At 35.5% G+C, this 144,179-nt stretch overlaps 4 protein-coding genes across 9 annotated transcripts; 2 read left to right on the plus strand and 2 right to left on the minus strand.

Annotated features, from left to right (window-relative positions):
* Positions 1–2,789: 2,789 nt before the first annotated feature.
* On the minus strand, positions 2,790–42,752 carry Cirsr (corepressor of RBPJ and splicing regulator). The gene is made up of 10 exons (XM_077798865.1): positions 42,594–42,752; positions 39,512–39,606; positions 35,839–35,912; positions 34,743–34,753; positions 34,591–34,655; positions 34,168–34,216; positions 32,983–33,100; positions 6,986–7,092; positions 5,734–5,819; positions 2,790–3,778 (listed from the first exon to the last, which is right to left on the minus strand). Exons 1-10 carry the CDS (start codon positions 42,663–42,665, stop codon positions 3,079–3,081), a joined length of 1,377 nt encoding a protein of 458 aa, XP_077654991.1. The 5' UTR covers positions 42,666–42,752; the 3' UTR covers positions 2,790–3,078.
* Positions 21,495–21,916, plus strand: LOC144254920 (small nuclear ribonucleoprotein F). The gene has a single exon (XM_077798863.1). It carries the CDS (start codon positions 21,600–21,602, stop codon positions 21,858–21,860), a length of 261 nt encoding a protein of 86 aa, XP_077654989.1. The 5' UTR covers positions 21,495–21,599; the 3' UTR covers positions 21,861–21,916.
* A 49-nt stretch (positions 42,753–42,801) lies between the features above and the next one.
* Positions 42,802–74,044, plus strand: Scrn3 (secernin 3). 2 transcript variants are annotated; one of them, XM_077802857.1, is made up of 8 exons: positions 42,802–42,849; positions 44,614–44,780; positions 47,562–47,743; positions 48,222–48,421; positions 53,306–53,518; positions 65,968–66,130; positions 67,067–67,247; positions 70,204–74,044. In XM_077802857.1, exons 2-8 carry the CDS (start codon positions 44,625–44,627, stop codon positions 70,372–70,374), a joined length of 1,266 nt encoding a protein of 421 aa, XP_077658983.1. In that variant the 5' UTR covers positions 42,802–42,849; positions 44,614–44,624; the 3' UTR covers positions 70,375–74,044. The 2 variants fall into 2 exon arrangements, with proteins under 2 accessions (XP_077658983.1, XP_077658985.1); XM_077802859.1 differs by having other exon boundaries at positions 53,309–53,518.
* On the minus strand, positions 73,667–117,215 carry Gpr155 (G protein-coupled receptor 155). Of its 5 annotated transcripts, none has more exons than XM_077802851.1 (17): positions 117,050–117,215; positions 113,299–113,448; positions 112,515–113,011; positions 104,193–104,592; positions 102,316–102,481; positions 101,319–101,474; positions 99,489–99,572; positions 98,752–98,869; positions 95,090–95,174; positions 94,904–94,994; positions 93,706–93,916; positions 87,388–87,492; positions 84,374–84,510; positions 82,433–82,528; positions 80,087–80,151; positions 78,462–78,599; positions 73,667–75,919 (listed from the first exon to the last, which is right to left on the minus strand). In XM_077802851.1, exons 3-17 carry the CDS (start codon positions 112,978–112,980, stop codon positions 75,622–75,624), a joined length of 2,616 nt encoding a protein of 871 aa, XP_077658977.1. In that variant the 5' UTR covers positions 112,981–113,011; positions 113,299–113,448; positions 117,050–117,215; the 3' UTR covers positions 73,667–75,621. The 5 variants fall into 5 exon arrangements, with proteins under 5 accessions (XP_077658977.1, XP_077658975.1, XP_077658963.1 ...); XM_077802849.1 differs by having other exon boundaries at positions 116,684–117,215; XM_077802837.1 differs by lacking the exon at positions 113,299–113,448.
* Between the last annotated feature and the right edge of the window lie 26,964 nt (positions 117,216–144,179).

Below are 144,179 nucleotides of genomic sequence, written 5' to 3' on the forward strand. Positions count from 1 at the left end.
CAAGATCGATTTCACATTGCAAGGTAAGCAGACCTGCCGCTACGCTGCAGCAACCTCTTACTATTTTGTCATTTATTAAAAGAAATTATAAGTAATTCACTATGTAGACATTCAGATAACTTAAGTCCTAACCTAGCAACCTGATCGTTCCTGGTCATTTGTAAATCGACAGCACCTCCTACAGGAATCAGTTTGCTAGTGTTACCTTAAGTGTTAGGCTTGGGGCAAAAGGATTAAGGGGATGTCCCTCAAACATGTTCTATGCCTCTCAGTGCAGTTCCAGGCCTATGGACAAATCAAGAAATGTCTACATGTACCCAGATTCCTTAAAAAGAACTTCTCTATTAAGGGTAAGAAGAATGACCAACCTCACCGGATGGATTTTCACAAAATTGTCATTTTGGAGTACTAATTTTGCCTGGTTGTGGAGATTAAACATAGGGCCACTCTAGCATAGATGAAAACCCCAGCCTTTTTTTTTTTTTTACTTTTCTGAGCTGGAGTGTGGCTAAGTTGCCCAGGCTAGCCTCCAACTTGTGATCCTCCTGCCTTAGCCTCCTGGGTAGCCACTGAACCTAGACTGTTGAGGACTTTTGTTTGGGTTCTTAAATCATATTAAACTTGGAGGATTCTTCTTTGGCTTCTGTACTTAGAGGAATCTCTACACATACAACTAGACAGATCCCCCCCTTTTTTTGAGGTTCATCTCTGGTTTTTACATTTCAAAAGCAAAAGTAGAATTAGGTGCCTAGTATTTTTATTAAAAAAATCACATCCCCCCTATATCATTAGGGTGCACAAAGTACACTAGATAAAACCTCTTTAAAGCTGTTTATTATGTTATGACTGTGTGAAAATGCTTCCCTTCCATTTTTAAGTTTACGAAGTTAGAATGCTAGCTTTTTGGGGTTGTTTAGCACATGCTTGGGTGACCAAGGCTATAAGACAAACAGCAAATTGACATCTTCCATAACTATGTGGGACTTTTTCTCTAAGAAAAATTTTCTCATAAAGAAATAGCACTTTATGGTTTCTCAATCTTAACAATAAAGATTAAATCAGAGATTTAAAAATAAACAAACAAATCCTTACCCTAAGTACATGTATGAAGACATGAATGGTGTGACTATACTTTGTGTACAACCAGAGACATAAAAAATTGTGCTCCATGTGTGTACTATGAATTGAAATGCATTCTGCTGTCACGTATAACAAATCGGAATAAGTAAATTTAAAACACACACACACACACACACACACACACACACCAAAAAAACCCACAAAAACCCTAACAGCTACTTTAAAGTTAAAAGTGGACTACACTTTTGTGAAAGTCAAAGTGAAAAGAAATATGTATTTCTTTAATTCATTCTTAATTACAAGATTCATTTTTAACATTTCTCTTCATGAGTATTATATTGGTTCAGAAACCATTTTTAAAGCACTAAGTATTGCATAGGTTTTGATATTATGAAAATTATAAAGGCTAAGAAGGTATAAGATAAAATAATCACTACAACACTGATGAACTTAAGGTGTAAATTAGCAGTCTATCAATTTCAAATGCACACTTATTAATATATATAATGTGAAGGAATGGGGTCTTTGAGATGAACTGTAAATTATGAAAGAACAGTGAAGAGGAATTCAGGTTCCTCTTCCCTCATCTAGTTCTCTTAATCTAAATAACCAAAGTATTCCTTACACCTTAGTTTCTTTTAAATTGTAGCACACGTGTTTTCTGTGTGTGCAGACAAGAATAAGAGATTTGTATCAGACTACTTGGAATGATTTTATTTAACTTTTCTTTCAAATTTACTTTCTTTCAGAACCTAAGAAATTGTGACTGCCAACTATCAAAACCATCTAATCAATATTTGTTTTGTATTAAATGACAGATGTCTTTAAAAAAGTAGAGCCCTAATAACAAAATATTATGTCCATGATATGAAATGTGTTTTTGAAATTGCATGTTACTTATGATTTGTGCTATTTTTTTTCTAAATCTTTCCTTTGAAATATAGGAGAATTTACAGTTAAGTTTAAATATGTCTTATATTCTTATACTCATGAAATGTATTGAAATAGTCCATATTATTTCATTTGGGACATAATCTAAATGCTTGATATTTTAAAGCAAAATCTGATAATAGTTATATGCCGGTAGTAGAAAGGCCATCTATGATAGGTAGGATAGTCCTTCACAGATATACATGTCTTAACCCCAGAACCTGTACATATTATCTTTCATGGAAAAGGAGGATTAGGATTGCTAATCCATTGATTTTAAAATAGGAGATTATCCTGGATTCTGCAGGTGGGCCCAATGTAATTTCAAGGGTCCTAAAAAAGTAGAATGCCGAATATGGAAGTGTCTGCTACTTGACTCCTCTTTGTTAGTTTTGAAAAATGGAGGAAGGGAGCCAGTAAAAAGCTGCAAAGGTGAGCAAACAGAATTTTTTTCCCCTGGAGCCCCCAGAAGGAACACAGTCCTGCCTCTGCCTTGATTTTTATTATGTTGTTCCAAGTTTGAGGTAAAATTCTATGTTACTTCTATGGGAGCACAGAAAGCTAATGGATCATCCAAATGTAATTAGCTTACTCTGTAGAACAAAACACCTGAAAGGAGTTTGGAGTTTAAAAGCCTTAAAGAAATATTGATAAATATCCCTTGTTTAATTCACACTAGTGAATTTCAATGAATACACTTCGCTTCAAGCAAATTCAAATCTTAAAAGTAATAACAAATTTGAATTGACCAAAAAGAAAATCAAATTATAACCATTCAATGTACTGTCACTCTTTTAATTTGTTTCAGAACAGAGGAAATGTCAGAATTATATGGAGTTTTATCTGGTACAGGGGCACAAGAAACAGTTAACAACAGAAAATACTTCTACATTCTCAAAATACATTACTTACAAATATTTGCAAAATTCATTCTTATGGTTTTATATTTGAAATGACAGTTTACAGAGATGGAAAATTAAAATAGAGCTTTATTTATTACAAAGATAACAGTACATAATTTAGCCCTTACTAAAAGTGTTTAGTAAGAAAGTGGAGATGCTTTTATTACTAGGTAACTGTTACATGCGGTCTCTTTATTCTCTCCCGACTTCTGCTTCTTTCTCTGTGGGTCCCTTTGGTGTGCTTATCTCCGGGATGCTCCCTGTGCATTCTTTCTCCTCTGTATACACTGGTGCCATGGCTCCTGCTGTCATTTCCTCTGCTGCGCTCCTCACTGGGACTCCGCTGTGGCTGCTTCCTTATCTCCCTTTGCTTATAACTACCAGGACTTCTGCTTCGGCTTCTCCTACTCCTCTCATCCCTGCTACAGCTTCTGCTGCTCCCCTCTTTTTTTTCTGATCCTCTCTTCTCTGGGCTGTGGTGGTGGCTTTTGGACCTGTGGCTATCAGGATAGCTCTGTTTGCTATTCTCTCCGGAACTCTCTTTTTTTAAAGACCTAGACTTTTCCTTGACTTTTTCCTTGTTACTATGACTATTAGAAAGTTTTTCATGAAGTTTTCTCTTCTTAGACTTGTCTTCTTCAGAATCACTGTTATTTCCTGAACATTTGTGTTTCTTTCTTTTCTTCTTTTCGTTGTCACTCTCACTACTGCTTTCTGAAGCTGTACTGGAGGAAGAGGAGGAGCAGGAGGAAGAGGAAGAGGAGGAGGATTTGCTTTTATGTTTTTTGTGTTTACTTCTGTTCTTCTGTAACTTTTTCTTTTTTCTATCTTTTTTCTTTTTTTTCTTTTCAAGTCTGTCCAATTTCCTGTAATTGGGGGAAAAATAGTAGCAAACTAAAAAATAGCCACTTCACCAACTATAAAATTGTTAATGGATAATATGCTTTCTTAGAAGCTACTAAAAATGGTATCCATATATAAACAACTTATTTTATTAAACGGCAAATCATTTTTTCCTTTAAAATTGTTCAAGGCATGTTTACATTATATTTAAGTAAATAAATGTATTAAGTCAATTCTCTGATTGTACTTCATCAATGGAAATGACTATTAAATTCTTACTGGGTTAGAATTTGAAATTATTTAGTACTCTAAGGGTATGGTAATCTTGATCTAAAGAAAGCCTGTGAGGGATGGGACTGTGGCTCAGTGGCAAAGTGCTGGCCTCACATGTATGAGGTACTGGGTTTGATCCTCAGCACCACATAAAAATAAATACATAAAAGTATTGTGTCTATCTACAATTAAAAAAAGAGAAATATCTATATATATCTGAAAGCCTGTGAATGGTGTACACATTAGTTGAACCTATTGGAAACTTTCTGTGTATTATATTAAAGTATGAAAATATTAATATTACATTATCAGTATTCAAGAATAAATATTAATATTACATTATCAATATTCAAGAATATATTCTCCAAAAAATTCCAAATAAAAATACACTTTAAAAATTGATACCCTTAGGGCTGGGGTTGTGGCTCAGTCGTAGAAAGTGTGCCTAGCATGTCTGAGGCACTGGGTTTTATTCTCAGCACCACATATAAATAAAATAACATAAATATCCATTGACAACTAAAAAAAAAAAAAAATAAGATACCCTTAGCTGTGCATGCCTGTAATCTTAGCTACTTGGGAAGCTGAGGCAGGAGGATGGCAAGTTCAAGACCAGCCCTAGCAACTTAGTAAGGCTCAAAACCCTGTCTCCAAATAATAAACAAAAAGGACTGGGGATGTAATTCAGTGGTAAACCACCCCTGAATTCCATCACCAGTACCACAAAAATAAATAAAAATTGATGACCTTTCTAGGTTTATGTAACAAAACAATCACATACTACTTTTCAACAACTGTTCAGTTTTATAAATAATTAGAGCAATTCCATCAGGGCATTGAGAATTTCTAAAGACCAATATGCAGTCTCAGAAGAGTAACTTCTTGTTTATATGGTATGTTTGAGTTTCTCTGAGGTAAGTGTCTTCACTGGCTTTTCTCAGCCATTCTTAAAACTCTACTTCCTGAGAACATCATGAGCTCCCTCTATTGGACTCAGCAGACATTTCTTAGATTTATTAATCCAAAGATAGTCTAATATAAAGTTTATATGTACCTTAAACATTCTTTCAGCATTTCTCAAAAATTTACAAGATGTAGAAAGAAAACAAAGACACATGGGCAAAAACATTTTCTTTCTTCCTTTTTTTGGTACCCGGAATTGAACTCAGGAGCACTCAACCAGTGAGCCACACCCCCAGCCCTATTTTGTATTTTATTTAGAGACAGGGTCTCACTGGGTTGCTTAGCAAGCCTCCCTTTTGCTGAGGCTAGCTTTGAACTCGGGATCATCTTGCCTCAGTCTCCTGAGCTGCTGGGATTACAGGCGTGTGCCACCACTCCCAGCACCAAAAATATTTTCTAAGAAAAACTGTGCAAAGATACACACAAATCTATCCTGAAAAGTAAAACCTACAAATAAGTCAATTTTCAAATTAAATATACTGAAAAGTGCAATAGTTTGTAGTATTATCCAAGTACACAATCTTATATTATTGAAAAAAAAAAAAGACAACAGAATTGTATTACTTTGGCTGAAGAATAAATCAACATGATGCATATTAAATAGCTTCAAGAGCTTAGTGTGGCTGGGGGTGTAGCTTAGTGGTAGCACACTTGCCTTGTAGTGCATGAGGCCCTGCTTCAGATCTCCAGCACCACAAACATGCACACACAAAATCTATTAAATATATACTTTTCCAATTACCTGAGAAGTTTTTCTTTTTGTTTGGTTGTGAGTGACTTTAAGAATTCCACTTCTGGATCCTCTTCACCCTCACTTGCAACATACTCCTGAGTCAACAAAGACATCAAATTGCTAAATTTTTAGACAAGTAGTTATCAGGAAAGAAAACATTCATAAACAAGATTTTTTTTTTTTTAATAGGGACATACTATAGACGAATATGGTATTTTGGACTAGGAACTGCAAATGGAATTTTTTCTTTTTCTTCTTTTTGGTACCAGGAATTGAACTTAGGGATGCTCAACCACTGAGCCACATCCCCAGCCCTATTTTTTGTATTTTATTTAGAAACAGGGTCTCACTGAGTTGTAAGTGCCTTGCCTTTGCTGAGGCTGGCTTTGAACTCGTGATCCTCCTGTCTCAGCCCTATGAGCCGTTGAGATTACAGATATATCTTACTGTACCTGGCTGCGAATGGAATTTTAAAAATTTCTTTGTAGTCTACCTGTTACAGTGGATCATAAGATGTTAATACAACTGCCTTGCTAACATTAGAAAACTTTATCAGGAAGAAAAGAAAAAAATGAACACAGAAACAATCTTTAGATTTCTTGAATTTCAGCATTTTCCTATTTAAATATTTTATCTTTAAAATAATTTAATGAAATTTAAAAAACAAGAAGATCATGAGAGGCTGGGAGTGTAGTCCACTGGTAGGGTACTTGTTTAGCATGTAGCTAATTACCAACACTGTAAAAAAAAAAAAAAAGATCATGAATCTTATAGGAAGGTCAAAATATCCACAGATATCCATAATTTTAGCCTTTATAATTTTAATTGTATGTTATCGAATACATACTAATACAACCCTTCAAACTCAACTATTTTCTAACTTTAATAAATTAAAAAAGTTTAAAAATATTTTCTGTAATTTTTAGGAGTTTGCCTATATATTTCTTACCATTAGTTCAATTTAATGTCATGTCAGGGGTGAGTTGGCAGGAAGGGAAAAACAATCTTAACACTCATTCGATTATTTTATCCATATAAACACAGAGGAGCCGTTTCATTTATTAAAATATAGGTTTATAAACAATTTCTCATTTAGGTTAAAATAATAAAGAGGCAAAATCAAAATACATTTTAGGAATTTTCTTTGCTCTATGTGACTTTCCTATGGATATATGCATATTGGAAACATTAAGTAGCAATTCACAAGCAATCACATTTAGATTTATAGACATTTTCAGCTTACTGATAAAAAGATCATTACCTGTGATGGATCATTTGCGGTCAAGTTTCTCCCCAGTACATTTCGTTTCAGTGCAAACCCACTGTTTCTCATCTCCGCTATTAGCTCCGAGGGGTGCATCGATGGCCCTGTTCACAAAAATCACAGTTTGAATGTATCATTTATATCTCTCTACCTTTTTCGGACTCCACAGTAGGAATGCAGTTGAAGCTTTGTTAAGTAAAATCACAGCTAAATCAACTCAATAATCTTCTGCTGGGCAAATAATCAGATATGATTTTCTAAAACAGCAGTCTGGAGATTCAGAATAGAAAATAATTGCATTTTTCTTTACGTGCAAGGGGATTCTCTTATGCAACTTTGTCATATTGAAAAAGATATATTTACATGTTGTTTGGTTGGAAGTTTTTAGTATAAGATCAAAACAAAATGACAAACTACAATTAAACTTTTAATAGTTACTCTCTCAGTAAGAATTCACTTAAAAGAGATATTTTTACAGGTACATACACAATTTATTATCCTACTTTCCAAAAGAAAATTCCTTACCCCTGTTTATCAAACACCAATATTGAATACAATGCTGTGGGGTTGATATTATCAACAGTCTTGCCTCCATGTCTACTGAGTAACGACTAGGCTCTTTAATCTCACTTATAAAATATGCCCAGATTTTGAAATTTCTAGTTATTAGTTTTGGGTTGATAAAAGCAATTTTAGGATAGGTATAGGTGTGCATATTTTATATTTTTCATAAGCTACTGTTTGCAAAATCCCAAACTGAAAAGTGAGTTTCTTTTTGGTCCTGTGATACGGACTAACAGAATATACATTATAAAAAAAGTTGAAAGGTCTGTCCTATTCCCTCAAAATAAGGCTATGTAAAGCAGAAGAGATTCTTCACTCTTAAGTTTCTTTTTCTTTTAAATATTTTTAGTTGTAGATGGATACAATGCCTTTATTTTACTCATTTATTTTTATGTGGAGCTGAGGATCGAACCCAGTGCCTCACATGTGCTAGGTAAGCCCTCTACCACTGAGCCACAACCCCAGCTCCTTCTTTTCTATATTCCTGTTCCATTTTATTTTCCCTGTAGCTAAAAAACTGACAACATTTCATGGTAACTACATCCAAATTTCTGTACATTAGCTTAAATGAACTACCCTGGGCCACATGTCTGTAATACAAGGAAGACTGAGACAGTTACTGAAGACAAGGACTTCATAACAGATGGTAGGAGACAGAGAAACATTCAGAAACAGATTTTCTAGTTTGTTGATTAAAAATTTTGTCTATTTTTTCCCTTTTCTCTTTATTGGTCTTTTGCCACTTATTTATTGTTAATATGGTAACTATCTGTTACCATGGAAAACAAAAGGCAATCAAGGGGCTGGGGATGTGGCTTAAGTGCTCGCCTGGCATGCATGCGGCCCGGGTTCGATCCTCAGCACCACAAACAAACAAAGATGTTGTGTCTGCCGAAAACTAAAAAATAAATATTAAAAAATTCTCTCTCTCTCTCTCTTTAAAAAGAAAAAAAAAAAGACCTTAAAACAAACAAAAAAACCAAAAGGCAATCAATCCAAATCTGTTCATTTGTCAATAGCAGCTTTGGTAAAACTGGGTGGAAAAGGGTACTGCTTTCTAGGCTTTACCATTCTAGTCATGTTATCAAGAAAAACTGAGGGGGCTGGGGATGTGGCTCAAGCGGTAGCGCGCTCGCCTGGCATGCCTACGGCCCGGGTTCGATCCTCAGCACCACATACAAACAAAGATGTTGTGTCCGCTACTCTAGCTGTGAAGGAGAGAATAGGGAGGAAACTGCCTATCATTGACATATGGGGAGAGTTCTTATTTAATTCCTATGGATTACTTTAATGACCCTTTAAAAATTACAATATGGTTGCATATATTGACAATAAAATTTTAAATAAAAATCAAATTTCAGGGGCTGGGGTTGTAGCTCAGTGGTAAAGTGCTTGCCTACTACATGTGAGACACTGGGTTTGATCCTCAGTACCACATAAAAATAAGTAAATACGCTGGGGCATGTAATCCCAGTGGCTCAAGAGGCTGAGACAGGAGGACCACAAGTACAAAGCCAGCCTCAGCCAGTGGTTAAGTGCCCCTGAGTTCAATTCCTGGTACCTCCCTCCCCCTCCAAAAAAAAAAAGTAAATAAAATAAGGGTATTGTGTCCATCTACAACTAAAAATTTAAAAAATTCAAAATTTAAGTATTAGTTACTAGTTGTCTCTAAATGGCATAAAAGTGCTCATACAATTAATGGCTTCAGATGAATGAATAACAGCTCCGTGTACTTCAGTGGTAGAATGCTTACCTAGTGTACCTGCAAAGACGGGGGTTTGAGCCACAGCACAGCAAAAACCAAAAACCCCAAACCCCGAACCCAAAACAACAGAATTGGTGGGATTCTCAAATTTCACATGTAGGATCATACTTTTAGAAAGTAGAAAATGTGTCCTCTGAACTGTCAAAAATACAATTCCCTGTTAACTTTATTAGATGTCATATAAATTCAGAAAGCAAATATGCTAAGAATTAAGATAAAAACCACTCTAGTAAAGGGCCAAAGAGCTTGGTCATTAGGATGAGAGGTTACCACTAATTTCATTAGTTTTCATCACAAGATGGATAATTTTAATGTTTTAGAAAGCATGCATTTTTTACAGTACTTCCAATTACTTCAAGAAAATATTCTCTTTTATCAATGTGACAGATTACACAACAACTATTACTCTTATGGCATTTATATTTCTTAAAACCCTAACTGAACTTTGTGCAGTACAAAAACAGCATACATTACTACTTTGTAAATAGTGTTTAGTGAAGTGCCTGACAAACAGTACTCAATTAATAGTAACAATTCATTTTTACCAGTAGCTATATAATCTTTATGATTATTTTATAACAGTCTATAATTCTTAAAAATTGTTCTTAGTAGTAACATTTTTCAAATCTAGTCTTACTCACCTTTATTTTTTGGGTACTGGGGATTTATTTAGTTGGTTTTGTTGTGTGTGTGTGTGTATGTGTAGTGCTGGGGATCAAACCCAGTACCTCATGTGTGCTAGGCAAGCACTCTTCCACTGAGCCACAACCCCAGCCCAGTATTGGAGATTGAACCCAGTGGTTATTAACCACTGAGACACATTCCTAGCACATTTTACTTTTTATTTTGAGGCAAGATCTTGCTGAGTTGCTTAGGGGTCTCATTAGGTTGCTGAGGCTGTTCTCAACCTTGTGATCTACCTGCTTCAGCCTCCGGAGTCACTGGAACTACAGGAGTGCACCACCATGCCTGGCTTATTTTTGTACTTAAATCTCCTAGCATCAAAAGTTCTAGGTTTAAATCTCTGTGTTTAGAAGATGTGACAAGTCAAGTTTAATTAAGATATATTTAGCAAGACATCTTTATACTTTCATGTCACTGTGGCAGTGGCTATGTAGAGTTATATTGACAGAAATGACACTAGGCTGAGAACTCAAAATTCATTGATAATATAGATATGCTAATAAAATAGATTATGCAAATGTTCAAATACAAAAAATAACTACATTTTTAATGTATGATATCTTAATTTAAATTACAAATGGAGTTGGGTCTCAGGAATATTTAGTTAACTCTTAAATTTACTATAGCAGAATAATTCTAGAGATTTCAGTAAAACGTAGACTTGCAAGGGCTTTCTACATCATTCAGCCACACTGGGTTAGGCCTCTATAGCATAAAAAACAATTTCTGATTTAGGAAGCAAGTCCACTGAAGGAATTACTCTCAATATTAATTTATTCTGCAAACTTTTCTTATTGTAATATGGCAATATTGTAAAGTGTCAAAGTACCAATAGTGTTCAGTTCTATATACCAATTAGACGTGGACTATGTTCTCCCAGGAAAAATACCATGCAATCAGTAACTCAGGAAAGAAAAAATTCTCAGAAGGTAAATTAAGCTGCACAAATTATGTTTGTAAGGGGCTGAATCTACTCATTAAGGACATTTATTTTAGCCAGGCTCACTAGTACATACCAGTAATCCCAGCTATTTGAGAGGTCAAGGCAAGAAGATCACAAGTTTGAGAGCTGTGTGGGCAATTTAGCGAGACCTTGTCTGGGGAGGTGGGGTGTATATGGGGATGTAGCTCAGTGTTAGAGCATGTTTGAGACCCTTGGCTCAATCCCCCGGGTTCGATCCTCAGCACCACATAAAAATAAAGATATTGTGTCCACCTAAAGCTAAAAAATAAATATTTAAAAAAATACATAAAACTGAACAAAAGCAATGAGCAATAGAAGGTCAAAAATGTTCTGTAGTAAAATAGGTATTTTGTCCCAGATAAATATACAAAGCCAAAGGTCTGGCTATGAGGAAAGGCCACAAATCTGACTCCTCCACAATTAGAAGACAGCAGTCCCAGGTGAATGCCACAAATGGCACAAGGGGGAGACTAAGGTGGAAGACAAGACAGACCCTTGTTGTGTTCCGCTGCCAGAGTTAAGTCCATCTACTATTCCCACTGTCAGATGTATCTTCCATTCTGAGTTCATTATTCTTTTTAAATGAAGTATTGTCTAAAAATTTAATGGTATAAGAGAAAATCGGATGAATTGTAGGTTGAGTAAGGCTTCATTATAAATGCCTTTTTATCCTTCCCCCAAATTTTACATGTTAATTTATAGGGATGTTGTTTGCTAAACTAAACTGCTATTCTGAAAGTGAATACAGTTTTGCTCGCTTTTACTGTGGTGATCTATTTTTTTCCCTTTCCAATATATGTGTGTGTTCAGTGGTGTTGGGGATTGATCCCAGGGATTTTGTGTGCTAGGCAAGCAATCTTTTTCTAAACTATATCCCTAGCCCAACTATGTCTTTTATTTTTTTTAATTTTTTTTTTATATTCATTTTTTTTTTTAGTTCTCGGCGGACACAACATCTTTGTTGGTATGTGGTGCTGAGGATCGAACCCGGGCCGCACGCATGCCAGACGAGTGTGCTACCACTTGAGCCACATCCCCAGCCCAACTATGTCTTTTAAATTTAATTTTATGGTACAGAATGTTTCAAACCTATGTAACATAGCTTCAAGCATTTACTATTTTACCATTCTTGTTTCATCTATTACATCCAACTTTCTTTTCTGGAAAAGTATTTTAAGCAAAATCTCAGATATCACTTTGGTATGAATCAGTAAGGATAATTTCTTAACATTGCAATATTTTTATTATACCTATCAATATTGATAATTTAAAAAACCATCTAATATCCAGTTTATATTTAAATTTATCCAATTGTATCTAGTTTTCTAATCTCAAAAAATTTACCTGCTCCTTCCCTTCACCCTGCTATTCATTTGTTGAAGAAACCAGGTAATCTTATTATGGAGGGTGATACTGTTGAACATGTTCTTCTAGCTCCTTAATTTTCTGTAAATTGATAGTTGGATCTACAGGTTTATTATTAGATTATTACCTTTGGAATAATATATAGAAAATCTTCCAAAAAGTTTGTATTCCAGAAAATGATAGCCCCAAAATATATCTCCAATTAAGCAAATCAGGCTAGTAAGACTTCTACTTGGTATGTTCTGTAACCCCTTTTACCATGTATTTATTGCGGCCTTAGTTGAACAGCAGCATAAACTTGAAAATGTGTATTTTAAAATAACACTCCTTGGCTGGTGGTGCTGCATGCCCCATAACTTTAGCTACTCAGGAGGCCCAGGTAGGAAGATCACAAGTTCAAGGCCATCCTGGGCAACCTGGAGACACTGCTGGAGAGACACTGCCTCAAAATAAAAAAAATAAAGAGAGCTGAGGATAAAGTTGGGTGGTAGAGTAACCTAGGATTTAATCTCCAAGAATGTATAAGTAAATAAATAAATAAGATCAATAACCCCCCTGCACTGGGGATGCAGCTTAGTGGTAGAGCTTTTGACTGACAATTCTGAAGCCCTGTGTTCGACCCCTAGTAACACTAGAAACAAACAAGCAAGCCAAACCACCACTACCAACAAAACCCCCCAAACACCCAGTGGTTGGTTGGGAGTATACAGCTCAGTGGCAGAGCATCTGCTTAGCATGCACGAGACTGTGGGTTCAATCCCCAGAATGAATACAAATAAGTAAATCATCATATATTATCACAAATAAAAGAAAACATGACTATCATTTCCATGAAAGCATAATCTTCTGTCCTTTTTCTTTCCTAAGGTTAAACTGACTATGACACTTAGAAACACAATTTATAGTACATTATTAAGAGGGAGATCTAGGTCTTGTGGGAATTATTGAGAATTACCTCACACTTATATTACTGTAACCATTTTGCTTTTAAGAAAGCTTATAGAAAGTTGTCTTTTTAAAAAGACTAAAAAAGGGGCACAGTAGGAACATGCAGCATAATTCCCAGGGAAAAAAGTGAACAAAGCTATTAATAAAGTGTGTGGGTGATTTTTATTTATATAGATGAGAATGTTTTATGTATGATTTTCTAAAGGTTATGCAAGAACCAATTGTACTGAATTGTAATAAAACTGCTCCATACTGGGAATTTTCCTGACACACTGCCAGTTCATCTTTGAGGAGGCTGGAAACAATAGGATTTCTTATTGCCCTCATCCCAAGTTCATACTGAAGACAACTAACTGATCTCTATTAAAACACACAATATAAAGGAAAATCAAACATTTCATTTTAGTCCATGTGTCTAAAAAATACACAAAGGCAAAAAAATATCAAACTGTCCTTATTATATGCTAGTAAAAATTACTATTTATTAAAATCAACCTTGATTTACAGAATCAGTATGAAGATATTTGACACATATTTGATTATATCTTTATAACTTGTTTTCAACTTAATTTATATGCAAATATTACAGTGGTGATACAACCAGCAATAATAAAGTTAATCATGGTGGCGCAGGCCTGTAATCCCAATGAGTCAGGAAGTTGAGGCAGGAAGATCACAAATTCCAGGCAAGCATCAGCAACTTAGTTAGCAAGGCCCTAAGCAACACAGTGAAATCCTGTCTCAAAATAAAAAGGGCTGGGTATGTAGCTCAGTGGTAAAGTGCCCCTGGGTTAAATCCCTAGTGCCAAACAAAAAACCAAAAACTAAACCAAATAAAAAACCAGGTATGACTAATAGATGGGATTAGAAATTCATGATTAGAGGAGGCAGACCAGAAAGGGACAGATAGGAATTTTCTAGGGTGATAGTAATGCTCCTTATCTTGTCAGGTATGTTTGTTACCAGGTGTGTACATTTGCCAAACTTAAACCCTATACTTAAGACTAGTGTATTTTATTAAAAAAAAAAAAAAGTTACACATGATCTTTTCAGTCACTAGTAATTACTGAGTGACTATGATACTATAGACTCTCACTATACCCATTTATATTTTGTATGTATATAACTGAGGAGAGCCCTGTATAGGGAATTTGAACTTATATATCCCTAGTATATAACACAGAAAATTCTTTTTTAAAATTTGTGTGTTAGTGAGGGCTTGTTATTTCATCTTACTAGAACTTCTCAAGAACTTGGATTTTACCTTTAAACTTATAATATTTTGGGGAAAATTAGTTTGTAAGTAAAACAAATTATAATTTCTATTATAAAATATAATCAGAGGAAGCTGGCACATGCCTATAATCCCAGTGGCTAGGGAGGCTGAGACAGGAGGATTGAGAGTTCAAAGCCAGCCTCAGCAAAAGGGAGGTGCTAAGCAACTCAGTGTGACTTTGTCTCTAAATAAAATACAAAAATGGGCTGTGGATTTGGCTCAGTGGTCGAGTATCCCTGAGTTCAATCCCTGGTACCCCTAATATATACTCATATATGTATGTATGTATGTGTGTGTGTGTGTATATATATATATATATATATATAAAATTAAGAGGAGATGATCAACAATGATGTTTATTAGCAAAGCCTTTCTATTCACCAATTATACTATTATTTACTAAGTATGTACATTGTTTAAGGCAATGGAGATATAAAAATAAATAAGACACAGGCCCTATCTCAGAAAAACTTAAGATTTTTCAGGAATAAAATAGAATTTGAATTAGATTTTCAAATTCTCATAGAATTTAGAAAAGGTAAAAAGCAAAGCATTTGGAACATGATGAAGGTTAATATTAAGTTTATTATGTTTGATTTGGGTAGAAGAATTAGTTTTACTAGGTGTACTGAATTCCATTCATTCTCCTTTTCCTTCCTGGGTAATCTCAAACTAATTTCTATTACTTGAGGCTGGGAGACCTTGAAAGGATGCAATGATGTTAATAGGAAGAAATATGTAAGAGAGAATTATGATTGTTATCTGAGAATCATAATACCCCTTTGAGAATGTGGGAGTTGTAGCCTCCTCTAATCCCACACACACCTTTAACACAGAACAGAGTCATTTAGGACAGGACTGTAATTAATTTGTTCACATCAGTAGAATTTCAAGGAACAGACACTTTAACAAATTTAATCACTAACTTATAATAATATATACAAATAGTCTAAAAAACTTAACCACTGGTGTCACTTAAAATTTAAAGTACTAGTAAAGAATATCATTTTGACTTCTGCCACAATATGACATGACAAGTTTTACTAGATAAACTTCTCTTTTTATTTGGTACCAGGGATCGAACCCAGGGGCAATTAACTACTGAGCCACACCCCAGACTTTTTTAATATTTTGAGACAGGGTTTTGCTAAGTTGCTGAGGGCATTGCCAAGTTGCTGAGGCTGGCTTTGAACTTACAATCCTCCTTCTTCAGCCTCCTGAGCCACTGGGATTATAGGTGTGCACCACCGTACCCAGCCTAGATAATCTCTTTAATAGGTCCACATTTTTTTTTCAACTACTACCTAGCTTCTTCTTGCATAAAATATTTAACAACATAAAATCATCTACATATAAAGGAAAAAAGTAAATCAACCACAATCAAGTATAAGCACTTATGATCAACTATCTTATAAAGGACAGAATTGGTGCTTAACTTTATTTTTAAGTCAATTTTTTGGTAGTTGTAATATCTGCCTGTTATGGTCTGAATATAGTTTGACCCCACCAAAACACATGTTGAGCCTTGGTTCCCAGTGTTATGGTGTTGAGAGGTAGTGGGACCTTTAAGAAGTGTTTAGTTTCTGAGGGATCAACGCTCATAAAGGGATTAATGCTATCTAGTGTGAGGAAGGAAGGGAAGGAAGGAGGGACAGAAGGAGGGAGCTCTCACTCTCTCATAGGACAGGATTAATAACCTCTGCAGAGGATTATTATAAAGTATGCCCACATGTTCTTCCGCTTCCCAAGCTGAAACAGCATGAGGCCCTTACTAGGAGCCAAGCAGAAGCCAGTGCCAACTTCCCAGCCTCTAGAATAATGGGCCATAATAAATCTCTATTCTTTATAAATCACCCAGTCTGCTGGGCATGGTGGCACATGCCTATAATCCCAGCAGCTCAGGCAGGGATTATAATCCAGCTAAGGCAGGAGGACTAGGAGTTCAAAGCCAGCCTCAGCAACTTGGCAAGGCCCTAAGCAACTTAGTGAGACCTTGTCTCTAAACAAAGTCTAAAACAGGGCTGGGGATGGATGTGGCTCAGTGGTTAAGTGTCCTTGGGTTCAATCCCCATTACACATCAATCAATCAATCACATATTCTCAGGTATTTTGTTGGAGCAACAGAAAATGGACTAAGACACTGCCTCGCTTTAATGAGATTTTGGTAACAAATGTTTTTTATGGAGAAGGATTATGTTGGAAGACTGAAAAAAGTCTGCCAAGGATTGTAGGGCTGGGGCTGGGGCTGGAGATGTGGCTCAAGCGGTAGCGCGCTAGCCTGGCATGCACGGGGCGGCGCTGGGTTCGATCCTCAGCACCACATTAAAAAAAAAAAAAGTTGTGTCTACTGAAAACTAAAAAATAAATATTAAAAATTCTTTCTAAAAAAGAAAAAGAGATGCAGGGCTATCTTCATAGGTATGCTGGTAGGATTGAACCTCTTCAAGGAGCTGTATATAAGAACTCCATAACAGATTCAATATAACAGATTCTGGGGGTGCCAGAAGGGCTACTGAGTTTACCATTTCCCTTTCTACAGAAAGTCCCTCCAGCATGCTCCTAAGTGTCTTCTTAGCAAAGCTTATGATAAGACAATTATTAAATTTCTCAAACATGTTCCCAAGCAATAAAAAATGCCTTCAAACATGAACGGATTTTGATAAGATTGAGAAGCAGCACATGGAAGTTTCTGTTGTAGAAAAACTTTTATCAGTACTATGGCTTCATAGAACACTCTTCAAGAAAAATCAAGAGGGAAATTTAGGCAAGGAAAAGAGCACTGGTACACGAATCTTTGTGCAAATGTAAAATAAGGCTTTCCTTAGGGCTGGGGATACTAGTATCCTTGAGAACCCTGGGTTCAATCTCCAGCATTGCAGAGAAGAAAAAAAAGGCATTTCTTACTTTGAACATTTATTCATTTTTTGGATTGTTCCAGAATACTAAAAGCTATGTATAAATGAGATTAGGTACAGATATTAAGTACCTATTATCATCTTAGCTGTTTGTGGGATGTCTGGAACTCAAGACTTGGGCAATATAAAGAAAATGCAATTTTGTCTATGTCTAATATATCTAGTAATGCTGTTTTAAATTTGCTTTTATATAAAAAGCTTGAAAGTCCTCCTATTTTCACATGAAGAAAAACGCTAAAAAACATGAAAATCAACCAACTTAGATCTTTAGAAAACTGAGGATGCAGGGCAAAATGACACCTGAAAACTGGAGACAGGTGACATACAGAATTTATAGCTTGTTGGTATCAGAAACCATTGCTGAGAGAAGAAAAAGCAACTGGTAGGAATATTTAAGGTACTGCTTGATTGTTGGAGTCTTGAGGGACTAACTTGAGAGAAAAACTCTTGAGGGCCAGGCTTAGAAAGGTCCCACACTTTGATGAGTCTTGTTTCTAGGAGTCTTATCTGGTTCTCACTGTGAAGACCAAAGAATAACCCCCTTGTCCTTTCCTTGTATCAATGGGAAGGGGAAAGTAACCATTTTGAAATATGCTCAGTACACTTTGTTGTCTTTAACAAATGCTTGCTCTTTAGAGAAACTCTCTTGCCAAAAGTATTTTGTCAAATACCTACATGGGGTAAAAAAATCTGATAAGTGTAGGGGAAATGCTGAGAAGCATTTGTGAAGGTTACAACCAGGAGGGGCATAGGCTAACTAAAAGACTAATACCTAATCACACGACTATAGAATGCTTCACCTTCTCCACATCTTACTACCACCTTAAAGGTATTATAAATGAAAGAAATGCAGTGCTCAGACTCGACTCTTTTTTTTTTTTAAGAGAGAGGGAGGGAGGGAGGGAAAAAGAGAGAGAATTTTAATATTTTTTTTTTAGTTTTCAGTGGACACAATATCTTTTTATTTGTATGTGGTGCTGGGGATCGAACCCGGGCCGCACGCATGCTAGGTGAGCGCGCTACCGCTTGAGCCACATCCCCAGCCTTCAGACTCGACTCTTAATGTTGAAGAAGGAATCTCTTGGGAAATCAAAAAATAAGAGGAGACACTAGAGGAATTTTAGCCTCAGACATCTATAGCTACAACAAACAGTCCATACTGCCTAACTCCAAGGCAGATAAATATAAAACCTCTCAGTAAAGAGCTATTTACATAAATTCCATTTATCTGATACACTATGTCTGGCTTTCAACAAAAAATTTCAAGGCATGTTGTGGGGTGGGTGGGGACGGAGGAGGAGAGGAGAGAGAAAGAGGGAGAGAAGGAGAGAAGGAGAGAAGGAGAGAAGGAGAGAAGGAGAGAGAGAGAGAGAGAGAGAGAGAGAGAGAGAGAGAGAGAGAGAGAAGGAGAAGGAGAGAGAGACAATCTGAAGAAAAAGGCAAGTATTACAACCAAACTCAGATATGGCAGAGATTGTGGAATTATCAGACTGGAGATTTGAAAGCTAAGATTGCTATGCTAAGGGCTCTAATGAAAAAAGTGGGCTACATTTAGAACAGATGGATAATATAAGCAGAAATCTGGAACTCTAAAAAAGAAGCAAAAGAGAAATACCAGCAATAAAAAGTACTAACAGAGGGCTGGGATTGTGTTTAATGGTAAGAGCACTTGCCTAGTATGTGTGAGGCACTGTGCTCAATTCTCACCATCGCACATAAATAAGTAAGTAAATAAATAAATAAAATAAAGGTGCAACAACAACAAGAAGTTAAAAAAACTGAAAAACAAAAAAGTACGAGGCAAGAGGATTGTTAGAGGCCAACTTGGGAAACTCCAAATAAAAAAGGCTAGTGATATCATGCTGTGGGAGAGCACCCCTGGATTCCATCCCTAGTACTGCATCTCCTCCTGACAAAAAGATAAGGAAGAATGCCCTGGATGGACTCATCAGTAAGAAAGAATCATTGAGTTTTAAGATATGTCAACAGAAGGTGCTAGGGGTGTAGTTCAGTGCAGTGTGTGCTTAGCATGCATGAGGCCCTGGATTTCATCTTAAGAACTAAAAATAAATAAATAAATAAATAAAAAGACAAAGCAATAGAAACTTCCTAAACTGAAAAGAGAGAGAAAAAAAGAACATCCAAGAGTTGTAGGACTTTTATAAAATGTGTAAATATATATAAGAGGAATACAAGAAAAAGAAAGAAAATAATAAAAGAAACATCTGAAAAATAATGACTGAGAATTTCCTAAAGTTAATGATATACATCAAACCACAAGTCCACAGCTCAGAGAACACCAAATAGGATAAATGCCAAAATTAATCATAGCTATGCACATCATATTCAAACTGAGGAAAATCAAAGATGAAGAGAGAGTCTTGAATGTTGTTAGAGGAAAAAAGCACCATGCTTAGAGAAGAGCAAAGAATTACATTGGACTTCTCTTAAAGAACCATGCAAGCAAGAAGAAAATGAGGGGCTTGGGGATGTGGCTCAGTGGTAGAGTGGATATATGTGTTCTATACTCAATGAATTCATCATTCACACAGAATTGAGAGAAATGAAATGTTAAAAAGAAAAACCTATCCATTCACCTGCAAATGCCATCATTTTATTCTCTTTTATTGCTGAGTAATATTCCATTGTATATATGTACCATCAGCTTCTTTATCTATTCATCTGTTGAAGGGCATCGAGGTTGCTTCCATAGTTTAGCAACTGTGAATTGAGGTTGCTTCCACAGTTTAGCAATTGTGAATAGTTGTTAAACTATGGAAGCAACCTCGATGCCCTTCAACAGATGAATAGATAAAGAAGGTATTTATTTTTCAAATGGTATGATGGTACATATACAGAACGCACTGAAGTGGTTGCGTCACTTTTTAAATCTTTAGGGTATAGGTTGAGTTCATACATACACAACCAGAAAAGTGAAAATTTCTGCTCCATTTGTGTACAATGAATTGAAGAACTTTCTACTGTCAGGTATAACTGATTAGAACTAATAAATGAATAAAAAGAAAGAAAAAAACCCCACCAATGTAGAATTCAGTATCACTGAAATTATTGTTCAAAAGTATAAAAACAAAGACCTTCTTTAAAATACAAAATAAACAGACAAACAAGGAATTTGCTGTCAGTACACCTGTCTTTAAGTTTTTCAGAGAGAAACAAAATAACCTAGGTCAGAAACTCAGGTCTACATAAGGAAGAAGTGTTCAAGAAAGAATAAATGAAGGTCAAATAAAATCAATCAGATCTTTTATTTTTCAATTTTTTTTCTTTATTTGCAGTGCTGGGGATCAATTCATGGCCTTGTGCATACTAGGTAAGTGTTCTAACCATTGAGGTATATTCCCAACCCATTTTTCATATTCTTAACTGATCCAAAGGATAACTGCTGATTCAAAATAAAGATAGCAAAAATAAATGATTATAGCTTATGAGTAAATGAAATTATAACAGCAATGTTTAAGGGATAGGAAGGAAGAACTCTATAACAGGAACTAGGTACTTTGTTAAAAGGCACCTGCACTATTCAGGAAGTTGTAGAGTGTTCTTTGAAAGCAAACTTAGTTATACGTGTATATTGCAAAGTCTGAGATGACCAATTTAAAAAAAATATCAATAAATAGTATAATTGAAATGTTGAGAAAACGTGAAATCATATAAAATACTCATTTAAAACCAGATGAAGCAGAAAAAGAACAAAAATGAAATGATGAATGAGGGCAATGAATAGAAAACAATTACAAAAAACAAAAGCTAGGGGCTGGGGTTGTGGCTCAGAGGTAGAGTGCTCACCTAGCATGTGTGAGGCACTAGGTTCAATCCTCAGCACCACATAAAGTAAAATAAAGATACTGTGTCCACCTATAACTAAAAAATAAATGTTAAAAAAATGAAAGCTATTAACTATATCAATCATCACTTTTATATAAAGAATCTTAACATACCAACTAAGAGACTATAAGAAAAAAAAAAAGACCCAACTGTATGATATTTAAAAGAAATCTATTTCTCCCGGAGCTCCGTGGTTCGGGCCCTCGGTTAGCTGCTCCAGTCACGAGGGACGGGTTACAGCTGGGTCGGCGGCGAGTAGCCAGCAGCATTCGCCGGTATTCGCGATGAGTTTACCCCTCAATCCCAAACCTTTCCTCAATGGATTAACAGGAAAGCCAGTGATGGTGAAACTCAAGTGGGGAATGGAATACAAGGGCTACCTGGTATCTGTAGATGGGTATATGAACATGCAGCTTGCAAATACAGAAGAGTACATAGATGGAGCATTGTCTGGACATCTTGGTGAAGTTTTAATAAGGTGTAATAATGTCCTTTATATCAGAGGTGTTGAAGAAGAGGAAGAAGATGGGGAGATGAGAGAATAGCAACTTTCATGGGGATTTCTTTATGTATATTTCTAGACAATAAAGACTTGTTTTTGTTTTTCAAAAAAAAAAAAAAAAAAAAAGAAAAGAAATCTACTTTAAAGATAAAGGCACAGGAGCTGGGGGATGCACACTTATAATCCCAGCAACTCGGGAGGCAAAGGCAGAAAGATCTTAAGGACAAGGCCAGCTTAGTGAGACCCTATCTCAAAAAAGAACTGGGGATGTAGTTCAGTGGTTAAGTACCCCTGGGCCCAACCCCCAGAACTAAAAAAAAAAAAAAAAAAAAAGACACAAATTAAAAGTAAAAGAATGGGGGATGGGGTTAGTTCAGTAATAGTGCTTGCCTAGCATGTGGTAGCCTCTGAGTTCGATCCTTAGCACCACAAAAAACAAAAATAAAAACAAAGCAAAATAGTGCATGAATGGAGAAAGATATACCCCAGGCTAACAATAACCAAATAAAGATGGAGCATATATATTAATTTTATTGAATCCAGGGGAACTCTACCACTGCGTTAAAACCACTGAGCCACCCTTTTTATTCTTTAAATCTGTGACGGGGGTTTGCTAAGTTGCTCTGGTTGTTAAGTATGATTGCCTCATATTTGTAATCCTCCTGTCTCAGCTTTCTGAGTAGCTGGGATTACAAGCATGCACCACTGTACCCGGCGCCATATTAATTTTAGACAAACAGATTTCAGAGCAAGGACAAATACCAAGGCTAAATAGAGTATTACATAACAGTCAAAGGGTCAATTTTCCAAAAAGACCCAAATATATGTATGTGCCTAACAGAGCATCAAAATGTGTAAAGCAAAAACTGATGAGTATCTTTAGAAACAGGCAACTCCACTATTATAGCTGGAGACTTCCCATCCCTCTATCAATAACTGACAGATACAACAGGTGAAAAATCAGAATATATTGAACTGATCCATCAACTGGATCTAGTTGACAATTTTTTTCCTAGTTGACATTTATAGAATACTTCATTCACCTAGCAACAGCAGAATAATATATATTTTCTCACATTCATATAGAACATTTACCAAATAGACCACATCTGGGCCATATAACACAACTTAATAAAAGTAAAAGAAAAACCTAAAATATTTTGAGATTAAATAACAGAGCTCTAAACACATATATCAAAGAAGTCTCAGGATAAAGTAAAAAATATTTTGAACAAAGAATAGACAATACAACTGCTGTATAACAATTTTGGGCTGGTCTTTGTCCCCAGTTCTTTTTTTTAAAGTACTAGGGATTGAACATAGGGGTGTTTAACGACTGAGCCACATCCCCAGCACATTTTATTTTTTGAGACAGGGCTTTAATAAATTGCTGAGGCTGGCTTTGAACTTGTGATCCTCATGCCGCAGCTTCCTGAATGGCTGGGCTGGTCCCCATGCCTACCTAGCCTTTGTCCCCAGTTCTGAGGGAACCTCAACTCTTGACATTTTCTGAGTAATAAGAGTATCTTTGGTGGGTCCTGATAGTTTATATTATTGATGTGACTCATGATGGTGACTCATGATTGAAATATTCCACTGTGGTTTAAGAAAAAAGAAAGACTTTTAATTTCAATATACATGATCAGATCATGCTAAAGAGATGACTCAAGGGCTGGGGTTGTGGCTCAGTGGTAGAGCACTCACCTAGTAGGTGAGAGGCCCTGGGTTCGATCCTCAGCACCATATATAAATAAATGAAATAAAGGTATTGTGTCTACCTACAACTAAAAAAATACTAAACAAAACAACAAAAAAAGAGCTGACTCAAGATGGTGGCTGACCATACCAGAAAAATAAATCATGTGATTAGAGGGCTAGACTTTGAGCTAGGTAAGAGAAGCCCTTTGAGGAAGAAAGAAGGGCTGGAGATAGAAGAGTTAAATCTCATGGCTAATGATTTTGATCATTCACAACTATGTAATAAAAACCAATAAAGACTAGACAGCTTGGATAAGCTTCCCTGGTTAATAAAATTCTGTGCAAGTTGTTATATATTAATGTACAAGAAGATTGACAGGTACTGACTCTACAGGGAGACTTTGGAAGACTGTGTCTGGGACCTTCCCAGACCTTGTTCTATGTACCTCTTCTTTTGGCTTACCCTGATTTTTATCCTTTTACTATAGTAAAATTGTAATCACAAGTATAGTGTTAGTTTCTGAGTTCTGTAAGTCAGTCTAGTGAATTATCAAACCTTAGGCAGGTAGAAGGAACCCTGGATTTGTAGCAGGTTTGGTGGGTGGTCTAGGAACTCCCAAATTTGTAGCTGGTGTCTTAATTGAGAATAGTCTTTGGAGAACTGTTAACCTGTGAAGTCTGGCCTATTTCTGGGTAGTTAATGTCAGAAATCATTGTAATAAAACCTATTAAATTTTGTAGGACACAGCAAAAACGAACTCAGAAAGAAATTTATAGTACTAAATACATGTATTAGAAGAAAGATTTAAAATCAATATGTAGAGCTGGAGTGTAGCTCCGTGGAACAGAACTTGACTAGCATGGGTGAGGCCTTGGGTTCAAACTTCATCATCTCTCTCAAATCAATTACATAATCTTCTGTCTTATAAAACTAGAAAAGGAAGAGCAAATTAAATTCAAAATAAGAAGAGAATAAAAAGAGGAAAACAAGGGAGAAAAATCAATCACAACAAAAGCTGGTGCTTTGAAAAGATCAGTAAGTTGATAAAGCTCTAGCTAACCAAGGAAAGAGAAATGAAATGAGGGTCAACACTACAGATCCATGGACATTAGAGGGGTAATAATGGAATACAACAAATGATTCTATACCATTAAATCTAATTTACATGAAATGGACCAATTCTTTGAAAGACACAATCTACCAAAGCTGACAAAAGGAGAAAAAGGTCATTTGATAGGCATCTATCTAGTAAAGAAATTTAGCCAACAATCAAAAACCTTCTAAAACAAAAAGTGACAGGCCCAGATGGATTCACTGGTTAATTTTATCATATATTTAAAGAAGAAATTATATATATATATATATATATTTTATTAAAGAGAGTGACACAGGGAGAGAGAGGGAGGGAGGGAGAGAGAGAGAGGGAGGGAGGGAGAGAGAGAGAGAGAGAGAGAAGAGAGAGAGAGAGAGGGGGGGAGAGGGGGGGGAGAGAGGGAGAGAGAGAGAGAATTTTTTAAATATTTATTTATTTATTTTTAGTTTTTGGCGGACACAACATCTTTGTTTGTATGTGTGCTGAGGATTGAACCTGGGCCGCACGCATGCCAGGCGAGTGCGCTACCACTTGAGCCACATCCCCAGCCCTAAGAAGAAATTATATTAATAATCTCTTCTAGATAACAGAAACAGAAGGAACATTACCTAACTTATTCTATAAGACTAACATCATCCTGATACCAAAACCAAATACAAACAAGAAAGAAAAATTACATGCCATTACCTCTCATGAGGTATAAAAATATAGGTGTAATAATCTTTAACAAAATATTTGAAATGGAAGTGCTTCAGCTTGTCTAGCTCTCCTATAGAGTAACTATTTAGAGCTAACTATTTGCTTCCTGAAGAAAAAGATCTGAAAGTCAAACATGGAGAGAGATACAAAATCCATGTTTAGGGAAAAGAGGAGTTTAAAAATAGAATTTTGCTTTATGTTTTTTGAAGAAAATCTTACACATTTACCTGTTTTATAGGTGCCTACATATAAACTTGTATCCTGGTGGGCTATTATAAGACTGGTGTATGTGTGTGTGAATATCTGGGCATTTAAGCATAATGGGAAAACACATTCCATGGAAGAATGGAATGTCCAGAAGAGGCAAAGATATAGGGACAGAAAGTAGTTTAGTGGTTGCCTACAGCTGGGGACTGGAGGGTGAGGGTCAAGGGATTTTCTTTCTTTCTTTCTTTCTTTCTTTCTTTCTTTCTTTCTTTCTTTCTTTCTTTCTTTTCTTTCTTTCTTTCTTTCTTACTTAGGAAAATGAAAATGTTCTAAAATTGACTATAGTGATGGATATACAACTCTGTAAATACACTAAAAGCCATTGCATTGATGGCATGTAAATTATAGCTCAATAAAGCTGTTTAAAAAATACTCGCTCAGTTTGAGGTCAGCCTCAGTTTGAGGGCAACTTAGTGAGACCCTGTCTCAAGATAAAATAAAAAGGCTGGGGATGCAGCTCAGTGGTAGAGCACTTGCCTAGCATGCATGAGGCCCTGGCTGGGTTCAATCCCTAGTACCAGAAAAAACAAACAAATCACTTGCTCTGTTGAAATACTCCACTGTGGTTTAAGAAAAAAGAAAAAGATTTTTAATTTCAATATACATTAAAAACACAAATAACTGACAGATGTTAAGAGTCAGTGATAAAAATAAGGTCTACAGAGTATAGATAAAAGATATGAATTAGTCATTTAATTATGTTATAGAATATTTTATAAAAATTCAGTTACCACTGAAGCTTACAAGTTTTAAGGATAATTTTGATGTATCTGGAGTGGATGAAAAAGGTAAGATGATCTTTTCAGTAGAAAAGATATTCTAAACCAGCTTAGCCCAAAGAAGCATTTTGATTGCCTAATTTAACTTTGTAAAGGAGAAGTAAATCTTATAGCTGGTCTCTGTAAACCTCACAGCTGGAGCATTCTAACAGCACCTTGCAGTTTCCAGTGATCAAAGTAAGTTACTTTATATACTAAACTAAGAATTTCATAATAGAAATAATGTAACACCAGGGGGTGCAGTTATCATGAAATAATTACACTCCTGGGAGATTACAGGCACAAGGCTGTACCCCAGGGGTGTGATTATCCCATGATAACCACATCTACTGAAATTGCCTTATTGCAAAAATAATCTCTATTCACTGGTGCGACATTATTCAATAGGTGATTTTTTTAAATGAAAAGATTTTTTTTTTTTAGTTTGAATCACCAAGTGGATTAGGAAATTGGTCAGTTTATTTTTCATTGCATTCAAGTTCAGAATAGTACATCATTATTACTCACTTTTCTATTTAAGATAGTAGAGTTTTGATTTTGTTTTTGAGAAACCTTTAAGAGTTTCTATTAGCTTTAGTTAAGTACTACTGCTAAATTCAGGTCAAACTTTAGAGGCATTAATGGAGCAATACAATTTAAAATAATTTATTTCTATGTATAATTTTTAATTCTTTTAAAGAAATGCTCACATAAAAATTTATAAACGTAATTTATCTTCACTGTTGGAAATATGGATAAGCAAAAAGATAAAACTAAAAATCTTAGTAATACTACTACCCAAACACAACCACTATTAATTTGGTCTATCTCCTTCCAATCCTTTTCTTTAAAATACCTGTTTCTGTGTCTACCTATACACATAAACAGATATACAACTGTAACTTCTCTGTTTTATAACCTATTTTTTAAAATTTCACTAAATGTTTTAAAAAATATTCCCATCAAGAAATCTTATCATTTTAAATGCTGCATAGTACAGAATTCCATTATAACAATGTTCCATAATTCACTTAATTTCCTTTCAACAGTCCAGGTTCATGTTCATAATCCCAGATTGGTAAGCTGAGGCAGAACAATCACACACAAGTTTCGAGAACAGCCTCAGAAATTTAGTAAGACCCTGTCACAAGATAAAAATAAAAAGGGCTGGGGATATAGCTTGTGGGTAGAATGCCCCTGGGTTCAAACCCCAGTACGGGGGAATTTTTTTTTTTTTTTTACTAGATACTTTAGTATTGTCTCTCACTATCATACACAATTCTTTGTGACTAAATCTTTAGGACATATTCATGACTATTTCCTTAGGATAAATTTATGACTTTATGATAAATAAAACACAAGTTAAACAAACAAATCAACAGTAAAAGGTACTATCCTCCCAAATCTTCAATTATTCTTATTTTTTTTTTTGAGAGAGAATTTTTAATATTTATTTTCTAGTTCTCGGCAGACACAACATCTTTGTTGGTATGTGGTGCTGAGGATCGAACCCCGGCCGCACGCATGCCAGGCAAGCGCGCTACTGCTTGAGCCACATCCCCAGCCCTTCAATTATTCTTATAAACAGCTCAAGATAATGGTTTTCAACCTTGATGGTACATCAGAAACAGACTGGTAACGTTCACCTTATGTTATAGCCTAGATAGTGAAAGCTACTGATTTCTTTTTCTTTTTTTTTTGTGGTGCTGGAGATGGAACCTATGACCTTGTGCATACTAGGCAAGGGCTTTACAACTGAATGAATCCCTATTCCTTTCACAATTTTAACAGAGTTCAATGTCTTCAGATATTCTTAGACAATTCAGATACAGAATTTAAGAAATTAAAATACCCTGTGTATATGGCAGTTTTTACTCTCATACCTTGTCAGTTTGAAAGAAAAAACTGGAAAAGGAAGTTTCCCTAATATCTTAAAGATATAAAGATAAAGTTTCCCTAATATCTTAAAGATATAAAGATTAAGGCAAAGAATTAATTCAGTCTGTTAGGTATTTCTCATTGTGAACACAGCCTTTGCACCACAACCATAACTCTGCTTCCTTTAGCTGTTCTAATTATTCTGAAAATAAACTTAACATGGGAATAGAAAGGAAAGCATTAGCTTTCTGAAGAGTATCAGTGTTTAAAAAGGCTAAATTTTAAGTTTATTTTAAAATTTTAATACAAAATAATATTGCTTGTAATTTCACCAAATTAACATCTTAACTAATTCCAATGCAAATTCAGTTAGTATTTTTTATCTGGAGTACTGGGAATTGAAATCAGGGGTGCTCTCTAACACTGAACTATATCCCCAGCCCTTTTCATTTTTTATTTTGAATCAGGGTCTCAATAAGTTGCTGAGGCTGGCCTCCAACTTGTGATTCTCCTGCCTCAGCCTCCTGAGTAGCTGGATTATAGGACTGCGATACCACACCTAGCTTAATTAATATCCTTTAGTTCACTTAACATATCAACAGTTTATCATGCCATTCCCCTATTGCACGATATTTAGATTCTTTACAATACTTAAAAATTAGAAATGTTGAAAATTTGTCCCCCCTCTTTTTTTATGTAAAGGATCTTTCAACACATTTCTCTTTCCTTTTCCTCTATATTATTCGCCTTCCAAAGACAAACAACAGATCATAAGCATTATCCGAGGATAAGATTCTCAGACTTTTCTCTGGACTCTTATTCAATAGCCCCTATGGGGCAGGAGCTTGAGAACCAATATTTAAACAAGCTGTGTTAAGTGATTCCTTACAGTAGGTAAGCTTGGGAAACTGGTTGCAGGATGAATGGACAAATTCCCTCCATCCCATCTTGAGAGTCATTCAAATTTTATTCTATTCAAGTTAAATTCTTTTGTGCTTATGTTTTTCTTCAGGTCTTTTTTTTTGGGGGGGGTCAAACTTTCTTTCTACCTATCTAAATTTTAATTCTTCAGAGATCATTTTAGTCCCTGTTACTCTGTTAACTACCTAATTTAACAATGCTTTCCTCTATTAAACAGACTCTTAAATCGTATTCTAATTTTGAGTAGATTGTCACTAGCCCCTTTTATTTTTTATTTAGAGTCAGGGTCTTGCTAAGTTTATGAGGCTGGCTTTGAACTTGTGATACTCCTGCCTAAGCCTCCTGAGCTGCTAGAATTATAAGCATGCACCACTGTGCCCACCTGTCTCTTATGTGATATGTTAATGTTTCTGATTTGATTGGAAACTAGGAATAGTCTATACCTTCAATAAACCAGAACATAAAGTTTAAAAAACTTACTGGCTAATGTGTAGGATGTCAAATACATAGTTGCTAAAAACAAGTGTTTGAAAAATAAACAATAAACTGGTTCTAAGAATTAATTTTCAAATAGGGCTTTTCTGGGGGTGTAGAGGGTTAGGGATCAAATCCAGAGGCTCAAGGCAAATGCACTACCACTGAGCTACACCGACAACCCTAAAAATAGAGGCTCTTATATCAGTAAGTCATCCTTTTATCATAAAAGGTAGAGCATCTAAAATCATACAGATTTTAAAAATAACTTCATCCTTGAAAGCCAATTTAATTATGGAATGCCTGACATTTTGTTTATCCTACATACTTTTAATTGATACCATTTAACTTTCTTTACACTTGATATATCCTCCTATATCCTTACATATCAACATAGATCTCTAGCTATATTACTTATGTATATATATTACATATGGTTGTAGAGTATTCCATTTGCGGGAGATACTCCACAATTAATAAAAAAAAACTCAAGAAGTGATTATTACATGCCAGGCACTATTCTACGCATCATGTATTAACTTATCTAGTTTTCATAACAACTTTATGAGGTGTAGGTACTATTATGTTTTATACATATCAGCAAGAGATGTTAAATAACTTGCCTAAAGTTACAATTAAGAAGCAGCAGAGTAGAAGTTCTAAAGCAGGCATCTAAGGAGTCATCTTCAATCAATATTTTTTTTAATATTTATTTTTTAGTTGTAGTTATTAGACACAATACCTTTATTTATTTATTTTTAAGTGGTGCTGAGGATCAAACCCAGGGTCTCACACATGGCTAGGCAAGCTCTCTATCGCTGAGCCACAACCCCAGGCCCTTTAGTCAATGTTTTTAACCACTAGGTGAGTGCCATTAAGTATGTGCCCTACCAGGATTGATGGGTCCCTCTGTATGAAAGGCTGTTCCTTTTGCTTGATACGCCAAATGCTCTTTTCCCAGATCTCACACTGCTGTATTGTCTTGTCATTCAGGTCTCATCTTAACATCACTTCCTCAGAGGGTCCTTTCTGACCACATAATATAGTAACTCCCCAGTTAGTTTTGATCAGTTTCCAATTACATTTTCATCACAGAACTTATAATTGCTTCATAAATAACTGCTGAATAAACCCCCTACTGATGGACATTCATTGGGGTATTATTGTAGAATTCCTCTTCAGTCAAATGAACTTTTTCCAAATAATAGGAACAAAGTAGAAAAATGCATAAATTGTTGAATCCTATTGTTTTACCTATATTTAACCATACTTGAGAAGTCTACATGTTGTTTCTAATCTTTCACTACTGTGAATCTTTGAGGGTGTACCTTATTGCTTTCTTTTAACTACTGGAAGGTAAAAGGATATGGTGGATTTTTGTTTGTGTTTTTCTGAGACAGGGCCTCAGTAAATTGTTAAGGCTGGCCTCAAGTTTGCAATCCTCCTGATTCAGCCTCCTGAGTAGCTAGGATTATAGGCATGCCCCAAATGATGTTTTGAATACTTCTGATATATATTATGGCCCTTCAAATGAGGCTGGGGAAGAAAGACAGCTACTACTTCTGCTTGTCTCAAAACAATCCATGAATCATGTAGGTGTAAGGAAACTATAAGACTGGCATGAAGGAAAAGATGAGAAAGAAGCAACCCTATCTAGAAAACAGAATATACTTTTAAGATGTAACAATGAATCTCTGGACTAATAAAGGGAAGTGTCAAAAATATTTGAGCCAAATGGGTTTGTGATGTATGACCTACTCCACTCCATTTTCTTTGGGGTTTTATTTCCTTTGGGGCCTTTATCCCTTCTACTAATTGGAAGAGGGCTGGGAAGGAGGGAGAATTAGCTATGTGGGTTATTAAGAGTATCTGTATTGTGGTATCAGTGGTAAGTTCTTTTATAAGGTATTTTGCCAGAACAAAGACTGTATTAACATTGTCTTACAACTGAACAAATAGTTCTCCTTCTCCTTAAAAGGTGGTTTCTGAACTTATTTTACAGGAATAAAGACTTTTCAAAAATCAATCACAGTATTTTATAGGTATGCTTCCTTCACCAATTCTAACATCTATACCACCACTAGGGAAATGCCCAAAATAACGATGGATCAAATTCCTAAACTCCTAATATTAAGATGAACTTTTTTGAACGTGGTTTTCTAGAAGAAAGCAGGATCTCTAGCTGTAAGAACAGATGCAAAAGGTTGAAAGCTGAATGAGGGTGAACCCTAGGCTCAAGATTGAGGTGAACAGCAAAAGCCATAGATTCTAAAGAGATGACTGGAGGCCTTGCGACTGAAAGAAGGGGACTTAATGCCCAGAGGACTTGTTTCAATAAATAGCAGTGCTTTTATGTTTTAGGGTTTTATGTAAGATTTCTTTAAAAAAAAAAAAAGAGTTCTATAGCTGCTTTATAAAGTGCTGAAAATCTGAGTCATACTATCATCCTTATTGTAAAATCAGGAGTTGAGCTGGGTGTGATGGCTCATGTCTGTAATCACAGTGACTAGGGAAGCTCAGGTAGGAAGATCTCAAGTTTGATGTCAGCCTCAGTAATTCAGTCAGACTCTCAGCAACTTAGTGGAACCCTCCCTCCAGGTAAAAGATTTTATAAAGGGCTGGGGATGTAGTTCAGTAATAAAGTGCCCTTGGGTTCAATCCCTTGTACAAAAAAAAAAAAAAAAAAATCAGGAGTTGAAGCCCATAAAAGTGAAATTACTCATTGAAGGTTATAGAGTTAAGTAGGGTATTTCTATTATGACTTATTCTGAGACAGGATTAAATTAGTATGGCTATCTCAATGAAATAGTAGTAAGATAATGATGAACTTAAGCTAAAACTTCACAGTTTTAGTATCCTTTTTATGAAGAGCCAAAATGATGCAAACCCAAGTGGACAAATTTTTTTTTTAGAAAGTAATACGTAGTAAGATAAATAATTTTCCAATATAAACCCAATTTAAACATATTTATCATCTTTTTTTACTCAGTTTTGTTTTTAATTCCATGAACCAAAGAGAAATGATTGCTGAGGCTTTCACTCCAGCCTTTTTTAAAAATCAGGAGAATCTAAATATGAGAACCAACCATTTATTTTCTAATTTTAGGCCACTAACCTGATAAAGTATTTATTGTTATCTTACCTTAAAAAATCAAGTTCATAGGGCCTTTGGCTGGAAAAATTACATTTTAATTCTATTACAAAGCATTTCAGATTCAACACAGAATTTCTCAATGATAATCATATTTTGGTAATATGCCTTAGTCTAAAACAGTAAAACTCAAATAAAACAAAAAATACTCAGATTAAAGAAAAAAATGTTACTTTTCTTTCCTTATTTACCTAAATTCTAAAAAAAATCATGTCTAATGCCTACCTGAGCCATCAGTGGGAACCGAACTTGCATTGATTCCAGAAAGACCAAACAAAGGACACTCTCGATCTGTGTTGACATGACCCCATTTGTGACATTTAATACATCTTACATTTCGAACCTGAGAAAAGTGAATATTCTTTTGGTTACTAAAATAGTAAGAATCTAACCAATGTTTGGCAGGATTCAAGTTAAATTACTCACATTTTAAAAAGACCTGTAGGAAAAGACACTATAAAACTAAGTTTGGTAAATTTAATACAAATACTAAAATCTTATTATAAATTCTGCCCAACACCTAAGCTGAATCCTATTGTTTTTTACTTCTTAGTTGGTGGCAATATAACAATATCATCTTAAAATTTCTTAGTTTTAATAAGTCAAAATTAAAAGTTTCAAATTTCTAAACCAGGAGCTGGCAAAATTTTCCTGTAAAGGTTGAAATAGAACTTATTTTAGGCTTTTCAGGCCCAACCTCTGTGCCAACTGTAACGACTCAGCTCTGCTGTTGAAGTGACAGATAATACATAAATGAACAAGCAAGGAAAGGTTCCAACAACATTTTCATTATAAGGATTCCCTCTAGTGACAGGCTGCCCTGATTCTAAACAAATGACTGTTTTAAATCTTTTCTTGGTCATGACCTAATTCTCCAAATTCTTGGAAAAGAGCAGACACCAACATCATTATAACTCTTTTTTTTAAAGTATTTATTTTTTAGTTGTAGTTGGACACAATATCTTTATCTTATTTATTTTTATGTGGTGCTGAGGATCAAACCCAGGCCTCACACATGCTAGGTGAGGGCTCTACAGCTGAGCCACAACTGCAGACCTATAACTTTTTTAAAAAAAATATTTATTTTTTAAAGTTGTAGTTGGATACAATCCCTTTATTCCATTCATTTATTTTTATGTGGTGCTGAGGATCAAACACAGGGCCCCACGCATGCTAGGCGAGTGCTCTACTGTTGAGCTACAATCCCAGCCTCCCCATAACTCTTTTTAGTAATTTTGATTCCCATTTTTGGTCAGTCTACCACATTTAATGTTTTCTCCTTATTCCTACCATTATCTGATACAAATACAAACCATATTGTTCTTTTTCAGCGTGAACAACTTTTTGATAATAATGTAGATATTTACTAAATAAAAATTATTCGTAAAGGGTAAAATACATGTCACTTGCCTGAATGCCAAAGGGCTGATCTCTGATGTTCATGTCATCTTTGGCATATCTATTAAGTAGAGAAAATGTATAAATAAAATATTAAGAATAATTTAATAAATTCAATGGTAGTTAACTTGAAAAAGTTATAGTTCTCAGAACAATATGAAATGTGTTATTACTTCAATAAGTATACAGAACTATAGTCTATTTAATATTTCAAAATAGTTATCAAATACCTAGGCTTATAGTTTGTAATTTATAAATAAAAAGAACAAGTATATAAAACAAGACTATGATAAAAGTAGATTGGTTGCATAAGAAAGTTCAATAAAAATGTTTTCATATTAGTTACTTTCTCTAATGCATATAAAGGTGATAACATAAGATGGGATTGCAGATATAGTGATATATATTGTATCTTAAAAGCAAATCAGATCGTACTTTTCTCGTGGAGCTCCTTTCTGCCATTCAAATTTGTATTCTGTCTCTCCTTCTGTTTCTTCTTTCTAAAACATTCATTAAAAAGTCTTTCAATTTTCTCCATAAAATCAAAATTAATTATAAGTAAATTCAAACAGTAAATAGTGCTTTACCTCTTTGTTTTCTTGATTGCATATCAAAAATACAGGAAGGGAAAAAGTAGGACAAGTTAAAATTATCAGTGTAAAAATCAAATGTATATTACCACTATGATATGTTATTTGATTATAATTTGTAAGATTGTACTGGTTTGACTTCTTTCTTCTTGCATGAGATAAAAATCAAGGACGAAAGGATAAAATACAATACTGAATTTAACAATACTGTACTTTACAAACATGTTAACTGCTAAATGTTAATTGCTAATTTTGAAACTTTTATGCTTTTTACAGACAGTGAATATTGTATTTTATATACACAAGTATATTTAGAAGGAAAGACTAAAGATATAACCACATTATAAAAGAATAAATGCATTTCTGCTGGTGTTGAGATTTTTTTCCTCCCAAAAGGACACCTCATGAAAAATTACTAGAATAGAACAATATTTTAAATATTTATTCTACTTTATTGGTTATAATATTATTCTTTATTATCTCCTCAGAAAACCAATTTTATTTATTATTTTGTAGTACTGGGGATTGAAGCCAGGGGTGCTCTAACACTGAACTACAAACTCAGTCCTTTTTATTTAAGTGAGGGTGTTACTAAAGTTGTGATCTTCCTGTCTCAGCCTCCCAGATAAGGATTATAGGTTTGCACCATTGCACCTGACATGATAACAATCTTTAAAAACAAAGAATACTTTTAAAAAGTCTGTTAGCTGGCTGGAGATGTGGCTCAAGCGGTAACCCGCTCACCTGGCATGTGCGGGGAGCTGGGTTCTATCCTCAGCACCACATAAAATAAAGATGTTGTGTCCACCGAAAACTGAAAAATAAATACTAAAAAAAAAAAATTTTTTTTCTCTCTCTTCTCTCTCTCTCAAAAAAAAGTCTATTAGCAGTTTTCAATCTTTTTAAAAAAATTTTGATTAATTAATTTCTTTGAGATGGAGGTCACTATGTTGTGCAGGTTGGTCCTGAACTTGCCTCTTCCTGTTTTGAGACTTCCTGGTAGCTGCCACTACAGGTTTGTGCTATCACACCCAGCAGTTCTCAATCTGTAGTTGTAAACATATAAGATATTTTAAGGAAACAGGGCAAGTACCTTTTTTGGCTCCTGGTGGGGCTTCATACATGAAATTAAGACCATTCTTTACACGTTCATCTCCCATAAGCAATCTAAATGACATAAGAAATAAACTTAACAGTTTTATCCTTCCACCCCAAAAGGAACCCCAAGAGAATAAAAATAAATATTTTTTTTGTTAGAGTTCAAATTCTAAAATTTTACCCCACCGATTAGAGGACATTTAGAATATGTGAATGGAAACCAAACAATACTGTTTCTTTAGAATATGTGAATGGAAATCACAATACTATTTCTTTAATGATAGGCTGTAAATTCTGAAACCGTCTTCTTACTTGAAATATTCTGGTCCTCTCAACAAAAAAGAGGAAAAACTCTACGGTCACTCTAAAGGACTTTTCTTAAATTCTGAAATGCTGTTGAAATCCTGAAGGTCATCACAGAGTTGGAATTAAGTTAAACAGTTGGACAAGGACAAGGTTGCCAACAGTTTTTCTTAATTGTGAGGAATCAGTTTTGAAAACGAGTCTGGGTTTTCTTGAGAAAGTCAAAGCCAATTAATGCTTGTAAGAATCTAAATGAGAGAATCAAATTCTTTAGTGAGGCCAATGAAAAAAGACTCATTTTTAAAAAACTCTCTAATAAGCAACTTAATATGATAGAATCAGTGCCTGCTGTACCTCAAAAATCTTATTTTTATTGTTCTATTTTAACACTGAAAGTTTCCTGTTCAGGTTCCATTTACAAAAAGAAATGTTTGGCTTTTTATAAAAAATCCTCAGCCACAAATTGTATGTCTGAGTTAAAGTTTAATTCAAAAAATACAGGTAAAGTGCTAATTATAAAGAAGAAAGCCAACAAGGAAATAGAATTTCCTTTCATACTTGGAAAAGACAATCAAAATGGATATGCTACATGATTGAGATTCTTCTCTTACTTCCATTGGATTCTATAAACAACTGTTATGGAAAAAAAAAAAAAAGAGAAACAAAAGAACGTAGGTACAGACATCCATACAATGGATTATTATTCAGCAACAGAAAGGAATTAAGTGCTGATACATGTCATACCATGAAACATGCTAAGAAAAAGAAATCAGTTACAAGATGCCACATGTACAGGACATGTCCAGAATTGGCAAATTTATAGAGATAGTAGACTGGCAATTACTTAGGGCTGAGAGGTAGAAGAAGGACAAGGTTGGGAAATTGGAAGTAATTGCTAATAGGTATAAGATTTCTTTTTCAGAGATGAAATGTTCTGAAATTAGATTATGGTGATGATGCCAAAACTCTTAATATACTTAGAAGTCAACATATCTTTACACAAGTATGTAAATTTTGTCTTATATTAACACCATTAAAAAATGAAAATTAAGGGCTGGGTTGTGGCTTAGCAGTAGAGCAATTGCCTAGCACGTGAGAAGCCCTGGGTTTGATCCTCGGCAACACATAAAAATAAATAAAATAAAGATACTGCATCCAACTACAACTAAAAAATATTTTTAAAAAATGAAAATTAAAAAGCTCAGCATCACTAAATATTATGGAAATGTAAATCCAAAACTGCAATGAGATACCACTTCATACTTACTAGGATGGTTACTGCTGAACACACACACACACAAGAAAAGTTAAATAGAGCAGTTCAGCAAAGGAAATTATTAAAAGCATGGAGAGAGAGCTACAGAATGGGAGAAAATCTTATCCAGTGATGTTTCCAATAGGGGGTTAACATACAGTATATAAAGAATTCAACTTAATACCCCCCCCAAAAAAAACACAACAAAAACTCAAACCAACTAACTCAATCAATAAATGGGCCAAAGAACTAACCAGAAACTTCTGAAAAAAGAAACACAAATGGTCAAAAAAATCTATGAAAAAATGTTTAACATCTCTATCCATCAGGGAAACACAAATCAAAACTACACCAAGATTTCATCTTATTCCAGTCAGAACGGCAGCGATCAAGAACACAAACAGTAAATGCTGGCAAGGAAAAAGTACACTTGTACATTTTTGTGGAACTGTAGACTAGTACAACTACTCAGGAAAGCAGTATGGAGATTTCTTACAAAACTAGGGATAACCCACCTATCTCATTCCTTGGTATTTTCCTAAAAGATCTAAAATTGGCATACTACAGCAATAAAGTCACCTCCATGTTTATAGCAGAGCAATTCACAATAACTAAATTATGAAATCAACCCAGGTGCCCACCAATAAATGATGGATTAAGAAACTGTGGCCGGGAGGGGCTGGGGTTGTGGCTCAGAGGTAGAGCGCTCGCCTAGCATGGTGGGGCTCTGGGTTCTACCCTCAGCACCACATAAATATAAAATACAGATATTACGTCCACCTATAACTAAAAAATAAATTAAAAAACAAAAACAGTGGTACATGCCTGAAATCCCAGTGGCTTGGGAGGCTGGGGCAGGAGGATCATGAGTTCAAAGCCAGCCTCAGCAAAAGTGAGGCGCTCAGCAACTCAGTGAGACCCTGTCTCTAAATAAAATACAAAATAGGACTGGGGATGTGGTTCAGTGGTTGAGTGCCCCTGAGTCAATTCCTGATACCAAACAAACAAACAAAAATCAACAGGGAACTTCATCATTATGCATAAGTAAAAAGAACTGATCAAATATAAATAAATAAGCAAATGGAATTATAGTAGAGGAAGGAGAATGGGAGAGGGGAAGGAAATGGGAGGAAAAAGTGGGAATCATGACCTGAATTAAAATTTCATGCATGTATGAGTTTGTTGGGATGAGCCCCCCAACTACTATATATAACTATAAAGTTCTAATAAAAAAAAAAAAAGATAGCACAGTCACTATAGAAAAGAATTTGGTGAATTATATGATCCAGTGATTCCATTCCTAAAAATATATTATTTTTTAATTTTATTTTTTTTAATATTTATTTTTTAGGTGTAGACGGACATAACACAATGCCTTTATTTTTATGTGGTGCTGAGGATCAAACCCGGGTCCCATCGGTGCTAGGCGAGCACTCTATCCTTGAGCCACAATCCCAGCCCCACCTAAAAATATATTTAAAGAAATTGAAAACAGGAACTTGAACAGTTACCTCTATGTCAAGATTTACAGCATTATTCACAATAGCTCAAAAGTATAAGCAACCCCAATGCCCATAAACAGAGGAGTGTTCTACAGTTTACTTGATTTTTATTGATTGATTTACTTATTTTTATTATTTATTTATTTATATTTTTGTACAGGGGATTGAACCCAGGGGCACTCAACTACTGAGCTACAACCCTATCCCTTTTTTATATTTTATTTACAGCCAGGGTCTCAATGAGTTGCTTGGAGCCTTGTTAAGGTGCTGAGGCTGGCTTTTAACTCCAATCCTCCTGCCTCAGCCTCCTGAGCTGCTAGGAATACAGACGTGCCCCACTATGCTTTGTTTATTAAATCTACTTTTGTGACAGTGGTCTCACTATTTTCCAAGGCTGGTCTCAAACTCCTGGGCTCAAGCAAATCTCTTGCCACACCTCTGAAGCAGCTACCACACCCAGCTTTGCTCAGAAACTATATGAGTCGTATGAAAATACATTTTACGTGAATTATGGGTAAAGTCAAATAAAGTGACCATCTATGAGAGTAAAGGGATTAGTCTCCTGTAATTGATTATTCTAAAAACAATGGCAGAGGGGCATATCTCACCTATTATCATATGACTCTTGTTCTTTAAGGTACTGTTGCATTAATTCTTCTTGTTTCTTCTTATCATATGATATTTTCTGTTCTGCCATCCATACCTAAATGAGTAAAGTAAAAAAGTAAATTAAATAGTTGGATTTAAGTAGCAAGTTTGTTTTTTTCATAATTAAATATAAAATGGCATTGTTTATGACAGTCCAATTTAGTAATAATGACATCATCACAAAATAATATCTGAAAATATGATTTGTATCTTGATATAAATCCTAAAATTCAACCATTCAACATAGCTATACTTTCACACAAACATGAGAACTGCTTTCAGTATGTGTGGTACAACAGCACCTTGTACCGGTCCCTACATTATTTCAGAGAGCAAAAAAAGAATTTCTTTACATAGAATAAGTCTAACATAGATAACCCATTATTAGTACAGGACATTAGAAGTAGTGTTATGCAATGGCCACCAATGCTACTGGGTGTCACCAATACCCTAAGAGAGGAGAACTGGAGAAAGAGAAAAAAGGGAAAGGAAATGAAATTGTAGGAAAAAAAGAAAGAGACAAGAAAAGAAACAAAGAGATAAGACAGGGGCTAGGGATTTAGTTTAGTGGTAGAGTGCTTGCCCAACATGATGGAGGCCCTAGGTTCAATCCTCAGCACAAAACAAAACAAAACAAAAAACCAAAGAAATAAGACAGAAGTGCTCAGGAGCATGAACACCTTAAGGTAAAGGTGTCTGTGTGAAATTCACAACACCATAAAAATAGTAAAGAGAATGAGACATAGATTAGAATGCTTTACAAGCATAGAATGCTTTATAAGTTTTGGTTATTTATTTTTTAGTTTTGGTTATTAAAAGTTATTTTTTATCAAGTAATTGTATTCACAGGTAGCTAGCGTTATCCATTTATTGCATATCCTGCCAAAGATTCTTTTTAAATTTTTTTAAAGTTGTAGATGGACACAATATATTTATTTGACTTATTTATTTTTATGTGCTGTTGAGGATTGAACCCAGTGCCTCACATATGCTGGGCAAGTGCTCTACCATTGAGCTACAACCCCAAACCTTGCCAAAGATTTTTTTTTTTTTGGCACCAGGGATTGAACCCAAGGGTCTTATCTACCAAGCCACACACCCTCAGCCCTTTTAAAATTTTATTTAGAGACAGGGTCTCGCTATGTTGCTTAGGGCCTCACTAAGTTGCAGATGCTGGTTTTGAACTTGTGATCCTCCTGCCTCCGTCTCCCAAGCCACTGATATTACAGGTGTGCACTATTATGCCCTGTTCTGCCAAAGATTTTCTAATGCACATATATGCATTAGTATATAAAACATAATTCTATTTACATGGTGGTAACATACTTTACATATATATGTACATATTCACATGGCTATATAAAACTCAAAAACATAAAACATGCTATATATAAAATTAAAAGCCTAGTTCATTTCACAACTTTGTGTGTATAGTCAATTAACAATTTTAGTACCCCTTGTATGTGATGCACACAGTAGTAAGCACTCACTTTGTTTCAAATCCTTCAAATCCTCTACCCACACTATCTCATTTTTTCCCCCAAAGGCACAGATAGAGATTTAGGAAAGTAGATACATATTCAAGGAAGAATGCAGGGTATAAAAAAAAGGACGGCAGTTCAATGGTATGAGGTGTTAATATTTATGGAGGACAGTCCTAGGGGCTGGATGAGATACACCATCTCATTTACTCTTCACAACTTTACAAGTCAAAGCAAGTGATACTGATCATCCTTTATTTGTAGATTAAGAAATTTTGGATCAGGAATATTAACTATTTTGTGTGGCAATGCCTGTAATTCAGGGACTGCAGGAGGATTGCTAAGTTTAAGGTTAGTGTCAGCAACTTGTAGAGAGAGCCCCTTAGCAACTTAGCAGAACTTGTCTCAAAATAAAAAATGGTTGGGACGTAGCCCATTGGTTCAATCCCCAGTACCAATAAGCAAATAAATATATAAATATTTTATGCAAGGTCTAATACCTACTATGCTGGAATGGTTAGAATCCTCGTCTGCCTCCAAAGCTCTGACTTTTTACTTCATCCTTTTGCTTTTCACCACAATCATTTTCGCTATAGTTTTTCTGCCCTTAGCTTAGCCGAACTGTAATTAATTAATTAATTAATTTTTTTTTAGAGAGAGAATTTTAATATTTATTTTTTAGTTTTCGGCGGACACATCTTTGTTTGTATGTGGTGCTGAGGATGGAACCCATGCCAGGCGAGCGCGCTACCGCTTGAGCCACATCCCCAGCCCTAATTAATTATTTTTTAAAAAATATTTTTTTAAGATGTTGATGGACCTTGATTGTATTCATTTATTTATATGCGGTGCTGAGAATTGAACCCAGTGCCTCACACATGCTAAGCAAGTGCTCTACCACTGAGCCACAACTCCAGCCTCTAATAAATTAATTTTGCCTTATTTATTTTTGGTGCCAGTGATTGAGTCCAGATGTACTCTATCACTAAGCTACATCCTCAACCCTCTTCTTCTTCTTCTTCTTTTTTTTTTTTTTTTTTTAATTTTTGAGACAGGGTCTCGCGAAGTTGCTGAGGATCTCGCTAAATTGCAAAGGCTGGCCTCCAACCTGAGATCCTCCGGAGTGCGTCATCGCCCCGACTGTAATTAATTATTTAAAACGCTAATATTCAATGAGGGTGATTTCTTTTATACGATCTATCTTAAATAAACAGTCGTCTTTGTAGAGGAGAAAACTAAGGAGCCGTGAACCTCGGATTCGAAAAGACCAAACCCGAACCAGTTAAGGCAAGTATTGAGCAACTGTGAGCGCAGGCTCCACGTTTTATGGATTTACACTTTGACCGACAGAGCCAACGAGAGCCTCCCAACTCGTCTTGGATGTAGAACAAACGTAGAGCGCCTGCTTCATCAGTGAGGAAAAGGGGGCGAGAGCACCTGGGCTTCTGGCCTGGAGAGGAGGTGATATCCTAGCATCCCAGCGACATCACCACTCTCACCTCAGCAGCCCCTGGGGACCCAGTGGCCGTAAGCCAGATCCCTTTGGGTTTCCTCTACTCACCTTTTTGATATTGGATTTGGAGGCAGGATGAAAGTCCTTTTTGCACATGAAGTTGGCGAAGGATTTCCCCATCTTGGCATCCGAGCTGAGGAAGGCAACCAACCGGTCAGCGAGCAACGTAAACAAACTCTGCCGCCTAACCGGAACTGCGCCTCCAGCAGCCGCGGGAACTTCCTAGGTCAAAGGTGACAGCTTCCGTCAATTGGCGCCTCCTCCCGCTACTTTCAGCTGTCACTTCTGGAAGCGCAGAGGCCAGGTGAGGGACTAGCTAGAGGGAGGAACGTGCGCAGCGGAGGCCAGAGCCCTGGACTAGCTGCGGCGCAGCGCTGCCTGACCGTGGGACTCGCGGCCACAGCGGTTTGATCGTCTCACGCAGTGTACGGGGTCCGCGGTGGCGGCTCTTTCTACCAGCTGTCAGATGTTCGAGCCCATTGCTTTCGTTGAACACCGACATGAGTTGCAAAAACTTTTCTGCACCGGGTTTTTCACCTGTCTTGTGGAGAGAGTAATTCTCGCTTTAACCGGAGTACGATTGTGAGGTTCAAACGATGTGATGATGCTTTTTGAAAGCTATAAAATAGAATGTCAGCTCTACAAGAGCGGGAGCTCCTTTTGTTTCTAGTTATTTCCAGCTGTACGTTCCCTGGTGCAGAAAGATGTTCAGCAAACATTTGTTGAGTAATAAATGGTGTGAGAGTCCAAGTTTCATGTCCTCAATGGGCCAAGTACCATTCTAACTAGGCAGCAATTGTACCTAGCTTCCGTGACTCACGACCCCTCTAGGATAGTTGAGATCTCCTAGTGCAGCTTGATGGACGTCAGGACTCCAGGGTTTTGAGTAGATGTGGCTGCTATTATTATAGAGCACACATCAACCAAGTCCTCTAGCGGGGTTTAGACTAGACTATTTGTGTAATTTACTCTTTTGCCAGATAATAACAGCTTTCATTTGAGGATCTACTATGTTTCATGTTAAGCAAAACGCTTAACTTGCCTAATTGAAATCCCTGTAAAAGCTCTGTTTAATCTTTTATTCTACTATTGAGCCTGCAAGCATAGAACAATTAAATAGCTTGCCAAAGTTATGTAGTGGTGGAACCAACTTTGGAACACAAATGGAAGGAGATGCAAGACATAAAAGCTGAAATACTCAAAGGAAAGAACAATAAGGATAGTGACCTCTTTCTCATCATTGAGAAGAGAAAAACTTCAGGAGTTTGGGCATTATAAAATAAAAAGCTAAAACAATGTGTCTATTCTGAAAGCAAAATAAAGTATAGAATACTTAAGTATATTACTAAAATTGATGATTTAAAATTTTCAAATTTCTAGTGAAGACAATGTACATATGAAATTCTACAATCAGGATTTACAAATTATGTTTGTGAACTTCCACCATGAAATATTGACAATTGGAATTTCATTGACATTTTTTATATTTGAAGTAGTGAATCTGTTTCAAAATTTCTGTCTTTTTAATATTATAATCTCTGCATATTCTTCCTTAGGTCAAAGGAAACCTTTTCTTTCTTATTTCGAGAAAATACTGAAAACATGTTTTTTTTTTTTCCCCTGTAAGTTTCAATGATAACAATACAAAGATAATTAAGGCATACTCTTACCTCTTAAGGATTTTATTGCCAATAAGAGGACTGGTGCACAAATATATAGAATATAGCCTTTATAACAGTAGGCTAGGTATAGAGATTCCCGAATATAGGAATAGTGAAAAGAAATTCAGGGGAGACTTTAGGAGAGAAAGGTTTTAGAGAATAAATTTGATCCATCAACTAGAAGAAAGTAGTTCACATTGCTATTTTCTTGTTGGTTCTTGTAGTTCATGGTTGATTCTTAAGTCATGTTAATTATTGTATTATAGTTTATGATATTTAAAGCTTTAATGAACACCCTTTATTACACATGGTAATAATATCCCTTGGCCAGAGAGTAGGAGTATTTGTTTTGTATATACTTAAAAATGTTTTCTCTTGTTATTTAAAAATTTCTATGTGATTTGTAGTTGTTTAGAAAATGGAGCCCTATTCCTGTGATACATTTGTGGCATTACCCCCAGCAACAATTGATAAGAGGATTATTTTTGGAAAAAATTCAGACAGACTCTGTGATGAAGTACAAGAGGTAGTTTATTTTCCTGCTGCAGTTCATGATAACAGAGAACCTCTTAAGGTAGGTGAAATATATGTTTTTATTTTCTAGATATTCAAAACTTTATTTTTAAAAATTGCCTTCATTCCAAGTCTAAATCTGGGAAGCACCTTCACCTCACAAAGAGTGCATAAATATGTACAACAGAGGAAACTCATTTTTAAAAAATATTCGTTTTTTAAAAAAATATTTTTTAGTTGTAGATAGACACAATACTTTTATTTATGTATTTTTTCAACCTGGTGCTGAGAATTGAACCCAGTGCCTCACACATTCTAGGTAAGTGCTCAGCCACTGAGCCACAACCCCAGCCCGGAAACTCATTTTTAAAAGAATGTCATTAAAAAAGTATAAGGTAACACCCATAGATATTAGTCCATCTTCTAAGAGGCAGTGCAGTCCTCACATCTCCAGAGTACCAAGGTTGTCTTAAACACCAGAATCTATAGCTTAATTTCTCCACTTAATACCAAGCAATAAAAATTAGACAGTCCTGGGCTGAGGATGTGGCTCAAGTGGTAGCGTGCTTGCCTAGCATGCATGTGGCCGGGGTTCGATCCTCAGCACCACATACAAAGATGTTGTGTCTGCTGAAAACTAAAAAATAAATATTAAAAAATTCTCTCTCTCTCTCTCTCTCTCTCTCTCTCTCTCTCTCTCTCTCTTTAAAAAAAATTAGACAGTCCACCAAGGGAAAAAACTGCTTCTATCTGACACTCTTAGAAGGGTCCCCAACTTTCTATTTGAGATGATGTTGAATTTTTATTTCCCACTGGCCCTTGGATTGTTTCTCCAGATGTAGCACTATTATTCCGTAACTCTTTTTACACAACAGTGAATGAAAACTTCCTTTGATCAGAGCATAATGTTAGGTGTAACCTCTAATATTTAAAAACACTGGTTTATATGTGACAACTTTCAATGAGAATATCCCATGGGTGTTCATGTTTCTTGATGCCACAGAAGGTGAGTATAAATGAATTTTAAGAAGTCAGGCATCACTCTGCTCACAAGACAACCAGTTCCTAGATGAGTTCTGGGGTGGCATGTTATTCACAAAAGGCATTTGTCTAATTCTGACCAGGAGCCAGAATTTAGAATAGTTTACAGACAAATCACCAAGGCCATGAATTGACACAAAAAAACAGGCAGAGCCCTCTAGCATGTCAGAGATCTTCATTGCTTCAAATTGCAAACCAAAGTATCCCAGAAAACAGGAAATCTGAAATACATGTTTTGTTAGCAATATGCTACTTTTAAAATATCATAAAACAGTTATTACTATCATTAACTAGCAATTTGGAAGAGATAATAGAAGTTAAAATTCAAGAATTTAAATATGAAAAATAATTGAATTAGAAATAGGCTTCTGATTTTATTTCAATGATTTGGAAGCAATTGAAATAACTAATGAAAATTATTCTTTGATGAAATATTAGAATACTTTTCACATGCAAGCATGTTAGAGCAAGGAGTTTAAAGTCAACTGTAAGATTCAGATGTTGTCCGATGGGAACTTAGAGTCTACAGTTGGAATAGGAGGTATATGCAACTAATTCCACTATAAATTAAATGATAAATTTAAGTAGAAGCAACATATTGCAGCATAGGAGAAACATGTAATTCAGACTAGGGATCAAGGAAAGCTTCACTAGGAAGTTTGTTAGACAAAAAAGATTTTGATTGGTGTAGAATAAGAAAAGTTAATCCAGATTCTGGATAAAGGTTTATGACTCATTAAAAGGTTTATTAAGCCCTGCAATAGCACTAACAACATGCATTTTATTCAGTCACTTGATAGTGTACAAATGAATTGAAGGATCCTTTAAAATTTTTATTAAGAAATAATTTACTATGGAACTTTAGTGAAAGTTTCACTTTATATTTTATTGCTAAGTTATGTACTTTTTGTATTTTAATTCTGTGACATTCTAACACTCAGATATATTAGACATTTTCTATATATTTTTTCTTTTTCTGAAACTGTTTATTCATCTGGGATACTGGTTCCACTTTATCTCTATATTTAAATCTGGCTATCTTGTAAACCAGTGGTTCTCATTCTTTCCACTGCTGCAGACATACCTGATGGGCTTCTTCCACAAGTGATATAGACTTCTATGATAATACTCCTGTATTTAGGGGTTACCATATGTGTGCCTAATTAGGAAACACTGGACATTGAGGTTGAGAATTCATTTCTTTTTCATATTTTATTTTTTAGTTGTAGATGGACACAATATCTTTATTTTATTTTTATGTGGTGCTGAGGATCAAACCCAGGCCCTCGCACACAGGGCCTCGAATGTGCTAGGCGAGTGATCTACTGCTGAGCCACAACTGCAGCTGGAGAATTCCTTTCTTAATCATCAATTCCTATACATCTTCCTTTGCAAAAAATGTTCAAGACTTTACAACTAGAATTCTTTCCTGAGCTTCTGTAGTGCCTCATGTTCACTTCTCTTCATGACCCTTGTACTTTATATTTTGTTGTGTCTTAATGTAGAAGTCTTAGTTTGTTATAAGTAAGCTTTGTATTGATTAAGTCTTTATAACTAAGATGTCTTTTAGCAGAGTACTTTACAGTAGGAGATACTCAGCCATTATTTGCATGAATAAATGATTTAGCATTAATTCTGAATATTTTTAAGAGTAATGCCTTTATTACTAAAAGTTTCAATTTAGTTATATTTCATTGACCTCTTTGATAATGGTGTATCTTTTGAATGATTTTTGAAATTCTAGATTTTGATAACTTTTTTTGGTTTTGTGGTTATGGCTATGACTTTTTTTTTTTAACAGTGTACTTATATAGAAATTGATCAAGTTCCGGAAACATATGCTGTTGTCCTTAGTCGCCCTGCTTGGTTGTGGGGGGCAGAAATGGGAGCCAATGAGCATGGAGTTTGCATTGGGAATGAAGCTGTATGGGGAAGAGAAGAAGTTTGTGATGAAGAAGCACTACTGGGCATGGACCTTGTCAGGTTATTTGTGTGCTATATTTTTTCATTATAGAACTTGTCTAATTGTTAAATCTTGGTATAATTCTTACCTATTTTATTTTTCAATTTTTCTTTTTTTGGACTTTGATATTTTATAGTATCAAAGATAAAAATGTTTTAGAGTTTCAGCATGCAATTTCATGGCTATCAAAGATCATTAATTGGGAGAAGGGAAGGAGGGGGAAATCATGATTCATTGGAAGTACCTAATATAATTGTGTAATTTACACAATAACCTTATGGAATATGTATTACTATCATAATTTTACAAATGAGATATCTGAATTTCAGATATAAAGTAACTTGCCGATAAATTACCAAGTCAAAAAGTTTAAAAATTAGATTTCATATTATTTGTTAACTTGAAAGAATTTTTGCTTTGAATGTAAACACAAAGTCATATGAGCATGAAAATATTTCAGAAAAATAAACAAAGTTTATTTTAATATTTTTATTTTAGACTTGGCCTTGAAAGAGCTGACACAGCTGAAAAAGCCCTCAAGGTCATTGTTGATTTGTTAGAGAAATATGGCCAGGGTGGAAACTGTACAGAGGGCAGGATGGAATTTAGTTATCACAACAGTTTCCTGATAGCTGATAGGAATGAAGCCTGGATTCTGGAGACTGCAGGGAAGCATTGGGCAGCAGAAAAAGTAAAAGGTATGGAAAACTTTTTTTTTATTTATAAGGGAACAAATCTATTTTGGCTCACAATTCTGAAAGGGGGGAAAATCCAAGAATATGGTGGCACATCTGCTCAGTTTCTTGTGGCAGGTCTTACTGCTTCGGCCTGTGGGGGAAAGCAGTAGGGCAAATGGGCACATGCAGAAGACGAAGAACATAAGGAATGACTTTGCTTTAATAACTTGCTCTTGTGGTAATTAATCTAGATGGACAACTTTTTTTGTGTGATTTAATTTAATTTACTATTAATAAAATATACCCTTAACTGCAGATATTGCATTTAATTGTCTTTGAAGATTTATATTCCAGCAAAATAAAGGGTAACCTGTAGGGGAAAAGTTAAAAATTGGAAAGAACATGTACTATGAAGTGCATTCTTGAAAAGGTTAAAAGGTAGCATTATCTCTGGCTATATGAGTTTCATATAATGTGTGTATATTTTATGTGCATCAGTTTTTGGCTATTTTATAGTGTTTTTTCTTTTAATAACCCCTTGCTATCTTGTCCTCTTTTAACTTTGAGCTGAACACCAAAATTCTTTCATGCTTAAGTATGGAGGTGAGAAAAGGGGAATGGAGCTGGAGATGGATGTCTTTGGGTTGGTGGTTAGAAAGGATATAGTGAAACAAGAATGTCCACTCTCACGAGTATATATATTTCAATACATTTTCTGAAATTTTAGCAATTATGTGAGAAGGAAATAAAATAAAAGGAATACAAAGAGTAAAGGGAAAAGTCAAATTATCACTGTTTGCAGGTGATATTATCCCATACTTATAAGATCTAAAAAGTTCCCCCAGACTTCTAGAACTAATAAACAAACTCAACAAAGTATCAAGATACAAAATCAATATTCAAGAATCAGTAAATTTCCTATACACCAATAATCAATCCATTGAAAAAGAAATTAGGAAAACAATCCCATGCATAATAACCTAAAGAAAGAAAGAAAGAATAAATCTAATCAAAGAGGTGAAAGACCTTTATAATGAAAATTATAGAACACTGAAGAAAGAAATTGAAGAAGACACTAGAAGATGGACAGATCTCCCATGTTCATGGATAGGCAGAATGGCCATAGAACAAAAAGTGATCTACAGATTCAATGCAATGTCCATCAAAATACCAATAATATTCTTCACAGAACTAGAAAAAACAGCCCCAAAATTCATATGGAAGAATATAAAATCCAGAATATCACAAGTAACTCAAAGAAAAGAAAAAAATGCTGATGGCATCACAATACCCAATTTTAAATTACACTACAAAGCTAGTAAGAAAAACAGAACAGAACTGGTATAAAAACACACATAGAGCAATGGAATAAAATAGAATACACAGAGACAGACCCGCACAGATACATTCATCTGATCCTTACAAAGGTGCCCAAAATATACTTTGGAGAAAATATAGCCTTTTAAACAAATGTGTGGAAAAACTGAATATCCAGATGTAGAATAATGAAACTCACCCTGAATTTGAGGTTCAGATCCCTCTCATCCTGCACAAAAGTCAACTCAAAATGGATGAAAGACCTAGGAATCAGACCAGAAACTTGGCAACTTTAAAGTGGGTCAGCACTCCAACATATAGGTACAGACAAGCAACAACTTCCTCAACAAGACTCCTAAAATTCAGGAAATAGTACCAAAAATTAATAAATGGGTTTGCATCAAATTGAAAAGCTTCTGTACAGCAAAGTAAAAAAAGAGCATGAAGAGAGTATACAAACTGGGAGAAGTCTTTGCTAGCTAGTTTTTCAACAGAGGATTAATATCCATAATACATAAAGAACTTTAAAAATCTATAAAATAACCCAGTCAATAAATGGGGAAAAAATTAAACACTTCTCAAAAGAAGAAATACAAATGGTCAACAAATATATAAAAAAAATTTCAACATCTTTAGCAATCAGGGAAATGCAAATCAAAATTACCCTAAGAGTTCATCTTATTCCAATTAGAATGGCAGTAATCAAGAAATACAAATAATAATAAATGCTGGCAAGAATGAAGGAGAAAAAGAATACTTATGGGATCTTGATGGGATTATGACTTTGTATAACCAGTATGGAAATCAGTATGGAGGTTCCTCAAAAGACTAGGAATGGAAACATCATATGATACAGCTATGGTATTCCTCAGTATTTATTCAAAAGAATTAAAGTCAGCATAGCTATACATACATACCCATGTTTATAGCAATGCAATTCCCAATAGCCAAGGTATAGAACCAATGTCTGTCTGTAAGTGTCTCTCAATGGATAAGTGAATAAAGAAAATGTGGTATATGTACACAATGGAGCTTTTTTAAATTGATTTTTAAAAAGATAAATGACAGCAAAATGCATTACAATTCTTATTACACATATACAGCACAATTTTCATATCTCTGGTTGTATATAAAGTATGTTGACACCAATTTGTGGCTTCATACATGTACTTTGGACAATGGAGTTTTATTCAGACATAAATATGAATGAAACTGTGTAATTTATAGGAAAATGGATGGAACTTGAGAACATTATGTTAAATGAAGTAAGCCAGACTCAGAAACTCAAGGTCATATTTTCTTTCGTATGTGGATGTTAAAGAAAATAAAAGGCAGGGGCAAGGATGTCATAAAGATAGAAAGGAGACCAGTGGAGTAGAAGAAAGGGACAAGGAGGAGGATAGAAGAGAGGGAAAAGAAGGTACTGGTGAATGAAATTGACTAAATTATGTGCATGTACTAATATGTAATAATAAATCCCACTATTATGCTTGATTTTAATGTTATCAGTAAAAAAGAAAGGGTACGCTGATATAATAGTAAAACAAAATTTTATGTCATTGGGTAGAACAACACAATTTGTTTGCTTTAGAATGCTTTGCTTTTTCTTTCCCATGGTTTTGTTTTGATCATATATTCCTTTTATTTTTTTCAAGTGAGGAAATCCAGAGATGAAAGAGACTGGTATATGCAAAACTTGGAATTGAGATCTTCTTGATTTCAGTTCAGTGTTCTTTCACTGGAGCACAACCTGTGTTCAAACATAATCATGTGATTATGTTCGAGATCCAGGAGGATCTCCTAGTTTTACTAAGGAGATAATATATACATGTAAAAATGTTAATTGTTGTATGAATGATACACATAGATGCTGTGAATATTAAAGAAAGGAAAGGTCATTGTAAGCTGGGGGAGTTCAGAAAGGCTTCATAAAGGAAGATTTGAGCTTTGGAGGATTTGGATATTATTTTCAAAACAGATCATTGCCAGTTGTTTTGTTGGACATCTTGTTATATATTTTGCTTTATATATGTTGTTTTATGTTTTATTTTATGTATTTTATCTTTTTTAATATATAAAGTTTAACTTAGACTATTTTCTGATTGTTAATTGACCCTATTATATCATTAAGCACTTTTAATTTTATTAAATATGCTACGTGAAAAGACAAATGAATTCTATTCAACATAGTTCAACTTTCTGTGAAAAAGTCTCATTAGGTCATGCAAAATAAGCACCTTCACTGGGTCTCATTATCTAGTTGTACGTTTTGTCACCAGTTTTTCTATTTCTAAATGAGCCCAAGAACTAAATTGTTGTCTTTGAATGTTCCTAACACAAAGAAATGATATATGTCTGATATAATATACACCCATTTGCCTTGGTCTGATTATTAGACATTATTATACATGTAATGAAATGCTACACTGTACCACATAAATATGTACAATTATTATGTGTCAATTAAAATATATGTTGATTTAAAAAACTGAATTGTTGGATTATAGGGAATCATCTCTTAGATGGAAACTTCATCACTATCCTTGATTCTATTTTGACTTAAGTCTTGATTTTATAGTGAGAATATCCCAAGTATTACTTCAGTAGAATAATTACTTAGTTGATTTTTACTTTGCAGCTGTCTTTTAAATCAGTTTCAAAACATTATCAATTTTAATTAATTAACATTTATTTTTGTGGTATGGGGATTAAACCCAGGGACACTTTACCTCTGGGCTACATTCTCAGCCCTTTGTAAAAAATTTTGAGACAGGGTCTTCCTAAGTTGTCTAGGCTGTCCTCAAACTTGTGATTCTCCTGAGTGGTTGGGTCAATTTTCATTTATCATCAGCTGTATAATTTATTGTGAACAGACTTTTATTTGTTTTTTTTTCTTTTGTATTTTAGTGGAAAATTTTATTTGTGACTTGTGCCACAATATCTTTGCAAGCCTTATTTTTTCTGTTTTAAATGTATTTATGATTTAAAAAAATAGTGTTAGAAACTATAGTAAATCCACATCCTTGAGTATTACTCAGCAATAAAAAGGAACGAACTGTTGATACCTACAGTAAGCTGGGTGAATCTTTAGAGAATTATGTTGAGTAAAAAAAAAAAAAAGCTAGGATTTTTAGAATTAATATTTAGAGAAAAAAGAGAACAAACTAGTGGTTGCCTCGAGTTCATGTATGCTAGGGGAGACAAGTGGGTACGGCTCTAAGAGGGGGCAACATAAAGGATTCTTGTGGTAGTACAAGCATTCTTTTTCTTGACTGTATCATTACCAGTATTATGATTGTGAATTTATACTCTGGTTTTTCAAAATGTTTTTGTTGGGGGATACAGAGTAAAGGGAACACAGTTTCTCCCAGGATTATTTCTTATAACTGCATATGCATCTACAATTATCTGAACATAAAAAGTTTAATTCTAAAAATTGTCTCTTAGAATATGCAATAGATGCACATAGTACAAAATTTAGAAGTCTATGTTTACATTTAAATAGTGATTAAGAATTTATAATGTATAGATGGAACATTAATGTTAAACATAACTTTTCATTTTCATTTCCCTTTTCTTTGAAAATAGAAGGAGTTCGTAATATTTCTAATCAGCTTTCTATAACAACCAAGATTGACCAAGAACACCCAGACATGAGAAACTATGCTAAGCAGAAAGGATGGTGGGATGGTAAAAAGGAATTTGATTTTGCTGCAACATATTCTTATCTTGACACAGCCAAGATGATGACTTCATCAGGCAGATACTGTGAGGGCTACAAGCTTCTGAATAAACACAAAGGTAATTTTAGTATTTTAATAATGTCAAAATAACAAATTACATTTTTGTGGATATAATGTAGGAGTGATAAATCTGTTTTGAGGAATTATATTTAATAAAAATATAGTCATTAAAACTGAAAACAGTATGATGATGTAAGCTATTTTTTGAGATGTGTAAAATTTATAATTGTGGGAAGGTAATGATTCTTTGTGAAAGTTCAGATTTTCATTTCTTAGAAACTTTAAAAAAATTCTGTTAATATTCTTCAAACAAAACTGTGGTTACTTCTCAGATTTTTTTTTTTTTTTTGGTACCAGGGTTGAACTCAGGGGTGCTTAACCACTGAGCCACATTCTTAGTTCTTTGCTAAGTTGATGAGCCTGGCTTTGAATTTGTGATCCTCCTGCCTCAGCCTCCTGAGCTGCTGGCATTTCATGCGTGCACCACCCTACCTGGCTCTCAGAGTTTTTTGAAACATGGAAACATGCTTCTTTGACTCTTGCTGCTACTTCTTGTATTTATCTTTTGATAGTACTCTTTTTAAAAAATATTTATTTAGTTGTAGATAAACATACAGTATGTTTATTTATTTTTACATGGTGCTGAGGATCAAACCTAGTGTCTCACATATACAAGGCAAGCGCTTACCACTGAGCTCCAGCTCCAGCTCCAGCTCCTTGATAGTACTCTTATTGGTTATTTTATTACTGTAAATTATATCTAGAAGTTCTGGTTGAGAAGACAAACTGAGCAGATACAAGAATTCCCTCCTCCCCACTTCAAAACTTCAGAAATATTGAATAAAATAGTTAGTCATTAAAAGCATATATAACTAAGTTCGAAAACAAGAATAGGAAATCACCAGGTTCTAAAAATGAAGAGAAAACCTATAATATGAGAAAGATTTGGAATATTTCCACCCCCAGACAGTCCTCCTCATCTCTGGGTCAAAGGGCAGGGGGATTCTGCATTGGAGCTAAGCCTTACAGGCTAGAGTTTTAACATCCATGAAAGCATAGATGGCTAGGTCAAAGACTTGTTTGGAAAATAGGAGCTAGGCTCTTTCCCAAGGTATAAATCTAAAAAATGCTTCTGTACTTCTTGCCTAGATTCCTAGCCTAGAGTTGAGCTTCCCGCTTTCTCAGGCTATAAGTCAATACAGTCTCTTATGAGAGATTGAACTCTCAACCACATTTATTTTGTGGGCTACCTGTGTGGGGCTGAGAAACAAATGTTGGTTTGGAATTAGTAAACCATACAAGACCTCAGAATATGTGTATTTCTAACTCTACTATGTGAATATTTGATACAATACATATTCAGATTTTACTCAAATTACCTATCTAATGGAAAATGTACTATAATAAATCTACATGTAACTGCACTGAAAACATTTAAATTACATGGGATTCTGATGAAAGGATGAAGTTTCTATCTATACTATAATAGCTTCTCCTGTAATGTCCTCAAGTATTCTGACTTTTCCTGTGTATTATCTGATCTGCTGTTAAATCTCATCTAGTGATGTTTTCATTTTCAATATTGTATTTCATCTCTACAAATTTCATTTGGTTCTTTATCTTTCATTTGTCTACTCATTACCTTTGTGTTTTTCTTTAAATCCTTGAGCATATTCGTCATATAGCAATGTAATAGAAATTTTAGCATTCTTGTCTGCTAACAACATCATCTCCATAATTTCTGAGTCTGTCTTCCGGTGACCAAATTTTCATCTTTTTTGCAGGAGGGGGAGTTGCATTTTCAAGGATCTAGTAATTTTGATTGGATGGTGGGCATTATGATTTTATTTGATGAATGCTACAATTTTTTATTCTTTGAAACACTGTTGGAATTTTAGTAATTTCATTCCTTTAGGCCTATTTTTAAGCCTTATTAGGGTAGCTCTATAGTAGTCTTTCCTTTGGGGCTGGTTCAAGTCTAATTCTGGGGAGGAAGAAGATATAAATGACTAGTGTCAGAAATAAGAGTTCATTATAGGCTCCACAGACTTTAGGAAACTAACAAAGGAATACTACAAATAAATCTATGCTCCTAAATTCATTAACTCAGAGGAAATGAACCAATTCCTTAAAATCCACAGAACACCAAATTTACCTAATAAGAAATGGATTACTTGTTTTAGCAGATACTTCATCTTAATTGATTATACTCAATCTGCAAACTATCATTGGCTCAAATTTCAGTCCATTTCTTGCATTCTGCCCACATGATTATTTAGGGATCAGATGAATATTTGGGCACGTGTTTTTTTTTTTTTTTGTTGTTGTTGTTGTTTGTTTGTTATTGTTTTGAACAGAGAATTCAGAATTTCTTCTGCCTGACTCCCTGCATTATGGGATTTGCCCTTCACTTTCCAGTGCTTGTGGTTGACCTCTGGTTCTTGAGGTCAGAAATACCAAGGTTATCTACTGCTGCCAGCACAGCACTAACTGTGGACGTCCTATAAGTTGCAGTCATAAAAAAATTGGGAAACCCAACCTATGCATCATTCTCTCATCCACATCACCTCCAAATTCTCTTGCCTTTGTTAGTCGTAAAGAGCCTTCAGGTTAATTGTTCACTGCATTTTTATTCCAAGTTTATATTAGGGAGGGTTGGTCTGATAGGAGCTTACATAGAGATGTTCAAAGTAGAACTCCTTCACATGTCTTTTATTATTTCATGATATTATTTTACTTTTAAAAATAAATATATTCACATGATTGAAAATTTAAAGGTACATTTGTAGTCTGTCCCCAAATACTTAGTTTTTCCCCCCATAGGCAATTCTTTATGTATTCTCCCAGAGATGATACAGGTTTAATGAGACAAATATGTATATGTATTTTACTGAAATGGTAGCATGCCATTTAATAACTTTTCTACATATAACTTTCCAAAGTTAGTAGTATATAATACAGATGATTGTATTTTAGTATCTGCAGAACTTTCCTTTAAATAGAAACATATTTATTATTTTGATATTGCCTTAATTTTTATGTAGTAGTATTTTGATCATTATATAATAAAGAATGATTTATGAATCATACTTTAGCTAACATATAACTGTTACTTAGGTAATTTTTAGTTTTTCATTACTGAAAATCATATAAAGTGTTCATAGCCTACTTATATTCATATCCATGGTTATTTTAATAGAATGAGTTTTTAGAAGAAGAATGTGCAATCAAAATGTATATATATTTTAAAGTTTTTGAAACATATTGCCACAGTGGCCACCAGAATAGATACATCAATTTAAATTAACCCCAGCAATATTTGAATAGTTGAGTGCCTATTTTCTAAATACTTATTTTTTAACCTTTATAATTTTGTGGGGGGTACCCAGGATTGAACCCAGAGGCACTTAACCACCGGGCCACATCTCCAGCCTTTTTTAATGTTTTATTTAGAGACAGGGTCTTGCTGAGTTGTTTACGGCCTTGCTAAATTGCTGAGGCTGATCTTATTTTTATTCATTTTTAAATAGTTCTTTTTATTTATTTATTTTTTTTATTTTTTTTTTAAAGAGAGAGTGAGAGAGGAGAGAGAGAGAGAGAGAGAGAGAGAATTTTTAATATTTATTTTTTAGTTCTCAGCGGACACAATATCTTTGTTGGTATGTGGTGCTGAGGATCGAACCCGGGCCGCACGCATGCCAGGCGAGCACGCTACCGCTGAGCCACATCCCCAGCCCTATTTTTTTAATTTTTAAATTTTTATTTATATATGACAGCAGGATGCATTACAATTCTTACTACACACATAGAGCACAATTTTTCATATCTCTGGTTGTATACAAAGTATATTCACATCAATTTGTGTCTTCATACATGTACTTTGGATAATAATGATCATCACATTCCACTATCATTTATAACTCCATGTCCCCCTCTTCCCCTCCAACAACTCATCCCTGCCTCCCATGCTCCCTCTCCCTATCCCACTATGAATCAGCCTCCTTATATCAAAGAAAACATTCAGCATTTGGTTTTTTGGGATTGGCTAACTTCACTTAGCATTATCTTCTCTAACTCCATCCATTTACCTGCAAATCCCATGATTTTTTTCTCTTTTTATTCCTGAGTAATAATCAATTGTGTATATGCCACATTTCTTTTAATACATTCATCTACTGAAGGGTATCTAGGTTGGTTCCACAGTTTAGCTATTGTGAATTGTGCTGCTATAAACACTGATGTGGTTGTGTCCCTATAGTAAGCTGTTTTAAGTCCTTTGGGTATAGACCCAGGAGAGAGGGATAGCTGGGTCAAATGGTGGCTCCAGTCCCAATTTTCCAAGAAATCTCCAAACTGCTTTCTATATTGGCTGCACCAATTTTCAGTCCCACCAGCAATGTATGTACCTTTTCCCCCACATCCTCGCCATCACTTATTGTTGTTTGTATGCATACTAGCTACCATTCTGACTGGAGTGAGATGAAATCTTAGAGTGGTTTTGATTTGTCTCTAATTGCTAGTGATAATGAACATTTTTTCATATATTTGTTGATTGACTGTATATCATCTTCTGAGAAGTGTCTGTTCAGGTCCTTGGCCCATTTATTGATTGGGTTATTTTTTCTTGGTGCTTAGCTTTTTGAGTTCTTTATATACCCTAGAGATTAGTGCTGTATGTGATGTGTGAGGGGTAAAGATTTGCTCCCAAGATGTAGGCTCTCTATTCACCTCACAGATTATTTCTTTTGCTGAGAAGAAACTTTTAAGTTTGATTCCATCCCATTTATTGATTTTTGATTTTAATTCTTGCGCCACAGGAGTCTTAATAAGGAAGTTAGTGCCCAATCCCACATAATGGAAATTAGGGCCTACTTTTTCTTCTATTAGATGCAGGGTCTCTGGTTTTATTCCTAAGTCCTTGATCCATTTTGAGTTGAGTTTTGTGAGTGGTGAGAAATAAGGGTTTAATTTCTTTCTGTTGCACATGGATTTCCAGTTTTCCCAGCACCATCTGTTGAAGAGGCTATTTTTTCTCCAGTGCATGTTTTTGGTACCTTTGTCTAATATAAGATAATTGTAATTTTGTGTGTTAGTCTGCCAAGGCTGATCTTGAACACATAATCCTTCTGCCTCCGCCTCCTGAAACACTGGGATTATAGGTGTGTGCCACCGCACCTGATTAGCCCTTATAAATTTTGTAGGTAAAAGTGGCATATTATTATCTCAATATATATTATTTTATTAGTAAGATTAGACATTCCTAAATTTATTGAAAATTTATAATTTTCTTATAAATTGTCCACTTATTAGTGTATTTTTTTCCCATTTTTTATATTGGGTCACTATTAACTCCTAAAAAATAACTTTTAATGTACTTTCCCCCTTTGCTACCAAATAATTCTGGCAGAATAAATTTTATTTAGATTACTGAGTAGCAGATAATAGCTAAAAGAGTCATTTTACTAATAAAAACATGTGACTGCTCTATCCTCCTTCACTTAAAGAATAAAATGGTTCTTGCTGCGCCCCTCCCCTGACTCAGGCAATGGCAAGGCCCTACTGAGGTGGATGGCGCAAGGCGTCCATCCTCTGGAGGAGCACAGTATGTTTCTGGGAATGGGCTGATTTGTTTTTGTATTCCTTTAATAAGTATAGTTTCGATTTCTCATATGACCATTAAGTATGAAGGAAAAAACATGACTTTCCCAATTAATGCAACTACTTCTAAAGAATAGATCTGTTTGCTCTAAATGCAATGATTCAGCTGTGGATCGTAAATTGTTAATGTCTAATGAAAAACTCCCTGTATTCCTGTCAAGGAAGTTTTTGAGAAATTAAATTACAATCTAGAGAAGAAAAATTAATGTTAAGAAGACAGATTAGTGCTTACTACTGGGCAACTTGTTCTTGTTCCTGTGCACAATGGTTTGTGCTCTTACTCTTGTTTGATTAAAATTAATAACGAGTCAACCACTTGCCGTAACCATGGCACCGGTTCCAGTCAGTAAGTCAAGAAAGAATAGTCAAGGTATAGACCAATAGTTTGGGACATTTCTAACTATTATTAAACGTTAACTAAGCAGAAACAGCTCAAAGCAAAACGTGAACTGAAAGTACAAATGCTTGCTTATGCATAAGCCAAGATACATTCTTCTATTCTAATTGTACCTATGTAATATTTTGTTTCTTTGAATAATGATTCCTGTTTTGTAACCACAAAGTACTGTGAGCCTGCCAAAATGAAAACTATATATGATCAACTTCACAAGTAAAGATTGGGATCAACACCTTCACTTTGGTGTCTGTGTTGTTTCTCCACCCCTCTTTCGCCGACTCCTCACCATCCGTTTGTCTCCTGAGACCCCCTGTTGGAGCTGGTCTCCAACAGGTTCTATAAATCAATCAGATACCAACTACTCAGATGGGTCAGTCAGTGATTGATATTTGCTTTTTTCAAGTATTCATTAAACAAATTAATTTCACATTAGTTATTTTTCAAAGTATTTAATATCTTATATTTTAATTTCTAAAACAATGTCAAAATTTGAAACATTTTCTACAAAGTTTCTTAATGTTAGTTTATCATTTTATTTTATGTATTAATTAATTTATTTTTAGTACTGGGATTGAACACAGGGGTGCTTAACCACTGAGCCACATCCCCAGCCCTTTTTTGTATTTTATTTAGAGATAGGATCTTCCTGAGATATTTAGGGCCTTGCTAAGTTGCTGAGTATAGCTTTGAACTTTTGATCCTCCTGCCTCAGCCTTCTGAGCCACTGGGATTACAGGTGTGTACAACCATGCCCAGCTAATTTATCATTTTATAAGTATATTTAAACTATTTTTCCATAGGGATAGGTATATATAAAAAACGATACAGCATGTTATACTAAATATTTCAATTTTAGACTTTTTATAAAAGTAGATTAAAAATAAGTTGTTGCAGCATCTACTCTCATTTATTGCAAACTTATCCAGGGCTAGGTACTATATTAAGTTATTCACTTACATTTTCTTTTTAAACAGCCATATAAAGTAGATATCATCTTCATTTTACAAATGAGAAAACTACATGTATTTGTGCTCTTCATTTATATTCTCTATGAAACTGAAAAAAGGGCTTTTTAAATTTACCTTTATTTTTCTCTTAATACCTAGCTCAATGTCTTGTACTACTATGTTGTGTGTGCTTAATAAGTGTTGAAATGATTAATTAAGAATCATTGGTTGAATAATTAAATTGTAACTTCTAGGTAGTTTAGCAAAGATCACTGTTGTGTATTTTTTTCAGGCAGTAAACTTAAAGTCCAGGAAATAAAATTAGCAGATAATTTTTTTAATGTTTTTTTTTTTAAGAGAGAGTGAGAGAGGAGAGAGAGAGAGAGAGAATTTTTTTAATATTTATTTTTTAGTTCTCGGCGGACACAACATCTTTGTTGGTATGTGGTGCTGAGGATCGAACCCGGGCCGCACGCATGCCAGGCGAGCGCGCTACCGCTTGAGCCACATCCCCAGCCCCAGCAGGTAATTTTTAAAAATGAAGAACAACAATGCATAATTAAGATGGAAAGGAAAATGTCAAGAATGTAAGGTTTAGAGTAATTGGACAAAAGGAAGAAAACCAAATAGAAATAATAAAACATTAATTACCCAGTGCATCATAATACTTGTTATATTTAGCTACAAAATACTGAATTGTAGATTTGATAGTTATACATGAATATATTAATATATGCATCTGACATGAAGCTTATTTTTTTCAAGTGTGAAGTATAGTTCATCTAGCTTTCTGTGCTTTGCCAAAAGAATAAATGTATTTCCAATTCTTTCATAGAAAATTGTCCACTAGTACATTATGGCTAATTTTTCTAGATAGAAGAGCCTACCTTTCTCCTTTCTAACCATCCCTACCTGATGGCTATTAACTGTGCTGCATGTATATCCAAATTGTATCTATATTCACTCATGTATTTTAAATAACTAGTTTAAATTGCAATGAAATTGCACCCTGTGTTTTGCATTTATTTTACTGAACCCTGCCACTGCAGTCTCAGTACTTATTCAATGCTTGCTAGTGGATTACTTATAGCTACCCTACTCAAGTGATCATGTAAATCCTCCTTTCATTTTGAGAATTGTAGGTTTTGAATACAGAAAACATTTTTGTAATACTTGTATTATCACAGTGTTATGTTCTGCCACTGTTTTTATTAAAACTTGCATTTATAGGAATTTAGACTTGAATCATTTTTAAATCTCACTAGGTATTAGAGCTATGTATCTGGTAGTAGTAGATCAGTATGGATGGTAGGCTTTTGTTTTATTGCTGAGTTTTAACATTAAAGGTGCTTTTTGGGTAACACCCTTTTTTCTTCCTGCGTTTTTCAAAATTAACAGAAAATTATGACTTGTATAACAAGTTACCTATAAATTCAGTAAGTTATTTTTCTTGTTTGAATTTGAAGTCATGGTTATACTGTGAAGAAACCAGATAGAATATGGACTTGTGTAAATCTATTTTCATTACCATAAAATTGTTGGTAAGTTGCATGATTAACTGATGACAGAACATTAGGTTATTGTATATGAAAGTTAATTTTCTTTTGAAGTTTCACAAAAATCATATTTTGGGTATAGACTTGCTATGAGCTTTTTCTTTTCTTTCTTTCCTTCCCTCCATCTTCCCTCCCAGAATTGAACCCATGGGCACTCAACCACTGAATCACATCTCCAACCCTTTTTTTATTTTATTAGAGACAGGGTCTTGCTGAGTTACTTAGGGCCTTGCTAAATTGCTAAACTTTGGGTTTGAACTTGCAATCCTCCTGTCTCAGCCTTCCACTGGGATTATAGGCATGCACCACTGCTCCCAGTGAAGCTTTTTCTTTTAATCCCCATGTTAGGGGAATGGTGTGGGGAGATTCTTGCTTTTCCTATTCTCTTTGTCTTTGTGAGTTACTTCATTTTAAAATTTCTTTCTGGTAAGTATTGTAAAATGTTGTGTTTATTATTTGGTGCTGGGGATTGAATCCAGGGCATTGTGCATACTAAGCGTGTGCTCTACCACTGAGCTATATCTCCAGCCCCAAAACTGTAGAGTTTTGGGAGAGAGGAAAACAAACAAACAAACAAACAAACAAAAACTTGTGGTCAATCAACAATGTTAAATGAAAGTTATTTATTTCTTTAGAACTAAGTTTAGCTGGGCATGGTGATACTCGCCTATATTCTTAGCAGTTTGGGAGACTAAGGCAGGAGGATAGCAAGTTCAAAGTCAGCTTCAGCAATGTAGCAAAACCTTGTCTCAAAATAAAAAATAAAAAGGGCTGTGGATGTGATTCAGTGATTAAGCACCCCTGGGTACAATCAAAAACAAAACCTAAAACTGGTTTTAAGGCAACAATTAAATATTTCCACATAATTTATCTGAAATACCTGATGGCAGACACTATGTTTTATTACTTAAAAAACAAACAAACAAACTGTACTTGTTACAATATGGATATACCGTGTTCATTATTGTTATTAAGAACCTGGTACTATTTCTGGGTAAGAAAAAACTGATGTATTTAATAAATTGGAGGCATAATAATGGAGTGGTTAAAAGAATACTGCTACCTGTGTTGGAGTACTTGGAATTGGACTTAACTTCTTTCAGGAATAACTATAATAACTGGAGTAGTGGAAATCTCCCTGTTTAAAAACATGAATGAACACCTGAAACAGTCAGAACCTGACTTTTTTTTTTTTTTTGCAGTCCTGGGAATTGAACATTTTTCAAGTATGCTAGGCTGACTATACCCCACCCCTCTTTTAATTTTGAGACAGGTTTTGCTGAGTTACCCAGCCTGGCCTCTAACTTGCAATCCTGTGTCCCAAGTAGCTGGGATAATAGGTGTGCCCCATGGTACCCAGTTTCTCTTTTTCTTTCCTTCTTTCTTCAGTGCTATGTATTGAACCCAGGACCTCATACATGCTAGGCAAGTACTCTACCTCTGAGTTACAGAGCTATATCGCCAGCCCCTCAAAACCTGTTTTATGAGCTAGAGAACAATATGAGAGAATTTATAATACTGTTTTTTATGTGACATGAAAAATGCCTCCTTATTACTCTGCTTTTTCAGAATTATCCTGGCAATTTTTTTAATAGTCATATATTTTATTTTTAGTTGATTTAATTTTTGCCAATGAATTTTATAATATTTTTTCAGTTTATCCCAAGAAAAGTCTCATACAAAGTCAATGACAAATATCACGTGGATAGAGAGTTAGACCTATTAATTGAAGAGAAAACTAAAGATGGTAATATGACCAAGTTCTTTCAAAGAAAGTGACTTCAGTATTAAAGGATTAAGAGAGTGACAACCCATAATTGGATGATGGGAAATGATGGGTTAAGAAACTTGATGTAATCCTCAAATATTTTTGTGAAATTGTCTTTATGATCATCCTGCAATAGTCAAATAAAGTTGTATTCTCTTAAAATTTTGTTGGAAAAATTATACTGCATTCTTTGTTCTAAGAATTAGCATGTTAAAATTTCAAACTAAATTGTTTTCTGTAAGTTTATATAAACTTATTTCTGTAATATTTTTATTTTACATTAAAAGTTCAATCAATCCTTTTTACTCCATTATTTACCATGAAGTTTTGATTCTCATTTTAAATGTGTTACTTTGAGTAGTAGTCTTTTCTGGTGTCAGTTTTCTTTTGATAATGAGAATTTCTTATATTCAAAGGAAAACTTTTAAGCCTATTCTGAAACTTTTTAGGAGAGATTGTCAATGACTTGTTAACTGTTGTTACTTTAGTTGAAATTGGATCATATTCATGAAGAGATATATCTCTTCATATTTATATCTCTATATAGATACACCTCTAGTTTCTATGACAGTGCCTGCCTGGCACCTAATAGATTCCCCAAAATGTTTTTTTTTAAATAAATGAGAACTAAACAGAGGGAAATATCATCCTTTTCTATAGGGGGGCTACAACAAATAAACAAAAGATTAGTAATGCTTATAGATGGAGAGGAAAAGGTCGTTTCAGTTGAGCTTAACAGTAAGTTTTAATTTTCAGGAGTTTGAATTTGATTTTGATTTAGGAGGAATTTGGAGTGATAAATTTTGCAGAAGAAAATTAATGATAGGTCAGAAGAAAAACAAGCTATTTTTGTTAGGACTGCTGTGTTAGTCAGCTTTTTAATTGCTGTGACCAAGATACTTGACAAGTACAACTTTGAGGAGGAAGTTTATTTTGGCTCACAGTTTCAGAGGTCTCAGCTGATTCCACTGCTCTGAGCTCATGGTGAGGCATAACATCTTGGTGGAAAGGCTGATGGAAGAAAACTACTCAACTCATGATGTGCAGGAAGCAGACAGAGAGGGATCGGGGACAAATACAAAGGTACACCTCTAGAGACCTAATTCCTCCAGTCATTCCCACCTGCCTATAGTTACTGCCCAACTAGTCCATTCAAATTATTAATCCATCAAGTGGGTTAATCCACTAATTAGGTTTCAACTCTTACAGTCTAATCCTCTCACTGCTGAACATTCCTGCCTTCACACAGGAGCTTTTGGGAAATACCTTATATCCAAACCATAATAACTACATCAGGTAGGTTAGGGAATTTTTTTGTTGTTGTTGTTACTCTAAGGTTCTGAGCCACATCTTTGACTATAAATGTATATAGCAAGGAACAGAGCTGTCTGAAAACATCAATGACTTTAAAAAAATTTTTGTGATGCTTTCCAAATACTGAATTCTGAAACTCAGTGTAAGCAGGGACATGTTATATTTACTAAAGATAGAAAATAATTTTTTCTATTTTCCTCAAAAGAATTCTGAAAAACAATAAACATTAAATATAAAAGCATAAAACAGTATAATCACATGCAATATATCATCACATACATATTTCATCTCACACATGGATGTTTAATCTTTAAAGTAGCCCAGCAGGATTATGTACACCCAAATTCCATTAACCATAATATGTTTTGTCATCTTCATTCTTTTTCAAGTTCTAGCCCACACTTTCATGTAAGATTATTAATGTCAGACACAAAAATTAATATAGGAAAAATAATGTTTTATTTTATAAAAATAATCTTTTATAATATTGGAAACTAAATAAAATATTTTTTATTGATTGAATGGACAGGCTCAGATAATAATTATTGAAATATCATCAGTTCATTACTAAATATGCCTTAAAAATTCTGTAAGTGCAATAGGATTGAATGTATTTTTACACTATTGATTGCTTTTGCTTATAAAGTTTTTACGTATTAGAATGTTTTTGAGATTTTGCATATTTTACATTTAAAAGAAAATATCTTTCTGTGACAATGTGCTGTTGAAACAGAGTTTCTTTATAGTTGATATCTCATTTATACCAAGATCGATATCTCCTATATTATCAGTAGAGAAAGCAGTTTGTAATTGTAAAGTATCTATGTATGCAAACATATGTGATGGATTTTAAAATTATTTCCCTAGGAAACATTACATTTGAAACAATGATGGAAATTCTCCGAGATAAACCAAGTGGCATTAATATGGAGGGAGAATTCCTGACCACTGCAAGCATGGTTTCTGTTTTACCTCAAGATTCCAACCTTCCTTGCATTCACTTCTTTACGGGGACTCCTGATCCTGAGAGGTAAAGTCACAAAATACTGTGAACTAGCAAGTGGTCATGGTATGGGGAAGAATCATAGTGTGTTGATAATTCTGTGAGACTAAATTTTTGTTACATAAATAAGACAACTTGTTGGTGGATTTTCTGGGCCAATTTTAGATTGCAATTTCCATATACGTGTAACTGTTCTCATTTTTTATGGGAAGAAAAGGCTTATAGTTTTGTATTTACCCTTATCTGTACTCCTTTTTCCTACAAATATATTTAACATTGTCAAGAAAAGAAGGTAGATAGGTTTTTCTACTCAGATTTCAGACATTAATGACATTAGATGGTTTATAAGTTAGTAAATTGAATAAGTAATATAGTTGTGCTAGATTTACTTATGTACATATAGAAAACACATACATATAAAACTATCAGTAGTTCAAGTTATATCTTTAGGACTTTATTTATAGACTATCTTGATTCAAGTCATTTGTATCTCTTACAAATTTAACACCACATTACATTTAGAAATGATTTCGTACTTGCTATCCCTTAATGTTATAGACTTTCATATGGTTAAAGATATTTCAAGAAGTTAGAGTGTGAAACCTGTGTCCCCTCATTAACACTTGTGCTGATTTTCACCCCAAGTTATAATCCTCAGTCTATAACACTGAGGATTGTTCTTACCTTAGGAAATGGAAAACTGTTCATTCACTGACACGGTGTATGTGCTGTGCTCTCAGTAGGTCGGTATGAATGCAGCCCTAAATTAAGCATTGTCCTTGCCATAAATGAGATCACACTGTACACTGGGAATTGGGCATAAGCATAATTAATATGAGGGAACAACTTACTTATGTAGCATCATTAACAGAAACTTCTCTAAGAGAATCTTGGAAAACTTAGAATAATGTTGAATTTTTAAACGTTTTGACATGTCAATTTAATGAAGTGTCTTTCTTCTAGATCAGTTTTTAAGCCTTTCATATTTGTGCCACATATTTCACAACTGTTGGATACCAGTTCACCAACATTTGAACTTGAAAATCCAGTTAAAAAGAAGCTGCACTTAAAGAGTAAGCCTGATAGAAGACACCCACTCTACCAAAACCACCAACAGGCTTTGGAAGTAATAAATAATAATGAGGTATTATTATAATTATATTATATTATTTGTTGTATCATTAGAATAGTTTAAAGTATGATTCAATCTGAATTCTAAACATTGAAGAACCAATTTCTTTCCTTCATGTAAAAAGTAGGTTTATAATTAGTATAGATGCTGCTGGAGATGATGGTGCCCGCCTATAATCCCAGCAGCTTGGGAGGCTGAGGCAGAAGGATTGGATTTCAAAGCCAGCCTCAACAACAGCGAGGTGCTAAGCAACTCAGTGACACTCTGTCTTTAAATACAAAATAGGGCTGGGGATGTGGCTCAGTGGTCGAGTGCCCCTGAGTTCAATCCCCGGTACCCTCTTCCCCGCCCCCCCCAAAAAAGAAATAGTGTAGATGCTATTACTATTGTAAAGCTGTATTATTTTTACTTTTGGTTAAGAATATGTGTGTTGTGATTATTTTAGAGAAATTTAGTATTTTAAACATAACAATAACTAACATTTATTGAGCACTTATTATATACCATTTTATATGGATTATTTTATTTAATCTGCACAATCATTTTGAGATAGGTACTATTGTTATCACCATTTTACTGATAAGGAATCCAAGACTAGGAGAGAGGTTTAGTAATTAGCTTAGTATCTCACACCAAAAATTACAAAGACTCTAAAGGGCAGTAAATCTTAATCCTACAACTGTAGATGAAAATTAATTGAAAGTGATTAAAGGCCTCATAGACTTAAAATAATAAGTTGTTTTTTAAAAAAATAATATATGCTTATTATTTTAAAAATGTGAACATTGTAAAGAGCAACATGTCACCTGAAATCTCCAGAAATAAGCAGATGTATTTATTTTCTGACATAGATTGCAAGTTAATTTTATAAAATATACCTCTTCAGCCCTCCCTATCCCTTGCCCGTCCAACTCCCCTCTCTCCCCCATAAGAATGAAATGGGGCTGGGGTTGTAGCTCAATAGTAGAGTACTTGCTTAGCATGCATTAGCATGCATGCATGAGGCCTTGGGTTTGATCCCCACCCAGCATTGCAAAAAAGAAAAAAGAAAGAAAGTACAAGTGCTGTCTAAAGGCAACTATCAATTGACAACCTGCAATGAAGGAAAAGATTAACCATCCTATATCTTTTCTTGGCTATTTTTACCACTTGCTGATTTTTTTTAAATATTTATTTTTTTAGTATTTAGGTGGGTACAATATCTTTATTTTTTGTTTTTATGTGGTGTTGGGAATCGAACCCAGCGCCCCGCGCATGCCAGGCGAGCGCGCTACCTCTTGAGCCACATCCCCAGCCCACTTGCTGATTTTTCTTGCTATATAATCCTTTAACTTTTTCAAGATCTAGGCATTTACATCTGTCTACATTTAAATCAATTAAATTAATTTTCCTCCAGGTAATTACTCATTTTTGCTTGTAATATGTTTGCATAGTTATCTGCCTTTTCCCCTCACTTCACTATTTTGCTTTTGTTTGAAGCACTTTGCCAGACTTCCTATTTGCTAAGAATTCTTAATGCTGATTCTGCTTTATTGGGGACCAGTTTGTTTTCACATCTGGTCTACAATAAATACTGTTTTGTAGCTTAGTGGTGTGAAATGAGAGGCAAGCAATAGGAACCCACTTAGTATGCTGACTGGGGCCCAATTCACTGGGCCTGAGGTGTCTATCATTCCTATGTGCTTAGCTCATTCTCCACACTCAGAACAGTGTGGTGAACAATGATGAGCACTCTGATTCTTTGGCCTTTGCTCAAGTCCCTTAGTGTTATGCTTCAGGAACTTCTACTGGGTCCCTTTACTCCTCCTATGCAGTTTCCACACAGCTTTTGTTGCTCATAATTGCTCTCATGAGCTTTCACTTCTCTTTTCCCCATTATACTGCTTCTGGGAGGTGAGTTTTATAGAGTTAGTATTAAATATTTGTTAAACTAAATTAAATTGCTGATTGGAATTACAAAATAATTTTGGGATAAAAATGAAAAGCTCGGGGCTAGGGTTGTGACTCAGTGGTAGAGTGCTCACCTAGCATACATGAGGCACTGGGTTCGATCCTCAGCACCACATTAAAAAAAATAATATGTCTGCCTAAAACTAAAGATACATAAATAAATAAATGTTTAAAAACATTAGAAGCTGTTACTGTTTAAAAGATGTTAATTGTTGATTGACAATATAAAGTCTTGGAAAAATAATGTAATTTGAGGGTGGTATCAATAAGCGGTGTTCTAGTTCTGACTCTATAACTACTTTTTTGTTTTAGGGAGACTCAGTCCTACTGATAGTTTTAATTTACATTTCTTGATTACTAGTGAGATAGAAAATCTTCTATATTTATTGGTATAAATATTAAATGACTTGGCTGGGTTTTTTTTCATAGCTTATTTCTTAGTTGATTTAAAAAAATTTTTTTTAGTTGTTGATAGACCTTTGTTTTATTTATTTATATGTGGTGCTGAGAATTGAACCCAGTGTCTCACATATGTCAGGCAAGTGCGCTACGCTGAGCCCCAGCCCCAGCCCCTCTCAGTTGACTTTTGGGTCATTTATGTTTGTGTGTTTTGCATCAAAGAGGCCAAAAATATGAATGTTAACTTTGTTATGTGCAGGGATTTTGTTGTTGTTGTTGTTTTAAAATATATATTTTTTAGTTGTTGATGGACCTTTAGTCATTTATTTATATGCAGTGCTGAGAATTAAACCCAGTGCCTCACACATGTGAGGCAAATGTCTACCACTGAGCCATAACCCCAGCCCTTGTTGTTGTTGTTTTTGATGCTGATAATTGAACCCAGGGATTTCATTCAGTCTAAAATAGAGATTCATTCCTTCTATATTTACATATTAGGAGGAGTAACTAATCCAGAAGTAGAAACCACAGTGAACAAATCTTGTCTGTGAGGGTGGGTTGGAATTTGGATAGATTAATGTACTCATGTATGTGTATTTGTGTACTTTTCATTGTTTAGGATAAAGCCAGAACAATACTGGATAACATGAGGAAGCTGGAGAAAGAACTATTCAAAAAGATGGAGTCAGTCCTCCAAAACAAGCATCTTGATATGGATAAAATTGCTAATCTCTTTCCTCAGAGTACAAAGGATGAAATTAGAATTTATAAGGCAAATATTACTTCATAGCAATCATAGAAATGGTGGAAATCTCCCTCAAAGTCAGAATCCATTGTCTTGAGGTAAACCTACTTAGCTATTATTCTTTAATAGCATTCAAGTGATAGTTCAATTGTTAAAACTCATATAGTTTTGCTGAGATACTGACAAAGAAAACCAAACATATATCATGAGGTGGCTAGGTGTTATTCCAGGCAATTATTTCTTTTAGCCACAATAACTTTTTTTGTCACAATAATTAAGTACTCAGGTGCTGGGGCTGAGGCTCGGTGGTACAGCACTTCCCTCTCATGTGTGAGGCATTGGATTTGATCCTCTGCACAACATGAAAATAAATAAAATAAAAGTATTGTGTCCATCTACAACTAAAAAAAATTAAGTATTCAATTCTACATAAAGCATAAGACATTAATATGATGCATGGATTTATACTTATAATTTCGTAGTACCCTCAAATCATTTTATCAATTATTTTAAATTTTTTTTAGTAATGGAAAAAATATGAAGTGGTGAGTTTTCTTATGCTTTAGGCAAATATTAACCAGTGCTAACAAGGGAATTTTCTAGATTTACACACTAAATCTTTGTCATTGTATTAATTCTGAAAATACACTTTCATTCAAACACACTCTATATCAAGAGTTGGCTTACCAGTGAACTTATAGCTCCAATTGTTTAGCCTTCCACTGTCTCTTAGAAACCACTATTTTGTTTTTAGTTTTCTCTGTTTTGCTTTCCCCAAAATGTTGGAATCATACAGTAGGTATTCTTTCAGATTGATTTCTCTTGCTTACTAGTAACATACACTTAAGTTACTCCGTGTTTTTCATGACTTGATAACGCCTTTCTTTTTAGCACTGAATAATATCCCACTGTCTGGATGTATCATTACTAAAGGACATTTTGGTTGCTTTTAAGTCTTGGCAATTATGAATAAATCTACACACTGCCATAAGCAGGTTTCTGTGTGGATGTAAAATTTCAACTTACATTGGGTAAATTACAAAGTGTGCAACTGCTGGGTCATATGGTAAGACCATGTTCAATTTTTGTAAGAATTCGCCAAACTGTCTTCCAGAGTCACTACCATTTGCATCCACCAGCAATGTTGCACCATATCCTTCCCAGCATTTTTTGTGTCAGTGTTTTAAATTTTTACCATTCTAATAGTTGTGCAGTTGTTTCTCGTATTAATTTGCAATTCCCTAGTGACATGAAATGTTGAACATCTTTTCATTGCTTATTTGCCACCTGAGTACATCTTCTTTGGTGAGGTGTCTGTTCAGATCTTTTGCCCATTTTGAAATCAGTTGTTAGTTCATTTTCTTATTGTTGAGTCTAAAACTCTTTCAAAGACATTGTTCTTGGGTTAAAGTCTCTTAACAAATACCACCAAGAGCCTACTAATTAATCTGTCCTCTGTCTTTATCTTATTACACGTTCACCATTGTTTTTTATGTTTCAACTATGCTGCCCTTTCAAGTCTTGGAATGTGCCCAGTTCCTTCCTCATGGCTACACCCTCTGTTGTACCACTCATTCTGTTCTCACCTTTTGTAGTTCTTTTAATGGTTTGGCCAAGACAGGAATTCCTTAAGGAAGTTTTCCTCAAACCACAAGGTCAGGTCTCTCTTAAATACTCTTGGAGCCACACGCTATCCTGATCACAAATTAATTATACATTAAACATTTACACAGAACATTAAACACACTAGAACGAAGCTCTATGAAACTAGGAATCATACTTGTTCTTACTGTTGTATGTGCAGTGTTCAGTATTGTGTCTGGCATGTAATAAATGCTTATTAATAGATATTTGCAAAATGAATATTCAGATACTGACAGGAAAAATTTATACAGTCCTCTGCCTATAAAACGCAAGGTTGCAGAAATTATCTAGATAATTTATCTATACAACTTGTTAGCTTTTGATAAGTTTCAAATCAAGCTGTTGCTTCTTTCCATATTAGAAATGGGAATATATCCCCATCTGAAAGCAAGGATAATTGGGGCTGGAGCCATGGCTCAGTGGTAGAGGACTTGCCTCACACGTGTGAGGCACTAGGTTCAATCCTCCTCAGCACCACATAAAAATAAATATATTGTGTCTATCTACAACTAAAAAAGTTAAAAAAACAAGGATTATTAATGTAGTATTAATGTATGTAATTATTAGTGTAAATTAATATAATATAGCTTGACTTTCACTGTATAAATGCAGTTGGGCTGTGAATACTTGTGGGGGTAATTAATGCCTTGGGATATATTGTAAAAAATTTAAGGTTTTATTAAATTTTATCTATTGTAAGAGTAAAAAATATAGTTGCTGAATTAAGCTTTTTATTAGGTCAACCCTTAAATTATGTTATAAACCAAGGGAGTCATCTAATAAATTGAGTACTTTACAGAAAGCTACATTGTTTGATCTTGATGAAAATATCAGTTTATATATTTATTGTTAAAAAAAGAATGTTGTCCTAGAAATAATATGCAGCCTAGAATTTTGGAAAATTAGTTCCTTCTTGTAAAATTTTCCAAAAATAGTTCTACATAGTGAATTTTTCTCTTTTGAATTAATTACTTCAGATTTCCATCATGCCAACTGCAGAACTTTAAAATCTGTCTTTTCCTGAAGAATAGTGCTAATATGTATGGTCCTGAACTGTGTTTCCAGTCATCTTTCATCACATGGGTATAAGATACAAAGGGGCAAAAACCAAGAGCTGTATTCTGCTGCATAACTTTTGGGTCACTAATCGTTATTCTCCAAAATATACTTTATCTTATTCTAAAAATATTAAAAGCAAAGCACAAGTTAGGCATGGACTTGTTCATTGAGAGTTAAGATAACAATAGACTATGCTGAAGATTAGTAAATAGGGGTAGATTTTAATCAAAATTGTATCAGATAATTTTCTCAGCTGTGACTCTACATATTAAAAATCATGAGATGTGGCTCAGCAGTAGAGTGCTTGCCTAGCATGTGCAAGGTGCTGGGTTTGATCCTCAGCACCACATAAAAATAAATAAAATAAAGGTATTGTGTCCAACCACAACTAAAAATAATATTTAAGAAAAATCATGAAATGTATGTAAGGCACTCTTAATTTCATATTAACTCACTCATAAAAGGTGTTTAGTGAATTCATAATTGGGGAAGTTCCTATGCACAGGACCTAACGGGTCATGAAGAAAGGGACAGTCTTAAGAAACTCATTTAAGAAAACATTAAGAACTTAGATTAAAGACCCGTTTGATAGTATCTGTATCATTGCAGTTGCCCAAAGAAAAGATGACAGCAGTGAAAGTTAAAATAGGTAGTTTATTGAGAAACTTGCTTTGTCAGTGAGAAAGTAACAGTTACAAATATTTTCATTTAATAAAATTAGCATATCCTTAATCTAAAAACATCTCTTAAAATCCTTTATCTGAAACTGCAGATCATTCTGATCTAGGATTTTCTTTTAGTGTCTCCCATGGAAAAAGAGGTTGCAGAATCCTTTTGTGCAAATAACAGAACATATGCAGTATGACTTATTTGTATGACTTGTTCATAAATAAAAAATTTCTCCACTTGAGTTTGAGTTGCCTGCATGCATGTGAGTTACATCTCTACTGGAACAGCAGTGAGGCTTTATGCTTACTCCTGAGCATTCAAAGAGTATTAACGTGGTCATATTTTTTTAGAAAAAGTTCCCCCACAAGACAGTTCTGTTTAAAAACACGCGCATTCTCTAATGATAGCTTGAAATTTGTATAGGTTAATGGTATACTAAAGTAAAATTTACTTGTTAAATACACTAGGCTTCCATGCAGGTTTTTAAAAAATTTATATATCTGTTGCATTAAAAGGGCAATAATTTTTTAAACGGCTTTATATAGAAAACACTAAACATGAGATAAACATTTCAACATATTTTAAGTAAGTTAAACTGACACCTAATAATTAAGTAGAAGTTCAAAAATCATGTGAATAACTCCCTTTAATTTTCTGAAGATGAACTTTATCTGTTATGGTCTGAATGTTTGCGTCCCCTCAAATTCATATGTTAAAATGTAATCCCCAGTGGGATGGTACTGGGGGGTGACTAGGTCGTGAGGGTAGAGCCCTCATGGATGGCATCAGTCCCTTTCTCAGGGCTGAACAGACAAGAGTTTTTCCCTTCTACCATGTGAGGTCACAGCAAAAGGGCACCAGCTGTAAACCAGAAATCAGGCCTTCACCAGACACTGAGCCTGCCCATGTCTTAAATCTTAGACTACACAGCCTCCAGACCTATAAGAAATAAGTTTCTGTTGTTTATAAGCTATCCAGTTTGTGGTGTTTTGTTATAGCTGCCTTAATGGACTAAGATAGCAAATTTAGTAATTTAAAAATTTACAGATTTTTTTTTAATACATAGAATTCATAGACTGAATTCTAAAGGTAGTCATAGGGTGCTATGTCTAGAAGTTTTAACTCTTGACTTGGACTATATATATGGTCCTTTTTATTCACTGCAGGGAGAAAAGTAGTAGGGTTATTATTCTGTACTATGTTGCTTTGTGCAAATAATAAGTGATACATCACATGGCAATAATTTTTTAATATTTAAATAAATTACTATCTGTAGCACAAAAGTTAGAGATTGGATTTTGATGATAATATTTATGGAGGTTTTTATTCCTTTCCTAATGACATAGATTAGTACTTTGGTTAGAAGAGCAAGAAGAGACAAGCCTATTTTTTAAAAAAAAGGCAGTGATTCTAATTTGTTAATGAGTTTTTTTGAAGAAATGGACGGGGGCTGGGAGGAATAAGAACCTCTTATTAGATTCAGTAAAATTATTTTTTTTAGGAAGTGCCATCAATAAATGTAAAGTTACCATAATTTTATGTCCATTTCACCAGCAGAACATCTGTCAAATTTGGCAATTAAAAGGAATTGTCAACTGGATATTGATTTTGAAGTTATAGCAAACAGTTGCAGGAAGAAATCATTTTATAATGTTGCCACATTAGTATTATTTATAGTAATTATTATATTCACTACCAGAACTTTTCCTTTTGTTTTTTTCTTTTTCCTAGGTCACTTTCCTATGTGTTTTACATACTAAAACCACAGTGTTAGCACGGGGTGGGGGGAATGCATCTTGTCAGATTTTACAGAAGTGGCAACTACGGCCCAGAGAGGGTCTAACTTGCCCAAGATCACACAGATAAATACTGGATCTGGGACTAGAATATGATTCCATGGAGGATTCTCTCCTTTATCATTTAGGACTTAGGAGAAAGTGAGGATGGGGGTGAATGCTCAATTTCTTTATAGCTTTCCTGTTGGGGGCTGTTTGCATTAATAGCAGAAGTCTGTTCAGGACTCTTTTGAAGAAATCTGTAAAACAAGTACTCATCCCGAAATTCATATTCATTGGTAATATGTTGGATGACTCCCCCTTGCACCAGTCTGTCTCCATATATCACAGCTTCACCACGGTCAGAGGCAAGGCCAACTTCAATTAGCCAGTTCACCAGGTCACAGCCACAGAAGGTCCCAGCAGAAGTCTTTGCACCACACCTGTATGTCAAAGGAATGATTCACCCATATGTTCTGTAAACCTGGTATCAGCACTGCATGGTAGAGGACAAGCAAGGAAAAAATAGAAGGAAACAAGGGAAGACGGCACGATAGTTAAAAGCATGGCAGGAATGAAACTGTTCTGAATATAAAGGAATTGTTAACTTTCCTGACCCCAGAAAGACTCCTGGAGAAAAATAAAATATGCCAATAATGCTTGTGAAAACAGAAACGCTTCAACAACAAAAAATGGACATAGGTAATGTCTGAATATTATATATATTATAATTTCTTATATTCTTATTTGTGCTAAGTAATTTTAATTGTCTCAGGAACATTACATATTTTTTGTAAGCTCTTAAGAAGTGACTATTTTTATTAAACTACTCAAATCAAACTTTATTATCATGCCCACAAGTAGTGTTTCTTTCCATCAGCAACCAAGACAACCTCACTTTTGTGTTTGTCAGGATTTGCTTCATTAAAAAGCAAGGAAAGAATAAGTGAGATCTGTCTTGCTACAAATCTTAAGATTTTTTAAAATATGCTTTATAAATCTACTTCTTGATCACTTAAATTTTGTCTTCTTAATGCAAATATGAGGTCCTTCAAATATGTTCAAATAAACAAGGAAAAGAGAAATGAAAAAAAACCAACCAAACCCAATTACATAAATTCTGTACAAATATGCAATAGACAACAAAAATCTGCCCACAAGCATCAGTCAAGCTGTAAAACCTAAAGTGCTTGACAATGAGAAATAGCGAATGAAGACTGAGATGAAATGAGAAACAGGTGACAAGAATTTAAAAACATTTTATCATAAATAAAATATATGTGTATCATATAAGAATTATAAAAAAGGTTAATAAACGAAAATGTTTCTCAAGTATGTAAAAATCACAGTATGTTTTGTTTTGAGGTGCTGGGGATGTCACCCAGGGCCTTCATGCTTGTTAGGCAAGCACTCCACCGCTGAACTACATCCCCAACCCCAGATTACAATATTTTAACTTAGTAATAAGAACTTTTAACTTAATTCTTTGCAACTGCAAACATCATTTTGACAGAAGCCTGAATGTTACAACCCCTGTCTGAGCCTTCTTCCTATTTGTTGGCTTTTAATTTATAGTCCTAATGCCTTCTGTCCCAGACACCAACTGAATAGTTTCTTGAAGACTGTGATCAGGCAGCTGTAACAAAAGCCCATGGAGATGTACAGAGTGTCAGAGAATGTGAGGCTGTACAGGCAGTAGAGCCTGGAAAGGGACAGGGAACAGGCCAGAACACTACCAGCTGGTGCCCATTCAACCATCTGGGACCAAGGCAGCCTGGCAGCCCTGCAAATGGTAAGAGCTATACTTCCCGACAGTTGGCAAGCACAACAGGTCTGACAGAGATAACAACAGAGTTTTCTTTTTTAATTTTGAAAAGCAGTTGAAAAAAAAGTTGTTGATGCGGATAACATCTTGAAATAATTGTGCTCAGCCCTTTAAGGGTAGAACATTAGCTTTTCTCCATAGTTTACCATTAGGCTAGGCATATCACAGACATTTTGTCACCTAATTCAAACAATATTGAGAGTCAGATTTTTAAAGAAAAGGAAAACTAAGGCTAGAGAATTGAACCTGCCTATTGTCACACAGCCAAGAAACTTCAATTCAGGAGTTGAATTCTAGTATTAACCTACACCCAAATGCTTCCCCTTTCCACCATCTAACCTAGGCTACCTTCTGATTATAATGGCATGTATATTAAATATAGTGGCATAATAGGTGCAAATAAACTATCCTATATAATTTTCAGTTATACACATGTTACTTTCCTTATGTTTTATTTTTCTTTCATGACAATCAAAAATATTCTCACTACAAATTTGTTTATTCAAAGTTGGTCATTTCCTGCTGCAGTATATTCCATACCTTGAAGATATAATGTCATAGACCAAAGGAAGATTAGGACTTGAGGTGAAATATAAGCAGCAGAATTAATTGAGGCAGAAATTTTATTATTATTATTATTATTATTTGTGGTACCAGGGATTGAATCTGGGGCACTTTACCCCAGAGCTACATCCTTTTTTTAAAAATTTTGAGACAGGGTCTCACTAAGTTAACATGGCTGGCCTTGAATTTGCGATCCTCCTGCCTCAGCCTCCCAAATTGCTGGGCTTACAGGAGTGTGCTACCACTCCTGCCTCCATTTTGTTTTCTTGGCAATATGAAACAATATAACACTAGAAAATGGGAATATAAAACCATTTCTGAATCCAATGTATTTCAAAGCTTTGTGAGAGACACTAATGGCCAACATGAAGTGAATGTTAATATTCTACCACATTCGGGTTTGTTTTAAAGTTCTCACATTTTATGTAGAAATCAGAAGTTATACGATATTTTAAAATAGTAAAATCAAAGTAATATGTCTCTTTCATATGCTACTTCTTAAACTAAAAACTGACCTATAACTATTAGCCTATTAAAATCCAAAAATAGTTAATCTAAAATATAATTATTTGGATCTACGACAGCAATTTGCTTACCTTCTTTCCTTGACGATGTTACGGATACAGAGGTCACGGTGATAATGGATAAATTGTTGACAGGTCATTTTTATTTCCTCAGAAACAGGAGAATCTCTGTTTTCTGCTGTTTCTTTATTGTTCCATAGAAATTCAAGTCTGAAAACAAAAATTTAAGGAGTTTATTTTTTCTTACTGGAGATTGAACCTGGAACTTTGTGAAAACCTAGGCAAATGCTCTACCACTGAGTGACATCCTCAGCCCCCCCACCCCCCACCATTTTTTGTGGTCCTGGGGATTGAACCCAGGGTCTTGTTACATGCAAGGCAAGCACTCTACCAAACTGAGCTATATCCCTAGCCCTCAGCCCCTTTTTAAGAAATGTTTTTGTCTTGATACAGATTCTCACTAATATGCCCAGGCTGGCCTCAAACTTGAGGCCTCCCAGGAGCTGGGATTATAGATGTGTATTACCATGCCTGACTAAAGAGGCTATTTTTTTTTTTAATTATTCACTTTCTTAAAGTTTTTTTTCTAAAACTTTATTTTACTTTTATTTTTATGTGGTGCTGAGGATTGAACCCAGTGCTTCACATGTGCTAGACAAGTGTTCTACCACTGAACTACAACCCCAGCATTGATTCTGCATTTAGTATCCTTTTCACAGAAGGCTGGGTGAGTGACCTAATTATTTTATAAATCCTCTAGACATTTTTGGCTCATTTTAGTTTTTACTAAGAAATATTCCTTATGCGGCATTTTTGAAACACAAAGATAACTTAGATATCAAATAGTTTACTCAATCATTTTGAAATTTTGGTATCACAGAGGCAAATACTGGGCTCTGGAGTACAGACTGGTTTTGTTTTGGCCAGCTCACACAATAGAACTGTTGAGTAGTTCACATTATGAAGCTGATAACTAAGTTCAATAACTTTCTTACTACGCTTTTCCTTCATGAAATGATTATGACCCTAACAATGAAATCTTAGTGAATAAGATGATGCTGATGCTGAAGGAGAAGAAAGAAAGAAGAAAAGATACTGTTTTGGGGCACTATTCATAGAGCAGGTAGGATGAATTCTGTTAGCACTTCTAATTTCTACTAATTTTGACTTTAAAAGCAAATGAAGTACAAAGATTTGTCCCTCTGCCTTTTACTCCCACCTACAAGTTGCAATACTTGTTACTTTTTAAAATTCTTGATCTTAATTCAAAGAAGCCCTTTACTAAGCCAATAAAATAATTTAGAAAGAAAAATTGAGTTTTCTATAAGTTAGTTTGATAGAAGAATCCTGTTGTCAAAGGTGAAAGACAATCGAATATATTCCTTTGGGGGCACCACTTAATACTACCCTTTCTAAAGACATGTTCAAGTTTTATTTAACTTTATGTAGCTAATGGCATAGATCAAAATCAGAGTCCATCAGTTTTTGTTAAAATGCAAATTATATTCCTCCATTTATAATAGTTCTTCCAGCATTTTCTCTGCAGTTATTTACAACTATGTGAATCAACAGATAACCCTTGTATGGTGTTTAGTGGTGGTCTAACAGTTTAAAGGTATAAAAATATCAGTATCTTAATATAATGGCTTTGTCATCAAATTTAGGAATACAGAGATTTATTTCAAAACTAAATTTACCTTCTTTTGAAAGGCAGGATGATTAAATGTTTGTCCAATCCAAAGATTCCAAAGGAAATAAATCCCTAGGGAAGAAAACAAAATTATTTTTTTCTGAATGCAGCAATAAAATTGTAAGAGCAGGAATTAAGGAAGTCACCAAATTTAGTGCTTGAGGAGGCAAACCTATAGTGTGATTAGAGCAACATTTCAAATGGAGCATACAAAGCAGGTACTCTAAAGTTCAGTACCTGGAACCAGACATGTTTTCTGCCTCTTCCCAATCATTCTGTTCTAATTATGATGGGTGATAAAAACTAGTGCTGAGCAACGGTATTCCTATGACTTCTTACTAAAGAAAAATGAAAATATTTAAGGATTATATGTCTCTGTTTTCTTGTTTTTGAAAAAAAAATCTCCCACTATGCTTAGGTATTTATTTTTTTTGTTGAAACTTCATAAATTACATAATTAACAAGTGCTGCAATATCCAATAATAATAACTGAACAGAATTTATGTGAAGTGATACTGGCTAGTGGTTAGGGAAAGGGCTTGAAGGAATTGGAGTAATAAGGCAAACTGGCACCAGATATAAGCCACAGACCAGGAAATTTAGGACTGCCTGGGAGAAAGGGAGCTCAGCTGCTATTTGTGAAGCATACTGAGGTGCAGGTTGGTGGAAGGTGGGATGGAGAAGGCAATATAACATTATATGAAGGGTCCGATTTTCTTTACCCCAAACTATAAGCAGTCAGAAGGGAATATCTTTCTCCTCCTCTCCAAGAGGAAGACTGGATGAAAGTGAGGTTTATGTGTCTCTCACTCCCTTGAACTACTTGTGTGGGAGCATTCCTGGCACTAATTCAGTTCATGACAAAGTGCAGTGCAATGAAGCTTTCTCAGCCCCAGGACTAGGAGGGCTAAGCTTGAATTGGCTTTCTGAATGCATAATGCCACAGAAGACTGAGATTTTTCAATCTAGTATTTTATAATTCTTGGATACAAAGTCAGATCTTAATATTCACAATGTAAGATATAGTTATCAGGCAGATCTTGGGAAGTTCATATTTGTTGTAATAAGCTGACACAAATAACCGAGGTAATTTGTACCTTTAGATATAACCATTTTGTTCCCACAATAATGGCAAAACAAACTGGAAATACTTCAAGAAATTAATGTTAGGAAAAATCTTGCAGGAGCATTTATTGACAAGTCTTAACTAACTCTTGGCAAATTATTTTACATTTAGTAGGCAACATACTGATTTCAAATACAATATTTTTTCAAACTGATATTCAATCTTTGGATGAGGGATGAGTATTCTCTAATTAAAAAGTAAGGGGCTGGGCTGGGGATGTGGCTCAAGCGGTAGCGCGCTCGCCTGGCATGCGTGCGGCCCGGGTTCGATCCTCAGCACCACATACCAACAAACATGTTGTGTCCGCCGAGAACTAAAAAATAAATATTAAAAATTCTCTCTCTCCTCTCTCACTCTCTCTTTAAAAAAAAAAAAAAAAAAAAGTAAGGGGCTGAGCTGGGGATGTGGCTCAGTGATAGAGCACTTGACTAGCATATGCAATATCCTGGGTTTGAGCCCCAGCACCACCCCCCTGACACCACAGTTAATGAAAAGATCAAATTTTGAAATTTGCACCTAAAAATATTTTCCAATATGTAAAACGTATTGTTAAATATGTATTTTAATAGTGTCATGAACATAGACAATAGCACCTTTTACATCACTTTTTCATGGAATTTTAGTTTTCTATGTTTTAAACTGGGGATGATAACATCTATGTTGCAAGTATTATTGTGATGTTTAAATGAGATAATGAATATAAAATGCTTAGCAATTTTTGGCACACAAATAACTATCAAGGAAAGAAAAGTATTACCCCTAACTAAAGTTTTATTTACACACCACATGATTTTAAAGTAAAGATTTAAGTATCTGTTGTTTAAAATGTAAATGAAATAATATTTGTCCATCTAAGGGGATAAATCCTTTAAGGGAAGGTGAATTATTTTTCTCAAAGTGAGTTTTTAATATTACAAAAGTTTAAAAAGAACTTAGGACATCTTGTCCCTGCTTAAATTATGATTCTTTATCTCAAAACCAAAGCAAAAAAATTATTTGGTATTGCTGGTTGAAACACTCAATGTACATTCTGATGACTTTAACCAATATAAGAATTCATCTCTACTAGAAGACAGGCAGCAGCTGTCAGCTGTCATGTATACCAGCAGCTGGCAAACAAACTAAACCCTATTGATTTAGAAGAAAACAACAACATCCGCATACCCTTCTCTGCATTCAATTCATCCAGGAAGACAAAAACCCCTCAAAGTTTCAGTAAATAAGTACCTGGCCAAAGTTAAACACAGCACAGAAAAACTGTAACTCAACGTATAGTCTTCCAGGCTCTTGGTTGAATAGCCACCATAAACAACTGGAAAGATTCTATAAAGAAAAAAAAAAAAAAGAGTATTTTAAAATGAAGCCTGCTAATCATTTCTCTCCATCCAGAGCACAGTACAATAACTTTTCTACCTAATAATTGGGGGGGGGGTAAGACTAAAGGGAAAAATACTGAGAGAATACAGAGGCTTTGTCTTTCAAACAAGAGGTTTCAACTACTTCTTCTGACAGATGTCTTTCAAACAGCATCTATTCTGATCAGATTTGAAGCAAGAAGACATGAGCCATAATACAGAGACTTACATAATATACCAGGACTGCCGACTAGCCTAAGACAGGACTGATTTTAAAATTAGTTCTACACAATGAAAATAATTATATCACTAAGCAGGAATTCTTGGCAGCGTTTCTTTTCTTTTTTTTTTTTTTAATTTTTGTCCTTAAACAGCAGATAAAGTATAGCTGGCTGATATCATACCATGTAACAAGCATTCTGTGTGAAAAGGGCTTGTAGGTTATATGGCCTATCTCCCACCTCTAGGCAGGTTACACTTAAACTACCTTTAAAAAATTATAATAACTAGCTGGGCCCGGTGGTGCATGCCTATAATCCCAGCGGCTCAGGAGGCTGACACAGGAGATCACAAGTTCAAGACAAGCCTCAGCAACTAAGCTAGACCCTATCTCCAAATAAAATATAAAAGGGTGGAGATGTAGAAATCATATCTGGGTTAAATCCCTCCCCCCAAAATTATAATATTCAATATTGGTGAGAGCACTTTATAAATCTATACTATCTACTCTTTGAAAAACAATTTAGTAGAATACGTCTAAAATCACAGAAATATTTATTCTCTTTGATCCAGGTTTCTAAACTTTGGGAATATATCACTAGAAAATATAATGCATGGAGATGTTTTTTAGAGTATTTTGAAAAGTTAGGAACAATTCATAAAGAAGTAGTTGAGTAAATTATATAGCTCTCTATTGTTTACTGGGGAGCCATTTAAAGTATTAATTTTGGACACTCTGAAAATGCTTGACATAAGTGAAAAAGCAGGTTATAAATATATGTATTATTAGAACCATGAAAAATGTGTTAAAAATTCAAAAGCAGGGGCCAGGGGTGGTGCTCCGTGATAGAGCCTGTGCTTAGCATGTGTGATAACCCTGGGTTCAATCTCCAGCACCCTCTTCCCCACAAAAATGTTAGATGTCAGTAATTTTTTTTTAGAGAGAGAGAGAGAGAGAGAGAGAGAGAGAATTTTAATATATATATATATATATATATTTTAGTTTTCGGCGGACACAACATCTTTGTTTGTATGTGGTGCTGAGGACTGAACCTGGGCCGCACGCATGACAGGCGAGCGTGCTACCACTTGAGCCACATCCCCTAGCCCCAGATGTCAGTAATTTGATGGGCATTTTTCCTCTTTTCCCTACTGCATGAAGTAGTTAGGTTGATTTCCATAATTAAATCTTATTCTTTCAAGTTAATTTATATGAGAAATATCTTGTGAGAGATAATGTAGGCATTTGTCCACTTTGGTCAGTCAAGCATGTTAGGGATAACTGGCCCTTGGACACATGATGGAGATATCTATCTGATTTTACCAAATTTACGTTCAGAGCACAGAATGAATAAGTAATTCTAATAGAATAGGCTACTGGAACACTTAGGCAACAGAGTAATATGAATGATTCTCCCCTCGCCACCAAAAAAACTAAAAAAACAAAAAACACTTAAACTAGATTAGAATTTAGATAGCCTAGCCACTCTACTCTTGAAAAGTAGCAACTAAGTTTCAGTCCCAGATGCCTAAATAAAACCTTTGCCAGACATTTAAAGAAATAGGTCCCAAACAAAACCAGAGAAACATTTACAGCAAATAGGCCAATAATGAGAAGTAAACACAGCAAGACATGTCGAGTCAGTTGCTGGTCTCCACTCTGCAGATACTGTTCTTCTTCCTGGGCTAATATGCAGCTCTGGGAGTTACAGCGACTCACACAGTGATCATCTATGAAACAGTAAGCACAACAATTTGTAATCAGAGCTTTTTATTTGAATGCATTTTAAATTTATAATGACTTCCTAAGAGAAACAACAAAAAAGCACATTCAGCTAAGAATCAGTATGTAATTTTTGATGAAATCGGGGGAAAGCTCCGTCATGTTGTTTTAGGAGTTTTAGTTGGAGAGTGTTTTTATCTGAAAAAAAAAACCACTAGTATGTAATATTTCCCTTTTATACCATTCACCAATGTTTTCTATCTATATAATTTATTATATAATTATATATTAATATGTTTTATAATTATACATAAAATTTTAAAAGGCTAAATTAATAACTCACGTTTCACCTGCATTAAATCTTCATAGTAGTCATGAATACACTATTTTGACTAACTGTGAAATAAATTTACAATTAACTCTTGCCTTTTCTGAGTTTAAAATTTGCCTTACAAAAGGCCTTACAAGGTACCAACTAGGTCTATATGCTATGTTTTGTTCACATATGAGACCAAACTCAAATCACAGAACTGACTCTTTTCTGGCCTAAAACAGGAGTGAGGGATCTTTCAAAAGAAACTTGTTTTTCCACTTCAGCTCCACTTTGTATATGGTACTAAAGAAAAAGGAAAATTTTTTACATAATACATGCCTAGTCTAACATACAATCATATATAAGTTAAAGATTAAAAAACAATTTTATAGCTCTTACCCTAAAAATAAAAATCTCTATTTCTTAAGGCCACTTTTTGGGAAAGGATATCTACAACCACTAAATGTGGTCTAGAGTAATAGTTAATGGTAGGGAGAAAGTTTACAGTCTTGCTAAGTAAAAAGAAAGTAGTTCACCAAACTATCTCTGTAGTATGATTCTATTTTAATAATAACTATTTGTATATATCTACTCTAGTTTGACTCTTGAATGTCTCCCAAAGACCCAGTATTAAAGGCTGACCCTAGTCTGAGGCACTGTTGGGAGGTTGTGAAACATTTAGGAGGTAGGTAAGGCACAGTGGAAGAAAAGATATTGGGACTCCAGCCCCTCCTTTCTTTCTCTCTTTGCTTTATGGCTGCCATGAGATGAGCAGCTTCTTTGCCACATGCTCCCACCACGATGTACTGTGCTGCCTTAGGCCCAAAGTACCTGGGTCACTTGACCATGAATTGAAACCTCCTAAACTATGAGCCAAAATAAACCTTTTTTCCTTATTAAGCTGATTACCTCAGGAATTTTGTCACAGTAATAGAAAGCTAACATAATAACTTATGTGTAGAAAATTTGAGTTATATTTATATATGTGTGTATATATATTATGAAAAAATTGGTTTTAAAATATTATGTACACACATTATTAAAATGCATAAAATAAATTTTATTAGTTTTTCATTTGCCTTTTCCCACATTGTTGCCATTTAGCAATCTAAATGTAATCTTTATTTTGCCTTTGTGCAACAGCAGGGAATGGGGGACGAATTATATTGTAAAGCTCTAGAAATTCTCATTTGTCTATGGTTTAATTTCCTTTAGGCTTTTTTTAAAATTTCAGGCTTAGGAATGATACTAAATTACATGGTTAGATGATGTCCATATATGATGGCTTTCTTTTAATATGATTTTTACAAAACATGATCAGAAAATTTTGAAAGTCCCTATAGTATAAAAGTTTTCATGAATCAGTATTAGTAATGAAGAAAATGATAGTTAAAGAAAGACTAAGGATAATTTGAGAAGCAGAAAATGACTTTACTATGATATTGGGTAGAGAGAAAAAAATTAAGAAAGCAAACCTTGGGACATAAAGAAACACTACTTTACAAAAGAAGCACATAAATAAAAACTAAGACAATTTAACTGAATTCGAGATCGGATGTCCTATTAGAAAATTTAATGAAGGCTGATAATCTGATATTTCTCTCTATGGAAACCTAAGTTCTACTACTATTTAAGATTCATTCCTAGCCAACAGATAGTAGACAAATATAAATGCCACCTGAATAACAACTGTTGCCAGTATTACATTTAATGAACATTTACCACGTATACCATACACAATGCTAAGTGATTTGCACCCATAATTTCTTATAATCCTCCCAACATTTATTATATAAAGACATATGCCATGGGCTGGGGTTGTAGCTCAGTGGTAGAGTGCTCGCCTTGCATGTGGAAGACACTGGGTTTGATCCTCAGCACCACATTAAAAATAAAAATAAAGGTACTGGGTACATCTATAACAAAAAAAACTTTTAAAAATGCCTTTTGCAACAATGTAATTGACAGATTCTCCATCACAAAGAGCAAAATCAACTGAAAGTGCACTGCAATTCCAATTCTATATAAATATGTTCAGTTTTAAATAATTTAAAATTCAGAAAAAAGTGATTTAGTCTCTTAGTTTACATGCCAAAAGTTTATTACTTTTAAAGTTGTTTTTCTTATTTTTTAAAGAAGTTATATTTAAAGCACAATATAATTAAGCACTAATAAATTAGTCCTGGTCATAAGGGTTGGTGATAGGGGAAAGTCTCAGCTTCTAAAATAAGAAAAAATGCCAAAATAATAATAGCTTTTAGGGCAAATTTCTTGGGTTTATCTCTTGAGTTAAATTTATTGGAAAGTGTGTGTGCATATGTGTGTGTGTGCACGTGCGTGCATGCACACACGCGTGAGATACTATAAGAACTTTATCTTTTTAAAATAAATGTTCTCTCTGCACGATTATTATTCTATTCACATCTTTTCCCTATTTTATTTGAGAATCTGTTCTCAAATAGTGTTCTGTAGTATTACAGCTGCTGAAGAAATACTATGTAGAGGTTTCGTGACACAGAAGGACAAGGGCTCTTCTTTCCTTATGCCCTTCCTCATATCCCAGGGCACTTACTTTTCTCAAATGAAGGAGTCACAGGCCCACTGGTGCTTGTGTTTGCTGCTGGCTCTATTGATGGGTAGCATAATTCACCATTTCCCATGGAGCAAGAGCAGCAACCTATATATAGAAAAATAATGTGAGAGTAGAGCCCAACCACAACAGAAATGGACAAGTTCAAGAAATTCCAAACAAAACCAAACCACCCAAAACCTACTCATGCTGCCTCCATGGAAATATTTTCACATGACAATTATCAAAAGTATTCAAATGCGCTGTACAATATTAACATTTTAAAAAGTGTCAGATGAATGATCATCATCTTTATATATTGTCTTCTTATATGAGAGAAGAAAAAATTTATTCATTGCTGTTTTAATTCTACTGTATTTTGGGAACTAAAAATTCACTTTCCTAAAACACAGCTTTTATTTCATCACTTTTCAAAAATACATACTAGCGTTCTATTGGTAACTGTGGAAAATTCAAACTCAGTCTAAATAGATAGCTGCCTATGACTTGGCCTCTTTTCCTAGCCAGCTACCCATCCTAAGCAACAAAAAGCATTTCCTTCTTTCAGGACAATTCTTCACACCCTCCACAAGTCCCATCAAGACCTAGGCTGACTCAAAAGACCTAAATATGGCATACTACAGGGACACAGCCACATCAATATTTATAGCAGCACAATTCACAATAGCTAGACTGTGGAGCCAACCTAGATGCCCTTCAATGGATGAATGATAGAAAAAATGTGGCATTTATACACGATGGAATATTACTCAGCACTAAAAAATAACAAGATCATGGCATTTGCAGGAAATAGATGGCAATTAGAGCAGATCATGCTAAGTGAAGTTAGTTAATCCCAAAAAAACAAATGCTGAATGTCTTCTCTGATATAAGGGAGGTGACTCAAAATGGGGTAGGGAGGAAGAGCATGAGAAGAAAATTACCTCTAGTTAGGGAAGAGAGGTGGAAGGGAAAGGTAGGGAGAAGGGGAATTGCATATTCGTTATACAGAATACAGGTATGACGATGTGAGGGAAAAAAAAAGAATTGTGTCACATTAGATTGGGTAGAGAGAAGGGAGGGGAGGAGGGGAAGGCGGGAATGGAAGGACAGCATAATAAAATAGACATTATTATTGCTGTGGGTATATAAGTGACTGCATGACCAATGTAATTCTACAACTTGTACACTTAGAAAAATGAGAAATTATAACCCATCTGATTCAATTGTATATGTCAAGATCATTGTACTGTCATGTGTAACTAATTAAAACAAACAAACAAACAATAAAAGACCTAGGCTCATCAAATCTTCTCCTGCTTTCTAAGTTAGGCTTGAAATCACTTCTTTCAAGAATCTGTCTCCTATTAGTTTAGATGATGCAGTAAAAACAATGATATATGTTTTTCTTTCAAATATATACTGCTGAAAATCTCTTGCAGGTTTATAGGCAGGTTGGCTTATAGAAGTCACACTGAGATATCTGTTATAGAGCTGTAATTTTTTCTTCCATATAGTCATAGAACTGTACACTGTGCTCTTTAAAACCTTTCACACTTACATAGACATGGTGCTCCTTGACATGGATTATAATTGAATAATAACTTTAATAACAAACTATTAAAATTTAATATGCTAGAAAAATGAATAATTCCCAAGAATAACCTTTCATTGACAACATGCTTAATTTCTTCAATGATGTTCTTAAAAGTATTTAAAAGTAACAAAACTGCAGTCTAAAATGGCCTTGCTAAATTTAAGATATTGATGCTATCTCAAGGTTAAAATAGAACCAAAAGATAATAGAAAAGAAAATACATTATCTAGTCCATACTTCTTCAGAAACTTGAAGGTTTCAATCAGCTAATTTTCTTTTCAGTGTTAGGAATTGAACTACATCCACAAAACATTTTTTATTTTGAGACAGGGTTTTGGTAAGTTGCTGAGGCTGGCCTTGAACTTGCAATCCTCCTGCTACATCCTGAGTAGCTGGGATTGCACCACCACATCCAGCCAGTCTATCAGATAGACAAATCACTTATAGTCTAGTCTAGTGGGCTATATAAACAATTTAAAAAGCAATTATAAAATAGTGAAATAAGAGGGAAGTATAAACATCACAGAAGGTTTCTTACATAAGGTATAGCTATCATCTTGCTCTCCATTTATTTATACTATAGGTTCAAGTTATTTTCTTGCTGGAGATGATAATAATGGATTTAAAGAAAAGCTATTATACAGTTCATCTGCTATTTTTAAATAATAGGTAAAGATGTAGCAGCAAAAGTCTCTGGGCCTAAGACTCTTAGTTCAGCAATTCCCACAGATGTCTGGCCTTTGGTAGCCAGTTTTAAAACACTTGTGGAAAAGAAAGACACAGCCAGCTGTAGGTGGGATGGTCTTCAAGCTCTGTCAGAAAACAATCAATATATGGGTTTGTAGGATACCCGAAAGATTCTTCAAGAAAGTAGGAAAGGAAGTTGTGCATGATCAGAACAGTACTCTAGGCCCATGGAAGTCAGCTTTTAAATATTCAATCCTTGAACTTCAGCTTTCAAAAGGAAAGTGGTCAAGAAACTTGAATGAAATTCTGATATAATCATGAATTACCTAAGAAAGAAATTAGTGAGCTTGGTTTTAAAGGCCATGAAGTATAAAAGAATACTAGAAAAGAATATAATAGAAAAGAGGTATAATATATATAAAATATATATTATATATATAAAAGGAGGTATAATAGAATAGAATAGAATAGAATAGAATAGAATAGAATAGAATAGAAAAGAGGTATAATAAAATGAATGCCATTTTGGGGAAAAGCATGGAAAGCTCAGTAGTGGAGAGAGGGGAAAGCTGAAGAGGAGAGGGGGCAGAACTGGGCTGGAGAAGGGCATGTCTGGATTGTGGAAGATCTTGAGCACCATGTACAGGAGTGTGAACCTTGTCCAACTGCAGGGTCCTCCTAGACCTGCATCAGGAGTCTATGTGACCAGAGCTCTGTGAGGAAGATTTTGCCGATTCATATAAAACAGATTGGAGCAGGGAGTGATGGGAGACAGGCAGCCCAGTTTGGAAGGAATTACAAGAATCTAGCAGAGAGACTGGAGGCCACAGTGGGGGAATAAAGGTCAGGTGTAGATCCTGTGGAGGGAGAACTGCCTGTTCTGAAAGGGTAAAATACCTGAGAAGGAAACAGAAGATGTGCCTGGAAGGCCTGAAGGATGATCACACATTCACTAAAACCAAATTTCTGGAAGTTATACTCAGGTCCTCCATTAGCTCTCACCAGTCCAGTTGATTGCAAGTCCATCAGTACAGCTTCTGAGTCTGACCTATCCGGTCCATCCCACACCTACCACCCTCTGCCCTGTATCCGGCCTAGCCTATTGCAAAAACTACTAATAGGACCCTTTACTTGTAGGACAAAACCTTCATATTTTCTGATGACACAGAATGCCCTCTGTATCTGCTTACTTTTCCAACTTTCTTTGATCTCTTCCCCATACGTACCCTGAGTTCAAGCTTTACTGAATTTCTTACAGTTATCCAAGAAGAAAAATTGTTATCTCATATTTCATTACCTTTGCAGAAGTTGTGGAACATTATGAATTATATGATTCTACATGTAGATAAATAAACAGGAGAAAGAGGAATAAAATTTCTGGGTGATAAATAAACCATAAAATAACTCTGGGGAGTAGAGTCAAGGGCAAGGGAGGGGAAGAGTTTAGCTTCTCTTTTAATTGTCTTTGAATTCCTTTTTAATTGTATTTGAATTATAATTGTAACTGTATTTGAATTCCTTACTGTATGAATGTCTTTTTTTTTTTTTTTGTACTGGGGATTTAACTAGAGACAATTTATCACTGATCTATATCATAGCCATTTTTATTTTGAGACAGGGTCTCACTAAGTTGTTTAGGGGCTCTCTTTTTTGCTGAGGCTAGTCTTGAACCTTGATGTCTTCCTTTTATAATGAAATATTATAATAAGCGGGGTACAATGGTGCATACCTGAAATCTCAGGGACTCTGAAGGTGAGGCAGGAGGATTGCAAGTTTGAGGCTAGCTTCAGCAAATTGGTGAGACTATGACTCAAAATAAAAAGTAAAAAGGACTGGTGATATAGTTCAGTGGTAAAGCACTCCTGGGTTCAATACCTAGTACCAAAAATAACAATAACAGTAATAATCATAATAAAAATGTTATCAGTACATTTGGTCCTATACCTCCAGAGTCTTGGGGTCCCTACACCTGCATGTGGGTGCCCTTGGGATTATTGGTATTCAGGGATGTAGCCACAGTGTTTTCCAACAGGAGAAATGCAAGTGCCTGAATCCTGCTCAGAGGGTTTTGTACAGGGGTGTGATATTGGAGAACTATAGGAAACTGTTTTTCCTGGATAAGGATGTCTTGTCTTCAGAAAACAGGATCTGCCCTGTATCTTTGTGTTTTTCTTGTGTGCCTCTTGGGAGGCTCTTCATCAAGCCATATTAATTCAAAGTGCAAAAGTTTCATATTATTGGATATTTTGATAATTTTGTTGAGTTATTCTCTTTGTTTCAATACAATTGAGTTGATTTGCCAAAATAAAAAAACTAAATATCTTAGTTTTTCTGGAGTACACTTAAAATTCTGTAAAAAAATTAATAAACTGTTATAATAATAGCTATTACATACTCATACTTACTATGTGCTGGACTTTATACATGTTCACTCATTTTATACAGTAACATTCTTTTTCTTTCTTTCTTTTTTTTGATATTGGGGATTGAACGCAGAGGCACTTAACCACTGTGCCACTTCCCTAGCCCTTTTTTACATTTTATTTAGACACAGGGTCTCACTGAGTTGCTTAGGGCCTTCCTAAATTGCTGAGGCTGGCTTTGAACTCGGGATCCTCCTGTCTCAGCCTCCCAAGCCGCTAGGATTACAGGTCGCCACTGCACCTGGCTCCAATCACTTTCTTATAGGTAGGTGTTACTAGATAAAGAAAGTGAAACACTGGGAACTTGCCCAAGATCAGACAGTAGTGGGCTGGGGGTGTGGCTCAAGAGGTAGAGCGCTCGCCTGGCATGCGTGCGGCCCGGGTTCGATCCTCAGCACCACATACAAACAAAGATGTTGTGTCTACTGAAAACTAAAAAATATTAAAAATTCTCTCTCTCTCTCTTTAAAATTAAAAAAAAAAAGAAAAAAAAAAGATCAGACAGTAGTAAATCATGAAGTCAGGCTTTGAACACAGGCAATATGGCTCCAGGGTAAGTTTTTAACCACTCTTTTATATAGTTCCAGTTTGGGTGAGGAAAGAAGAAAGGAAATTTACATGGCGAGATTTGTGGGCAGAATTTTAAATGCAACATTCCTAGCACTAACACAGTTCATGACAAAGTGCTGTGCAATGAAACTTTCTCATTTCCTCCTTTTGAAGATGAATAAATTATCTTCTATCTCTGTTGTCACTCTTTCTTCTTATACTTTACTCATCTTTCTACTCCACAAGCTATCTAAACAAAATATTGTAAACCATCATTTATTCTTCTGAGCACCATGTCCGTTATCTGTGAACTTTCCACATGCATCAGTGCATCCAAAATGCATACACTATTGCTGACTTCCCTTCATGAATTGAAACAAATCCTGTAACAATTGTTGACTCTTACTAACACATATACTAGTTAGGATCATATTTTTACTTATACCAAGAATGGGCAAACATCTTCCATAAAGGGTTAGATAATATTTTAGGCTTTACAAGCCAGTCTCTGATGCAGTGACTCAACTCTGCTATTACAGCATGAAAGCAGCCATAGACAATGCGTAAATCAATAAGCATGGCCGTTTTAATAAAATTACAGACATGAAATTTAGGTTTCATATAATTTCCAGTAGTCACAAAATATTTATTAATATAAAAATCATTTTTATATGGTGGGTGTGATTTGGTCTGTGCTCTAGTTTGCAGATGCCTAATTTCTACTATCAATCCAGCCTCTTAGTAGGCCTCCTTTAGCTCACTTTGTTGATAAAATATTGTTAAATTAACATATATATGTGTGTAGATTTCTAGGAAGAATATTTATTCCTTTCCATTGTGACTTCTTTCTAAACTTTCTAAGCTCTCAGGTCTCAGGAAGTCCTACATTTTTAACAAAAGATTGTCCTCACAAACATACTTTCAGAAATAATGTGTAAACTCTTCCTATTATTGACTGTGATTCAGGTTCTTAATTTGGCAAATATTTATGATTTTCAGAATAGTTCAGGGAACCTCTCTTAAGCAAAATAATTAGGATGTATGCTATAAAGGCATGTAACATACTTGTTTCTGGTATTGAACTTGTAAAAAGTTCTGGTTCATTTGTTGGTGCTGGACTCTCATCCAAAGCAGTGTTTCCAGGCTCCACTGCTTTGTGGCTCTGAGACTGACCGAAACCTTCATAGTGTCCTGCTTGGGTGGTGCGGTTCATGCACATGAGTGATATACCAGCTATTAGAATGCTGCAGAACAGGGTGACTGCTGTGGTGATCATCTGACGATGTTAAAAAAAAAAAAAAAAAAAAAAAAAAGACATTAGGCCACTTTTTACAATCCCATCTGATAATCTTAGCAGAATGCATTAAGAGCATTTTTTGATGGAAAATACATCTGCACAGTTGTAAATACTCTAGAACAGTGGTTCTTAAGAATGGGTAACAGCATATAAGGAATGTACTTGAAGAGAAATCAGAGTCTGTTTATAATCATGTAAGTGTTCTAGATGCTTTGTTGTACAGCAGCTGATTAACATAGCCACTGGTTTCTTTTACAAGTAATTGGAATAATTTGTTATAACTTTAATTTTGAATTTTTGATTATGTAGTTCAAGTATACTTCAGTTGAGAAATTTTATAATGATAGTAAAAATGAATAAGTACAGCTAATACTTATGAGCAGTAACTATATGCCAGCACTAGTCAAAGTCCTTTACAAGTATATCTTATTTATTCTCATAAAAACTCAAATTCAAAATTACAGAACAGGAAAAAAAAAGGATAACAAATGAAAATCTTCAGGGAGGTTTTTAAAAACACATTCTTGGGGCCTTCCTGAAGAATTCAGCAGGCTCATAAGCCTCCTACTCTATAGCTGTTCAAGTACACTTTTTCCCAGACACATTGTTTTCTGAAATTTATATTTTTGATAGGATTAAGAATCAAGAGTTTGACATTTACTATTACTGCTAGCTTGTTGAATGGCTTTAAATTAATCACTCTTTTCTCCAGTAAAGAAAACATAATTCATAAGAGTTTTTAAGAAGAATCAATTAAGCTCAAGCATTCTTCAGCTAAATACAGACTTAGCATGTAAAACGTTCATCATATTTGAGGTGTGACAAGGTGATATAGGATCACCAGTATAAACTGCAATAAATTAGAATAGATTTTTAAAGTTAATTTCAATGTAAGTATAATTAGGTACATTAACAAGCTAAAATGAGATGTTCTCAAGAACAGAACTGCCAATAAACTCTTCCCACCTGCTCTTTTCCATAAAAGAAGGCTGAGTCAATGCTATCTCCATTGTGTTTTCCAGTTATCAAAAGAACACCAACAAGGAGAGCAGGAATTCTATAATAACAAGGGTAATTGAGAGATAAAGAGAGAGAATGAATAGTAACTGTGCATATGGAAACATGTAAGCAAACAAAAAACTACCAACTTACCCCCAGCCAGATATTATGATGATTCCGACAGGAATTTGTACACTTTCTCGTTTTTTCAAAAGAAACAAAGAAATTGCTAGAAGGCCTAAGAACAAGAAATAAAGATAGAAAGAGAGATCATTATTCTTGATGTTTCCCTAATTTAAAAATTATTTGAGGGCTGGGGATGTGGCTCAGTGACAGAACACTTGCACATGTAAGGCACCAGGTTCAATCCTCAGCACCACATAAAAATAAATAAATAAAATAAAAGTGCAGTGTCCATCTACAACTAAAAATGAATAATAAAAATCATTTGAATTCTCTCCTGTATCGTTTCTTTACTCAAATCTTGTTTTATCCAGCAGGATTTTTTTTCCCCAAAAGCCCTGATCATTTTATTCTTTGGACGTATATGATTGGAATCTAAATATGATTGAAAGAAAATTAGCTGTATAGAAAACATACTCTGTCAGTGGTAAGAACTATAAGCAATTCTTATACAAGTTATGCTTCACATTAAGTGTGCTGATGGAGCTTAATACAAACATGGTGTGACCTTAATACAAACACGGATGTTTTCAAGTTCTTAGACTTTCCTTATACCTTATACCCAATCATTTATACAAGTTACATCTTGCTTAATAAATTCTACAGAGCTACAAGAATCTTAGGACTAGAAGAGACCTCTGTTTCAAATTAACACCTTCATTTTTTAGACATGGAAACAAAGGTTTGCCCAAGTCAGACAGCCAGCAGAGGGCAGAGCCAGTCTAGAAACTAAGACTTTTGACATAGGGTAAGTTCTTCAATTCCCTGTTTCTCAAACTCAGATCTGTAGGTCTCTCTGGGGTTGCTATCATATATGCTTCAGGATCTGAGGGAAAAAAATCTGTTTGAAATTTTAAGTCCTGGGCTGGGATTGTAGCTCAGTGGTTAAGCACTTGCCTCACATGTGTGGGGCACTGGGTTCAATCCTCAGCACCGTATAAAAATAAATAAAATAAAGGTATTATGTCTATAACTTAAAAAAAAAGAAATTTTAAGTCTTTTGGCTTATTTTCAGTGATAATCATCCGTATGCCCTCCTTATAATCAAGTATAGTCTCATGACTTCAGAGCTTGTATTTGGTTTTATATTAAGTTTGTAACAAGTTAGCTGGGTGTAATGGCATACACCTGTAATCCCAGCAGCTTTGGAGGCTGAGGCAGGAGGATCACAAGTTCAATACTAGCCTTAGCAACTTAGTAAGGCCCTGACTGAGACTCTGTCTGCAAATTTTTTTAAAAAAATAATTTATAAAAGGGCTAGAGATGTGGCTCAGTGGTTAAGTGCCCCAGAGTTCAATCCCTGGTTAGTACCTCCCCCGCCCCGCGCCTTCCCAAAAAGTTTGCAACAGCTGAAAGCCAAATGATATCACAATACCCAGTCCAAATGAAGGTTCTGAGGTAATTTGAAGAAAGAAAAGTAGTAAGATAACCAGGTCATGACCTAATAAATTCAAGCCAAATTAAAATACCAGGGAACTGAGTTCCAAGTTATTAATTACATTAGTAACACAAGTTCCTTTGTTATGTTATTTAATGTGTTAATAAAGATTACTGGGTTTGTAGTTTTGCTTGACTCTAATCTATGAATTTGCTGTGCTTTTATAGTTGTATACAAAGAATTCATACCTAGATTTGAAATTATACAGATTAAATAACACTGCTAGAATGAATATTTATCCACCTCAAGGTCTTTGAGAATTTTTTTTTTCTTACCACTACTCCCTCATCAATATATCTATATACTCTCTAGTTTTAGGTTTTCAAAGTGCCAAGGAAACAAGTAATTCATCATCGAATGGTGCCAACTGTGTTACTGTGTAAGAGCACTCCTTAAGATTCTGTTTATCGTTTCTGCCTTATGAAAGGAAGCATATACAATAAGGCAGAATCTAGTCCTGCTTCTCACTGAGGGAGCTGTGAGATCTCATGCCTGAAATCAGTTGAACTCTTTGGGCCTGCTTTCCTAATTTGCAAAAGGAAGGGTTTAAACTAAAGCAGCAGGAAGATGGAGATTTTTTGACTAGCTATGCATTTAATGAGCATTTGAAAAATTGTAATTAGCATATGAAATCTGGGATTTCATTGACATAAAGCTCAATTGACTGAACTAAAAAAAAATGAGTCAACTTTAAGAAGAAAAAAAGTGGTATGTAGGCAGGGAAAAAATTGTGAGAATGGTATGCAAATGAATAAAATTGAAAATAACCGAACAATAGATTTAAAAATATACTTTGGCGGGGTTGGGGTTATGGCTCAGCAGTAGAGTGCTCGCCTAGTACATGTGAGGTGCTGGGTTCGATCCTCAGCACCACAAAAAATAAAGGTATTGTGTCCAACTACAACTAAAAAAATATATAGTAAAATATATACTTTGGGATCTAAAATTCTGTAATATCATAATAATCTGAAGGTTAAAGGGCACCTCTTCAGGGTCAGGGAATTCAGAATAATTTCTTGGGATAAATTTTAACATGCATACTTGAAGGTTTCAGAGAGAATTGGGAATTTTTAAATATATTGATTTATTTGCTATTCTTATTCTCATCCCAAATTTTACCTGAATAGACCTAGATATTAGAGATCAGGTTGATACTTCTATATTTGTAAGTATAGTCGATAGGCTCTTTTAATTTGACATTTCATGAAAACTCATGCAAGGTGTACTTCTCTTTAAGATGTACAAACTATCTTCTGTTTGTACTGAATTTTTCATTCTACAATTCCTCACCTCATTGTTGCTTCACTTCAAAAGACTGTTAACTTGGATGGGACCTGCTTTTGATCCTGAAGGCATGAAACCAAAGGTCTGTCCTTGGAAGCCTCTTTCTGACACTTTCTTCTTAACCATTATGCAATTTCCTTTTATGTACAATTTTACAGGTTCAAATTTGTAGTATTAATACAAAATAGCCATACAGAACTTTTAATACACAACCAAAATACTGGCATCCAAATAAATGTTATACTTAAGAATAGCAATGTGCTTAAACACTTTAAATACCCTTCTGGAGCCAGTTGAGATGAGAAACAGTCTTATTGACTCATATTTCCACATCTTTTTATTCTCCTACTTTTCTTGTTCTTCTATTTAATAATTAATATAGGTCCATTTATTGAGCACTTAGCACCCAGCAGACATAAATATCCATACTTTGTTTCATCCTCAAAATAATTGTAAAATACTATAACCCAGATTTACAGGTGAAGAAACTAAGACTCCAAAAGGCAATTAATTTGCATAAATCAGAGCCACAATTTTGCAGGTCAGTGGGATTCTAGTAATAAGCTCTGAGATACACACACCTCTGTTCTTTCTCTACTTTTTCCACCTGCCTTCAGCACCTGCCCCTTGGTGTCTCCAAAGGGGAGCTGTGCTGATAGTGGCCTAGATAGAGCCAAAGACTCCAAGAAAAAGGGTCATGCCATTGGAAAAGGCTCTGAGCCCAGGGAGAAATAGAGTACATTAGGAAACAGAAACCAGCTTTGCAGACTGCTCATATTAGTGGGCATATCTGCTTGAATGAACGCCCTGATCCTGTGCTACTTCAAGTAGATCACTAGAAGCTGAGGCCTTCTAAACATGGGGGAAGGGGAAGCACACCTCAATATCCGTCCATTCATGATCAACTTACCTGTCCATAGGTAGGTGCTATACAGGGAGCTGTACAATAGAACAAACACCAAAATTTGTCCAACAAAATTTTTTTCTTTAACGAAATTCCATATCATCATTCCAGCACAGACAATAGACTAAAGAAAGAATTATTAAAAGACTTTGTAAATAGCTAAGCAAATCATATGATTCAACATTATTATAGAAAATAGCTATTGAATCAACTATATTTGTATAAGTTTTATTCACAGCAAATATAATTATTCATTGTAAATTATTTCTGACCAATTATCAACTAGTTATATGAAAAGTTCAAGCTTTGTAATAAAAACTTCTGTATATAGAGCCTTTAACAATGTACATGTTTAACTGAAACTGATAATGAATATATTCTAAATACTAACCTTAAATTTAGTAATGATTTATATAGAAAATGCTAAATTTCTTTCCATTATGATTTGTGACATGCAAAGATTTAACCAGAAAAATAAGACTGTGAGAGTTCAGATTTTAATGATTCAATTGATTCTATTAATAACTCAAAGTTATCATCAAATGCTATTATTAGCCTCAACTGAAAGTTCAAGGCCTAATGCAATATTTAATATATTAGGCATAAACTAATTATGATCAAATTTTAATTGATCATATTTAATAGTATTTCTGACTTTATAACTGGAAAAACCTAACATATTAATTTTCTCAGGAGCAGTAGAATAGCCCTGAAAAATTCTAAATATCTACAGATATACTAACCTGAGCAATGAGTAAATTGGTTGTAAGCATATGAGGAAGCTGCTTATATTTTTTACTCAAGAGAAGAATAGCCAGAGACCAGATCTTGAAGACAAAAGTTTCAAAAGTTATTCATGTTTCTAAATATTTAAAATTACTTATTAAATAACATATTGATTAACTCTTTTTGGTGGCATTGGGGATCAAACCCAGGGCCTCATGCATAGTAGGCAAGTATTACACTGAGCTACATCACCAGCCCTGGGATGATTATCTTTAAAGATTCCTCTTATCAAGGCACAGTGGCGCGTACCTGTGATCCCAGCAACTAGTTATATGAGGCTGAGGCAGGAGGATTGCATGTTCAAAGCCAGCCTCAGCAACTTTGCCAGGCCCTAAGCAACTTAGTGAGACTCTGTCTCAAAACAAAAAAGGGCTGGGGATGTAAGTCACTGGTAGTGCCCCTAGATTCAAGCCCTGGTACAAAACAAACAAACAAACAAACAAAAACTTCTTTATCTTAGTTCAGAAAGAAATTCCAATGTTATTTTCTTTACCTAGTACCAAAAAGTGTATTAAGGTAAATAACTACATCCAAAATAAAATGAAAAGCATGGGAATCTCCCATAGTAATTAACCATCTTGAAATTACATGATCTTTAAAAACTAATGCCTTGACTAGAGCCATGTTCTAACTATGCCTATCTTCCATGGCTGAGAGAGGACACTGGGTCACAGCCAATTATTTGGGAAAGATGTTTTAGTGGAGATGTAATAATAATAATAATAATAATAATAATAATATAATATCCTAAGTTTTCCCTTTTTTATTTCTACCATACTGGCTGATAAGGTAGCTAAATTCAAAATTCTAAGCTGTCTTTCTTTAAACAGACTATCTATACTGAGAATTATCATCTTGCATTTTTCATATTTAAAAGGATTAGGTTTCTTTTCTTTGTTGTTCTGGGGATTGACCCAGAGCCTTATACACGCTAACTACATGCTCTACCACTGGGCTATGCCCTGAGTCTCAGGTCTGGGTTTCTATTCTATCCACATAGTGGCCAAGTAAGTAGGCTAGTCAATTTCCTTCTTTTTCCCATCATTGCCAATAGATTTTATATCATTGTTCTCTTCTCAATGGGCATAGATTTTACGATATGTGACATGTCGAATTTATTAAAAACTACGTTAGCCATACATTTATTTGTTGCCAATATACATATTCATCCCCACCCCACCCCCTTTATCATTCAAAATATTGCTTGAATTTAAGAGGCAAATTGATCTACAAGATATTGTAGTTGTCAAATGCTTAATTATTTAATTTGAACTAGATATATCCAATTTGAATAGTAATCTAAATTGTCACTAACATAAAATGGGCAATTGAACAGGGCCCCGAAGATCTCTTCTGACCTCATGATTCTACAACAGCTAGTATTTGTATGGTAAGTCGTCATTCACAGCATGTTTATCACATTTATTATCTCATTTATTCCTTAAACGACCCATGGAGATATGTGAAATTATTATCTTTCTTTTATAGCTGAGAAAACTAAAGCTTAGAGAGATTAAGTTAACTTTCCAGGGATACACAGCTAATTTGTGATAGGGTCAGGAGTCAAATCCAGGTCTGACTAAATCTCACACCTTGTCTACTCTACATCTTTCCCAAATGAAAAGACAAAACTCATTTAATTGAAAGGTTGATATTCCATTTTATGGGCAGGCTTTAACTTTATTTTATTTCCTAAGAAACTAATTTTTAAATCTTTTTTCTATTACTAAGCTAATTTTAAACTTGTTCTATGGTTTCCATTCAATTTTACACTGAAACATACTTACCAAGGAGACCAGGCTGATAATACTTATATCAAAACTAACATTCTGGATGGCATATGCCAATGGCTTAGGGTCCATAGTGGGAAAGGTCAATAACCAGGCAGAAACATACATAATTGGAGCTGACACAAATGTGCTTATTACCATCCCTGAGGTTATCTGTAAAAAAATAGATCAAATTGAGGAGTCATGATCTCATTCAATTACTTTAAACTTTAAATACCCACAACACACTAAAGGTTTCTGAAATAAAAATAAATCAGTAAAAAGATATTATAGAATCCAGCATATTGTCTAATAACATATTTCACCTTTCTGAAAGTCTTTAAAAGAAACCATAGGTAAGTTCCCTTGGTCCCTCTTCTAATCTAGGTTAAATCAATATTTATATCACAAGTACTAGAAATTCCATTGTTATTTTTAGGTTCTAAAAGTGATCCTTTTAATGATATAATTAAACTTATGTATAGTTTCCTTACATACTATTTCATAAAATATAGGACAAATAAAAAGTAATTTGCAAAGAGAAAAATAACCACACACACATTCTTCAGATTATATAGTAGAAATGACCTTCAATAAATAATTCAGTTCTTTCATATTTCAAAATCTTTGATGCTGTAGACACAATACTCTTAGACACTGATAATTTGATGTTAATTGATTTTAAATATTTACTGCTATAGGTTATGTGGTATTTTGTATCTGGTAATAAATTATCATGAATAAAATATATTTTTTTTCCTCAAAATTTCCAAAGCTACCCTTCTTTAAATAACTTTCAGGCTTAAGTATAAGTATGGAAACAGAATACTTGAAACTAAAAAAGAATAGTAAGAAAGCAAGGATGACTAAAGACCCTGGATTAAATAACTATTGTTACATAATGTTACACAATACCTCCTTATTTACAATGAGGTAGCTTAGAGATATCAAATTATCATAGAAAGAATGTTGCTTTCTGGATTTCAATCAAACTTAGAAAGTAGTATATACATACAATCTCTACTTCCATGTTGAACTGTGTAGCAAAGATAGCCACTCCTGGTGCTACAGGGAAGACACCATACAAAAATGCATAATTTGATAAACTTGTGTGATTCACTACACTGTCACCCTTGTCCAAGAGTTCCACCATTTCTCTGCACAGGAGTGGCAGCACCAAGCTGAAGAAAGAAGAAATGCATAATTTACTTGGTATCAAGGCATGCTTATCCCTCAATAGTAGATTGCGCTAGTGAATTGGCATTAGGTTATTTTTCTGTTCTTTCCCAGAGTTGTATCTATTTGCATATATTCTATGTATGCCTATTTATGAACATTTTATTGAAAGAATTAAGAATTCATATTGGAACCATTTCAAGAGTTATAACATTCTGGAAATACTTCAAACATTGGGATGAGGGGAAAACATTATTTCTATACCAAAAATATTAGTAAAACTTGCAATTATAGCTGCTATCTTCCTTACTTTATTGGTTCACTGAAATATTAGAAGAAAAAAACCTGATCATTTTTGGGAAGAACTTCTTTTAAGAAAATAACTAAATAAACAAAATATTAAGAAAATAACTAAATTACTTTTTGGAAAATAAGCTGAATTTTATTAAATGATTGGGAGTTTAAATGGTAATAACACTGCTTTATTAAATTCTAAAACCAGTAGAAAAAATACATATCTTACAATTAATTCTTTGTGTGTGTGTGTTTGTGTGTATGTGTGTATTATGTACGTTCAGCAAAAGGAACTTAAACAACTGAAGTAGAGCAGAAAAATTAATGAAACACAGATCTGGTGAAGAATAAATTATTAAACAAATTCTTTTAAGATTTCATTGAAGAGCATAAAACCAGTGACTAAAATAATGGGGTTCTCCTTTAAGAAAACAGCAAGACCAAGGTTGATAACATTGTTATAGCAGCACCCAGAGAGAAGCTCCAGGATGAAATAAAGAACTACTCATTTAATTTTTTAATTGAAAAAAATACACATACTTAATAAGAATTTAACTAGAAAAAAATTTTTTAATTGGACTAATTAAATTCTACTTTTAAGTTGAAGTTGATAATACTGTTATCATTAGAACAATATTTATTACTGTGACAATTTTATTTAATACTTTGTTTCTGAGGAGCATAACAGCAGTGTAAATGATTTTCAGAACTTTTCTTTACTTTGCAAATATAAATACATATCTTATTGCACCACTCTCATGAACTTAACTGCCTATACAAGAGCTGAGTCCCATAGTTAAGTATGCCTCAAGTACTCTGAGTTAATATTGTAGTCAAATAATGTCACCTGCACCATGAAGTGTGACTCCATGGCTAATGATACACATAAATTGAAAACTAATTAAGAAGCTAAAAAGAACTTTTTGACAGGTTAGGATCAGATATCCAATAATATTCATCAACATCTCTATTTAGAAAGTTCATTCAAACTCGGAATTACAGAATATTTTTCCAAATTCATGAAAAAAATTTATTAAAAATTATTGTTCTTACATAACTAGGATGCCTCTTCCTTTACGATTTTAATAGATTCAGAAATCCTGCAAAATTTCTTGAAAAATAAGATCTAACTAGGACATTAAGAGACAATTAACAAACTATATAAAAGCAGGATTAAAAAAGCTAAAGGGAAACAGTTATTAATATCTGACAGTAAAATGCAAAGAATAGCCTACATGGAATAAGGAAATGAAAGACCATTTTTCAAAATGCACCAATATTCCATTCTCCTTTAAATCACAACTATTCTATAAGGAAGGATTAATAGTCAAAGGAAAAAAATAATTTCAGACACATCCCAATGAATTGGTTAAACAAGGTTTTTACAAAGTATAATTCCCAAGTTAAATAAGTGAAACTTACAGTTTAGCTGTGATGAGAAGAATTAGTACAACAAATGCTGACTTCTTCAGTCTCCTTATTTTTCCTACCATTGTAAGACCAAGATAAAATAGGGCTGCTCCAGAAAAAGAATTTGCAAGTCCATCAAGAAAATTTTCCATATATACAGGCACCTTTTTATCAAGAATAAAATTGAAGGCAATGCCAATGAAGACCATAAATACTATTGGGTTCTGTAATACACGCAGGAATCCAAGTCCCACAATTTTTACTTTGTTTTGAGAGGCATTTTGAGAATCTTTCCACTTCTGGATTTCACAGAAGATAAACCCAATTGGGTTTAACATCATAAGAGATATTGGTGCCACCAAATAAATGTACTGAAGATATTCTGGGTATGTAGTTTGATATAAAGCTTCAACTGCAAAACAAGAATATTGATCTTAAAATGGTTACCATAGAAATATATAAATATGCAAATAACATTTTCTGTGTTTAATTTTAGCATATTGCAAATTTATCTAAAGAGTTCCAAATGACCTCATTATCCTATTTTTTGAAAAGTCGATTTTAGTAATGAAAAAATTATTATACTAAATGCAATCTAGTTTACAAAATGATAACCTATTTTTTTTAATATTTATTTTTTAGTTGTAGTTGGACACAATACCTTTATTTTATTTATCTATTTTCATGTGGTTATGAGGATCAAACCTAGGGCCTTGCACATGCTAGGCAAGTGCTCTACCGCTGAGCTACAACCCCAGCCCCCTAAAATTATTTTTAGTAAAACATAATTAATTTTTATTATCTAGGATCTAAGATTAGTCTTCAAAAACAAACATAAAAAAGACAGAACTGTAAAAGTTTTAAAAGAAACAATAAAAATAAAAATCTAGTATCAAACTAAATGTTTAAGAAGTAATAGCAACAAAGTGATTGACTGTATCCCTGGAGAGAGCAGCTTTATTGGAGTCATGAGGCATAAGTCAGATTTCAGAGGACTGAGGAAGGTGTAGAGAAAAGGAACTAAAAATGAGCACTGAAGTAATGGAGTCCACACTGTATAGGAAAAGAAGTAAAGATGGGAGGTGACTGACTGAAAGTAGAGAGGTCAGGGACTGGAGGCCCTTATGAAGCTCAAGAATTAAGTGCAGTTGGAAGTATAGGATTCAGAATAGGTCAGATAGTGAGTTGAGTTTAATATTTTCCAGATCACTAGGTCCAGGAAGTGGCCACGGGAGTTGTTCACTGACAAGGAGTAAAGTTATTATTACAGATGAGGAGGCCAAGGGATCTAGAGGGCGGAGAATTTGATGGGAAGTTCACAAGGATGCTAAAGTCAAACAAGAGAACAGCAGGACTTAGGACAAAGAAGATGACAGCAAGCAGGACAGTAAAGTCTTCAATGAATGAAGGGAGATGGCTAGAATGAAGTCAGAAGATGAAAGCAATAAGGATGAACAGACTGGACAGATAGCATGAACTTCAAAATAGTTGTCAACACAGAGTAGGGAGCAATGGATTAGCAGTGGTTCACGGCAGCTAGCCAGGTGAGGATGCCAGTCTCACCTACCTCTGGCTCAGGTGGTATGTAGGCTATGGGGTAATGAGTATCCTCCATTTGAGAGGGAATGAAAGGCAATGAATACTGAAAACCTGTGAAAACACTAAGCAAGTAGGGACAGAAAGTTGGATCTAACAAACGTTTGTGAGAGTAATAAAGTGGAGTTACATAAATGTACCTTTGATAAATACACATTCAACTATACCTTCTTGGGAAAACAAAATCTTTTTTTCTCATATAGCATGTTCTCAAGTACAAACTAATTATTTCACCTCTTGTTCATTAAAGAACAACAAGGCTCAAGAAAAAAATCTGGCTATGTTAGAGTTATAGGAAATAGAATAAGACAAAGTATGTGTGCTGTGTATTATAGGTAATTTAAGGAATTTTCCCAAGGGTTTGAGTATCCATGATGACTTTAGAATCTGATACTATATAAGATGTGTTTCCTTGGAGGGAGTTAAGTGGATTGGATCTGACTTCTAACAGTTTCCTGGAGGAGTTAAGGGTTGGTGGCCTGGTCTGGGATTATTAGGGCAATTTAGAGTCATGGAATAAATAACTTGGTCTGTGGGCACATTTTTGGCAGTAGGTCCCAAATAGAAAAACTGATACAGAATTGAAATTGAAAAAAGGTAAAACGTGGACAGCCAGTCACCAAGAAGAGACTCAATCTTGTGGAAAAATGTAAAGATTAGGTTTCTCTGTTTATATTAAGATAATGTGACACAGGCAGGAAAACATAGTTGTTTACTTACTCAGGATACATAAGTTCAGTTAATATCATGTGCATGACCCGTTAAAGTTATGTAACTAGATTATATAACCTTTAGAAGTTCACCTTGCTCTCATTAGCCAAAATCTTCTTTGTATAAAATTCACCCCCACCCCGCATTTTTCAGCAAAGCACATAGGAAGTTCTATTATATCTCCAAAATGAAGAAGTTAAAAGATATTTGATTGTTAAGGTCTGTAGACAAGTCAAGTCTACAGACCTTAACATTTGATTACATAAAGTTTCATAATTTTCACTGAATTCTAAATTATGCTAGCTTTATAACTCTTAGTGGTTTTCTTTCATGATTCATAAGGTTCATTTTACTTCTAATTAAACATTCTATCGCTAGGAGAAAGATACCTGCTCACCACTCAGTTTTTAACTTGAGTGGATATTTTGGAAATGTCTTATGTTTTAAATCTGAGTATAAGAATTTTCCCTAAGCAGGCACACTACAATGCAAAGGTGTTTCCTCTAACAACTTACAGTTGTATGATCTACTCAAAGCCACTTATATTAATGACCTTTTCCTGAAATTTACTTTCCTGGTACATTAGTAATCCTCATCACATAATAGATTCTGATTGTTTTAGGAGCTCAATGCAACTTTGAGCAACCAGTTTTATTACCTAAGGCTGCCCAATCATCAAACAGTGTTTTTGCTTTCCTCAGGTTCAGTAACCTGAGGTCAACAACAAGAAGGGTGAGTATGTGGTAGGAGGAGATATTCTGAAAGAAAAGAGAAACTATATTCACATGACTTTTATTTCAGAAGAATATTATTATGATTGTTCTTTATTGTTAGTTATTATAGTTAATCTCTTACTGTGCCTAATTTATAAATTTAATTCTCTTTTAGGTAGGTATGTGTGTATAGGATTAAAACATTGGTACCCTCAGTTTCAGGCATCCACTAGGGGTCCTGGAACATATTCCTGGCAGATAAGAGGAACCACCGTGTTTACTTTCTTCTTTGGCAGGATCTTCTTTATTTCCTCTGCTTGATTCTTACTACTGTTACTAGTTAGAAGTCTCAAAATTAGACTACCTAATGTATTTACTAAAATACATTATTTTGGATTTTTTCAATTACTCCCTTCATCAATTTTATTTACTGCTAACAAATCATAACTGTCAAAAGTCAACATTATCCCACGGTTCTCACTGCCCACAAGAAGAACTATAGGGTTCGGATTGTGGCTCAGCGGTGGAGCGCTAGCCTAGCACAGATGGGACCCGGGTTTGATCCTCAGCACCACATAAAAAATAAAGGCATTGTGTCCATTTACACCTAAAAAATAAATGTTAAAAAAAACAACAACTATAAAGCCTTTGTGTGTGTGTGTGTGTGTGTGTGTGTGGTGCTGGGGATTGAACCCAGGGCCTTGTGCATTCGAGGCAAGCACTCTACCAACTGAGCCATATGTGTAATATGAAATGAACTGCATTCTGCCACCATGTATAACAAATTAGAATAAATAATTAAAGAACAAAACAAAACAAAACAACCTCTTTTGACATAAACAGCCCAGTTGCCACAACTGAATTTGGAATTCACCTACCTCAGCCTCCTTAGTCACTGGGGTTACATACAACTGCACCCAGCACCCTCTTTTTCCTTTCTTAGTCCTGAGTCTTGGCTGCTATTTAAGGCCAGACTCTCATGCTACTTCTTCCACCAAGTCTTCAATTTACATCATCAATCTCTCCACTGGAATGCTATGGTACTTTGTTCCATATTAGTACCACCTTGGCAAATTCTAAGTTCCTTAAAGGCATCATTTTATGACCCACAGTCCCCAGCACAGTGCTGAACAAATCTGAAAATACTTGCTGAATGGGATTAACTTCCCATAAATGAATGCTAAAGTTTTCAGACTAGCAAAAATGTATTTTGTAACACACAATAATTTTTTATCTAATCAACATCAATTAATCCATTTCTTTTTAGATCAGTTTTTCATGTTTTTTGCTTTTGTGTGTGTTGGGAGGAGTTCTGCAGATTGAACCCAGGGGCACTCTACCACTGACCTACATTCCCCAGCCTGTTTTTGAGAGAGGGTCTCATTAAGTTATTGAGGCTAGCCTCAACTTGCAAACCTCCTTAGACTCACACGTAACTGGTGTTATGAACATGTGCCAACATGCCCAGCTGTTTTTGCTTTTAGAAAATCTATTTTTTAGTTGACAAATAAAAATTAAATATAATTATTTGTACATATTGTTTGTATACATTGGGGAATGGCTAAATGGAGCTAATCACATACTTATCATTTTTTGTTATAAAAACACTTATAATCTACTCTTAGCAATTTTAAAAAATATAAGACATTAACTGTAGTCACCATGTTGTACAATGCATCTCTTGAACTTATTCCTCCTAACTGAAATCCTATAAGTATTTTTTAACTTTTTACACACTATGAATATTTACAAGCTAGTTACAATTGGGGTTTTTAAGCTCAGCTGAACAAGTGTTCAGAGGCAAAAGAAGTATAGTCTAGTGGGGGAGCAAAAATTGTAATTAAATGCTTATTAAATTACTAGAAGAATAGGATTCAACATGGGAATTTTAGTCTATGTCAGCCATTCACTTGCATAATTATTTAACATTATATCTTTATCTATAAATTGGCATTGCTTTTCTGTTATCAATCTGAAGATGGTTTTTCAATCTGAAAAGAAATTACATATGAACATGGAAACCTACAGTAACTAAAATTAGATTTATAATCATTATATCAACTATTAAGTTCTAATTAATTAATGCTTATAAATAAGGCTCGTGGAGGGAGGGAGGAATCCCATTATGAGGACTTATTATATAGCTTTGAAGAACTAAGAGATAAAATTAGCCACCTACTGTGGCTCCTATTTTGATTCCTGCAGGGTTTCAATCTCTAGCAAATAACACAAAGACTCTGACAAGATCATTCTATTATATAATGGCATATAGTTAAATGCTTCATTTCCTTTCTGTTTACAGCTCAAGCACTAGGGCATAATTATGATTAGTCAGGGTACTTATGCTATCAGCATTGTTTGAAGAATAAATTATAGGACTTAACTATGCCCTATTAGTATCTTTTAATGACAGAGGCAGGGAACCATTCTGATTTGCTGAAATCAACATTTCACCTTGGTAGATTCTTGGTATTCCAAAAAAGCAAATGTGACTACCCTTTTTCTTTATTCATTAACTTATCTGCCTTTTCCTTGCTAGCATTTTTCAAGTCACCTATAAATTGGACAGATATGGAATAAATGTCTTAAAAAGGACATCTTTTTAGAACTCCCAATTGATGCTCCTCTGTGAACAAGAAAGTGGGAATTCTTGGGAGACGCTACAGAACAAACAGAAAGGTCTTCTCTCTGGAGAGGCTTCTCTGTTCACCCTGTACAAGGCCAAAAGGCAGATGGACACAGGCAGAAATAATAAACAACCTCACCCAGAAGCAGATACATGTCTATATAGTTCAGTACCACATTTTCCAATCTGAAGGCATATGAGAAAGTTGTCTATGTTATTGGGTTTTAGTAAAATTATAGACTACAACCTAATGTTATAAGAGTTCTTATTATTTGGGAGTAAAAAAAATAAAATAAAATACAAAAATTGCAACCCAAAATTGGTATACACATCAAAGAAATTTGGGCAAGCACATGCCCAACATGATTATTACAAGATTCACTAAAATAACATGGGACACAAGAAGAGCAGGATGAGAATGGCTGGTTATATTCTTTATTTAGATATTCTGCCTTGATAAAAAATTTGATTAATTCATCTAATATATCTTTTTTTCATTACTGCTCATTTCATGGAAAATTTAGGAATACTATAGGGACAAAGAATTTTGATTCTGTCTGAAAATAATGTATAACAAGGGCTGGTTGGGTGTTCTGAGATAAACTTGGCATGTTATATAACTATGTGGCATAAGAGAATGCCCAGGATTTAGAATCAGAAAACTTAGGTTTGGATCTCAGTCACCTGTTAGCTGTGTGACCTGGAATAAAACAATCTCTGTAAGCTTATCTCCTTATTTGAAAATGAGGATAATAGTATCTACCCTATTCAAATGAGATAAGTGTAAGAAAGTACTCTGTAAACTACAAAGTTACAAATGTTAGTTTTGTTTAGTTATGGGTTTACTAATCTATGAGATTATATGAAACTAATATACTTCTAATTGATGTCAAAGTAAGACAAGCAATATTTATTAAATATATAAACCATGGTACTGAGCCACTTCTGAAGTTCTTATATCATAAATATATTGACTAATCTGTTATTAGTTCTAAGGAAATGGTCAAACAAATTAACTCCTTGATCTTCTATTTCCCAAAATCTTTTCCTTTAAAATTCAATAACCTTAAAGGAACACCTATTCAGTTTCTTACTATTTATAGCTCAGTTACCTAAGATTCTAGTTTTCCATCTCCTAAGCCTCCTGCTTTACTCATGGTTATTTGATTTCTTTGGTATTTTTAAATTTCGGGTAAGTGAGATGGAGGAAGGTCAAAGGTGGAAAAAGGTATGAAGTATAGTTCACTAGAGTCTCTTTGGTACCAGTGGTGAAATAAATTGGGGGTGGGAAGAGAGGATGAAATGAATGGATAAGAAACTTAAAAGTTAATGGTAGAGGGGCTGGGATCATGGCTCAGCGGTAGAGCGCTTGCCTAGCATGGGCAGGACCCAGGTTCCATCCTCAGCATCACATAAAAATAAAGGTATTGTGTCCATCTACACCCATAAAAATAAATATTTTTTTTTAAAAAAAGCTAATGGTAGATTCCAGTTGTATACTTTAAAATTCCAATCACATTTCTGCTCAGAAGATGTCATCAAATAAACCTTAATTGACCACCTTGTCTCAAATGGCATCTTCTCATTCCTGTGCCTCTACACTACTTATTTGATTACAGGGGTATTCTTAGCAGCAGGCACAGTCACTGGTATATAACAGTGCTTTACGAGTGAATGAATGACTATATCCATACAAGTCATGTCTGCACATTGCGATTCATGATCAAAATACACATAACTTTAATTTTAAAATATAAAAAAGAAGCTAGTAGGTGTACTTTTTCTTGATGACCGAGTGTTCTGAAAAATAGAGTACGTTTCCTTCCAAGATACCCCAACATCTCAAATTGGTTTATTTATTGTTTTTCAGGAAAACATACACATATAGAAACATAAAATTAGGCTGCCTAAAGAGATGGAAAGATAAAAATACCCTTACCATTTCTGTTCTTAAATAATAATTTAACTTCAATGAAAATACTCTGAAATTTTGAAAAAAATAAAAGCTTCAAAACAATTTTTAAAGTAAAACCAAACATATATATAGTAAGAAAAATAAAGAAGGGAAAAAGATCACTCTTAATGAGCACAAATTTCTAATGCTAATACTTAGTAATGACTATTTTTATATAAATGTAAGTTTTCTTTACATAATTTAAATAAGAATTTGAGCCCTTCTGGGAAATTATATTTCTTTCATATGTGATTTTTAAGAAGAAATAGAATACTACTAGAAAGAATATTTACAAAGGTTATGAGGATATGACCATTTATTTTAGGTAGGTGTTTAAAGGATCCTTAAACTCCTATGTTGAGGGAAAATTACAATCCATCCTAATTTGTGATATACTTAAGATAAAAATATGAAAGATATCTTAAATACAAGAATAAGAATCTATTACTGGGCTGGGGATGTGGCTCAAGCGGGCACGCTCGCCTGGCATGCGTGCGGCCGGGGTTCGATCCTCAGCACCACATACAAACAAAGATGTTGTGTCTGCCGAAAACTAAACAATAAATATTAAAAATTCTCTCTCTCTCTGCCGCTCTCTCTCACTCTCTCTTTAAAAAAAAAAAAAAGAATAAGAATCTATTACTAACAAATGCTTAGATTTAAACCTTATATTTGTTACCTCCTTAAACACCTGAATTTTTTAAAAATTGAAAAAACAAAAACAAAGAACTTACCTATAGGGTATCCCAATGCAAAGTCATTACTTTGTGTAGCAAAAATAGGGAAGAGTCCAGCTTTGCTAAATCGACTATCAGGACTGGCAACCAGTAAGGTTAATACACATACAATGAAAAACACAGAAGCTTTGCCAATTAAGATACTGTATAAGAAAGCCCAATCTACATTGGAAAAGTTAAGTACAACCATGTTTTTGAATAATAAAGCTGGAAGTGCAAACCTGGAGACAAAATTTCCCAGTCCTTTAGCCTGTGTTGATGTTATGACATTGGCCCTTCCTGCTATGTAGCCACAAAGGACTATGCCAAAGCATTCTAGTAAGGCTGGAAAAAGCCTTGTTATTGACATTGAAGGTGAATCATTAGTGGAATTGAATCCATGTGTTACTGTGGTAGATGAAGTCTCAGATACATTGATGGCAATAGTTGAGTTCTCTGTAGGCAAATTAGAAAAGGAATCCATTTTCTCTCACTCTCCAACTCTGGTCAGATCTCTGAAAAGAAAAGAAAATTCAGTGTAACAATAAGAAGAATTCTAGCTGAAAGGAAATACTGCAAATTTAGAATTATTTACTTATTGAACGGTTAAATAATTATACATACTTCCTTCAACGATCACCAAGGAAAAATACAATGGAAATAAAGTGGAGGTGGGGAGGATGCTAACATTAACATTTTTAGTCTCTAAGGTAGGTCAGCTCAAACATTTGTATTGCTACTCTACATTCCTATCCAACATATGTTAAATAAGATGCACAAATATTACAGCTGCAGTGATGACCTGAGGCTCTTCTCTCCAGTGATCCACAACTGAGGTATCTAGTATTTAAGAGATGGGATCCACAGAGTCTCTGTTGTTGTCCACTTGCATCCAGATTCTCTGGAAATTTCAGAAATTCTCAGGGGATGACCAAGGAGTAATTCTGAGTCCCTTCCAGAGTGTGATCATAATTGAGTATAAGGAAAAAGAATACAGTATAGCATCACTTATCAACTTTGAACCAATAATTTTAACTTTTCTATGCCTCACTTAATCTGTAAAATGGCAATTAACAGTCTATACCTCACAAAAACGTGAGCCTATTCAAGTAAAGTCCTTATGATCACATCTGGTGAATTAAACAAAGCTAAATATAACTTTAGATTGAATATGAGAGCATGAAAGACAAAATTATGAAAAAATGATGGCATTCCATCAACCTACGAATACCGACTGGCCCAAGAGTTCCTTTGTACCACAGCGACTTTGCACATGCAAAACCACTCTAAAACATTCCCTACCTACCTGTCTACCACTCTGCACATAATTAACACCTACTGATCCTCGAAACCATATAATTCATTAGCCAAGTCAAGTCTCTTTCAAATGGAATGATTATCCTTACCTTTAACCACTTTTTTCTCATTTTGTAATTATACTATATATTAGAGTGACATAGAACTTATGTCTGTCTTCCTCACCAGACATTAAGTGTAACAGAAGAAAGAACTAAGCATGTCTTTGTTCACTGTTGTGTCCCTAACATCTAGCATAGTATCTGGCACACAAGAAACATTGAAAAAAAGTTCTTGTTTAATGAATCACTAAAACGGTATCTTGTACTTAAATGAGCTCCCTAACCTTTCATGGATCAATGTTCTCTTTCAGGCATTCTCCAGTTTGTAGAATTTTTTTCTGAATAATAAAATATTCTAATTGTTTTTTCACTATAGCAACAGGCCCTAGAACAAAAAATGTGCTCTAAAATGTTCTAAAGATGTTCATAAAATGTTAAAGAACACAAATATGTTGTAAAACATTATGAAGATGTTCCAAAAATGCTCAACAAAGAACAAATTCTGTATGTTAATATGACAAAAAATTATCAGACTCTCCTCTTGCTGCCAGGGACACAAGGAAGAAGAGGTTTGGATGACTCTGAAGTTAAACAGCTTTTATTAGTAATTTTATTAGTAATTTGAAGTTAATTGATAATTATTGCCAATTTCTAAGTAATTATTCTGGGTTTACCATCTAAAGTGGCCTTATATAAGGCAGAAAGTAAAAAGGCTCATGCTTCCTGAAATTTATAATACCCTGCCTGGTTAAGTTATCAAATATCCTCAGCGCATTAAAAAAGACTCAGATGGCAGGCCAGAGATCACCAGGTGATATATGGGGATGTGTTAAGAGAATTTTCTCTATCCTATCCTTGTATAAACCAAACCACTTTAAAATCTTACATTCAATCTGGATTAGGACAAGTATTTTTCTACCAGGATTAGACAGGAGTGGTTCAATATAAACAAACCTGACAATACTCACGTACTTGAAGTTTACCAAATGAGCATCAAATTATATCCTGGGAAAGTTATTCATTGGTACAAATACCCATACTTGAAGCAGCTGGTAAACAAAGATGTTAAACATTTGGAGCCATTAAGAAATGTGGACTTGGAAAGGCAGTTGTAAAAGAAGGTGATAAACTATTCCAGTCTTCTGATGTTTTTCAAAAGAAGGTGATAAACTATTCCAGTCTTCTGATGTTTTTCAAAAGTTCTCTTTGTTTGGAGCATTAATAACTCATACTGCTCCACAACCTCTTATTTGGACCACAAAAACATCAATGTAGTCCAATATTTTTTTAAAAACAATTGTAACTAACAGTAGTTCAGTGAAAAGAATCTAACAGATTCTGGACCATAACACTTACCAACACCTTGGGTCAGTGACTCTACCTCCCTGAATTTCAGTTTCCTCAACTGTAAAATGACAGTAAAAACCCTCTCAGAGGGATATTGGGTAGATGGGCTATTTTATGCACAGCTTATCACAAAGTAGGCCTTTAAGAAATGGTAGCAATTGCTATTAGAAGCTATAGTCCTAATAAGAATGGTAACAAAGTTAATAAAATGTATTCCTGGTTCTCCAAACATACTAGGTATTAAAGATCCTCCAACTAAACTAGAGGATAGCATATGTCATGAAGTTATCAGCTTCTGTTTTATAATCAAATTAAGGGAGGTTGAATTTAATTTAGTTCGATCTTAAAATAGCTGCTAACAGTAAAGGGAGCTCTTCATTTTTCTCTGTGATGGTCAAAAAATTGTAGCAATGTCCAGAGTTAACTTTCAATTAATTGAAAATTAAAAGAAAAACTTTGAAAAGTAACTTCTTCCTTCCTATGAGGTTTCTTTTAATGTTTTCCAGTATTATAAAAGCAACACCTGCTGAGGGAAAAGTCAAAACAATCAAAAGGATTTAAAAAGTTTTATCCATCCTAATCTTTTTTTTTTTCTTTTAGAGGTGCTAGGGATTGAACCTAGGATTGCTCCACCACTGAGTTACATCCCAGTCCTTTTTATTTCTTATTTTGAGACAGGGTTTCTCTAAATCGCTGGCCTTAAACTTGTAATCTTCCTGCCTCAGCCTGTCGTGTAGCAGGGAGATTACAGGCTTGTGCCACCACTCCTGGCTCATCTTAAATCTATTTTAAACGTGAAGAAAATATGCTTCCAAAGCATATTTTTAAAATGAACAGAAACCATAGCAAGGGAAGTTTTAAAAAATTACACCCAGTCTTTTCATCTATAAAAATAAGGCTTGTTACAGAACAAACAAGTTGACCTGTCACAGTACACGACGGTTCACCGGACCAGGTACTGGAGAAATTATGTATACAAACTGCGTCTGGCCCCTTCATATTTGACTTAGAAAACTTCTGCAAACCACATAAATTGCAAATAATTATTAAGTGAAAACGGTGTGTGTTAACATCAAAGAGAAAGCTGTAAACTCTTAGGCTATTTCTCAAACACCGACATCCTTTATCCCATGGGAAAAGCCCAATACAGTGAGAAACTACTAAAGAATTCTACAATACGAACAGTCATATCATTCATCCACTCCCACCTACTTGCTGGGGACCAAATGTCCTCCCTAGGGAACCCATGGTGGGGAGCGCTGAGCATTGCCATCTTCCTTTATCTTCAGGGACAGACTTTAGCCCTTCCAGATAAGGAGTGCGGAGAGTCCCTAACTAAATACTGTCCAGAGGGCAGTTGCCACCCAACGCCTGGGAAAGCAGTGGAAATGGAAAAGGCAAACGGGTAAGAAAAAGGTGGTCGCTCAACTTTGCAGGGCATGGAAGTCACAAGGTCATGGTTAACTAAAATGCTCTAGGTACCTGAGCAGATGCTTTCAGGAGGGCAGACACTGTGGCCACCCGCGGGATAAAAGGAAGAGTCGGAGAATGACAGGGTGGATACACGTGCAGTGAGGCGCTGTCCACACTGGGAATGGTAGTTCTGCCACGGGAGGGAACAAGCCGCCCTTCCTGCGCAAGCCTTCCCAGGTGGTCCCACACGGGCCAAAGGCAGGCGCTGAGAGGCAGAGGCGAGCAGACGCAGGCAGCTGGCCGCGGGGCCCGAGCGCAGAGGGAGGGCCGGGCGCTGTCCACCAGCCCAGCCCCGAAGGGCGGGGGCGGGAGCATCGGGTGCCCGCTAGGCAGAGTCAGGGCTAGGCGGGTCCGCGCCCAGGGGCCCTAGCTCACCTGCTACGTCTGCAGCCCTGCGGCCGCGAGAAGGGAGTCGGTGCTTGCCGAGGGCCAAGCAGCGAGGAAATCACCGTCATCTCCCGCCCCCAGCCCTCCTCGGCAGAGTGCGGCCGCACGTTCCGAGAAAGTGAGGTGGGGTAAGCCACTGCGGCCGGGTCGGCCCCTCCCGGTGCCGGCTTTTGGCCCCGCCCCCGTCCCGCCTTCAGCCCCCGCCCCCGGCCTCCAGCTTCGAGCAACCTGGCGCGCGCCTCGCCTGCAGGCCCGCCCCAGCCTCCAGTCGCACAGCCCCCGCCCCTTCCTCAGGCCCGCCCCGGGTCCCTAGACTAACCGCACAGCCCGCCCCCGCTTCAGGCCCCGCCCCAGTCTCCAGCTTCAGGGCCACACCGCCCCCGCGCTAGGCCCCGCCCGGCCACCACAGCCTGCAGCCGCGCGACTTCCGGCCCGGCCCCTAGAAGATGGCGGTCGCCGCGGGGGATTTCCAGGGCTTGCTGGTCTCTCTCCTCTGGTCGAGTGCGGAGCTGTCTCGTCTTTCTGGCTAACGTCAGTCTCGTGTATTGAGATCTGCTAGTTCCCCTCTTGGTTAGTGTAGTCTTTGCATAGCACAGAATATAAAAGCAAGGGCTGAGACTCAGATCAGTGTCGAATCCTGCCTCCCATCTTTCCTAAGGAAGTGTGACCTTGACCTTCGAAATCAGATTAAAGTGTAAAGCTTTAGCATTGTGTTTGATTTAGAATAAGGGCCTTATTAGTAACTGCTTGTATTTCTAATTTGGGGGAAACATAAAGGCAGTATTCCCTCAATATACTGAGAAGAATCTGCCTGTATCGGAGGCTAACCTCTGAGCCTGAAGTCAAGGTCCTCAGATACAGTGTGCCATTTTGAAAACTGAAGAAGCCCAGTACTTGGCTAATGCCATGAGAATCAAAATTATTTCATATTTTAAAATATTTATAACCTGATCCCACTTAATATCTCCTCAGCACTTTTTTTTAAAATCTTTGCATTTTTAAAAACTGTTCTGTCTGGCAACTTAAGGACATTCTTGTCATCCTGTCATCTCTGCAGTTTCAGTGTAAAGATATAAAACTATGTGGCTTCCGAGAAATGACTCAGTAAGTTAAGCATAGGTTAAAGGGTGTGAAACTTAGAGAAAATGAACGGAATTGAAACTATAGAAAAGGCATGCATCCTGCTCCTGCTTTCTTACACTTCTTTGTTCGTTGTGTTTTTCATTTTAACAGCCTTTTATGTTTCCCTTGAACCTGGCTACTTAAAATAAAAAAATCTTCTTAGTACCACAGTTATCTCTATTTAGAAAGTTTGGAGATTAATTCAATTAAATAAATACTTACTAAGCTTTGAATATTAGGGGACTACTAAGAAGATAGAACTAGAAAGTTAGCATCAACCTGTAGGAGGTTCCTTAGATTAGCCTTAGAATTTGAATTTCATTCTTTTTTTTATTTTTTTTTATTGTTGGTCGTTCAAAACATTACATAGTTCTTAATACATCATATTTCACAGTTTGATTCAAGTGGGTTATGAACTCCCAATTTTACCCCGTATACAGATTGCTGTATCACATCAGTTACCCTTCCATTGATTGACATATTGCCTTTCTCATGTCTGATGTATTCTGCTGTCTGTCCTATTCTCTACTATCCCCCCTCCCCTCCCCTCCCCTCCCCTTTTCTCTCTCTACCCCTTCTACTGTAAATCATTTCTTCCATTTGTATTATCTTGTCTTACCCCTCCTTTCCTCTTATATGTCATTTTGTATAACCCTGAGGATCGCCTTCCATTTCCATGCGATTTCCCTTCTCACTCCCTTTCCCTCCCACCTCTTTGACCACAGTGAAACCATCAAATTTTTCCCCCACAGAAACATATGATCACACTACTTTTGGATGTGTGATCTGGAAGCTTTCCCAGGATTAGTTGAAAGACTGAAGGCAAGAAAAGCAGTATGGTGATTTGGGGAAAACCCAAGACATAAGGAAATGAAGGCCTACTCTAGGATGATGGCAGTGAAAAGAATGGAATTGGCTTAAGAAATATTCTAAAATGAGAACTGATGTGACTAATAGGGCTAACAAAGAAGAAGGCGTTAATTAAACTATGTATTTCCTCATGTATTGCAATGAAGAGAAGATATTGGTGTAGTGAGCTTTTAATATCTCTTCCAATTTTAAAATCCATTGTTTTCTGTAATTCTTTTATCTGAAGATGAAAGGAAGAAATATTCCTAAAACAGTTACAAGGAGGGTGAATTTGATTTTAGACCTAAATTCTAAAACTTTGGGAAGCAATCTTGTGTCGTCTTTTTTCTTGACGAAGTTATTTGCTCCATCTGAGGCCTTATGGGATTAGAACACCCAACTGGCTAGGGGTGAGAATTAGAATGAAAGACCTCACTGTCTTGTGAGCTAACTACTTATGAAGGCATTGGCATATGTGCATAAACATTTCTGGTAGATACCCAGAGAGAAAAAAGAGAAGCTCAAGAGATAGAACAGCACTAAAGATGTGGTTTGAAGAGACATCTGTGTGGACTGATTGAGTTTTCCAAGAACAATATCTTGTGGAGGGAAACTGTAGGAACAAAGTGAAGAAAAAGATGACAGACTTCAGTGAAAAGTCATGTTTATGTAAGCAATTAGTGGTGAAAGCCATAAGAAAATCATTTGATTTCATTATCAAATCTACTAATCATTCTGTGTAATGCAGATCTCTATTAATTATAATGTTAATTGAGTGAGGAAAAGCTCAAAGTTATGCAGACCAATGAATAAAAACTATAAATTTATCTTCCACTACTTACAAATAAGTTATTTGTAGCCATTGAACCCGTTGCCTTCAACTCCAGCTGATTGAGAGGAGAAATAAAACAAGTGTTTTGACTCAATGATAAGTGTCATGTAGGTATATGTTGAGACAATGTGATGTGCATATAGATTCCTGATAAAATTTTGCTTTTTCCAAAATGAAGTAGTTCTGATTTTTCTCTGATTTTTAAAGTGTAAATAACCATTATAAAATATTCAAATAATACAGAATGGAATGAAGGAAGTGAAATCATACCTATAAATAACCTGTTAATATTATAAATGATATTATATCACTTTCTGTGCACATGCAGCTTATTTAAGGAAAATGGGATTATAATACATATGGGATTTTAGTACCTTTTTCCTTTAATAATATTAACATTTTAACCCATAGATATTTTCAGCATTTCTAGTGAAATGGTGAAAATTAAGTATTACCTAATGAAAAAAAAATTTAAATATACTTTTAGTTGTAGTTGGACACAATATCTTTATTTTATTTATTTATTTTTATGTGGTGCTGAGGATGGAATCCAGCACCTTGCACATGCTAGTTGAGTGCTCTACTGCTGAGCCGTAACCCCAGCCCTACCTAATGAAAATTTGAGGATGATCTTCCATGAAAAAGTGGCAATTAAGTGTAATTGAAGAATAGAAATGTAAAAGAATGTCTTAAAATGTGTTGTTTGAATATATCTAATATGATGTAAGTTTCTTTTAAAACAGCTTCTTGTGTGTTTGTGTGTTTTTAACTTTTTATTGGACTATTATATTTACACAAATTAGTGGAACTCATTGTTATTTATTTGTACATGTACACAATGTAACAGTATACTTTTGGTCAATTTCATCCTGAAATATTTAGTTTCTGGAAAACTCTCCTCCTCCTTACAACAGTACCATTTTTCTCTAGGTATCCATATGTTCCCAGAGAACTTGACATCCTTCCACCTTAAGTGGTAATGTAACCTTGCCTATCCAATCAGTACATGGCATGCTTTTGAACTTAGTGATTTAAGTCAGAGTGGGCATTTACCCTAATGTACTTCAATATAATGACTCTTAAGACTTTTACAGAAAATATTGATGTTCTTTTTTGCTGACAAGAGGAAGATGCTAACAGCCTTCTTGGGATGGTGAAAGAAATCATCCTTAAAATGATGCTGATACCAAGTTTGGCACAACAGAGAGAAGGAAGTAATAGGGAACTTGATGACATACTATACATGTGAAGTAGCCTCACAAGTTTACCTGGGGATCTTTCGTTTGTGTGAACCAGTCATTTTTTATTTTCATTATTTAAACAAGTTTGAGTTGAATTTTCTGTTACCTGAAATCAAATTCATGGAAAAAATTCTAAAAGAAAATACCTACAGTGATTATCTCTGTATGACAAGAGTACATATGATTTTTTTTCTGTGTAGAAAAGTTCTCAAAATTTCTATCAAAAATGTGTATTAATTTTATCAGGAAAAAGTCTGAAGTAAGTCATAAAGGATATATTTTGGTTATATGGAAATGTTAAACAATACTTAATAAAAATTCTTCTAAATCACTACCAAGTACTAAAACAGGTAGGTAAACTAAATTCACCCATAAAACAGAACAATTTAAGAGCACTGATACAGTGAAGTACATAAACTTATATTATATAAAGGCTTTGTGTTTGTTAATTTTTGTACCCTTAGCACTTAGACTAGTGCTTTCTCTGACATATGATAGACATTCAGAAATGTTTTTGAATGATTGAATAAAACTGATTTCCACTAGATATCTAGGAAGTTGAAGTGTACTTCTATTTAGTGGGAGCTATTTGATATAAGCAATGGAGATATAGCTCTTTTACAATAAGTGGGTTTCTTATTTTTTCCTAGCTTTCACTTGTGCTTTTTGTTTATAGCCTTATTTAAATATTCTTCCAAATTTCTGACTTCTTTTTGTTATTATAAATGCTTTAATTTAATAATTTAGTTTCTCATCTGTCAGGGTAACACCCTGAAAATTTTCTTTTAACTTAATATTTGTAATAATATGTGTGTTTGAAGAAATGCCTACTAGTTTTTTCTTTCCTTTCAATTTTATTACTGAAATATTCTCACAAAAGCAATGAAAGAAAGTGGAGCCTAACCATCTCACCTCATTGTTATTATTATTATTATTTGCACTGTGGATTAATCTTAGGGGCCCTCAACCATTGAGCCATATCCCCAACCCTATTTTTGTATTTTATTTAGAGACAGGGTTTCACTGAGTTGCTTAGCACCTCACTGTTGCTGAAGCTGGCTTTGAACTTGTGATCCTCCTGTCTCAGCCTCCCAAGCTGCTGGGATTACAGGTGTGTGCCACTGTTCCTGGCCTTTTATGTTTTTGATGTTGTTTTGTAGTACTGGCCATTGAATCCAGGAACACTACCACTGAGCTACATCCCAGCCCTTTTAATTTTTATTTCAAGACAGGGTCTCACTTAATTGTTGATGCAGGCTTTGAATTTGTAACCCTCCTGCCTCAGCCTCTGGAGTAGCTGGGATTATGGGAATGTGCCACTGCTTCTGACTTTGATCTTTTTATCGACTTAGGTAATGTTTGAATATGGGTAAATAGGCAGAGGCTTTTAACTGGGCCAGCACTTAAGACATTAAGAAGAGAAACAAAACAGAATTATGTGATGAAATTATAAGCTAATTCAGTTACTTAGATAAGACAAAGAGTAGAAACTATTCAATAGAAGCATGGTAAGTTTGGGGCTCAGCTAGTCTCTTTCAAGACTTAGTTTCTTAATACCACATTTTTTTTTTTAAGGTCAGAGATCTGAAATAGGAAATGAAAGACAAAAAATACACTTGTTTCTTCTAGCTTGTTCATGAAAAAGTGGGCTCACTGACAAATTTAATAAGCATTCTTTAGTGAAGTGACCTTGTAACTGCAGAGCATTTTCTAATGTGAATAGTGTCTAAAATGAAATATTGCTGGATGTGATGGTGCAGGCCTGTAATCCCAGCCCCATGGGAGGCTGAAGTAAGAGGATTGCAAAATCAAAACCAGTCCCAGCAACTTAATGAGGCCCTAGGCAACTTAGTAACCCTGTCTCAAAAAATAAGAAGCGCTAGGTTCAGTAGTAAAGCACCTCTGGGTTCAATCCCCAGCGCCAAAAAAAGAAAAAGAAAAAAAACGAAATACTTAAAATAACCAATTTTGTACATTAGAAAGAGGAAGTGGAGAAAACCTCAGATTTTAACGTTGATTTGGAATAAGTAGGCTTTTAGCCACTTCTAGTTAGAATATGTGTAGAGCTGGTGAATGAATAGTTAGCTAAGAGGGAGAGAAAAGAAAGCTCTCACATGCGCAGTCCAACAATTAAGCCCAGTACCTCAGAAGCATTCTTTTTGTAGAGTATATATTTCAAGGGTTCCAGTCTTCTTCCCTCCTTGAAGGGGCAGGTCCTCTATCTGTTGATTTCCATAGTATTCTAAGTGCCTAGAACAGTGCTTGTCACATAGTAGGCACTTGTTGACTTCCTAACTCTTGGAATACAAGCCAAAAAGGTTTGTGAAGTTTTCTGTAGAGAATCACTTAAAAAACGGAAACACCTGCTCTTTCTTGGCCTGTTTCTTTCACTTTTGGTAAAAGTAACTGATGGAAAAGAAGAATCAGAACTCAATTATCTGTGTGGCAACAGAGGAACCAGATCAGTAGTTGAAACAGAATAAATGTTGAGGAATCATCACTGGTTGTAATATAGACTAAATATGATAAAGTGTTTCTATAATTAATTGTACAAATATTTAAATGTCTCTATAAGTCCAAAGGTTATGTATATTTCCTTTACTCTCTTATGCATGCTTTCCCTAACCATTTCCAAAACATTGAAACTAGAAAGAAAATTTACAGCTTCTGAGCTGCAAGAAAATTACCCAGACCTTGTCACAAAGAGGCCTAGTCACTAGTTTGACAGTCATTATTGTTGGAGAATAAAGTGGATCAAAGTGAGTTTCTCATGCAGTGTTAATTGAGGTTTCTGTACTATATAGCTAGTAGTAGCCTGATTAACTATATCCTCAAGTCTGGCTTATTATATTAGTCCTAAAGGCCTATCCCAAACCCTCCCACATAGGTTTATTATATGCATTCATTATGGAGATGATATTTATGGTGATGTTAAAATTTGGTTAAATTCCTAGAAAATACTTTAAAAAAATTCATTTCATATGTTGCCTCAATAACTGATCGACAATTTTCCTTTTTTTTTTTTTTTTAACCCACCTAGGTCTAGTATAAAAAGTTGAAGCCCAAGGCTGGGGCTAAGGTTCAATGGTAGAGCCCTGGGTTCAATCCTCAACAGGAAAAAAAATCACACCCAATATTTACCATAGTGAATTGATTTGTTTGTTTTAGTGACAAAATTAGATCATCCCTGAGGGCAATAGGAACATTTTAAGAAATCTTTGAACTACATACAAAGACCCCAATAAAATTGAGAAGACCCTCTCTGAATCTCTTCTCAACCATTGGAATTTCACCCATCCAGCTGCAAGTGTTAAAAATTGGAGAATTATGTTTGTCCAAAATCCTTTCCTTACTATGGAAGGTGGTAAGCAGGGAACGAGTGTGACCTCTGTTACGTGGAAGTTAGCTTGTATATGAAGGTTGGAGAGGAGAAAGCCTTCATTTCAAATGATGTAGAACATTAGTGAACATAACTGCAAAGTAAGTGAAGAAGGGAAATTTGTCTCCCCAGCTCTTGGAAATAAGAGCAGTGTTGCAACAATCCACTGAGGATAGGTGACCAATGGAAAACTCCTGTAAAGAGACAGCAGGGACAGGGATTATATTATATGAGGAATGTTTCCCGAAACAACAGGGGGTTAGAGTTTAGACCTTTCCTCCCAACAGAACGATAGCTGTTCTGTTCTTTTTTCTTCAGGCCTCAGTCTTAATGTGCTTCCAGGCACTCTATCATTCTTATACTTTCTCAGCATTTTCTCATCTTTTTAGTGATATCATCTTGTTATTACATGCCAGTGATTTGGTGCTACCAGGCTACTGCTTGTTCTACACATTATTTGTTCAGTATGACTTGCATGTGTGGCTACTGGACAAGAGCCTCAGAAGGCCAAAATGGGAAGAACATGGGGTGAAGAGCAGTCATAGATTGAGGATTTAAGCAATATTCTTAATCACAGTCAGGAATCCAAAGGTCTGTCACAACAGTTTTCAACTAGAATCATCTGGGGAAAACGTGTTTGTGTGTGTGTGTGTGTGTGTGTGTGTGTGTGTGTGTATTACTGGTTGAACCCAGGGTCTCACACTTGCTAGGCAGGTGCTAAGTGTACCACTTGGCTACTTCCTCAGCCCTTTCTATTTTTAACAGGGTATACTAAGTTGCCCAAGCTATTCTCAAACTTACAATCCTTGTGCTTCAGCCTCTTTTGGGGAATATAATGTTTAAAAATATAGATGCCAGAACCCCACGCAGACTTTCTAAATCAACATCACTGCAGTTGAGTCCATGGTCTGTATTTTATTTTTTCATATTCTCAGATGTTTCTAATATAAATTCTTGGTCAAGAGCTACTCATCTAGGTAACAAACTGAAAAGTAGAAATAAATCTTAAAAGCAAGTAGTATTTGTATGAGAGGAGCACAGAAAGTTTTACTAGAGTCTTAGTACTCTCTGGGGAGAAATGTATTCTCATTATAGGAAAAAAGTCACATTGAATCTGGCATCTTTCTTCAGAAAACCATTTCGGTAATTTTTTTCATTTGTTTGGTTTGTCCTTTGTGGAGAAGAGCAAAACAAAGCACAACAAACCACTCTCTTTATGTCTTGTGGATATATACCACATCTTCACTATAGTGCCATTTTTCAAATCCCCGGCACAAAGTTCAAATCAAGGGAGAATTAGTTTTCTGTCAACACATTGAGCATATTATGAATCATGTAACAGAATATCAGCACAGTCATTTCACCATCTCTTAAAACTAAAGTTTTTGAGAAACAATCAAAATTCCTCCCATTTTTCCTGAGATTCTATTTATAAAATATAGCTTTTAAATAATCTTTTCTTTAATATTTGTGCATGTGGCATCTTATTTAAAAAATTCTTCCCTGCATCAAGGATGTGGGGGAAAAGGCACACTCATATACTGCTGGTGGGACTACAAATTGGTACAGCCAAAATGAAAGCAGTATGGAGAATCCTTGGAAAACTGGGAATGGAACCTCTATTTGACCCAGCAATCCCACTCCTCACTCTATACCTAAAGGACTTAAAAACAGCATACTAAATGTTTATAGCAGCATAATTCACAATAGCTAAACTGTGAAACCAACCTAGATGCCCTTCAGTAGATGAATGGATAAAGAAAATGTGGTGTATATACACAATAGACTATTACTCAGGAATAAAAGAGAGTAAAATCATGGCATTTGCAGGTAAATAGATGGAGTTGGGGAATATAATGCTAAGTGAAGTTAGCCAATCCCAAAAAAACAAATGCTGAATGTTTTCTCTGATATAAGGAAGCTAATTCATAGTGGGGTTGGGAGGGGGAGCATGGGAGGATTAGATGAACTCTAGATAGGGCAAAGGGAGGGGAGAGTAAGGAAGGGGGCATGGGGCTAGAAAAGATGGTGGGATGTGATAGACATCATAACCCCAAGTACGTGTATGAAGACACGAATGATATGAATATACTTTGTATACAACCAGAGATATGAGAAGTTGTGCTCTATATGTGTAATATGAATTGTAATGCAGTCTGCTGTCATATATAACAAATTAGAATAAAAAAATTCCTCCCTGAATCAAGGTGATAATGATATTCACCTACATTTTCTTCTAAGAGTTAAATGACTTTTAAAATTGTTATTCTTGGTACCATCTTTCAAATTTCCATTTGTTATTAGAACCCCACTCTACATGCACTCAAAAATGTAGAAAGTTCCTGCCCAACACAGATAAAAATGCTTTTGTAGTTTCTGCTATAATCTAGATAAAAAACCCTTAATGTAAAATCAAATAAAATTAGAATGTACAAAGAGATGTAAACATCTATAAAATGTATTCAGAGAAGATAGCACAGTGGGATTAGCTAATGGAAATATAAATTTTTCCATACTGAAGAGATAAGGCCTATAGCACACGTGGCCTAAGGGCTAGTTATCACTCCCACTGTAGGTAGGCATATCACATGTTTGTTTAATGTCTAACTGGGATATGCTTATCATATAGTAATGTCTGTCAAGGCCTTGAAGATGCCCTTGAGCAAAAGTCACTTCACAGCTCCATGTGAGGTCAAATTAAAAAAACCGATCATTTCAAAGAAAGCAATATTTGAACAATTTCTAAAAGATGTTCCCACAGATGATTAGGAAGAGTTGTTTTCCTGCTTTGACACTCACACCCACCATTTCCCTAGAGTCCTTGACTCAACTTTGGAATTGGTTGTTGATTTCCAGCTCCTGCTCTTGCACTGCGTTGTGAATATTTATCCCCTACTGTCTTCTACATGCTCCCAGGATTGCTTTAGGTACCCAGTTGCTTACTTGTGTACTGTGCTGTGTCCCATCAGAATCAGAAGGCCTCCATGCAGAATCCTCCATACTCTCTCAAGATGAGCATAAGCTTTCTCAACCGTAACTGGCCAGCTGTTACCTTCTGAAACTATGGTTTATATTAGCATAACCAAATCTTGATGATACTTTCCACTTACTCATAGGATAAGATTGAAAATCATCCTAGCAAAGGCGGCATCTCCATGGACATGGAATTATCTGTTTTCAAAGCTGTAACTTGTATGAGGCTGCAATGGGCTAAGTAGCCACACCCTTTGTGGAAAGACCTGTTTTCCTCTTACCAAGTAACTCCAATATTTGGGTGGGCCCAAGGGAAGATTCCTCTCCTCCCAGGCAGCAGTGTTCCCCACTGTTCACTAGAACAAGTATCACTGCTGTTACTGAAACTCTGAGCAGGTTAGGGTGGGTCTCTGGGTGTGAGGGTGAATGAGGGGGTTGAACCGGCTGCCTTGGCTGGCTAGGTGATGGCACTTTTCTTTCTCACTACTCTGTGTACTCCCCCCGCTCCGCCCCACACCCCGAAAGTCAGCTTCCTCAGTAAAAAGGCATGGACTGACACTGTCACATTTCTACCACTTCCATGTTCAATACCCCTTAACAGCCCAGGAATCTGAGGCTCTGATATCTTAGTCCTCCACCCCTCAAATCATTGGCTGTCATCTATGCTGTGCTATGACCTCCAGTGGTTAGCATTCTACATGGAGGCAATTTTGTGACTCTCAGTGTGTATAGATCTCATCTGTCACCAGAGGTCTTGCAGTAGCAGAGCCCTGGCCATCACAGAAGCCTCATAAGCTTAGCTACAATTCATGAATTGTAGGTCTGGAATTCTCTTCTGCTTTCTTCAAAGTCTTAGGTGGGCTATTGCCACTCTCAGTGTTCCTTCTCTGTCCCTATCAACCTCTCCCGCATCCCTAAGGGATAGCTTCTTTGCAAGCCCCATGAGACATTCCAGTCATTTACAGTTTGCATTTCTGTACTGGGTATTCAGACTAGATCAATGAGGAGTGGCACCTTCACACCATGGGGACAGCCTCAGTAGCTTTATGTATCTTGTGCTAGAGCCAACATGTGCCTGTGACCCAGGTAAATTGTTCTTCTGCCTCCCCAGAAAATACCCCAATTCTAGCAGAAAGGTTTTCACTGAGGCTCCCTACGCGATCTTCCTCCTAAGAGGAACTTGGTGTTAGGTTCTGTGTACTCTTCAGAACCACTGAATACACTATCTGGGAAAACATGCATATTTGTTTTCAATTGTTGATATAATAAATTATAATGAACTTAATGACTTAAAACCATACACAGTTATTATTTTGCAGTTCTGCAGGTCAGAAGTCCAAAATCTGTTCCACTGGGTTAAAGTCAAGGCATCAGTAGAGCCAGTTTCTTCAGGAGGCTCTAAAGAAAAATTATTTCCTAGGTTCTAGAGGCTACTCCCATTGCTTGGCTTGTGAGCCACTTCCTGCACTCTCAAAACCAGCAATGTTGCCTCCCCATGACCTTTCTTCCATGATCTCATTTCCCTGTGACTACAATCTAGAAAAGTTTTCTGCTTTTAATGATTATACGATTGGGTCCACCTGGAAAATTCAGAATAATCTCTCCATCTCAAGGTCCTTAATTTTATCAGGAATTTTCTTTGAGTACTTTTTTCCAAGTCCCTTTTGTTGTGTAATGTAACAGATTCTGAAGATAAGAACATGGACATCTTTGGAGTGCTATGATTTAGCCTACCACATATATTTTTGTAAGAATAGAACAAACCAGATTACTCACAAATTCCATCCTGTAAAAGGATAATTTTCCCTGGTGCATGTATTCCTGAGCAGATTATAAACCCTGTTTTTGTCCTCTACTATTTAGCTTTGTACCCTGCATACTGAAATCACTCAAAGGCTTTGTTTCAAGAATAAAGATACCCTGGTCTTATGGGTATCTTTAGAGACACAATTCTGTTTGTGTGTGTGCTGGGGATGTGGAAGTTTCATAAGAACAGAGAAGATAACTGTAATTATGTGGGTTAGTCTCTGTTTTCTCTATTCTGTACCATTGGTTTACCAGTTTATTTTTGGTGTCAATACCATGCTGTTTTTGTTACTATTGCTCTGTAGTATAGTTTAAGATCTAGTATAGTGATGGCACTTGCTTTAGCTATTCTGGGTCTCTTATTTTCCAGATGAATTTCATGACTCCTTTTTCTATTTCTGTGAGGAATGTTACTGGGATTTTGATTGGAATTGCATTAAATCTGTATGGTGCTTTTGGTAGTGTGGTCATTTTGACAATATTAATTCTGCCTATCCAAGAACAAGGTAGATCTTTCCATCTTCTAAGATCTTTAATTTCTCTCTTTAGCATTCTGTAGTTTTCATTGTGGAGGTCTTTCACCTCTTTTGTTAAGTTTATTCCTAAGTATTTTATTTTATTTTTTAATGCTATTGTAAATGGGGTAGTTTTCCTTGTTTCCCTTTCAGAGGATTTGTCACTGATATACAGAAATGCCTTTGATTTATGGGTGTTGATTTTGTATCCTGCTACTTTGCTGAATTCATTTACTAGTTCTGGAAGTTTTGTGGTGGAATTTTCTGGGTTTTCTAGTTATAGAATCATATCATCAGCAAATAGTGCTAATTTGAGTTCTTCTTTACTGCTGAGGGCCATTACCAAGTAGGTATTGACGCATCGTAATCCTTGCCAGTGTACCCCATGTTAAATGGACTTGCCTTGGAAATTTGCTGCGACCTTGCTTGTGTGTTTGAGAAAGATGACCCTGCTCAAGGTGATCGAGGGTGGATCCAGGTTTGAGGAAGTATCCTGCAGGTTTGAGGAAGTATCCCGGTCCTTGGGCTTAGGGTGTTCCCGGTTTAAGGCGTTTCCCGGTTTAAGAATATGGGTTTTAGGGAAGTTGAGGTTGAAGATTATTGCTGCTGGGATTAGGGTGTTCCTGTTGCTTGTTCCCGTTGAGTTCTCGTGAGATTCAAATGGGATTTTGGAAAAAGCCTCGTGGAGTAGGTGAAGTGTGCGGCAGAACGAGACTGCCCCTGAACGTGTGTGGAGGCTGGTGTGAGATCCGGAATAAAGAATTGCTGTTTGAACCTACAGAGCTGTGTGGTGGCTCGTGATTCTGTGCCAAGCCGAGTCATTGGCACTTGGCTTCGGCACTTTACCTATCCAAAAATGTACATTGGAGAAAAGATAGCCTCTTTAACAAATGGTCCTGGGAAAATTGGAAATCCATATGCAACAAAATGAAATTAAACCCCTGTCTCCCACCATGCACAAAACTCAACTTAAAGTGGATCAAGGACCCAGCTATCCCACTCCTCAGACTATACCCACAGGACTTAAAAACAGCATACTATAGGGACACAGCCACATCAATGTTTATATCAGCATAATCCACAATTGCTAAACTGTGGAGCCAAGCTTGATGCCCTTCAGTGGATGAATGGATAAAAAAAATGTGATATATATACACAATGGAATATTATTCAGCATTAAAAGAGAATAAAATCATGGCATTTGCAGGTAAATGGATGGAGCTGGAGAATATATAATGCTAAGTGAAATTAGCCAATCCCCCCAAATCGAACACCGAATGATTTCTCTGATTTAAGGATGTTGATTTATAATATGCTGCTTGGGGTGGAGGGGTGATGGGAGGATTAAATGAATTCTAGATAGGGCAAAGGGGGAAAGAGGAGGGAAGGGAAGAGAGGGAACTTAGGGGTAGGAAAGTAGGTGGAATGTTATGGTCATCATTACCCTAAGTGCATGTATGAAGATGCAAAGGATGTGACTCTACTTTGTGTACACCAGAGATATGAAAAATTGTGCTCTATGTATGTAATATGAATTGTAATGTATTCTGTTGTCATATATAACAAATTAAAATTTAAAAAAAAAGAACAGAGAAGATAGCACAGACTGTGATCAATTGTCAGTTATCACTGGAGGATCTGGTCTGATTGGGCATGACCTCTGATAGAGATGCCCTGAACTAATGTGTGGAAAGTGGAATAACAGGGAAAGATGAGGATTCCATGGCCAAGGTGCTGAGAGAGCAGCTTTGCTGCTAAAGCATGCCTGAAGAGTGGGACCTCCATCTGGTCAGAACTTCTAGTCCTAGAAAGCTGTTCTTATCCCACTGATTTTCTGCCTGTCAAATCTGTCCATTTCTGACACCGTGTTGTTGAAGTCACCAACTATAAAAGAAGATTCATCTGTTTCTCCTTGCAGTTCTATCAGCTTTTGACTCATGTATTTTGATGCTTTGTTGCTAGAGGCATGCCCATTAAAAAATTATTCTGTCTTCTTAGAGAATGCATTTTCTAATCCCTGATAGCTTTCTTTGCTTTGAAGTGCTCTGTCTGAAACCAGTATAGCTATACCCATTTCCTCTTTTTTCCTTTTCTTTTTTTGGTACTGGGGATTAAACCCGGGGAGGGGGGGGCGGTGTGCTTTACCACTGAGACATCACCACCCCTTTTTATTTATTTTATTTTAAATATTTATTTTTTAGTTGTATTTGGACACAATACCTTCATTTTATTTATTTATTTTTGTGTGGCGCTGAGGATGGAACCAGGCCTGCACACGAGCGAGGCGAGTGCTCTACCAATAAGCCACATCACCAGCCCACCCCCTTTTATTTTTATTTTGAAACAAGGTCTTGCTAAGTTGCTCAGAGTCTTGCTAAGTTGCTGAGGCTGGCTTTGAACTTGCCATCCTCCTGCTTCAGCCTCCTGAGCTGTTGGGATTACAGGACTGTGCCACCATGCCCAACTCCCCTTTCTTTTTATTAGTGTTAGAATGGTAAATCTTTCCCTAATTGTTACTTTCAAATTATATGTATATTTACATTTAAAGTCAGCTCCCTGGGTCTTGTTGTTTGATCTACTTTGACAATTTTGTCTTTTAATTGGTAGACTGATATTCAGAGATTATTGATATAGTTGGATTAAATCAACTAACTATATCAATAATCTGTTACTGTTTTCTATTTGTTGTCCTTGTTTTTTGTTTATGTTTTTGCCTTTAATTCTTTTTTTTGTTTGTTTGTTTTTTGTGGTTTTAATCAAGCCTTTTTTCTATTTTCTCTGCATTTTTTTTTTTTTTTAGTATTTTCATTGTACTTTTGGGGGGGAAACACTGGAAATTGAACACAGTGGTGCTTTACCCCTGAGATACATCCCCAGTCCTTCTTATTTTTAATTTTGAGGCAAAGCCTCACTAAGTTACTGAGACTAGCCTCCAATTTGCCATCCTTCTGCCTCAGCATCCTGAGTAGCTGGAATAATAGGTATGCGCCAACACTCCTGGCTTCAAGTTATACTTTTTAAAAACTTTTTAAAGTGGTTGCCCAAGAGTTTGCAATATTCATTAACAACTAATCCAAACTTACTTTTATATAACACTATGGTACCCATGAAATGGTATAAGTACAATAGCAAAATAATTTCTCCCTTCTATCCCTTATATCATGGACTGTTATTTGTTTCATTTATATATAAGCATATGTTTATATGATATATACATAAATTATACATAATCAAATGCATTAGTGATGTTATTTGCTAAGTCAATTAAGAATAAGAAAAATAAAACTAGGCATGGTAGCACACACCAATAGTCTATGTTTTAGTCAGCTTTTTCATTTCTGTGACCAAAGGATTTGACCAGAACAACTATAGAGGAGGAAAAGTTTATTTGAGGGCTCACGGTTTCAAAGATCTTAATTCATAGAAGGCTGGCTCCATTCCTCATGGCTCAAGGTGAGGCTGAACACAGAGGAAGAGTGTGGTTGAGTGAAGCAGCTCACATCACCGTGATCAGGAAATAGACTTCACTTTCCAGATACAAATACATACACCAAGCCACAGCCTGATTCCCACCTCCTCCAGCCACACCCTAACACTTCAGTTACCTCTCAGTTAATCCCTAGCAGGGGATTATATCACTGATTTGATTAAGACTCTTACACCCAATCATTTCTCCTTAGAACTTTCTTGCATTGTCTCACACATGAGCTTTTGGGGGATATCTCACATCCAAAGCACTAGTTGGGAGGCTGAGGCAGAAGGATTGCTTGAGCCCAGAAGTCGAAGCCACACTGAGCAATACAGTGGGACTCCATCTCAAAAGAAAAAAAATTTTTAAATAAAAGTTTTTATTTTACTTCCTTTAAAAATGTCCTTATTGGGGCTGGGGATATGGCTCAAGTAGTAGCGTGCTCGCCTGGCATGCGTGAAGCATTGGGTTTGATCCTCAGCACTACATAAAAATAAAATAAGGATATTGTATTCTCCAAAGCTAAAAAATAAATATTTAAAAATAAATATTTATAAATATTTATGTTTGTAGATCTGAGTTTCCAACTATATTAATTTCTTTTTTAAAAATTTTTAAATATTTATTTTTTAGGTGTAGATGGACTTGTTTTAATTTTTTTTTTAACAAGTTGATCTACTGGCAACAAATTTCCTGATTTTGTTTATCCAAGAAAGTCTTTATTTCTTTTTCACTTTCTAAGGATAGTTTCACAGAATTCTAGATTGTTGTCTTTTTTCTAAATTGTAGTCTTTTTCTCTCAATACTTTAAACATTCAGTTTTATTTTGCTGGTGTAGCTTCTGGGGAGAGTAATATGTATGTTATCTTTGCTCTTCTTTTGACAGGGTGGTTCCCACCCCTTGTCCCACTCTCATCCCACCCCCAAGCTTATTCAGGGCTTTATCTTTGATTTTTCTGTAGTATAAAAATGATACATTTAGGTGTATTTAGATGGATATTTATCCTGTTTGGTGTGGTCTGAGCTTCCTGGTTCTGTGGTTTGGTAGCTGATCTTAATTTAGGAATTTCTCAGTCATTATTGCTTCAAATAATTCTTCTATTCTTTTCATCTTTTCTTCTAATTCTGGCACTCCCATTATATGTATTTACACCTTTTGAAGTTGTCCCATCGTTTCTGGATAGTCTGTTATATTTTGTTGTCATTGTTTATTCTTTGTTCTCTTTAAGTCTCAGAGGTTTCTATTTACATATCCTCATATCCTCAATTTTAGAGATTTCTTTCCTTAGTCATGTTGTTCATTAAGTCTATCAAAGGCATTCTTCATTTCTAAAACAATGTTGTTCCTTCCCCCTCCCCCCCACTGGGGATTTGGGGATTGAACCAAGGTGCACTTAACTGCTGAACTACAGCCCTAGCCCATTTTATTTTCAGATGGGGTCTCATTAAGTTGCTTAAGAGCTTGCTAAGTTGCTGAGGCCAGCCTCCTGCCTCAGCCTCCCAAGTGGCTGGGATTACTGGTGTGTGCCACAGCACATAGTGTGTTGTTGCTTTTTAAAGTCCCTAGTATGTTTTGATTTTTAAGGATTTCTACCTCTCCATCTTTGCTTACATTGCCCATCTGTTCTTGCAATGTTGTCTGCTAACCAATCAGAGCTCTTAGTATATTTGTCATAGATATTTGAAATTCCCTCTTTGATAATGTCAGTGTTCTTGCCACATTTGGTTCTGATGCTTGCTCTGTCTTTCAAACTGTGTTTTTTGCCTTTTAGTATGCCTTGTAATTTTTTTTTTTAATTGGTAGCCAAACATGATGTATTGGGTAAAAAGAATAGACTAAGTTGGCCTTTAGGAATGTGTGGTAAGGTGGAAGTAGGTAGGAGGCACTCATGGTCCTGTGATTAAGTCTCATTATTTCATGAGCCTATGCCTCTGAACTATGAACTTCAGAAGTGTTTCTCAGCTTTTTTTCTCCCCACTTAGGTGGGATGGAATGACTAGAGTAGGCTGGATTTGGGTATTTCCCTTCCTCCAGGTTAGTTAAGTGCTAGTAAAACTCCAGCAGGTTAGGTTCTGGTAAACTAGCTTTTCCTGAGGGCAGACCTTGGTACCAACTGAGGGTTCTGCCATATTCAAAATAGGACCTTTTCTCTTCTCCCACCAGAGCCCTAGGGAATTTTTCCAACATTTACTGTGAGCACCTGGAGGTAAAAACTCACAAAAGCATGTAGGTTCTCCATGACTGTGTCCCCCTGGAGTCTTTAGCTCTTAGTCTTGCCCACCCCTAGCCTCCAGTGATTTGTCAGTTAAAGCTCAGATATTCCTACCTAAATGCTAGCTCTTGCAAACCTTTCTGCTCTAGTAAGTTGTCTCTATATCCATCTGTCTGTCTCTCCAATTTGGGAAGTAGCAGTTTACCTGTAATTCTACTCTGATGGATCTAAGATTTTTCAATTTATTCAGTTTTTTACTTGTTAGAATGGAGTGGTGATTTCCAAGCTTTTTAGAGGTGAAAACTGAAACCAAAAGACTCCACTTATTTTTTAAATTTCCTCTTTTATATGTTTCATCTGTCATTGGTAAGTGTTTAGGAGCTCAAAGTATGAATGTACATGTTAGCCTTACTATATGCCATGTATATTTTGTCTTTATAGCTTTAGCACATTTAAAACTTTCCCATGAGAAAAAAGTACACTCATACATTGCTGGTGGGATTGCAAATTGGTGCAACCTCTATGGAAATCAGTATAGATATTCCTCAGAAAACTTGGAATAAAACCATTATTTGACCTAGCTATCCCATTCCTCAGTTTATACCCCAAAGACTTAAAGTCAGCATTCGACAGTGAGGCAGTCATATCAATGTTTATAGCAGCTCAATTCACAATAGCTAAATTGTGGAACCAACCTAGATGCCCTTCAACAGATGAGTGGATAAAGAAAATGTGATACAGATACAATATTACTCAGATAGAATATTACTCAGTCTTAAAGAAGAATGAAATTATGGCATTTGCAGGTAAATGGATGAAGCTGGAGAATATCATGCTAAGTGATATAAGCCAAACCCAAAAAACCAAAGGTTGAATGTTTTCTCTGATAAGTGATGCTAATCCTTCATGGGGGAAGGGGTCAGGAATGAAGGGACTTTGGATTGTGCAGAGGAGACTGAGGGGAGGAGAGGGGGTTTGGGGATGGGAAGGACAGTGGAATAAAACAGACATTATTACCCTATATATATGTGTGATTATACAACCGGTGTGACTCTGCACCATGTTCAGCTAGAGGAAGGAGAAGTTGTGCTCCATTGTGTACAATGTGTCAAAATGTATTCTACTGTCATGTTTAGCTAATTAGAATAAATTTAAAATTAAAACAAACTAAAATTTCCCATGATTTTAACCTGTTACTCCCCAAAGGTTTTCATTATGGCATTTTCAAAGTTCATTTATTCCTGTGGATTCCTCTTTCCATACTGACCTTTCAATATGTTAATCCCTACTCCTAAATTAGACGAGTTTAGGGTAAACTGCTCTCACTAGTCCTTTCAGTTGTTCCCATCTACTTTTTCATCACTGAAACATGAGAAGGCTCAATGATTTTGTGTGAACTGGGGCTGGGTCTCTCTCAGCTGTTTCCCCAATTTGTCCTGATGTTCTACTGGGGCTTCCGGAAGATATATGTAAATGGACTTCATGTCTCCTAACTCAAAATATTAAAATGTGTGTAACTGAAATAGATGGGTCAGTCCTGCACTGACCTCTAGTTAGTTTCACAATCTGCCATCTGGCCACCCTCCCCCTCTTCCTTTTTGTTCTTAAGCTGGAGATGCAGCCTAGTGGTAGAGCACTTTCTAGAATGTGTGATGCCCTGGGTTTGATCCCCAAACACACACACACACACACACAATCACAATTCTTTTTGTTCTTAATGTGATGCATCTTCCATGCCAAGACATAACCCGAAAATTCTGTAAAGTTCTGTAAAGTTAGGTAGTTATTCTATCTTTACAGATGTTTGTTTTACGGTTTTACATAGTGTTTTATGAAATCTGGTTGAAGTTTGTTTGTTTGTTTGTTTGTTTGGTACTGAGGATTGAACCCAAGGGTACTTAATCACAGACTCACATCACCAGCCCTTTTTTATATTTTATTTAGAGACAGGGTCTTGCTGAGTTGCTTAGCACCTTGCTAAATTGCTAATGCTGGCTTTGATCTACGGATCCTCCTGCCTCTGCCTCCTGAGGCACTGGGATTACAGGCATGTGCCCCCAGGGCCAGGCTAGTTGAAGCTTTTCTTTTTTTTTTTTTCTTTTTTTTTTTTTAATATTTTTTTTTTTTTTTTTTTTTTTAGTTCTCAGCGGACACAACATCTTTGTTGGTATGTGGTGCTGAGGATCGAACCCGGGTCGCACGCATGCCAGGCAAGCGCGCTACCGCTTGAGCCACATCCCCAGCCCCTAGTTGAAGCTTTTATAGTGAGCTTTTGTTGCCAGGGTGAGATCATCTGTTGAATTAGTATTGGCTAAGCTTTCAAATAAGTGTCTCCTTCATCTTCAACATTTCACTTCTGTTTCATATGTATTTCCTTGTGAGTAGTCTCAAGTTCCCTCATTCTCTGTCTTCCTTAAATTTTTCCTTTGTCTCATATATCCACTGTGGAAATGCTGGCCATGTTAATATAGATTAGCCCACAATAACTCTCCCTCTTCAGTGGCCCAGAGTGTCCCTTTGCCCCTTCTCATCACGACCTTGTTCCTTATCACATCAGTCCTGGTCTTCCTCTGATCTGGAGCCCTTCAGTATTTACCCATTCCATGTTATTTTGCTGTGACAGTAGAATCCTTGAATTTCAACTAATGGGGAACTCAGATGGATTTCAACAATGAAAGTGATGTATGTACCAATAGAACTCTCCTGAAGGAGTAAGAGAGTCCCATTTGGTGGCTCCCTCCACAATGTGAGAAAGCTTTTCTCCTAGAAGGCCTAGTAAACTTACTGGGCCAAACTAAACCAGCTGCTCTCCATGAACCAACATCTGTGACTGACAAATGAAAGCACTAGTTGGCTTAGGTATAGGATGCAGGGGCCAACATTGTGAAAGAGGGATGGGATAACCTGAGAGATTTACAGTCGGAGATTCCTCCTCTGTGGCAAGTGCATCAGCTTCGTCCTACACATGTGAGAGAAGCAGACATCTGACTGGAAGCCTGGAAACCATGAGGAAGGAGAATGGGGAAATAGATGCTGACTCAGTAACTGTAAAATGTATACTATGCTTGTACGTGGTCACTTAAAAAATTCTAATAAAACCCTGCTTTGTTTTATGACACTACCTCTCTAGCCTAAGGGCCAATACTAGTTTGCTGCCTGTTTTCATAAAGTTTTAATGAAACACAGCCATCCTCATTTTTGAAGTATTGTCTAAGGCTGCCTTCACAGTGCAAGGAAGATTTGAGTTGTTGTATGGCCTGCAAGACTCAAACTATTTACTGTGTGGCCCTCTCAGAAACAGTTTGCTGACTTCTGACTTGGAAGGTCAAATCTAAACTTGTCCTAGATTTTAAAGCCCTCTGTCATCTATGGTTACTTGGCTGACCTAACTTTGGTGGCATTCTTCACTTTACACTAGTACCCTACTCCGATCAGATCAGTTTATTCACCCACCCTAAGTATTGTACAATCCTCCACTCTTCTGTTCATACCCTATCCAACCTGGAATGCTCTCTTTCAATTTTATTTATCTTCTTTTTTAAATTTTTTTTTTATCTTTTGATTTTTAAAATCTTCTGAGTCTTTAAAGACCGTTCTCAAGTTCATGGAGTTTTCCTTTTTAACTTTACCCACACCGGAGCCTTCTTTCCTACATTATTGCCTCTGTCACGCTAGAAGGCACGTTGAGTCTGTGTGTGTTTTATAACTATGTCATAGGTATACATCTTATCTCTCTAATTACATGCAAAGTTCCTAGATATAAGACTTGGTAATTTCTTTTTCATCCTTAATAGAATTCCAAGTAACAGTAAGCCCAGAGAAGCCATTTAAGTTTGCTAGTCCCGTGAAACTCTACCTCCCAATATGTAGAATGAGTCCACTTCTCTACAACCCCAGTAAACTCTGCTCTTAGCTCCACTTACTCTCACCTAGCCTATGGCTGCAGTCTCCCAGGCACCTCCTTCTCCTGACCCTTTTCCTACACAGCATCAGATTGACTTTACATGTTTAAATCAGAAAATGTTACTCTCCTACTTATTATCCTTCATTTCCTTATGTTTTAGAAAAGACAGTGATCTGTCTCTACCTAAGTCTCCTAATCATCAGTGGTCACTCTGCCTGGAATGCTCTTACCCCAGGTCATGAATGCTCCTTCTCATGATTCAGATTTTAGCTCTCTCTTCCTTGTCTCTCCACCCAATCTAAACTGGCTCTTTGCTCCCAGTCCATCACTAAATCACATCATCTAGTTTCGCTTTCTTCATAGCCTTGATCTCAATCCTGATATGTCTTGTTTGTGGCTTCCCCTCTGAATGTGAGCTCTGTGATGAGCAGTGACTCAGTCTAAATTGTTCGAACTGTCTTTCCGGGTCCTCAAAGATGCCAGTGCATAGAGGCTCTTATGGAATAAATAGACTAAAGCATTCATACATTAAGGAAACGTTCATTCAATGTTATAAAAATACATTTAGTGGGTTTGGGGATATAGCTCAGTGGTAAAAGTGCTTGCCTAGCAAGGATGAGGCCTTGGATTCAGTCTTCAGTGCAGCGCATGCATGTGCGTGCGCGCACACACACACAAACACTATATATTTACTATATACATATATTCATTAAGTGCTATAATTTGGATGTGATATTTTTCCAAAAAAGTTCTTATGCTGTAAGCTTGTTCCCCAGAGGGGTTTTACCCTTATGACCACTCATGATGGATTAATACCATCTGCAGGAGTGGGTTGGGTCTCATGTGACTGAATAAGTCTCTCCAGAACAGGTTGCTATAAAGTGAGGCCACCCCACAAGACTGGCCCTTCTGCATGCAGCTCTTTCCCTTTCTACATCTTCATCATGTTGTGATATAGGCTGGGGGTGAGGCTGGTGGGTGTCCTCACCAGATACTAGCATCTTGCTCTTTGGACCTTCCAGGCACCAGATTCAAGAGCCAAATCAACCTCTTTATTTTGTAAAGTATCAAGTGACAGGTATATTTTGTTATAATAACATAAAACATACTAAGGTATAAGCGTTCACTTCCATAGTCTTACCTCTTAGGGTTCCGCAATAAAGAAATTGCTTTTAGGAGTTGTATTAGTTTCCAAAGACTACCATAAAAAAAAGTACAAACAGAATGGCCTAAAACAACAGATAAATATTCTCTCACCACTTAGAAGGCCAGAAGTCCAAAATGAAAGTGTGGACAAGGTAAGTTACTTCTGGATGCTCTGAGGGAGAAAACATTCCATGCCTCTCTCTTAGCTTTTGGTGGCTGCCAGCATTCCTTGTTCCACAGATCTCTTTGCTTGTAGATGTATCACTCTAATCTCTGCCTCCATCTACATATCTCCTTCTTCTCTGTGTGTCTTTGTGGGTGTCCTGTTTTGTCTTTTATAAGGATACTTATCAGATTTACACTCCACCCTAATCCAGTGAGATCTTATCTTGAACCATAACTAATTACATGTAATAATTCTATTTCCAAATAAGGCCACCTACTGAGGTTTTGCATTTGAGGTGGGAGGGGCACTACTCAATCACATATAGAGCTTTACAGTGCAATACAGAAACTCGGTCTGTTCTTGCTATAGAATGCTGGGGATGTGGCTCAGCGGTAGAGCACTCACCTAGTAATACACATGGTTGATTTTTTTTGGGGGGGTGTCAGCCAGCAACCATTCTCCCTTCCTAGGAACACTCAATTTCCTCTTACCCTTTGTGGGCAGTCTTGTTAGGGGTGTAAATCAATATATCTCATCCCATTGAAACCAAGGAAGCACATGTGACCCAAGGTAAGACAACTAGACTTCTGGAATGTTTTCTTTTTTTTCCCAAACTGTATTACTTTATACTTTGCAAACTTTCAAGGTTCCATAGATCTATGAGTGCACAGAACACATTAGGCAGTCTAGCTGCTTGGAACTCTTCATCTTGAGTAGAGACACACAGGTTGGGAAAAAAAACTGGAATGCATACATTGGAACAGCAGCACCCAGACAAGATCCTGAAGTGGTTCTTGCTATGTGTACTCCAGGAACTGACCTCATTCCTGTCTTGTGTCCGTATTGTCCCTCCTGCCTCCCATCTATCCCATGACTTCCTGGTTAGCTCTCTGTTGAAATCTGCTTTGGTTTGGTTAGCCAGAATTGTCCTATCATTTGCATCTTAAGAAACTGACTGTTCCACAGATCCCAGATTTTGTTCAGCACTGTCGCTGTTTTGCATATTCAGCTGTGAGTTCTGACATGCTGAGTTTACTACTACAAGAGATACTACCTTCAAAATGTCAATTTCATCCCAAACCCATAAATTAGTGTAATTACAAGACAGCATATTCGCATTATTATTAATTTATTTATAACCCATCTTGTTCCCCAAGATTTTCATTGTGTTGAATTATCCTACAAAGATACAGGAAGAAAAAGTACATTTGAAATAAGGAGCAAAACTGAGACAAAGGGGGAATAAGGACAGAAAGCGAAATAGAACCATAAGGAACCTAATCTATAAAATGGTTACTGACAAGGCAGGGCAATAGGTAGAGGAAAGATGCACTGATGTGAGAGGGTCCTCAGGCTACAGTGGCCATGGTATTTGTCAACAATATTTTCTATTTAAATAGGACCAGCTCAACCCGCATTTCTATTAAAAGTTTACAATCTCTGTACATTAAAGTGGCTTCATGAGATTATTATGCAACATGTGAAAAGAGACCGGACTAACCAAAAAACAGAAAAGACAATGTATTTGCTTAAAGTCTTGAGTGTTATTTCGTTAAAGATTGTGAAACTCCTGAGATACTTGCTTTAATTTTTATTTCCTTTCCTTACTTCTGTTCTCCCTTCTTTCCTTACTATTAATATTACTTATAAAGACTTTAAGCAGTAGTGCTTTATTTTAAATGAACAATTGCTTATTTTTCTTTACATGATAGATGGGCCTTGGAACATAGATTTTGTAATCTGTTTTTACAAATTGAAATATTCCAAGTGGAATAGAACAGTTATTTTAAAAACACCACTGGTCAATCTAAGTATAAATCAAATATTATTTTCTCTTTTATTATTTTAGTAATATTGGGTTTTCATATATTATAGAGATGTTAGCTCCCCTCTTACGGTTTTTATAAAGCAAAGCCCAGGTTTAAATGCAAACACTGCATAAAGATATTGCTCATACATATGAACATAGTAAACTCAATCATAGGAAACTGATCTTCATTATTGTAATGATGATTTTTCCATTTTAATATTTATTGCATTTTTCCCTTTTCTAAAAAGAATCTGAGGCAACAGATCCTTGATTGAATACATCACAAGTGCCATCTAGTGCTTTCTTTGAAAATAACATTTTTCCCCCCTTCAGACACATGAACAAACAACATGCAGAACACTCAGACTCCTTGGCCAGAGTGGATTTAAATAGCTCTAAAACCTAAGAAAGAGTCAGTTTTCAATCAAACAAGATTTTAAAAGAAGAATTTAGAAGTGATTTCCTTGACGACAGTCAGATCTCCCAATACTGCATGGTTCTAATTCTACATAGGTATTGACAGGGTTAACTAAAGAATGTTAAAGAAAGGACAAATAAAGTAAGGCCTTTCACCAAAGAAAAAGTAATGACAATAATTTCAAAAGGTAGTTTCTTCCAACTCTTGATAGCAGCTGGCATCTCACTAATCTCTATTTCCATCATCATTATTTTATGCCCCAAAGCATAAAATAACCTTTACAGTATTGAAGCAGCAGCAGCAGTAGCAGCAACCACAGCATTATCTGAGTGCCTGCTGCCAGGGGCCCCAGAACTCCTGTCAAGGAGACCAACACACACTTTCACCTCTGCCAACACGGAGCTTAAAATCAACCTGGTGGGAAGGAAGAGGAAAAGGAGGTGGCCAAGGGCCAGGAGGAGGAGAAGTAGGTGGGTAATAATTAAACAGCAGGACCAGATCAACACCCTCATCATTTTCCTGTCTAAACACCCCAAAAGCCTTGGAACCCTCCCCACCCATGTATCCAGTCCTGGTACCTGAGTCCTGCAGAGTCCTGCTTTGAGTGCCTTCCTGATGGTTCTCTTCTCCTTCCCTAGTGTGGGGCTATCCGCCTCCTCGTTGGGCCTGGAAAATTGCAACAGGTGCATCCTTCAGCTTCCTGCCTCTCCCACCGCAGGCTGGTGTTTACTCCAAAGCTGCCTTAACTTTTCGTTCTGTTCTTCAAGAACCAGTTATGGTTCTCTGGGCCTCTTTAGACCACAGGTACACATTGGAGTGTAGCTTTGAAGGTCTCCCGTAATCTGTCCAGACACTTCAACTTGACGGCCACTCACTCCACTCAACACTGAACTTGGACCCCTAGAGGGCAGGTCTCTCTTGGGAACTTGGGCACACGGTGCTTTCACTTCCTTTTCTAATTGTGGGATTTTTCTATTTTCCTTCCTCCCCCCCCCCACTCCCAGATTTTTCATTTTATTATTTATTCTATCACTTGTTGCCATTCCTCTCCTTTAGGTACCCTTTCTTACCTCCCTTGGCATCACAGTCTCCTCCAATCTCTACAGATTTCTCATTAGTCTTGCTAAACAGCAAATCAAAGAGAAACTTCCTTTTCTGGCTTTTTGGGTTTGTTTGCTGTTTCCTGCATCACTGGTCTTCCCCTTTCTTAGTTTTTCAAGGAACTTCCCCCAAATGAGCATGTGGGAGGTAAATGAATCAAGTCCTTGTGTATCT

The sequence above is a fragment of the Urocitellus parryii genome, chromosome 1 (assembly GCF_045843805.1).
Source record: "Urocitellus parryii isolate mUroPar1 chromosome 1, mUroPar1.hap1, whole genome shotgun sequence".
In the NCBI taxonomy this organism is placed as follows: domain Eukaryota; kingdom Metazoa; phylum Chordata; class Mammalia; order Rodentia; family Sciuridae; genus Urocitellus; species Urocitellus parryii.

Bases quoted from the DNA above. Each gene is read 5' to 3' on its own strand.
- Gpr155 (XM_077802837.1), bottom strand. From the start codon at position 112,980: ATGGATTCCTTTTCTAATTTGCCTACAGAGAACTCAACTATTGCCATC. The intron at 94,995-95,089 runs GTAAGTTGGTAG...TTGTTATTATAG, and splicing joins ATCATAATATCTGGCTGGGG to AATTCCTGCTCTCCTTGTTG. The intron at 87,493-93,705 runs GTATGTTACATG...TTCTATATATAG, and splicing joins AAGTTCAATACCAGAAACAA to GTTGCTGCTCTTGCTCCATG.
- Cirsr (XM_077798865.1), bottom strand. From the start codon at position 42,665: ATGGGGAAATCCTTCGCCAACTTCATGTGCAAAAAGGACTTTCATCCT. The intron at 5,820-6,985 runs GTAATGATCTTT...TTGTTGACTCAG, and splicing joins CCGCAAATGATCCATCACAG to GAGTATGTTGCAAGTGAGGG. The intron at 3,779-5,733 runs GTAATTGGAAAA...CCCCAATTACAG, and splicing joins CAAAAAGAAAAACTTCTCAG to GAAATTGGACAGACTTGAAA.
- Scrn3 (XM_077802857.1), top strand. From the start codon at position 44,625: ATGGAGCCCTATTCCTGTGATACATTTGTGGCATTACCCCCAGCAACA. The intron at 47,744-48,221 runs GTTATTTGTGTG...TTTTTATTTTAG, and splicing joins CTGGGCATGGACCTTGTCAG to ACTTGGCCTTGAAAGAGCTG. The intron at 66,131-67,066 runs GTAAAGTCACAA...TCTTTCTTCTAG, and splicing joins GGGACTCCTGATCCTGAGAG to ATCAGTTTTTAAGCCTTTCA.
- LOC144254920 (XM_077798863.1), top strand. From the start codon at position 21,600: ATGAGTTTACCCCTCAATCCCAAACCTTTCCTCAATGGATTAACAGGA.